This window comes from Lissotriton helveticus, chromosome 1_2, assembly GCF_964261635.1.
Source record: "Lissotriton helveticus chromosome 1_2, aLisHel1.1, whole genome shotgun sequence".
Classification (NCBI taxonomy): Eukaryota; Metazoa; Chordata; class Amphibia; order Caudata; family Salamandridae; genus Lissotriton; species Lissotriton helveticus.
The window spans coordinates 439,836,455-439,980,633 of NC_136058.1; the positions used below are offsets into that span (position 1 = coordinate 439,836,455).

Consider the following 144,179-nt stretch of genomic DNA (forward strand, 5'->3'; position numbering starts at 1 on the left):
TGGTCCCAGTAGACCCAGTGGGACCCCGAGGTGTCCCCGGCAGCTTGGGCGGTGGCTTGCTGTCGGGTCCCCTCGAGGGAGGGGCAGGCCTTCTGTTCCTGCCGGAATTGTTCTCGGGTGGGACCACCCTCTTGGCGCCATTGGGCTAGTTCGGGGATGTCGCTGAGTTCGTCGCTGCCTTCTTGGTCATGCTCCGATGGCTCGGGGTCGGATTCTTCATTGACTGCGGCCGGTGGGTGCGCGGGCCACTCTGGCTCTTCAGTCGGGGTGGCCTCGGGTGCCGCCAGGGCCCGGGCAGTCATGGATCGGGTCGTCGCGCAGACCCACTCTGGTAGTCCCATCATTCCTAGATGCTCTCTCCGTTCGACTTGGGCCCAGGGAGAGCTCTCGAGGTCGTTTCCAAGGAGGCAGTCCACGGGGGCGTCGTCCCGGATGGTCACTTTGAGGGTGCCCACCACCCCCCCCCCACTCGAAGGGGATTCGGGCCATCTGACACAGAGTTTCGGAGTTGTCGGCGGCCCTCACGGGGCATCGCACGTTTGGTATGATCTGTTCGGGGGTCACCAAGTGGCAGCGGACGGCCGTCACACTGGCTCCCGTGTCTCGGAGAGCTTCGGTCCGTTGTCTTTTGATGTGGACCCACTGACGGTACTTTTGAGTGTTACTCGGTAGCGGGGCCTGGGGGACCATGTCTCTTTCACCCAGGCAGGCTAGGGCCATGGCGGCCGGTTCATACTCTGTCTGATCTTCGTTGTATACCTCTTCGTCTTCTTCTCCCCCTTCCCCCAGGGCTGCAGCAGCGAACTGGCGGGTCGGAGGCCCGGTGGTGCCGGGGCGCTGGTTCATGGGGCAGAGGGGGGTCACTGGCATAGTGACCGGTCCGCTGGCATCTGTGGCAAGTAATGTTCGGGTGGGGCCCCGGTCGTGCTGGTGGGGGCCCTCTTCTGGTCAGGGATGGCGAAGTGTTCTTCTGGGGGGACCCCCGAGGCGGACTCCGGCCCGGGGCCGACGGGAAGTCTCGGCTCCTGTTCTGGCCTCCTCCGCCGCCACGCTGGCGGGGGTGCCCCTAGCCGTTCCGTCCCGTTTCTCCTATCGGGGTCCGGGGGACCCAGTTGCTCGCCCATCGATCAGCCTCGACGGCGAGTTTTCGGGGCTCGGTCAGCTTACTGTCGAGGAGATGCTGCCTGAGCTCGACAAAGCAGTTGTTGGAGAGGTGCTCCCAAACGATGAGGTCGAACAGCTGCTCGTAGGTGGACACTTTGCTGCCCTTTATCCATCCTTCCAGGGCCCGGCTATAAAAGTTTACGTACTCCACCCACGTGGTACCGGGAATCTTTTTGCAGTCTCTGAACCTCTGTCGGTACATCTCGGGGGTGAGGCCATACCGGGTGAGCAGGGCGTCCTTCATGTGGTCATAGGAGGACATCACGTCCTCGGCCAGCTCCAGCAGGGTGTCTCTTCCTTCGCTGACAAACCTCCCCCATAAGCCGGCACCCCAATCTTTTCGCGGGATGCGGTGCGCGGTCATGGCAACTTCATACGCCTTGAACCATTGCTGGATATCGTAATTTTTGTAGTATTCCTTGACGATATCCTTGGGAATGTGGACCTTCGGGTCGGCAGGAGGTGGAGGGTTCCGGATTACAGCGGCGCCAGCCTCTTCGATCTTGGCTTTGATCTCTAGTTCTTTGAGGCCACGCTCGTGTTCGTACGTGAGCTTTTTTTCGTCCAATTCTCTTTGCCTCCGCCTCTCTTCCAGATCTCCCTCTAATCGTAGTTGTTCAATGGCCATTTTCTTTGCTGCTAATTGAAGCTCTCCATCCAGCCAGAGTCGGGCGAGCTCTAGTTCATGGAGCCGACTCCTCTCTCGCTCCCGGGCGTCTTCGTGGGAGAGGCCCGGTTCTTTGTTGGCGGTTCTTTCTTCCACTGGGGCTACGACTGTACTCAGGGGTACTTCTAGGACAATGTCCTCGTTGGCTTGGGGTGGGGTCGCTCCGGTCTCCACCCGTGTTTGTAATGCGTCTTTAAAATCGTCTTTTGTGCTTAGTCCGGTGGTAGCGATACCTAGGGCTTTGCAGAATTGTTTGAGTTCTTTATGGGTGTACTCCTCTAATAGTTCTTTCTGGAATTCTGCGGTTGTTCCGGCTTCTTTAGTAGTCATCGTGGTTGTGGGTCTCTGTTAGTAGTGGCGAGTTACTCGTTGTACGATTTGCGCGGGCTCGGATCCCGTCGCTTGCCACCAATGTTGGAAAGGCGACCCCAGGGGAGACAGAAGGTGTCTGACTGTCCGCCCCGAGACCCACCTCTCTGTATGGAATAGGCCGAGCGCCGTAGGGAGGCCTCCTTGGCGAGGCTCCTCTCCTACAATCGTAACAGTTGAGCAATCACACTACTTACAGATGGACACCACACAGGAGGAATATTCACAAGAATCTTTATATAAGCAATTAAGGCAAGTTCTTCGCAGGTTAGCAGGCAAGGATCGAGGGATCCGTAAAGTCTTGGTTTCGGGGAGAGGGGGTAGCGGGACAGTCTTGGCACCAACTGGTGCGTGGATAGTTCAAGGGGTCAGGCCGTGACAGCGTCAGCAGGGCCTCGATGATAGTTCAGCTCGGTCAGGCCGCGACAGCGTCAGCAGAGCCTCGAAGATGGTTCAGTTCGGTCAGGCCGCGACAGCGTCAGCAGGGCCTCGAAGGTGGTTCAGCTTAGTCAGGCCGCGACAGCATCAGCAGGGCCTCGAAGGTGGTTCAGCTTGGTCAGGCCGCGACAGCGTCAGCAGGGCCTCGAAGGTGGTTCAGCTTGGTCAGGCCGCGACAGCGTCAGCAGGGCCTCGAAGGTGGTTCAGCTTGGTCAGGCCGCGACAGCGTCAGCAGGGCCTCGAAGGTGGTTCAGCTTGGTCAGGCCGCAACAGCGTCAGCAGGGCCTCGAAGGTGGTTCAGTTTGGTCAGGCCGCGACAGCGTCAGCAGGGCCTCGAAGGTTCCAGGTGCAAGAGTTCGGATCAGGATCAGCCGCGACAAGGTCAGCAGGGCTTCGACTCCAAGATACAACTGAAGTCCTAATCCAGGGCTGGCCCAGATATAGGACTGGAGTCCTTTGATGTCCGGACCCTCGCGCCTGGGGTCAGAGGGGCCGGGATGAAGGTGTCCAGACACCCAGCAGGGGGGTGGAGCCAGCGCCCAGGGAGGCTGAAGGGCGATCGATACCAGGCGTCCGGGGATGGCTGGAGGCCCCTCGAAACTCCCCTCTTCCGGGCTCCGCCAAGTGGCCACTCTACCACCTGGGAGGATCTTGGTGCCTCGATGTCGGGGCTTCGCTGAGGCCGGGGCCAGGGATGGCTGCGGCCACGTGCTCGGGACGTGATGGGCCCAAGGTGAGTCGGGCCGGAAATGGTGGCCTGGCATGGTCGCCAGACCGGTGGTGTTGGCGAGCAGGGTCCGCCGGGGTCCCAGGGGGGAGAGCCGTGGGTTGCCAGGGGGGCTTCTCTCGTCGATGGTTCGTGTTCAGGGGGGTCGACAGCGGGTTGACGGAGGGCCGATGTCGTCCCAGGCCCGCCATGCGGGAGGGGTAGGACCACGCCACGAGGCCGAGTCCAACAGGATTCCACGAGGACCCGCTGCCTCTCACACTCCCTTCCATCTCTTCCAGCCAAGACTGACAGCCAAAGCCCAGACTGACAACCACAGCCCAGACTGACAACCACAGCCCTGACAGAGGATTGATTTAAACACGGCCTCACCCTTTGTAAAATGGCACAAGAACTGTAACAGTGCCTCAGCTGTTTAAGGTGAGGAATGAGTGCGGTTTTGATTCCCCTGATATCCAGGCCACGATGCGCAGCTCGGTGATCTCCTTACCCACGAAGACAACGGTCGCCATTGCATAGAACGGAGCAATCCGCTGAAGAGCGCGAGTATAAACAGCAGCATCACACTGCCCAACAGCTAGCTACAAGCTGAGAAGTACAAGTAAAACAATTGCGAGCCAACCACGAGTTTATTATCACATCACGCAGACTGTCACATCTAAACCCCCAGGTCTTTACCGGCGCCAATGCTTGTTTCCCATATGAGACCCTGTCTCCATGGACTGCGAGCGTCTTAACAAAAATCACCCACGTCCGTGTCTTTACAGGCGCCAATGCTTGTTTCCCATTTGAGACCCTGTCATGGACTGTGAGCGTCTTAGAGAAACACCCATGTCTGTGTCTTTGCAGGCGCCAATGCTTGTTTCCCATACGAGATCCTGTCATGGACTCTGAGTGTCCACCCATGTCTGTGTCTTTACAGGCGCCAATGCTTATTTCCCATACGAGATCCTGTCATGGACTCTGAGTGTCCACCCACGTCTGTGTCTTTACAGGGGCCAATGCTTGTTTCCCATACGAGATCCTGTCATGGACTCTGAGAGTCCACCCATGTCTGTGTTTTTGCAGGCGCCACTGCTTGTTTCCCATACGAGATCCTGTCATGGACTCTGAGTGTCCACCCACGTCTCTGTCTTTACAGGCGCCAATGCTTGTTTCCCATACGAGATCCTGTCATGGACTCTGAGTGTCCACCCATGTCTGTGTCTTTGCAGGCGCCAATGCTTGCTTCCCATATGAGACCCTGACATGGACTGTGAGTGAAACAACCATGCCTGTGTCTTTGCAGGCGCCAATGCTTGTTTCTCTGCTGGAGCCTGGTTGCGGCGGTTCCATCAGCAGCCACCAGAGGGCGCTCCTCGCCTGCTGATGAAACCCACTGATCTGCACATAGGATGTAAGGAGAAGAGTTTCCTCTTCCAGGTCGGCAGCTGCAGAGACAGCACCAGCAGCGGGGAGGACATCACTTCCTGTCTCTCCTTGTGTGCAGCCTGTTGCAGAGGAGGAAGGAACCTCATCTGTCTGTGCAGTTACCTTCATCTACAGACCCCCCTCAGGCCCCAGATCTCCACCTGCCCTCCCTCAGACCCCAGGTCTGCCCCCCCCCACCACGGCCCCCCAGGAGGGGGAGGGAGCCTGGACACGTCTGCACAGGTCTCTACTCAGGTAGGAGATTGTCAGCAGCTTCTGCTGTGTTTGTAGAAATAGACTGAATAATCCTGGAGGGAATCTCTGCAGGAGCCGGGCTGAGCTGGGCTCTTCTATCCGGGGGTCCTGGGCCTAAGCTGGGCCCTTCTATCTGGGGGCCCCTGGGGCTGAGCTGGACTCTTCTATCTGGGGGACCCTGGGAATGAGCTGGGCTCTTCTATCCGGGGGCCTTGGGGCTGAGCTGGGCTCTTCTATCCGGGGCCCCTGGGCCTAAGCTGGGCCCTTCTATCCGGGGCCCCGGGGGCTGAGCTGGGCCCTTCTATCTGGGGGCCCCTGGGGCTGAGCTGGACTCTTCTATCTGGGGAACCCTGGGAATGAGCTGGGCTCTTCTATCTGGGGGCCCTGGGGCTGAGCTGGGCTCTTCAATCAGGGGACCCTGGGGCTGAGATGGGCTCTTTTATCCGGGGCCCGTGGGGTTGAGCTGGGCTCTTCTATCTGGGGGCCTCTGGGGCTGTGCTGGGCTCTTCTATCTGGGGGCCTCAGTGGCTGTGCTCTTTTATCCAGGGGCCCCTGGGGCTGCGCTTGGCTCTTCTATCCGGGGCCCCTGGGGCTGAGCTGGGCTCTTCTATCCGGGATGCCCCTGGGGCTGAGCCGGGCCCTTCTATCCTGGGCCCCTGGGGCTGTGCTGGGCTCTTCTATCCAGAGGCCCCTGGGGCTGTGCTTGGCTCTTCTATCCGGGACCCCTGGGGCTGAGCTGGGCTCTTCTATCTGGGGGCCCTGGGACTGAGCTTGGCTTTTCTATCCGGGGGCACTGGGACTGAGCTGGGCTCTTCTATCCGGGACCCCTGGGGCTGAGCTGGGCTCTTCTATCTGGGGGCCCTGGGACTGAGCTTGGCTTTTCTATCCGGGGGCACTGGGGCTGAGCTGGGCTCTTCTATCTGGGGGCCCCTAGGACTGAGCTGGGCTCTTCTATCCGGGGCCCCTGGGGCTGAGCTGGGCTCTTCTATCTGGGGTCCCTGGGGCTGAGCTGGGCTCTTCTATCTGGGGGCCCCTGGGGCTGAGCTGGGCTCTTCTATCCAGGACCCCTGGGGCTGAGCTGGGCTCTTCTATCTGGGGGCCCTGGGACTGAGCTTGGCTTTTCTATCCGGGGGCACTGGGGCTGAGCTGGGCTCTTCTATCTGGGGGCCCCTAGGACTGAGCTGGGCTCTTCTATCTGGGGTCCCTGGGGCTGAGCTGGGCTCTTCTATCCGGGGACCCTGGGGCTGAGCTGGGCTCTTCTCTCCGGGGCCCCTGGGGCTGTGCTGGGCTCTTCTATCCGGGATGCCCCTGGGGCTGAGCCGGGCCCTTCTATCCTGGGCCCCTGGGGCTGTGCTGGGCTCTTCTATCCAGAGGCCCCTGGGGCTGTGCTTGGCTCTTCTATCCGGGACCCCTGGGGCTGAGCTGGGCTCTTCTATCTGGGGGCCCTGGGACTGAGCTTGGCTTTTCTATCCGGGGGCACTGGGACTGAGCTGGGCTCTTCTATCCGGGACCCCTGGGGCTGAGCTGGGCTCTTCTATCTGGGGGCCCTGGGACTGAGCTTGGCTTTTCTATCCGGGGGCACTGGGGCTGAGCTGGGCTCTTCTATCTGGGGGCCCCTAGGACTGAGCTGGGCTCTTCTATCCGGGGCCCCTGGGGCTGAGCTGGGCTCTTCTATCTGGGGTCCCTGGGGCTGAGCTGGGCTCTTCTATCTGGGGGCCCCTGGGGCTGAGCTGGGCTCTTCTATCCAGGACCCCTGGGGCTGAGCTGGGCTCTTCTATCTGGGGGCCCTGGGACTGAGCTTGGCTTTTCTATCCGGGGGCACTGGGGCTGAGCTGGGCTCTTCTATCTGGGGGCCCCTAGGACTGAGCTGGGCTCTTCTCTCCGGGGCCCCTGGGGCTGAGCTGGGCTCTTCTATCCGAGGGCCCCTGGGGCTGAGCTGGGCTCTTTTATCCAGGGGCCCCTGGGGGCTGAGCTGGGCACTTCTATCCGGGATCTGTGCACTGCATCTTAGTGCACTATGAGGAATCTGTGCACTGGAGCTGCCCGTGCAGGTAAAGGTGGTGGGGCGGGGTGGGGTGGGTAAGGGAGTCAACAGCCGACGATGAAGGAAAATTCAAATTAAAAAAAAGAAAAACGCTTTCCTTGCGCTTGCTTATTTTTAATGCGTTTCCTTTTTGAACCTCTGGTACCTTTCAAATGCCATTGTGCTAAATCGACATTGTACCCTTGCACGGATGCATGAATCTGACACTATCAGTGTGAGAATGGATGGATCAGCCTTCTGTCATGTGAGCAGCAAGGCGTGAATATCTGCGAGCTGTGCAGTGCGGTCACCAAAGTTTTTAATGTGAGTCTATAGTGGTTTGAAGTTGGCGTTTTCACAATTTCCCTGCATGCAGCACATGTCACGGAGTATTTCTGTGTTATAATCAACCACAGGACGTGCAGAGCCATCTGTATAGAAGACTCTCTTATAGTCCTCCGTGGGTAGGATATTAGGACTTTGTGGTATATTTTGTGTATAGTGCATAAATTCTTAAATGCCGAGAGTCAGATCATACTCAAATGTTATATCAACTCCACTTAAAGATGCAGGCCATTGCGTCATCATCTGTTGTGGCCAGTAATTTCACTATACACTCCCCCCTGGCTGGTGTCATTCCGTGCCATCATCTGTTGTGGCCAGTATTATTACTATACACTCCACCCTGGTCAGGTTTCGTTCCGCGTCATCATCTGTTGTGGCCACTATTGTAACTATACTTTCCGCCCTGGTCAGGTGTTGTTCCGCGGCATCCTCTGTTGTGACCAGTATTGTCACTATACACTCCGCCCTGGTCGGGTGTCGTTCTGCGTCATCATCTGTTGTGGCCAGTATTGTCACTGTACACTCGGCCCTGGTAGGGTGTTGCTCCGCGTCACCATCTGTTGTGTAAATGTTGTCAATGTAAGATGGCGCCTCTGGATCTCTCTGTAAGAGTTCCATAATTGATGCTGCAAATAAACCAGGACTATTCTTAAAGCCACTGGCAATCATGTATAACAGAACTGAGAAAGAGCTTAGACACTCCCTCTCAGGCGCTATATTTTGTCTGAAAAGTCCATTGTACAGCTTATGAGAGTGTGTGTGACTTTAATCTAAAACTATTCTGCATGTTCAATCAGGTTTTAAAACTGGAAAAAGAGGATTATTCAATGTACAACTACAAGGCATTATAATGCCGTGATCTTCAGCTGACCGCGGATAGCTTTAATGTTGTGTTTGCTTCTGGCTTCGGAGGATATTGAGCCTGTTTTGGGGCTCAGCAATGACCTGTAGAATAGATTCTTTATCCCACCCTTCTTGGATTCCATACAGCGCTGGAGCCTACTTTAAAGCTTACTCACGCGCATTCTTTTCCCTCATGTCCCCGGGTTTGTAGGAGGAAAATGCTAACAATTTTACCTCCTCTCCTGAGGGCTCATCCCTTATGAAGGCTTGGGACTGTGACCCTCTGCAAGAAGGATGTTGTCGGCAGCTGATAAATGTGGACAGAATATAGCTTTAAATGTGTGTATGTATAGCTCTCAATTAGTATTTTTACAATCTGAACACTATCTGGAGGATTTACATGTCCATCAGATTTCCAGACTGTATGTATTCTTCAGTCTGACTCACCAACAGAAGTTCTCGAAGAATCTGGTGCACTATTTTCCCTTCAGCTGGCTGTCCACCAGCGGCGTCACCCAAATCCTGTTCCGCAGAAGAATCCGTCGTTTGCAGGGCATTTTCTTTAGTTAATCAAGTTCCTTTCTTTCTTTTTAAAGTGAGTAATAGAGTTCAACCTTTCTCTTCTGTCTTTACACTAACCTCAGCATCTTGTCCTGTTTCGCTTTTCTGATTAGTACACTCACTTTTCTGTGGTATTCGGTCCGTCCACTCCTCTTTGCCCAAAAAGAACGAGAAGTAATGCTATTAGAATACAGATGCCAGTCTGGCTGTTATATTTTTGTATGGCCCGTCAAATTGTATCCACCTTGCCTGGACTTCTGAGTTGATGGAAATCCAGTCCTTTTCTTTTTGTGTTACTGTCTTTTTCGTCTTTTTACATCCTTTCTAGTCTCTGGTGTATTTTTTTCCTCACCAGAACCCTCAGTCTAATTTTTTGTTGTGAGCTGCGGTTTGATGGCTCGTGACCCCAAGGTGTCACGCCCACAGAAGTATATGTTTCAAAATCATTTTAGGTGGCTCCTATTCACACTCTTGAACAGGGATTGCTGCAGCCTCTGGCGCATAGCCAAAGCCGCTGCTTCTCGGCTCAGCATTATTGAGGAAAACTGTTTTAAGATTTCCCATTCATTTAATTCCTAGATCTAGGGAGGGTGCAGCCTTCTACTCATTTGTTCTTGCCTTAGTACATCGGGTGTACCGCCCATGACGGCGTGCCATGGTTAGTACGGTTGATACTTCATCTCATTCCTAGATATAGGGCTGGTGCAGCCTTCTACTCATTTGTTCTTGCCTTAGTACATCGGGTAGTACCGCCCATGAAGGGGACGTCTCATCGCCCCAATGCTGCTCCTCTGGTTGGTGTTGCAAGCGATCCAGAAGGCAGTTTTGTTGCTTTTTACAGGCACTTTGCCCATAGGCGCGCTTATAGTCCGTGGACAGATTGCTTGTGTGGAACCCTGAGTCTGTGGTACAGGTCTGACTCAACCCGCTCTGCTTGCTTTGTTCTGCAATACATACTGTCTGAGCCACCTATACAGGATACTGTGTGTACCGAGCCAGGACGGTATCAGGTGACCCCACTTTAGGGAACCCTGTCTGACATTCTGAGGTATGTGGGGGCTAAGTGACCAACAAACCATTCTTGTGACTGAACGGGTGAAAGGGTCCACCGGGTCGTGATATGCTTGGGGCTGAGTAGGAACGGCTGCATCTTTGTAGGAGTGGAAAGCGTAGTATCGGCATCTATAGGATCAAAGTTCACCCATGAATAAAACATTTCAAAGGCATACACTGCATGTGCATGTACAACAAATGTTACTGCCCCCCTGTGCTCAATGTTGCCTCTGTCTTCACAATGTTGTGTAACTTCTGCCCTGTAATTGACTCCGATCAAACCAGGAGCTTCATGTTTAACCCCTTCGACGCTCATGACGAGCCCAGCTCGTCATGGAGTTTCCATTGACTTCAATGGAAATTACATGGGAAGCCATAAAACACCTTAGCATCCAAGTGGTTAAAGAACCATTTCAACTAACGAAAGATCCAATGTGCAAATACCACAGATTTGTTTGGATTAGTAGTTTTGTGCTGAAAAATTCCCCTAATTGTTCGCTCTGGAAAAAAAAATCTACCTGAAATGTTTGTTAACTGCTCACATTGACCCTTTAATTGCTGGCCCCTCTCTCTCCCCTCCCCCACGTGCTGAGCACTTTCTTTTAACGTATTTTGGGTAGTTTGTGCTTAGGATACATAACTTTTTTTCACAAAAGGTACCCATGGCAAATTTGGCACCCTCTTATGTCTAACATCCAGGGGATTGTAAAGGTACCCAGGGTTTCTGGATTCCCCTGGAGGGGACCCAGAAAATAGGCAAAATAGGGAAAAAGTGCTCCAGAGAAAACTGTTTTTTTCCCTATAAATATCATCATCGAACTGTTTCTGTGCTAAGGTCACCATCTTCCCAGCTTGTAGGGACAAAAACAATTTTTTTACAACAGTTTTAGCCCATTTTGCCTATTTTTTGTGCTCTCAACTTTCTTACAGTTTTTGGTGGAATCCACTGTGAAACCCAGGGGGGATCCAGGAAAGTTGCAGATTTCTAAAAGGAGACAAAACTCAGAATTCACAAAGGGGTCATATGTGTAGATCCCTCAAGATTTTCCCAAAGATGCTGACTGTTGAAATAACGAAATATTGAAAATGAGTAGGACAAAAATGCCGTTTGTGACAACATTTTCATCTGTGAATTTCTGTCACAATGGCCAATTTACAAAACTGTTATTTGTACATCTCTAAATTTGAGGGTGCCCATACGAGAATATGATTCAGAGGACTGAGGTGTTCTGGATGGTGGTCTGGAGTTTGTGTAGCAGGGTTTTGTTGATTCCGGCGTACAGGGCGTTGCCGTAGTCCAGTCTGCTCGTTATGAGTGCATGGGTGATTGTCTTTCTGCATTCAGTGAGGATCCACTTTAAGGTCTTGCAGAGGATGTGGAGGGAGTTGAAGCAGGTGGAGGCGAGGGCGTTGATCTGGCGGGTCAAGGTTTGCTGTCTATGACATTCCTGAGATTCTTGGCATGGGTGGTGAGGGTAGATGTTCGTCCTGTCTTTAGTAGCCACCAGGTGGAGTCCCACGCTGATGTGCTTTTCCCAAAGATCACGGTTTAAGTCTGTCAGTGTTTTAGACAGTTGATCTTCATCTAGTGGGCAATTCCAGTCACACAGGGATAAAACTTCATCTGGGTACTGGGCGTCTTGACCATGAGAGACAGTTGTGTGTCAGTGTAGGAGAGAACGTTGATGTTATGAGAGTGGATGATTCTAGCTAAAGGGATCATGTATGCATTAAAGAGGGTCGAGCTCAGGGAAGATCTGTGTGGAACTCAGCAGACAAGGTCACCGGCATGCAACGTGTACGGTGACAGGATGACTGACTTGGTTCTTCCAGTCAGGAAGAAGCAGATCCATCGGAGTGCGTCTCGTTGGATTCTGATCTCCTGGAGGCGTTGGATAAGGAAGGGATGGGAGACTGTCTCAAACTCTACAGAGAGGACCAGGAGAATGAGATCACCATGTCTCTTGTGTCCAGAGTCATGCGGATGTCATCCTGGGCTCCTCGCCCTCCGCCTGGGACGACTCCTGGTGGCCCCCCGCCCTGGGCACCGCACCCAAACCGACGGACCACGCACGCAACCTGGGCTTCATCCTGGACTCCTCCCTCTCCATGACCAGACAAGTCAACGCCGTCTCCTCGTCGTGCTTCAACATCCTGCGCATGCTACGGAAGATCTTCTGGTGGATCCCCACCGAGACCAGGAAGACTGTCAACCAGGCCCTCGTCACCAGCCGACTGGACTACGGCAACGCCCTCTACGCCGGAACCACTGCCAAACTCCAGAAGAGACTCCAGCGGATCCAGAACGCCTCAGCCAGACTCATCCTCGACATCCCACGAAACAGCCACATCTCCGGACACCTGAGAGACCTGCACTGGCTCCCCGTCAACAAAAGAATCACCTTCCGCCTCCTCACCCACGCACACAAAGCCCTACACGACCAAGGCCCGAGCTACCTCAACAACCGGATCAACTTCTACGCTCCCAAGCGCCACCTCAGATCAACCAGCCACGCCCTCGCCGCCGTCCCCCGCATCCGAAGAGCGACAACAGGAGGAAGGTCCTTCTCCTACCTGGCCGCCAAGACCTGGAACTCCCTTCCGACCGACCTGCGCCTGACCCAAGACCACCTCTCCTTCAGGAAGAAGCTCAAGACCTGGCTGTTCGAGCAGTAAAGGCACCCCCCCCTCCTAGCGCCTTGAGACCCTACGGGTGAGTAGTGCGCTCTATAAATTTATTGATTGATTGATTGATTGATGGCAGGGATGTGGACAGTTTCCAAGCTGTGATTGGGGCTCAACCAGACTGAGTGGTTTTGAGGAGATGGTGGTCCTTGAGGTATTCAACAAAGTGTCTGTTGACCATTTTCTCCAAGACGTAAACCAGGAATGGTCGCAGGGAGATCGGCCTGTGGTTGTCGAGCGTTTAAGGGTTTGAGGGGGTTTCCTGAGTAGTGGGAGGACAGTGGTGTGTTTCTCTTAAGTCAGAACTTCTTCCAGGTCTGTACGAAGATCAAGAAATCCACCTTCAGGCACCACCAACTCTGAATTCTGTGTTAGCGCAGAGTATTGGAGTGGCCAGGCAAGGGAAAGGGGTTTAGGGGATATGAACTGCGAGGAGCGAGATTTTAAAAAGAGAGCATACATAATATTCAGATGGAACCTAAGTTTTGAGTTCCGCATAAAACATCCCCCGCTTTTGAAGGATTAGGCTTTTTTACCCTGTTTGGTGAACTTAGAACTCTCTCTCTATATATTCTGTTTTTTGAGGGTTTCTCTTTGTATACGGGTTCTCTTAAAATTAGGCCGCAAGATGAAGGGGATCAGGTGAAGTCACTTGTTCAACGCTAACCTTTTAACACCTTAGCTACACCCGATTCTAGACACTGCTACAAGGATACATTCCGTAAAGAGTTTCATTAAACATTTCTCTCCCTCTCCTTCAATAGTTCAACGCCCCAGGTTAAGTCATCTGGGTGCGAAAGAAAGTTACATGAACTGAACAATAATATTCATGAATCATGTTCTTTATTCTTCAGCCAAACTGTTATGTCTCTATGGAGCTGCCTTCCCTGGAATTGTTTCAACTAATAATGGTCTTTAGTGGCAGCGCAAGAAATCAGGTTACATTTAGTCTATTCCTTCGAGTTAGAACTAAACTATGATGAGGCTTGCAACGCTAAAAAGTTCGGCCGACTCAGCCCTTACCAGGGGTTTCACTCTCTCCCAAGTGGAGGCCGGATCTCTGGCAGGGCGGGCGTACTCACCACCAAAGCACTCAGCTGAAGAAACGTTGGCCAACAAACTTCGTCAACAAAACTGAGTGATCCAGTTTATCGCGGGAGCTCAGGAAAGAAGGGGTTACTTCGATCATTTCCTGGAATAGTAATCAGATGGTTCTGAACAGGCACCATTTTAGACTCAAACCCCACCCAGCATGGTCACCCAGCATGGTCACTCAGTATGGCCTCCCAGCATGACCACCCAGCATGGCCACCCAGCATGGCCACCCAGCATGGCCACCCAGCATGGCCACCCAGCATGGCCACCCAGCATGGCCACCCAGCATGGTCACCCAGCATGGCCACCCAGCATGGCAACCCAGCATGGCCACCCAGCATAGCCACCCAGCATGGTCACCCAGCATGGCCACCCAGCACGGTCACCCAGCATGGTCACCCTGCAAGGCCACCCAGCATGGTCACCCAGTATCGTGACCCATCATGGCCACCCGGCATGGCCACCCAGCATGGCCACCCAGCATGGTCACCCAGCATCGCCACCCAGCATGGCTACCCAGCATGGCCACCCAGCATGGTCAGCAATCGCTGCTTTTGGGAATTGCAGTGCAGATGCACGATCGTTCTCTGGAACTTAATAATTGGCAATATTAGTCCCAGTGCAGGGGATCCACGTCAGTCAGGGAGTGGAGAGGATGGTCGCCCCTCCCTTTCCCAACTCGTCATAGGGGGTGGATTCATCCCTATGACGAGTGGCGAAAGGGTGGGTTAGAGGCTGCAGGCAAACAGAAAGCTGGGAGCTTGAGTCTGTGCACTTTGTGTTCCGGACTTTAAAGACACACTGCGCAGACTCGAGGCGTCGGCTTCCCGCGCGTCTTATGATGACTGGAGCACGTGGGAGCAGGGTGCCATCATTCATTCGCAGCTCCAGTGCCTGTGTTTCACTGGCTGCCAGGAGGTGAGGAGCAGACACTGTGGTCGCACTGCAGCTGCATGTCCGCATCCCCTACAAGCTGCCCTTCCTTGCCCTGGCCTGATCCGAAGGTTACACCTGCACAAAGGATGCGTCGTCTGCGCCGGCTCTCCGCGGCTCCTCAGGGTGATATCAGCTGCTTGTAGGTTTATTCTTGTCTTCATTTAGAGGTGCAGTCCATCCTGCAGGGTACTCCGTTCTCTCTCTGCCTTCTCTGCAAAGCTTGGGGAATATTTAAAGTAAGAGGGGGCCCTTTGTGCAAGGCCGTAGTGGTCTCTTCCATGCCTGTGTGTGTTCACATTCGTATAAAAATGTTTGTAGGAAACTTATCAATGTAGTGAGTAGCGACCTTTTACTCATGACTGCTGACCGGGGCAAATGTTCACCACTAATGTTAAATGAAAGCACGGCAGAGAGTCCTAAAGACAGAGCAGCAGCAGGAGTCTTAGCGTGTAGATTATTCCTGTGTCGACACCTGCTGGGAAAATTCATATTTAACTCACAATCACATGGTGCTTTAAATTAAATAAATACACTTCCAGAACATGTATGGGGCTACCAAGTTCTACATAGATATTATCATGCATTAAACCAAACTAGTTTTTTAGGTCTCGCGTACGCAACACGCATAGGAGGAGACCTTTAGTTATCAATTTCCTTTTTCTGCCAAAAATGTGCACGCTTTGCATTGCTTTCAATGGCAACGTGTGCACGTTTGGTGATTCCCTTGTGGGAGCGAGCTTTGAAACCATCTGTTTGTAATTAACAGATGGTTCGTGCTCGCTCCCGCAAGGGAAACAGGTGCAGGCCCCTTCCTCTCTCCCCTGCCCCTACTGCCTCCTCCTGTCCTCTTGATTTTTTTACTTTTACTGCGAGGCGTGCGCGCTTGTTTTTAAATGCAGTAAAAACAGAAAACAGTTAACTTTTAATGGTTGATGTTCTACCCTTCCCTAAGGACCCAAAGTAAGTGAGCAAGTGTATGAACCAAATTGTCTTGTGTTCCCTGTGGCTTCTACAGCACACAGTGTGTGTTGCCCAGGTTGTATGAATGTGAGGGCTGGCTAGTTGTGTGGGATGGAGTCTTGAGGATGGGTTGGGAGGGTCTGGGCTTGCCAGATGAGTTGTTTTTGAACCGTTTGTGGTGTCATGGAGTTCTTAAATCCTGACTGTGTTCTTGGAAGCTGTGGTGACGGGGTTTGCCTGGCCTTTAACAGAAAATTATGCAGGCCTTTGATCCCAGGCCTTGCCGCCAGGGTGCTGGACGAGTTTCTTTTAAAGTGGCTGCTGCAGTGAAATTTTTAAAGCAACCAGCTATTTCAGTTATTGCACATGGGATGGATGCATCCGGTGTTCTGCTGGCAGTTTTAGGCACCAGAATATGCCATTCAGACACACTTATTCAAACTCATCATTTCCTGTGATATAGCATGCTGTCGTCCTACAGCTGGTGAGCTGTGTAACCAGAATTGACTGAAGAAGACACAACGGTCGGTCCCGGCACCAGTGATCATTATAACTAATTGTTCCATGTATATCATGATAGAAATGTAAGTAAGGTGATGTGAAGGAACTGTCCCCATGTCGCGGTACTCAGACGGCTCTGCCCGCGTGTTTACCTAGCAGGCTGTGGGCAGGTGGGTTGTGAGTGTAAGGCGAACACCTAAAGATATAGCGCCTAAACTAAAACATGGTGGATATTGGCTAAAACACAGAAACAATCTACATTGTTCAAAGAATAGGCATGGTGGGGTTATTCGTCCCTAGATTGGGCAAATGGATGCCATGTGCGTCTGGTTCAGAGGGCCCTGAAGCATGTTTGTATGTCCACGCAGCTGTGGCTATAGAAACGGGTGAGGTGTTTAACCCGCTGTGATGTATCCATGTAGGTGCGTTGTGGCAGTAGTAACGGGTGAGGTGTTTAACCCGCTGTGATGTACCCATGCAGGTGCGTTGTGGCAATAGTAACGGGTGAGGTGTTTTACCCGCCGTGATGTATCCATACAGGTGCGTAGTGGCCATAGTAATGGGCGAGTTGTTTAACCCGCTGTGATGTATCCATACAGGTGCATAGTGGCAATAGTAACAGGTGAGGTATTTAGCCCGCTCTAATGTATCCATGCAGGTGCGTTGTGGCAATAGTAACAGGTGAGGTGTTTAGCCCCCGTGATGTATCCATGCAGCTGCGTTGTGGCAGTAGTAACGGGTGAGGTGTTTAACCTGCTGTGATGTATCCATGCAGGTGCGTTTTGGCAGTAGTAATGGATGAGGTGTTTAACCCGCTGTTTGATTTGATTTGATTTGAAAATAATTTGTAGAGCGCGGCTAACACCATTAGGTTTCTTGGCGCTGTGCTGGGGCGTAGAGGAAAAGGATGTGAAACAAAATCTAAGGGTATGAAATAGTAAAGAGGAAAGTTTTAAGAAGTGATCTGAGCTGTGATGTATCTATTCAGGTGCTTTGTGGCTGTAGTAACGGTGAGGTGTTTAACCTGCTGTGATGTGTCCATGCAGGTGCGTTGTGGCAGTAGTAACGGGTGAGGTGTTTAACCTGCTGTGATATATTCATGCAGCTGCGTTGTGGCAGTAGTAACGGGTGAGGTGTTTAACCTGCTGTGATGTATCCATGCAGGTGCGTTGTGGCAGTAGTAATGGGTGAGGTGTTTAACCTGCTGTGATGTATCCATGCAGGTGCGTTGTGGCAGTAGTAACGGGTGAGGTGTTTAACCTGCTGTGATGTATCCATGCAGGTGCGTTGTGGCAGTAGTAACGGGTGAGGTGTTTAACCTGCTGTGATGTATCCATGCAGGTGCGTTGTGGCAGTAGTAACGGGTGAGGTGTTTAACCTGCTGTGATGTATCTATGCAGGTGCCTTGTGGCAGTAGTAACGGGTGAGGTGTTTAGCCCGCTGTGATGTACCCAGGCAGCTGCGTTGTGGCAGTAGTAACAGGTGAGGTGTTTAACCCGCTGTGATGTACCCAGGCAGCTGCGTAGTGGCAGTAGTAACGGGTGAAGAGTTTAACCTGCTGTGATGTATCCATGCAGCTGCGTTGTGGCAGTAGTAACGGGTGAGGTGTTTAACCTGCTGTGATGTATCCATGCAGCTGCGTTGTGGCAGTAGTAACGGTTGAGGTGTTTAATCAGCTGTGATGTATCCATGCAGGTGCGTTGTGGCAATAGTAACTGGTGAGGTGTTTAGCCTGCTCTGATGTATCCAGGCAGGTGCGTTGTGGCAATAGTGTGAGGTGTTTAACCCGCTGTGATGTATCCATGCAGGTGCGTTGTGGCAATAGTAATGGGTGAGGTGTTTAACCTGCTGTGATGTATCCATGCAGGTGCGTTGTGGCAGTAGTAACGGGTGAGGCGTTTAACCTCGAGTGATGTATCCATGCAGGTGCGTTGTGGCAGTAGTAACGGGTGAGGCGTTTAACCTCGAGTGATGTATCCATGCAGGTGTATTGTGGCAATAGTAACGGGTGAGGTGTTTAACCCGCTGTGATGTATCCAGACAGGTGCGTTGTGGCAGTAGTAATGGGTGAGGTGGGCAGAGGAGTTGATGCCTGTCCAGGGGTGAAGAGGAGGAGAGGCCTGTCCAGGGATGCAGAGGAGGTGAAGCCTGTCCAGGGGGAGCAGAGGAGGTGAGGCGTGTCCAGGGGGTGCAGAGGAGGTGAAGCCTGCCCATAGGAAAAGAGAAGATGAGGGCTGTCCAAGGGTCTGAGGAGGTGATGCCTGTCCAGGGGTGCAGATGAGGATAGGCCTGCACAGAGGGTGCAGAGAAGGTGAGGCCTGTCCAGGGGTGCAGAGGAGGATAGGCCTATCCAGGGGTGCAGTGGAGGTGAGGCCTGTCCAGGGGTCAGAGGCGGTGAGGCCTGTCCAGGGGTGCAGAGGAGGAAAGTTCAGTCCAGGGGTACAGAGGAGGTGAGGCCTGTCCATGGGGGTGCAGAGGGGGAGAGTCCTGTCCAGAGTGCAGAGGGGGAGAGGCCTGTCCAGGGGTGAAGAGGAGGTGAGTCCTTTTGAAGGGGGTGCAGAGGAGGTGAGGCCTGTCCAGGGGAGCAGTGTCTCTCTTCGGGCCTGTGCATAGCGCCCCAAGGCTCAGGGCGGAGTCAAAGGCGCTATATGGGGTGGAATGAACTCTGGGCTCCTCTGTCCTTAATGAGAATCCTTCACCGAGAGGCCTGTACAGAGGAGGGGCAGAGGAGGAGAGGCCTGTCCAGGGTTGCAGAGGAGGAGAGGCCTGTCCAGGGGGCAGAGGAGGTGAGGCCTGTCCAGGGGTGCAGAGGAGGTGAGGCCTATCCAGGGGAGAAGAGGACGTGAGGCCTGTCCAGGGGTGCAGAGGAGTAGAGGCCTGTCCATGGGAGCAGAAGACGTGAGGCCTGTCCAGGTCTCAGAGGAGGAGAGGCCTGTCCAGGTATGAAAGAGGAGGTAACTCCTGTCCAAGGGGGTGCAGAGGAGGAGAGGCCTGTCCAGGGGTGCAGAGCAGGTGAGCCCAGTCCAGGGGTGCAGAGGAGATGAGGCATGTCCAGGGGTGCAGAGGAGGTGAGGCCTGTCCAAGGGGGTGCAGAGGAGGAGAAGCCTGTCCAGGGGTGCAGAGGAGAGGCCTGTCCAGGGGTGCTGAGGAGGTGAGGCCTCTCCAAGGGTTCAGAGGAGGTGTGTCCTGTCCTAGGGGGTGCAGAGGCAGAGAGGCATGTCCAGGGGTGCAGAGGAGGTGAGGCCTGTCCAGGGGTGCAGAGGAGAGGCCTGTCCATGGGTAGCAGAGGAGGTGAGGCCTGTCCATGGGTAGCAGAGGAGGTGAGGCCTGTCCATGGATAGCAGAGGAAGTGAGGCCTGCCCTGGGGTACAGAGGAGGTGAGGTCTGTCCAAGGGGTGCAGATGATGTGAGGTCTGTCCTGAGGGGTGCAGAGAAGATGCCTCTCCAGCGGGAACTGGGGAGGTGAGGCCTATACAGGGGGTGCAGAGGAGGTGAGTCCTGTCCAGGGGCAGGAGAGGAGGTGAGGCCTGTCCAGGAGGAGCAGAGCAGGTGAGTCCTGTCCATGGGTAGCAGAGGAGGTGAGGCCTGTCCTGGGGGCAGAGGAGGTGAGGCCTGTCTACGGGGTGCACAGGAGGTAAGGCCTGTCCTGTGATACAGAGGAGGAGAGGCCTGTCCAGGGGTGCAGAGGATGTGAGGTCTGTCCTGAGGGGTGCAGAGAAGATGCCTCTCCAGCGGGAGCTGGGGAGGTGAGGCCTATCCAGGGGGTACAGACGAGTTTACGCCTGTCTAGGGGGTCCAGATTTGGTAAGGCCTGTCCAGGTGTGCAGAGGAGGTGAGGCTTGTCCTGGGGAGAAGAGGAGAGGCCTGTCCAGGAGTGCAGAGGAGGAGAGGCCTCTCCAGGGGGTCTGACGAGGAGAGGCCTGTCCAGAGGAGCTGAGGCCCTCTCCAGGGGTACAGAGGAGGAAAGACTTTTCCAGGGGTGCATGAGAGCTGAGGCCTGTCCAGGAGTGCAGAGGAGGCGAGGCCTGTCCAGGGGTGCAGTGTCTTTCTTCAGGGAATGTGCATAGCGCCCCGAGACTCAGGGCGGAGTCAGAGGCGCTGGATGGGGTGGAATGAACTCTGGACTCCTCTGTCCTTAATGAGAATCCTTCACTGAGAGGCCTGTCCAGAGGTGGGGCAGAGGAGGAGGGGCCTGTGCAGGGGTGCAGAGGAGGTGAGGCCTGTCCAGGGGTCCAGAAGAGGTGAGGCATGTCCAGGGGTACAGAGGAGGTGAGGCCTGTCCAGAGCTGCAGAGAAGGTGAGGCCTGTCCAGGGGTCCAGAAGAGGTGAGGTCTGTCCAGGGGTGCAGAGGAGAAGAGCCCTGTCCAGGGTGCAGAGGAGGAGAGGCCTGTTCAGGGGTGCAGAGGAGATGAGGCTTATCCAGGGGGCAGAGCAGGCGATGCCTGTCCAGGGGTGCAGAGGAAGCGAGGCCTATCCAGGGGTGCAGAGCAGGTGAAGCCTGTCTAGGGGTGCAGAGGAGGAGAGGCCTGTCCAGGGGTGCAGAGGAGCTGAGGCCAGTCCAGTGGTGCAGAGGAGGTGAGGCTGTCCAGGGCTGCAGAGGAGGTGAGGCCTGTCTAGGGATACAGAGGAGATGAGGCCTGTCCATGGGTAGCAGAGGAGGTGAGGCATGTCCATGGATAGCAGAGGAAGTGAGGCCTGCCCTGGGGTACACAGGAGGGGAGGCCGGTCCAGGGGTGCAGAGGATGTGAGGTCAGTCCTGGGGGGTGCAGAGAAGATGCCTCTCCTGCGGGAGCTGGGGAGGTGAGGCCTATCCAGGGGGTGCAGACGAGGTTAGGTCTGTCCAGGGTGTCCAGATTTGGTGAGGCCTGTCCAGGTGTGCAGAGGAGGCGAGGCCTGTCCTGGGGAGAAGAGGAGCTGTGCATGAGGAAGTGAGCCTGTCCAAGGTGTTGCAGAGGAGGTGAGGCCTGTCCAGGGGGTGCAGAGGAGGTTAGGCCTGTTGTCAAGGGTTTAGTTTACTGACAGTGCAGACACTCCCACGAGCAGAACTATGAGATTTTTTAAATTCCAAAACTGGTTTTCCCACAGCCACCAACTGAAGAGTTAACTAGTGGCTTTGCAAACCCAGCCGGGGGGAAGGGTAATGGGACAGAGAAGAGACTGCCTGACCTTCGGGCGCTTCCACTCTTTTTCTTACTTTCTGCCGTACTCCGTTTTTTGTCTTTCTTACTCCCTCTCTATCTTTAAGCATGAGTAAAAATCGCTGTAATAGAAAAGCACACCATTACTAATTCCCTTCAATTCCTTCTCCACTTTCTTACTCTCTCTCTCTCTCTCTCTATTTCCTTAGCCAGAGTGCCTATGGCTTTTGCTCCTCTTCTATTCTTCAATATAAGTATTTTATTCTTTGGTAACCTGCATTATAAACAACATTTTAGCACCCTTTAACTCTGTGAGTTAATTTATTCCTTTTCAATCATTCGTTCATTCACTCTCTGCCTTACTTTCTTATCTTCTGAATTCTTGTTACTTCTCCCTTAGGCACCTTCTGGAGCCTCCGCCGTCAACCAAGCAACGAAGAAATCAGGAACTGAAGTATTCAATGGGTAAGTATTTATTCTTCTCTTTATATTTCTTTTTTCCTATTTATTTTAAATTGGTATTTCTCTTTAGTTCTAAATTACCTAACTAAGCGACGCACCGAAGAACTCTAACCTGTGCCTAAGCCTGGCACAAAATTGCACTTTTTCTATCTAACTAGACTACAGAAAGAACGTGACTAAGTAATCGCTGAAAATCTGTTGGTGAAGTGCCTCGGTTCTAAAATCAACCGGCGCACTTCACAGCTGGTCTAGACCTCATGTCTATGTCCAGGAACTCAGGACTAGACCGGCAACTTCCACCGCGGTCCTCCCTGTTGGTAGTACAGGGGAGAATGCCCGGTTACGTGCTATAATCACCCGCGACCTTTTGCGAGCGGGTGACCTTTGCAATGCCGGTTCAATGGCAGATACTACGAGACAAAGAAGAGCTTTGATTCCTTTTTCCTGCACCCTGACACCTGTCCAGGGGGTGCAGCAGAGGTGAGGCCTGTGCTGTGCTGAGGAGGTGAGACCTGTTCAGGGAGTGCAGAGGAGGCATTTGACTCCCTGGAGTAGCCTTTTATGATCGAGACATTTAGGCGGTTTGGTATGTCAGGGAGTTTGAGATCACGTATGTAGCTGCTGGGCACACAGCCTATGGCCTGCGTTTATGTAAATGGGCTCAACTCAGACGCCATTCAGATCACCTGGGGCACTGGGCTTAGTGTTATAATTTCTGATATCTTCGTCTCAAACTGGAGGGTCGCTAATTTGAATCCTGGTTGGTGCACTAGGGAATAGTGACTTGTATATTTTTACAGTGCTGTGACGTCTGCCCGTGAGAGACAGCACTTTGAATAGGAAAGCCAATAGTTTAAAGAAAGAATTAAACAAAATATAAAATAGGCTACACAAATTATAGGATGGGCTGTACAGAGTATAAGATCAGTCAAGCATAATTTGTAAAAAGAGAAAAAGAGAAAAAGTGTAAATTCTTACTGTGCTATCACATGTTACATTTTTAGTAACCACAATCATACTGTAGCTAGTGTTAACCTTTTGTTAAGGTTTCCATTAAAATACTGCATTAAAGAAGTACTGGTAACACCCTCACAGTAATCTTAAAAAAAATTACTCTTTGTCACCGTGAACCTCCAGGTTTGTCGCTCCCTCGGGTGGTCTGCTCCATTGCCCGCACTCATCTAGTGCAGCTCGGTGATGCCAGCACAACTGGAACAGCCTGGCAGGGTGCACACATCTCAGCTATAAAAGTCCTGCTAGTTGGGTGGCCGGAGCTGCCAGGCAGCAAGGATCTCGAAGTGAGTGTCCACATGCCAGTTTGTAGATCGTGTTAGCAACCCAACCATATAAGCATACTACGATTCTTTGCAGCCACCAAACAAGCAAACTGACCCAGGAGTTACAAGTTAGCCATGGCGGCTCCGGGTCATTGCTTACATTGTTGGCCCCACCCAGGTCTCTGGCCCTCTGGACAGCTATCTAAACAGAGGACATGCCCTTTTGAGAAGCTGGTAACCCCAGTGCTTCTTCGAACAGTTCTTTTATCATGGCGCTCCATTTTAAGCGACCAACTCTCACCCCAATGGCCTCCTCAACATGGTGCGATGTTTGGGTGACGTTCGTTCCGCAAAGTCCTGAAGCGTGCATAAAGCACAAGCCCGAAATCCATCAGCCTACATCTTCCAGGATCAACACCTAACGAGAAGAACAAACGTAGAATTCAAATGTTTTGATAGATCAATGTCATAGTCACAGTTTCATGCGTTGTAGTAATTCACCGTATTATCCGGCCTTTTGTAATTAGGCGCTCCTACCTGGAGACGGTGGTTATGTGGTCATATTAATAAGGGGTTATGAACTAACTTGATACTTCGGCTTTTCCTTAACCTTTGTGTTGTTCTAAAAGTACCAGTAACCTTCATAAGGCATGTTGGTAAGCTTTATAATGTTGTCTATCAGTTGTCGCTTTATCCCCTTCTTGTAAAATATGCAAGCCAAACTTGAAATAAGTACACTTTGTTGTGAGAATAGCTATTGTTGCCGCTGATTTCTTTTATTGCAGCACAGCAATGCCTTTATTATAAATCAAACATTAATTATTCGAATAGTGTTCATTTCATTCCAGAGTGACTTTTGCACCATTAAGGTGATAAATAATACGTTGACCTCAAATTTGAGTTGGATGAGTTTATCCTGTTAGACCCCTGAGTCATTCGTTGTCATTTTCTAGTGAGCGGCCTAGGCTCTAGAGGATCATAGGGCTCTCCCCCTCCCTTTGCTTCGACAGTGTTTGCCTTTAGAGATGCTGATATGCAGTGCGGAGACCTGCACTTAAGCAGCTCTGAATGAGTGAATGAAATCCATGCTGGTGGTTTGAGCTGGGAACGTGCCTTTCATGTTTATTTCTTCCATCCATCCTCCTGTCCACATTGTCAAATCAGGGGACAGAGGCACAGAAAGAGTAGGATTTGCCTAGTACTAAACAGTTTAAGTCTGACGAACACAGGACTACTTTTTCCAAAGGTTATTACTTGGCCACGTTAAATTCTGGTGAATAGTCCATGAGAGTGGGCGCTGTGTACCCCTCCCCCCCACCAGAGGCAATGTCTATGTGGTAATCAAACTCTCGTGTCATCGGTAGGCTAAGGGTAAGATTTATTCACCACTCACCCAACTGCACCAGGAACGTAACTGCTGGGAACACTCCTGGCAACGCATCAACAACAACATTCCAGGAGCCGCTGGAAGGAATCTTTAGTTACAGACGCATCACCACAGTCTGGGCCCATTTTTAAAAGCACGGTTTTACTTACAACTTTAGGATGGTAGTAAATACCCCGATCTTGGACATAAATGGGGGAGGCATAAATTTACTTAGTGATTCCTAAAGCTCAATATTTTACAAATTGGTAAGTCAGGGTTAAACACAGAGTCTCCTGGTTGCACAGTTTCCTAGTGCAGTAAACCACACGTGGGGTGGTGGAGATCGTGAGGGAGAGGCCGAGGGACTACAATCCCAAGATAAGGACCTGTATAGTGGCCCTGTCGAGAAGTAACATCTGGTGTTTATTTCCAGCATCTTTAGGTAAAGTGGTAAAGCCGGGATTAGATGTTATGTCTCCCCTCGGCCCCTCCTATGATGTTTGGTCTGTGTGTAAAGGCGCTTTCGTGTTCTGGATTCAAGTGAGGTGCAGAACCCATTTCAGGTGTCTCCCTGTATCTAAGTAGCCTCTAAAGTTGTGTGCTGTTCCATAACGTTAGTGATACTCTGCATTCTCTCCTCTCACTGCATGTCCCGTCGCTGCTTTTTAGAGTCACTCCTCATATTGAAATTCTTTGTAAAGCAGATGACCCTTGTAGGAAAATTTATAATATCTCTGACACCCCTTGGTACGTAATATCCCGTACCTGGCACAAAAAAAACTGACTCTGCATGATTTACTATATGGTAAATACTTCCTTAAAATATTGCTAATTTTGCCCATGCTTCAGTCCATATGAAACTAGTCTTTGCCCTCCCACCCTCTTGTCCACACAGTACACTAGATCACGCCAGGTATTACATGCTCACCTGCATCAGATTCTCCTAGCGCCTGGCAAGTGTTATTGCATTGTTTGCATTAGATTCAACTAGTGCCTGGCCTGTGTTATTGCATTGTTTGTATCAGATTCTCCTCGTGCCTGGCTTGTGTTATTGCATTGTTTGCAACAGATTCTTCTAGTGCCTGGCCTGTGTTATTGCATTGTTTGCATCAAATTCTCCTAGTGCCTGGCCTGTGTTATTACATTGTTTGCATCAGATTCTCATAGTGCTTGGCCTGTGTTTTTGCATTGTTTGCTTCAGAGTCTCCTCGTGCCTGGTCCATGTTGTTGCATTGTTTGCATCAGATTCTCATAGTGGTTAGCCCGTGTTATTGCATTGTTTGCATTAGATTCTCATAGTGGTTGGCCCGTGTTATTGCATTGTTTGCATCAGATTCTCTTGGTGCCTGGCCCGTGTTATTGCATTATTTGCTTCAACGCTGGTGCCTGGCCCATGTTATGGCATTGTTTTTGTCAGATTCTCCTAGTCCCTGACTCATATTATTCCATTGTTTGCATCCGATTCTCCGAGTGCCTGGCCTGTGTTATTGCATTGTTTGTGTCAGCTTCTCATAGTGCCTGGCCTGTGTTATTGCATTGATTGCATCAGATTCTCCCAATGCCTGGCCTGTGTTATTGCATTGTTTACATCAGATTCTTCTAGTGCCTGGCCTGTGTTATTGCATTGATTGCATCAGATTCTCCCAGCGCCTGGCCTGTGTTATTGCATTGCTTAAGTCAGATTCTTCCTGTGCCTGGCCTGTGTTATTGCATTGTTTGTGCCAGATTCTCCGAGTGCCTGGCATGTGTTATTGCATTGTTTGCATCAGATTCTCCTAGTGCCTCGCCTGTGTTAATGCATTATTTGCTTCAATCCAAGTGCCTGGTTCATGTTATTGCATTGTTTGCATCAGATTCTCATAGTGTTTGGCCCATGTTATTGCATTTTTTGCATCAGATTGTCTTGGTGCCTGGCCTGTGTTATTGCATTGTTTGTGTCAGATTTTCCTACTGCTTGGCCCGGGTTATTGCATTATTTGCTTCAATCCAAGTGCCTGGCCCGTGTTATTGCATTGTTTGCATCATATTCTTCTAGTGCGTGGCCCATGTTATTGCACTGTTTGCATCAGATTCTCCTCGTGCCTGGCCTGTGTTATTGCATTGTTTGTGTCAGATTTTCATAGTGGTTGGCCCGTGTTATTGCATTATTTGCTTCAATCCAAGTGCCTGGCCCGTGTTATTGCATTGTTTGTGTCAGATTCTCCTACTGCTTGGCCAGTGTTATTGCATTATTTACTTCAATCCAAGAGCCTGGTCCGTGTTATTGCATTGTTTGCATCAGATTCTCCTAGTACCTGATCTGTGTTATTGCACTGTTTGCATCAGATTCTCATAGTGCTTGACCTGTGTTATTGCATTGTTTGCATTAGATTCTCTTGGTGCCTGGCCCTTGTTATTCCATTGTTTGCATCAGATTCTCTTGGTGCCTGGCCCGTGTTATTCCATTGTTTTTGTCAGATTCTCCTACTGCTTGGCCCGTGTTAGTGCATTATTTGCTTCAACCCTAGTGCCTGGCCCGTGTTATTGTAATGTTAGCATTAGTTTCTCTTGGTGCCTGGCCCGTGTTATTGTATTGTTTGCATCAGATTCTCTTGGTGCCTGACCTGTGTTATTGCATTGTTTACACCAGATTCTTCTGGTGTCTGGTGTGTGTTATTGCATTGTTTGCATCAATTCTGGTGCCTGGCCTGTTTTATTGCATTATTTGCTTCAATCCAAGTGCCTGGCCTGTGTTATTGCATTGTTTGTGTCAGATGTTCCTAGTGCTTGGCCCGTGTTATTGCATTGTTTGCATCAGATTCCCTTAGTGCCTGCCCTGTGATATTGCATTGTGTCCACCAGATTCTTCTAGTCCCTTTCCCATGTTTTTGCAGTATTTGCTTCAACCTTTGTGCCTGGCCCATGTTATTGCATTGTTTGCGTCAGATTATCCTAGTACCTGGTCTGTGTTATTGCACTGTTTGCATCATATTCTCATAGTGCCTGTTCTGTGTTATTGCATTGTTTGCGTCAGATTCTCCCAGTGCCTGGCCTGTGTAAGCGCATTGTTTGCACCAGATTCTTCTAGTGCCTGGTCTGTGTTATTGCATTTTTTGCATCAGATTCTTCTAGTGCATGGCCTGTGTTATTGCATTTTTTGCATCAGATTCTTCTAGTGCCTGGCCTGTGTTATTGCATTGTTTGCATCAGATTCTCCCAGTGCCTGGCCAGTGTTATTGCATTGTTTGCATCAGATTATTCTAGTGCCTGGTCTGTGTTATTGCATTTTTTGCATCAGATTCTTCTAGTGCCTGGCCTGTGTTATTGCATTGTTTGAATCAGATTCTTCTAGTGCCTGGCCTGTGTTATTGTATTGTTTGCATCAGATTCTCCTAGTGCCTGGCCTGTGTTATTGCATTGTTTGCATCAGATTCTTCTAGTGTCTGGCCTGTGTTAGTGCATTGTTTGCATCAGAATCTTCTAGTGCCTGGTCTGGGTTATTGCATTGTTTGCATCAGATTCTCCCAGTGCCTGTCCTGTGTTATTGCATTGTTTGCATCAGATTGTTCTAGTGCCTGTTCTGTGTTATTACATTGTTTGCATCAAATTCTCCTGGTGCCTGGCCCGTGTTATTGCATTGTTTGCATCAGATTCTTCTAGTTCCTGGCCTGTGTTATTGCATTGTTTGCATCAGATTCTTCTAGTGCCTGGGCCGTGTTATTGCATTGTTTGCATCAGATTCTTCTAGTGCTCGTTCTGTGTTATTGCATTGTTTGCATCAGATTCTTCTAGTGCCTGGCCTGTGTTATTGCATTGTTTGCATCAGATTCTTCTAGTGCCTGGCCCGTGTTTTTGCTTTGTCTGTGTCTGACTCTCCTACTGCTTGGCCAGTGTTATTGCATTATTTACTTCAATCCAAGAGCCTGGTCCGTGTTATTGCATTGTTTGCATCAGATTCTCCTAGTACCTGATCTGTGTTATTGCACTGTTTGCATCAGATTCTCATAGTGCTTGACCTGTGTTAGTGCATTGTTTGCATTAGATTCTCTTGGTGCCTGGCCGTGCCTGGCCCGTGTTATTCCATTGTTTGCATCAGATTCTCTTGGTGCCTGGCCCGTGTTATTCCATTGTTTGCATCAGATTCCCTTGGTGCCTGGCCCATGTTATTGCATTGTTTTTGCCAGATTCTCCTACTGCTTGGCCCGTGTTAGTGCATTATTTGCTTCAACCCTAGTGCCTGGCCCCTGTTATTGTAATGTTTGCATCAGATTCTCTTGGTGCCTGGCCTGTGTTATTGCATTGTTTGCATCAGATTCTTCTAGTGCCTGGTCTGTGTTATTGCATTGTTTACACCAGATTATTCTGGTGCCTGGTGTGTGTTATTGCATTGTTTGCATCAATTCTGGTGCCTGGCCTGTTTTATTGCATTATTTACATCAGATTCTTCTAGTGCCTGACCTGTGTTATTGCATTGTTTGCATCAGATTCTTCTAGTGCCTGGTCTGTGTTATTGCATTGTTTGCATCAGATTCTCCCAGTGCCTGACCTGTGTTATTGCATTGTTTGCATCAGATTCTTCTAGTGCCTGTTCTGTGTTATTACATTGTTTGCATCAAATTCTCCTGGTGCCTGGCCCGTGTTATTACATTGTTTGAATCAGATTCTTCTAGTGCCTGGCCTGTGTTGTTGCATTGTTTGCATCAGATTCTTCTAGTGCCTGGGCCGTGTTATTGCATTGTGTGCATCAGATTCTTCTAGTGCCTGTTCTGTGTTATTGCATTGTTTGCATCAGATTCTTCTAGTGCCTGGCCTGTGTTATTGCATTGTTTGCATCAGATTCTTCTAGAGCTTGGCCCGTGTTATTGCATTGTTTGTGTCAGATTCTCCTACTGCTTGGCCAGTGTTATTGCATCATTTACTTCAATCCAAGAGCCTGGTCCGTGTTATTGCATTGTTTGCATCAGATTCTCCTAGTACCTGATCTGTGTTATTGCATTGTTTGCATTAGATTCTCTTGGTGCCTGGCCCGTGTTATTCCATTGTTTGCATCAGATTCTCTTGGTGGCTGTCCCATGTTATTCCATTGTTTGCATCAGATTCTCTTGGTGCCTGGCCTGTGTTATTGCATTGTTTTTGTCAGATTCTCCTACTGCTTGGCCTGTGTTATTGCATTATTTACTTCAATCCAAGAGCCTGGCCTGTGTTATTGCATTGATTGCATCAGATTCTCCCAGCGCCTGGCCTGTGTTATTGCATTGCTTAAGTCAGATTCTTCCTGTGCCTGGCCTGTGTTATTGCATTGTTTGTGCCAGATTCTCCGAGTGCCTGGCATGTGTTATTGCATTGTTTGCATCAGATTCTCCTAGTGCCTCGCCTGTGTTAATGCATTATTTGCTTCAATCCAAGTGCCTGGTTCATGTTATTGCATTGTTTGCATCAGATTCTCATAGTGTTTGGCCCATGTTATTGCATTTTTTGCATCAGATTGTCTTGGTGCCTGGCCTGTGTTATTGCATTGTTTGTGTCAGATTTTCCTACTGCTTGGCCCGGGTTATTGCATTATTTGCTTCAATCCAAGTGCCTGGCCCGTGTTATTGCATTGTTTGCATCATATTCTTCTAGTGCGTGGCCTGTGTTATTGCATTGTTTGTGTCAGATTTTCATAGTGGTTGGCCCGTGTTATTGCATTGTTTGCTTCAATCCAAGTGCCTGGACCGGGTTATTGCATTGTTTGTGTCAGATTCTCCTACTGCTTGGCCAGTGTTATTGCATTATTTACTTCAATCCAAGAGCCTGGTCCGTGTTATTGCATTGTTTGCATCAGATTCTCCTAGTACCTGATCTGTGTTATTGCACTGTTTGCATCAGATTCTCATAGTGCTTGACCTGTGTTATTGCATTGTTTGCATTAGATTCTCTTGGTGCCTGGCCCTTGTTATTCCATTGTTTGCATCAGATTCTCTTGGTGCCTGGCCCGTGTTATTCCATTGTTTTTGTCAGATTCTCCTACTGCTTGGCCCGTGTTAGTGCATTATTTGCTTCAACCCTAGTGCCTGGCCCGTGTTATTGTAATGTTTGCATTAGTTTCTCTTGGTGCCTGGCCCGTGTTATTGTATTGTTTGCATCAGATTCTCTTGGTGCCTGACCTGTGTTATTGCATTGTTTACACCAGATTCTTCTGGTGTCTGGTGTGTGTTATTGCATTGTTTGCATCAATTCTGGTGCCTGGCCTGTTTTATTGCATTATTTGCTTCAATCCAAGTGCCTGGCCTGTGTTATTGCATTGTTTGTGTCAGATGTTCCTAGTGCTTGACCCGTGTTATTGCATTGTTTGCATCAGATTCCCTTAGTGCCTGCCCTGTGATATTGCATTGTGTCCACCAGATTCTTCTAGTCCCTTTCCCATGTTTTTGCAGTATTTGCTTCAACCTTTGTGCCTGGCCCATGTTATTGCATTGTTTGCGTCAGATTATCCTAGTACCTGGTCTGTGTTATTGCACTGTTTGCATCAGATTCTCATAGTGCCTGTTCTGTGTTATTGCATTGTTTGCGTCAGATTCTCCCAGTGCCTGGCCTGTGTAAGCACATTGTTTGCACCAGATTCTTCTAGTGCCTGGTCTGTGTTATTGCATTTTTTGCATCAGATTCTTCTAGTGCATGGCCTGTGTTATTGCATTTTTTGCATCAGATTCTTCTAGTGCCTTGCCTGTGTTATTGCATTGTTTGCATCAGATTCTCCCAGTGCCTGGCCAGTGTTATTGCATTGTTTGCATCAGATTATTCTAGTGCCTGGTCTGTGTTATTGCATTTTTTGCATCAGATTCTTCTAGTGCCTGGCCTTTGTTATTGCATTGTTTGAATCAGATTCTTCTAGTGCCTGGCCTGTGTTATTGTATTGTTTGCATCAGATTCTCCTAGTGCCTGGCCTGTGTTATTGCATTGTTTACATCAGATTCTTCTAGTGTCTGGCCTGTGTTATTGCATTGTTTGCATCAGATTCTTCTAGTGCCTGGCCAGTATTATTGCATTGTTTGCATCAGATTCTTCTAGTGCCTGGCCTGTGTTATTGCATTGTTTGCATCAGATTCTTCTAGTGTCTGGCCTGTGTTAGTGCATTGTTTGCATCAGATTCTTCTAGTGCCTGGTCTGGGTAATTGCATTGTTTGCATCAGATTCTCCCAGTGCCTGTCCTGTGTTATTGCATTGTTTGCATCAGATTGTTCTAGTGCCTGTTCTGTGTTATTACATTGTTTGCATCAAATTCTCCTGGTGCCTGGCCCGTGTTATTACATTGTTTGCATCAGATTCTTCTAGTTCCTGGCCTGTGTTATTGCATTGTTTGCATCAGATTCTTCTAGTGCCTGGGCCGTGTTATTGCATTGTTTGCATCAGATTCTTCCAGTGCTCGTTCTGTGTTATTGCATTGTTTGCATCAGATTCTTCTAGTGCCTGGCCTGTGTTATTGCATTGTTTGCATCAGATTCTTCTAGTGCCTGGCCCGTGTTTTTGCATTGTTTGTGTCTGACTCTCCTACTGCTTGGCCAGTGTTATTGCATTATTTACTTCAATCCAAGAGCCTGGTCCGTGTTATTGCATTGTTTGCATCAGATTCTCCTAGTACCTGATCTGTGTTATTGCTCTGTTTGCATCAGATTCTCATAGTGCTTGACCTGTGTTATTGCATTGTTTTCATTAGATTCTCTTGGTGCCTGGCCGTGCCTGGCCCGTGTTATTCCATTGTTTGCATCAGATTCTCTTGCTGCCTGGCCCGTGTTATTCCATTGTTTGCATCAGATTCCCTTGGTGCCTGGCCCATGTTATTGCATTGTTTTTGCCAGATTCTCCTACTGCTTGGCCCGTGTTAGTGCATTATTTGCTTCAACCCTAGTGCCTGGCCCCTGTTATTGTAATGTTTGCATCAGATTCTCTTGGTGCCTGGCCTGTGTTATTGCATTGTTTGCATCAGATTCTTCTAGTGCCTGGTCTGTGTTATTGCATTGTTTGCATCAATTCTGGTGCCTGGCCTGTTTTATTGCATTATTTGCTTCAATCCAAGTGCCTGACCTGTGTTATTGCATTATTTACATCAGATTCTTCTAGTGCCTGACCTGTGTTATTGCATTGTTTGCATCAGATTCTTCTAGTGCCTGGTCTGTGTTATTGCATTGTTTGCATCAGATTCTCCCAGTGCCTGGCCTGTGTTATTGCATTGTTTGCATCAGATTCTTCTAGTGCCTGTTCTGTGTTATTACATTGTTTGCATCAAATTCTCCTGGTGCCTGGCCCGTGTTATTACACTGTTTGAATCAGATTCTTCTAGTGCTTGGCCTGTGTTGTTGCATTGTTTGCATCAGATTCTTCTAGTGCCTGGGCCGTGTTATTGCATTGTGTGCATCAGATTCTTCTAGTGCCTGTTCTGTGTTATTGCATTGTTTGCATCAGATTCTTCTAGTGCCTGGCCTGTGTTATTGCATTGTTTGCATCAGATTCTTCTAGAGCTTGGCCCGTGTTATTGCATTGTTTGTGTCAGATTCTCCTACTGCTTGGCCAGTGTTATTGCATCATTTACTTCAATCCAAGAGCCTGGTCCGTGTTATTGCATTGTTTGCATCAGATTCTCCTAGTACCTGATCTGTGTTATTGCACTGTTTGCATCAGATTCTCATAGTGCTTGACATGTGTTATTGCATTGTTTGCATCAGATTCTCTTGGTGCCTGTCCCATGTTATTCCATTGTTTGCATCAGATTCTCTTGGTGCCTGTCCCATGTTATTCCATTGTTTGCATCAGATTCTCTTGGTGCCTGTCCCATGTTATTGCATTGTTTGCATCAATTCTGGTGCCTGGCCTGTTTTATTGCATTATTTGCTTCAATCCAAGTGCCTGACCTGTGTTATTGCATTATTTACATCAGATTCTTCTAGTGCCTGACCTGTGTTATTGCATTGTTTGCATCAGATTCTTCTAGTGCCTGGTCTGTGTTATTGCATTGTTTGCATCAGATTCTCCCAGTGCCTGGCCTGTGTTATTGCATTGTTTGCATCAGATTCTTCTAGTGCCTGTTCTGTGTTATTACATTGTTTGCATCAAATTCTCCTGGTGCCTGGCCCATGTTATTACATTGTTTGAATCAGATTCTTCTAGTGCCTGGCCTGTGTTGTTGCATTGTTTGCATCAGATTCTTCTAGTGCCTGGGCCGTGTTATTGCATTGTGTGCATCAGATTCTCTTGGTGCCTGGCCTGTGTTATTGCATTGTTTTTGTCAGATTCTCCTACTGCTTGGCCTGTGTTATTGCATTATTTACTTCAATCCAAGAGCCTGGTCTGTGTTATTGCATTATTTGCATCAGATTCTTCTAGTACCTGATCTGTGTTATTGCACTGTTTGCATCAGATTCTCATAGTGCTTGACCTGTGTTATTGCATTGTTTGCATTAGATTCTCTTGGTGCCTGGCCCGTGTTATTCCATTGTTTGCATCAGATTCTCTTGGTGCCTGGCCCGTGTTATTCCATTGTTTGCATCAGATTCCCTTGGTGCCTGGCCCATGTTATTGCATTGTTTTTGTCAGATTCTCCTACTGCTTGGCCCGTGTTAGTGCATTATTTGCTTCAACCCTAGTGCCTGGCCCCTGTTATTGTAATGTTTGCATCAGATTCTCTTGGTTCCTGGCCTCTGTTATTGCATTGTTTACACCAGATTCTTCTGGTGCCTGGTGTGTGTTATTGCATTGTTTGCATCAATTCTGGTGCCTGGCCTGTTTTATTGCATTATTTGCTTCAATCCAAGTGCCTGACCTGTGTTATTGCATTGTTTACATCAGATTCTTCCAGTGCCTGGCCTGTGTTATTGCATTGTTTGCATCAGATTCTTCTAGTGCCTGGTCTGTGTTATTACATTGTTTGCATCAGATTCTCCCAGTGCCTGGCCTGTGTTATTGCATTGTTTGCATCAGATTCTTCTAGTGCCTGTTCTGTGTTATTACATTGTTTGCTTCAAATTCTCCTGGTGCCTGGTCCGTGTTATTACATTGTTTGCATCAGATTCTTCTAGTGCCTGGCCTGTATTGTTGCATTGTTTGCATCAGATTCTTCTAGTGCCTGGGCCGTGTTATTGCATTGTTTGCATCAGATTCCTCTAGTGCCTGGCCTGTGTTATTGCATTGTTTGCATCAGATTCTTCTAGTGCCTGGCCCGTGTTATTGCATTGTTTGTGTCAGATTCTCCTACTGCTTGGCCAGTGTTATTGCATTATTTACTTCAATCCAAGAGCCTGGTCCGTGTTATTGCATTGTTTGCATCAGATTCTCCTAGTACCTGATCTGTGTTATTGCACTGTTTGCATCAGATTCTCATAGTGCTTGACCTGTGTTATTGCATTGTTTGCATTAGATTCTCTTGGTGCCTGGCCCGTGTTATTCCATTGTTTGCATCAGATTCTCTTGGTGCCTCGCCCATGTTATTCCATTGTTTGCATTAGATTCTCTTGGTGCCTGGCCCGTGTTATTGCATTGTTTTTGTCAGATTCTCCTACTGCTTGGACTGTGTTATTGCATTGGTTTTTTTTTTTAAACTTTATTTTGAGATTGTGTGTAATACAAAAAGATAGAAAGCACAGAGCAAAGCGCCTACATCCATGACATCAAGAGCAATCATTATATGACAGTATTATAGTATCACATATAAGAAAACACATCAGCGTGTTATTGCATTGTTTGTGTCAGATTTTCCTAGTGCTTGGCCCGTGTTATTGCATTGTTTGCATCAGATTCTCCTAGTGCCTGGCCTGTGATATTTCATTGTGTCCACTAGATTCTTCTAGTCCCTTTCCCATGTTTTTGCAGTATTTGCTTCAACCTTAGTGCCTGGCCCATGTTATTGCATTGTTTGCATCAGATTCTCCTAGTACCTGGTCTGTGTAATTGCACTGTTTGCACCAGATTCTCATAGTTCCTGTTCTGTTTTATTGCATTGTTTGCGTCAGATTCTCCCAGTGCGTGGCCTGTGTAAGCGCATTGTTTGCATCAGATTCTTCTAGTGCCTGGTCTGTGTTATTGCATTGTTTGCATCGGATTCTCCCAGTGCCTGGCCTGTGTTATTGCATTGTTTGCATCAGATTCTTCTAGTGCCTGGTCTGTGTTATTGCATTGTTTGCATCAGATTCTTCTAGTGCCTGGCCTGTGTTATTGCATTGTTTGAATCAGATTCTTCTAGTGCATGGCATGTGTTATTGTATTGTTTGCATCAGATTCTCCTAGTGCCTGACCTGTGTTATTGCATTGTTTACATCAGATTCTTCCAGTGCCTGGCCTGTGTTAGTGCATTGTTTGCATCAGATTCTTCTAGTGCCTGGTCTGTGTTATTGCATTGTTTGCATCAGATTCTCATAGTGCTTGACCTGTGTTATTGCATTGTTTTCATTAGATTCTCTTGGTGCCTGGCCGTGCCTGGCCCGTGTTATTCCATTGTTTGCATCAGATTCTCTTGCTGCCTGGCCCGTGTTATTCCATTGTTTGCATCAGATTCCCTTGGTGCCTGGCCCATGTTATTGCATTGTTTTTGCCAGATTCTCCTACTGCTTGGCCCGTGTTAGTGCATTATTTGCTTCAACCCTAGTGCCTGGCCCCTGTTATTGTAATGTTTGCATCAGATTCTCTTGGTGCCTGGCCTGTGTTATTGCATTGTTTGCATCAGATTCTTCTAGTGCCTGGTCTGTGTTATTGCATTGTTTGCATCAATTCTGGTGCCTGGCCTGTTTTATTGCATTATTTGCTTCAATCCAAGTGCCTGACCTGTGTTATTGCATTATTTACATCAGATTCTTCTAGTGCCTGACCTGTGTTATTGCATTGTTTGCATCAGATTCTTCTAGTGCCTGGTCTGTGTTATTGCATTGTTTGCATCAGATTCTCCCAGTGCCTGGCCTGTGTTATTGCATTGTTTGCATCAGATTCTTCTAGTGCCTGTTCTGTGTTATTACATTGTTTGCATCAAATTCTCCTGGTGCCTGGCCCGTGTTATTACACTGTTTGAATCAGATTCTTCTAGTGCTTGGCCTGTGTTGTTGCATTGTTTGCATCAGATTCTTCTAGTGCCTGGGCCGTGTTATTGCATTGTGTGCATCAGATTCTTCTAGTGCCTGTTCTGTGTTATTGCATTGTTTGCATCAGATTCTTCTAGTGCCTGGCCTGTGTTATTGCATTGTTTGCATCAGATTCTTCTAGAGCTTGGCCCGTGTTATTGCATTGTTTGTGTCAGATTCTCCTACTGCTTGGCCAGTGTTATTGCATCATTTACTTCAATCCAAGAGCCTGGTCCGTGTTATTGCATTGTTTGCATCAGATTCTCCTAGTACCTGATCTGTGTTATTGCACTGTTTGCATCAGATTCTCATAGTGCTTGACATGTGTTATTGCATTGTTTGCATCAGATTCTCTTGGTGCCTGTCCCATGTTATTCCATTGTTTGCATCAGATTCTCTTGGTGCCTGTCCCATGTTATTCCATTGTTTGCATCAGATTCTCTTGGTGCCTGTCCCATGTTATTGCATTGTTTGCATCAATTCTGGTGCCTGGCCTGTTTTATTGCATTATTTGCTTCAATCCAAGTGCCTGACCTGTGTTATTGCATTATTTACATCAGATTCTTCTAGTGCCTGACCTGTGTTATTGCATTGTTTGCATCAGATTCTTCTAGTGCCTGGTCTGTGTTATTGCATTGTTTGCATCAGATTCTCCCAGTGCCTGGCCTGTGTTATTGCATTGTTTGCATCAGATTCTTCTAGTGCCTGTTCTGTGTTATTACATTGTTTGCATCAAATTCTCCTGGTGCCTGGCCCATGTTATTACATTGTTTGAATCAGATTCTTCTAGTGCCTGGCCTGTGTTGTTGCATTGTTTGCATCAGATTCTTCTAGTGCCTGGGCCGTGTTATTGCATTGTGTGCATCAGATTCTCTTGGTGCCTGGCCTGTGTTATTGCATTGTTTTTGTCAGATTCTCCTACTGCTTGGCCTGTGTTATTGCATTATTTACTTCAATCCAAGAGCCTGGTCTGTGTTATTGCATTATTTGCATCAGATTCTTCTAGTACCTGATCTGTGTTATTGCACTGTTTGCATCAGATTCTCATAGTGCTTGACCTGTGTTATTGCATTGTTTGCATTAGATTCTCTTGGTGCCTGGCCCGTGTTATTCCATTGTTTGCATCAGATTCTCTTGGTGCCTGGCCCGTGTTATTCCATTGTTTGCATCAGATTCCCTTGGTGCCTGGCCCATGTTATTGCATTGTTTTTGTCAGATTCTCCTACTGCTTGGCCCGTGTTAGTGCATTATTTGCTTCAACCCTAGTGCCTGGCCCCTGTTATTGTAATGTTTGCATCAGATTCTCTTGGTTCCTGGCCTCTGTTATTGCATTGTTTACACCAGATTCTTCTGGTGCCTGGTGTGTGTTATTGCATTGTTTGCATCAATTCTGGTGCCTGGCCTGTTTTATTGCATTATTTGCTTCAATCCAAGTGCCTGACCTGTGTTATTGCATTGTTTACATCAGATTCTTCCAGTGCCTGGCCTGTGTTATTGCATTGTTTGCATCAGATTCTTCTAGTGCCTGGTCTGTGTTATTACATTGTTTGCATCAGATTCTCCCAGTGCCTGGCCTGTGTTATTGCATTGTTTGCATCAGATTCTTCTAGTGCCTGTTCTGTGTTATTACATTGTTTGCTTCAAATTCTCCTGGTGCCTGGTCCGTGTTATTACATTGTTTGCATCAGATTCTTCTAGTGCCTGGCCTGTATTGTTGCATTGTTTGCATCAGATTCTTCTAGTGCCTGGGCCGTGTTATTGCATTGTTTGCATCAGATTCCTCTAGTGCCTGGCCTGTGTTATTGCATTGTTTGCATCAGATTCTTCTAGTGCCTGGCCCGTGTTATTGCATTGTTTGTGTCAGATTCTCCTACTGCTTGGCCAGTGTTATTGCATTATTTACTTCAATCCAAGAGCCTGGTCCGTGTTATTGCATTGTTTGCATCAGATTCTCCTAGTACCTGATCTGTGTTATTGCACTGTTTGCATCAGATTCTCATAGTGCTTGACCTGTGTTATTGCATTGTTTGCATTAGATTCTCTTGGTGCCTGGCCCGTGTTATTCCATTGTTTGCATCAGATTCTCTTGGTGCCTCGCCCATGTTATTCCATTGTTTGCATTAGATTCTCTTGGTGCCTGGCCCGTGTTATTGCATTGTTTTTGTCAGATTCTCCTACTGCTTGGACTGTGTTATTGCATTGGTTTTTTTTTTTAAACTTTATTTTGAGATTGTGTGTAATACAAAAAGATAGAAAGCACAGAGCAAAGCGCCTACATCCATGACATCAAGAGCAATCATTATATGACAGTATTATAGTATCACATATAAGAAAACACATCAGCGTGTTATTGCATTGTTTGTGTCAGATTTTCCTAGTGCTTGGCCCGTGTTATTGCATTGTTTGCATCAGATTCTCCTAGTGCCTGGCCTGTGATATTTCATTGTGTCCACTAGATTCTTCTAGTCCCTTTCCCATGTTTTTGCAGTATTTGCTTCAACCTTAGTGCCTGGCCCATGTTATTGCATTGTTTGCATCAGATTCTCCTAGTACCTGGTCTGTGTAATTGCACTGTTTGCACCAGATTCTCATAGTTCCTGTTCTGTTTTATTGCATTGTTTGCGTCAGATTCTCCCAGTGCGTGGCCTGTGTAAGCGCATTGTTTGCATCAGATTCTTCTAGTGCCTGGTCTGTGTTATTGCATTGTTTGCATCGGATTCTCCCAGTGCCTGGCCTGTGTTATTGCATTGTTTGCATCAGATTCTTCTAGTGCCTGGTCTGTGTTATTGCATTGTTTGCATCAGATTCTTCTAGTGCCTGGCCTGTGTTATTGCATTGTTTGAATCAGATTCTTCTAGTGCATGGCATGTGTTATTGTATTGTTTGCATCAGATTCTCCTAGTGCCTGACCTGTGTTATTGCATTGTTTACATCAGATTCTTCCAGTGCCTGGCCTGTGTTAGTGCATTGTTTGCATCAGATTCTTCTAGTGCCTGGTCTGTGTTATTGCATTGTTTGCATCAGATTCTCCCAGTGCCTGGCCTGTGTTATTGCATTGTTTGCATCAGATTGTTCTAGTGCCTGTTCTGTGTTATTACATTATTTGCATCAAATTCTCCTGGTGCCTGGCCCGTGTTATTACATTGTTTGCATCAGATTCTTCTAGTGCCTGGCCTGTGTTGTTGCATTGTTTGCATCAGATTCTTCTAGTGCCTGGGCGGTGTTATTGCATTGTTTGCATCTAATTCTTCTAGTGCCTGTTCTGTGTTATTACATTGTGTGCATCAGATTCTTCTAGTGCCTGGCCTGAGTTATTGCATTGTTTGCATCAGATTCTTCTAGTGCCTGGCCTGTGTCATTGCATTGTTCGCATCAGATTCTCATAGTGATTGGCCAGGGTTATTGCATTGTTATCATCATATTCTCTTGGTGCCTGGCCCGTGTTATTGTGTTGTTTGCATCTAGTGCACGGCCTGTGTTATTGCATTGTTTACGTCTAGTGCCCATCCTGTTGTATTGCATTGTTTGCATTAGATTCTTCTAGTGCCTGGTCTGTGTTATTGCATTGTTTGCGTCAGGTTGTCACAACGCCGGCCCTGTGTTATTGCATTGTTTGCGTCACATTTTTCTAGTACCTGGTCTGTTATTGCATTATATGTGCTGCTTTTGGTATGTTATTATTCTAATAGTTGCAGCTTTTCTAACAAACATGGTACCTTTTATCCCAATCAAGTGCATCTGACTGCAAGGACACTGCCCTCTTCCTGCAGTGATGTGTGGCCCTTTAGGCTCCGAGTGAATTTTCCCGATTCATGCCCTTATATAGGTACGATTCACACGGCCCTTACATAGGCATAGAAATCAAGTCCTTATTTAGACATATCCCATGCAGACCAAATACAGGCATTGCTACTTCCACCCGTACCAAATGTCACGACAATTTCTTGGAAAATCGGCTTAAGCTGTTAGGGAACTTCCCCTTGCTCGAAAATTGATTTGTTCAAGAACTCATGTACTTTGCAAAGAACAACTATTCCCTAGGGGTTCTTTCCTGATGTTATTATGCCCGACTTTAGGTCAAACTATGGCATTACTAGACACCTTCAAGGTATAAATATACCTCCACTTGCTCTAGCAAGACACGGTGTTTCGGAGCAGTTCGACTATCTACTTGCCCGACGGAGCTCGCTACAGCAAGTGCCGCAGGAAGACGACCCTCCAGCTGACGCATTGATCAGGAAGCTGTCTCTTCTCCTGCCGAGAATCCAGCTCCAGTGTTACCAAGCTCCCCTTGCAGGGTGTTGGGAAATCGAGTCCCAAGACAGAGATACCAGACCTCCTTCATTCTAACTAAGGTATGGAGCTGATTAGAACCTAGAGAATTCTTGGATAGATTCTTGGCAAAGAAATCTAAACCTATTCTACTCAATACTTACTTCTTCCCTCGTACTAGACTTAGGTTAGGTACATCTGGGTATTGGTATTCTAGAAGCACCAGTTGAGTATTTTAGCCTGTGTATTTATGTATATATTGTATATGGCTTAGAAACCATACAATGCTCTTACAGTATTATTTTATAATACTATTCTCGATGTACGCATTATACTTTGCAGTATGTTTAACGATTGTAGCAATTTACTTTTCTTGTATGAGAAAGAAAACTGTTCAATAAACCTTTTTATTGAAAACGCCTGTCTCTCTTTTTCTCAACAAACTCTGTTGAAACGAAGCATGCACGATTGACTGAGTGAAATACTTATCTATTGTTTCCGCGACTCTAGAGATATATTTCTTATTCTTGGGAAACAAAGTTGTCATGTTTATGCGGTTGTCAGAAACTAATCCCTTCTTGTGAATTCGAGAAAGTTTCTAGTGACCTCTGAGCTAGCTGGCACTCACTATGAAGTTTAATATATTCGATAGAGACTAAGTCGACCGTAGTCCTACATCTAATCTATAGGATATATGATTCCAATGCGCAGAGCCTATTGAGAATATAGGAACTACTCTACCTGGCACCCAATATTTGGTAAGGCACTAATTTAACGCTCGATACTAAAGTAACTCAGTTGTACTTTTTTCAGAGACCCCCTTTTTTCCGTAAAATACTCCAATAGACGTCTGGAGTGGGTAAAAGGATACAATATTCGCCATAACGGAGTAGTACGAAAAAATCATATGTATTAGTTTTTGGCTTGTTCAATGTTGAAGGATACAGTCTTCCAAAATATTGTGCACCGTATCTTTGTTTCCTTGAAACTTGCTCTGCAAACTTTCAGTCAACAAAAATGTCAGTTAACGGCGACAACACCGCTACCGGTGGAGCTGCAGTAAAGCCAGCAGCTTTTGACGTAACAGGCTTTTATGAAGCCGACGATGATGCTATAATCATCCCAGAAAGTTTAAGGAAAGCGATCACTATAAAACTTATAACAAATGGCCTATCATCAAGAGGTGGTAGGGTCATTTTTGTAATTGAGGCATACGAATATCGTCAGACAGAGGTATTCTATTCATGGATGATCTTCCCTGAAGCAATCCAGTATCACATGTGTTTCACTTCTACAAAGAAGAGGAACCTCCAACAGAATACGTTCCTTTCGATGATATTGAAATTCAAGTAACTTACCAAGAGCATGCGCTCTGGTTTAAAGGCGCCCTAAAACATATAAATCACATTACCAGGCTCGGTCCACTAGGTAGACCAGGAGCAACATGGCCGGTATTATCCAGCTATACACCACATCCTGCCATTGAGGAAATGTCAGGTGCACAACTATTAGTTCAACTAAAAGAACTAATCAAAATCCATAGACAATTGGTTGAATATGTCATGCTGACTCTAACAATCCAACCTCCTATAAGGATTCCTCAACACACCCCTCATCAGGGGAACACAAATAAAATTACACCACAGACTATACAACCAGTCATTGGTAAATTACCTGCAAAAAGGGAACAAATTCCATTCTAGATAGCTCAAAAGATTACTCAAATAGAGGTGGTATTTCCTGATAGTACACCTCATGAGAAACACAGAATTCTAACAATATGTTTACCAATGGGGATCGCACCACACATGGAGGACTGTGACACTTGGGGTACAGTCTTTGCTGCAATCTACACTAAACACATGGTGTTTCCGTCTATGGCGGTAATACCAGACGTCCTGAAACAGAATCAAAATGAATACGGGGCAGACCCTGCTTTAAATTTAGGTATGAAATTAACCAAAGATTTCAAACAGGTCTCAACAATAATATTAGCTAATATTAAAGCTGAAGCAGCATCCATGGCGATCCGCCAAAAGTTAAGGGAATTTGATGTAAAAGAGCAACCACAAGAACTGGCCAGAATAATTGAAAAATCCTATGAAGAACTAGGTAGAGACAGTTTGGGTGGTAAACCAGTGAAACCCCAACTGACTGAAAGTCCTGGAAAGCATGGGCGAATTTTGCGAATCTGGCGTTCGCGAATTTGTGTATTCGCGAATTTCGCAATCCGGAAAATCCGCGAACTCTCGCGAATTTGCGGATTTTTTTTTTTGTGTTCGCAAGGGTTTCTGCCAGTTCGCAAGGGTTTTGTACCAGTTCACAATTGCGAACTTACTTGTCAGCTCGCATCGGTCGCGACTATGTTGTTTCTATGTCTGGTTCATCATCACAGGTTCACAGCAGCACCCTCTGTTTCACCACTGCCACCCTCTGGTTCACCCATGATGCCACCCTCTGGTACATCACTGCCACCTGTAGATTATGGGGGGGGGAAAGCAAGCACACCTGCCCTGCTTCAACTGACATGAATTAATTTGGGGTTGATTTATTAATGTGTCACTGAATTTAAACTTCCAGTCTGGCACCTGCTTCCTTATCTGTAATTTGCTTTCTGTTGCAGTGCAATTTTTTTCCCCAGGACCTTTGTGGCCTACTTGTAGCTATTCTATGAGCCTGCTGTGAGGGTCAGAGCAGGGTCATAGAATGGTTGCAAGTAGGCAACTGAACTCTGGAGGGGCCCCTCAGGAAGCACTACAGGGAATGGTTACTAATGATGAGTTTGAACTTTTGCACCTGCTGAGTGCTTTCAGTTTTGCAAAACTCGTTTTTCTGCAATTTCGCGGGGCGCGAATTTGTGCGAGATCGAATTCGGAAGCCGCGAATTCGTGCGAATAAGCGATTTGTTTTTTGTGGTGTGTTAGTTCGCAAGGTTTTGTGCGTTTTGTAGCGCAACGGTGCAAAGTTACCCTCATGGTAGTTCACGGGCGCGGCCATCTTGTTTGCATGACTTATTTCCGTTTCCGAGCGCGATGTGTAATCTCGCAAAGTGTGCGGCTCGCTAGTACAATTTCGCATGTGATCGTGAGGAAATTCTCGCGCGAACTTACCCACGCGGTCGTGAACGGGCACGGCCATCTTGTTTCTCATTCATTGCTATGGTTCTGGGCATGCTTTCTGTATCCTCTCTGAATCTCTGCCATCCTTTGCTTGTTTGAAGTTTTTTTTAATCTATTTTACTTATTATCTATCCCTTTATTTTTCTAGCTCTATATTTTTGTGTTTTCTGCTACTTTTGGTTAATTTTAAACTACTTTTTAAAACTCTTTTCCTTTCTTCTTCCCTATTCTATTTCTTCTTTATTATTTAGCTTCATTTCTGCCCAGACCATGGTAAAGGGAGCCGGGAAGCATCCTTAGAAGGGGAAGGGTCTCGCACCCCGTGCCTACACCCCGTGCGGGCGTTTGAGGGGGGAGCAGGTCACAGCCCGGGAGATCTTCAGCACGGAGGAGGTGGCCGCACTAGTGTTTTATGTTCAGCGCCGCCTCCCCAGGACCATCATGGCAGGCGGCAAGATCGCTAGCGGGTACGGGATCCGGGAGCGCCGGAAGCGGTGGGAGAAGGTGTGCCGGGCCATGTACCAACACTCTCGGGTCCGGCGCACCTACAACCAGGCCACCCACCGTTGGACGGATCTCCTGGACCAGGAATGCAATCTGCTCGACCTGCTCGGCCTTGAGATCCCCGGGCTTGGTGAGTAGTAGTAGCTATTTCTTTACTACTCTGTTTTCTCCTGCTCTGTGTGTTATTATCTTGCAAATTTTTGTTTTTTACCAAGAGCAATAATGCTGCTGATTACATTGTAGGTAAATTATATTTCAAAATCTTCTGTGCATTTCAGGTGCACTGCTCTCCTTCTCAGTAGCGCTGCTACTATGCTTATTTGTTTTCGATTTTGTGTTCATTTCATTGGCCTGTGAAATTATGCATGAGTGTAGTTTAAAGAACTGCGTAATGCTAGACAGTAAGGGTCAGATTTTTAATTACCGGCGCATCCCTGCAAAGTAGCTCACTTTGCCACTGGATTCAAGCAAGCTGGGCTGAAGATGGCTGTAATGCCAGAAACCGGTCCTTGGAAGCTTGTTTCCGGTCCAGGGAAGGCATGGCTTGGCAGTTCGGGCTGGACTGTTCCCATGAGGCACAGGGTCAGACTGATTTGCATATAGCCATGTCTGAACTGGGGTGGCAGAGTGGGCTAAAGAACGGTGATGGATCAAACCCAGATCTTTTGACTGGGTGTGAGTGTTTGATTGGTTCAGATGCTCCGTCTATCACCACCCCCTTTTGTACCGCTTTTGGCCACCATAAGTGTGGCAGGGTATGCTCAGACGTGAGTCCCTTGCTCACTTTGCCACTGGATTCAAGCAAGCTGGGCTGAAGACGGCTGTAATGCCAGAAACCGGTCCTTGGAAGCTTGTTTCCGGTCCAGGGAAGGCATGGCTTGGCAGTTCGGGCTGGACTGTTCCCATGAGGCACAGGGTCAGACTGATTTGCATATAGCCATGTCTGAACTGGGGTGGCAGAGTGGGCTAAAGAACGGTGATGGATCAAACCCAGATCTTTTGACTGGGTGTGAGTGTTTGATTGGTTCAGATGCTCCGTCCATCACCACCCCCTTTTGTACCGCTTTTGGCCACCATAAGTGTGGCAGGGTATGCTCAGGCGTGAGTCCCTTGCTCACTTTGCCACTGGATTCAAGCAAGCTGGGCTGAAGACGGCTGTAATGCCAGAAACCGGTCCTTGGAAGCTTGTTTCCGGTCCAGGGAAGGCATGGCTTGGCAGTTCGGGCTGGACTGTTCCCATGAGGCACAGGGTCAGACTGATTTGCATATAGCCATGTCTGAACTGGGGTGGCAGAGTGGGCTAAAGAACGGTGATGGATCAAACCCAGATCTTTTGACTGGGTGTGAGTGTTTGGTTGGTTCAGATGCTCCGTCCATCACCACCCCCTTTTGTACCGCTTTTGGCCACTATAAGTGTGGCAGGGTATGCTCAGACGTGAGTCCCTTGCTCACTTTGCCACTGGATTCAAGCAAGCTGGGCTGAAGACGGCTGTAATGCCAGAAACCGGTCCTTGGAAGCTTGTTTCTGGTCCAGGGAAGGCATGGCTTGGCAGTTCGGGCTGGACTGTTCCCATGAGGCACAGGGTCAGACTGATTTGCATATAGCCATGTCTGAACTGGGGTGGCAGAGTGGGCTAAAGAACGGTTATGGATCAAACCCAGATCTTTTGACTGGGTGTGAGTGTTTGATTGGTTCAGATGCTCCGTCCATCACCACCCCCTTTTGTACCGCTTTTGGCCACCATAAGTATGGCAGGGTATGCTCAGACGTGAGTCCCTTGCTCACTTTGCCACTGGATTCAAGCAAGCTGGGCTGAAGACGGCTTTAATGCCAGAAACCGGTCCTTGGAAGCTTGTTTCCGTCCAGGGAAGGCATGGCTTGGCAGTTCGGGCTGGACTGTTCCCATGAGGCACAGGGTCAGACTGATTTGCATATAGCCATGTCTGAACTGGGGTGGCAGAGTGGGCTAAAGAACAGTGATGGATCAAACCCAGATCTTTTGACTGGGTGTGAGTGTTTGATTGGTTCAGATGCTCCGTCCATCACCATCCCCTTTTGTACCGCTTTTGGCCACCATAAGTGTGGCAGGGTATGCTCAGACGTGAGTCCCTTGCTCACTTTGCCACTGGATTCAAGCAAGCTGGGCTGAAGACGGCTGTAATGCCAGAAACCGGTCCTTGGAAGCTTGTTTCCGGTCCAGGGAAGGCATGGCTTGGCAGTTCGGGTTGGACTGTTCCCATGAGGCACAGGGTCAGACTGATTTGCATATAGCCGTGTCTGAACTGGGGTGGCAGAGTGGGCTAAAGAACGGTGATGGATCAAACCCAGATCTTTTGACTGGGTGTGAGTGTTTGATTGGTTCAGATGCTCCGTCCATCACCACCCCCTTTTGTACCGCTTTTGGCCACCATAAGTGTGGCAGGGTATGCTCAGACGTGAGTCCCTTGCTCACTTTGCCACTGGATTCAAGCAAGCTGGGCTGAAGACGGCTGTAATGCCAGAAACCGGTCCTTGGAAGCTTGTTTCCGGTCCAGGGAAGGCATGGCTTGGCAGTTCGGGCTGGACTGTTCCCATGAGGCACAGGGTCAGACTGATTTGCATATAGCCATGTCTGAACTGGGGTGGGAGAGTGGGCTAAAGAACGGTGATGGATCAAACCCAGATCTATTGACTGGGTGTGAGTGTTTGATTAGTTCAGATGCTCTGTCCATCACCACCCCCTTTTGTACCGCTTTTGGCCACCATAAGTGTGGCAGGGTATGCTCAGACGTGAGTCCCTTGCTCACTTTGCCACTGGATTCAAGCAAGCTGGGCTGAAGACGGCTGTAATGCCAGAAACCGGTCCTTTGAAGCTTGTTTCCGGTCCAGGGAACGCATGGCTTGGCAGTTCGGGCTGGACTGTTCCCATGAGGCACAGGGTCAGACTGATTTGCATATAGCCATGTCTGAACTGGGGTGGCAGAGTGGGCTAAAGAACGGTGATGGATCAAACCCAGATCTTTTGACTGGGTGTGAGTGTTTGATTGGTTCAGATGCTCCGTCCATCACCCCCCCCTTTTGTACCGCTTTTGGCCACCATAAGTGTGGCAGGGTATGCTCAGACGTGAGTCCCTTTCTCACTTTGCCACTGGATTCAAGCAAGCTGGGCTGAAGACGGCTGTAATGCCAGAAACCGGTCCTTGGAAGCTTGTTTCCGGTCCAGGGAAGGCATGGCTTGGCAGTTCGGGCTGGACTGTTCCCATGAGGCACAGGGTCAGACTGATTTGCATATAGCCATGTCTGAACTGGGGTGGCAGAGTGGGCTAAAGAACGGTGATGGATCAAACCCAGATCTTTTGACTGGGTGTGAGTGTTTGATTGGTTCAGATGCTCCGTCCATCACCACCCCCTTTTGTACCGTATTTACAATGCGGCGCACCATGGGCCCAAAACGTCACCGAAGCGTTACGCTTCTGTGCCGTAAAGGCGGCGCATTGCTGGAGTTGCGTCGCAACGATGGCGCAGCTCCAGCAATGCTCTGGGGTGCCCTATCTCCCCAATGCTGCGTCAAGCCGTACGTCTACTTCAAGCAGGCACAGGGTTTGAGTCACGCATCATTGTCCTCAAAGTGACTGATTGAAATCTTGTAGATTTCCCTCAGCCACTTTTAGGATGCGTTCCTGTGCAGGAACGCCCTCCCTTGCGCCGGAACGCCCCCTGATGGCGCAGGGCTTTACAACGTGATGCATCTCCCATATGCGTCACGTTGTTAATATACGCCGCACCATGGCGCCTCTTTTGTTCTGCCGCTGCGTCACAAAAGTCACGCAACAATGGAGCAAAAGAGCCGCAAGGGGCTTCTAAATCAGCCCCTACAGACTCAAGTCCAGTCCTTCCTTTGTACACCTGGCAATAAGAAGAAATAGTGGTGGTGGATTGATAGTTTGAGTATTTTAATGACTGGTTAATGTAGTAGGAAACTTTTTAGTGCTGTCGCTGATCTGCAATCACGATGGACTTTGTCTGTCACTTCGCGTGCTGCGGACTGCTGCCTGCCATTCCTAGGCGAACCTTTTTAGTAGTTTGTTTAGTGAGTTACATAACTTTCCAAGTCCACGGTCCGCAAATCAAGCAATACTAATATCGTAGTAGCCCACATGAGATAGGTCAATATATCCTGTGGAATACTTGTCCATTTGCTATTTCGCCAAAATATTTTGTTATTGTTCTTTTGAAATGTTTGATTTGGTTGACAAATATCATCCATGTTTTCTGGTCTTTCTTTCTTTCATGTTGTACATCATCTCCCCCCAGGGGCAAGAGGGCATTGGAGGAGGCTGCTGCTGCTGCTGAACAAGGCCAGGATCGGTCAGGCGAGGGCTCCTTTGCTGGCCCCGGTAAGTTTTAATTTTAATATAGAGTACCTATTTTTTCCTAGCGTTCCTCATTCATTTTTTTCTAAATCGTCTTTGATCTTCTTGTAGACTGTATCTAAATTCTTATCCTGCCTCGACTATGACTCCCTGTGGTATTACTACTAGATTATTCTTATTAGTCTGTCTGTGTAGCTAACTAAGATTGCACATTTGGCAAAAGGTGTAAAACGAAACTCCCATTCTAGTCAGCAATAGCTCTATGCACTGAGTGCAGTCCTCTGGGATTGTCCATAATGTCTTTCCAAGTCTTCTAAATGTTTATGCTTTGACAATTCCCAACAATAAACTGTCAATGACCACCAAGAAATAATAAGATACTACTTTACTTTTGGTTTGGATCGGAGGACAATCCATTCTACTACTGTTGCAGGGACAAATCTGCACAAACAGAACTATGGACACTAAATAGTGCATTGTTTATCAATTCTAATAGGCGCAGGTAGACTTTCTTTCCACATACCTCAGTGATATCAGACTTTGAAGAACCCCCAATCTCCTTACTGACTAGATAGTGTGGCAGAGTCATTTAGCTCCCAAATTCATCGATGATTGATCCCCAATGATGATTATCCAACGCAGGACAAGGGTACGGAGTCAGAGTCCAGAAGTGTCCGAGGCACGGACTCATGCTTGCAAATTGCAAAACCTTTTGCTCATTCACTCATGACCAAAAACCACAGAGTCTATTTAAGTTTTAAAGCTTTATTAAAAGTAAAAATATTTATTAAAATCAAGCTTGTCATAAAACATAAACGGTTGATTAAAAATGGAAAAGAGCTTAGTCATTTTTTATTTCACACATTTATTGTGGGCGAGCCGAGCCCTCACCTGGTTTGAACTTTCATTTTTCTTTTTGGTGCTGAATCATTGGTCCCTTCGTCCTAATGATTTGTTCTTAGAAGTGAAGCTTCTGTCTGTTATGAGGAAAATGGTGCGTGTTAAAAAGCAAGCATTCATCAGTTGTGCCAAAAAATGCAGCAAGACAACACCCTTCCCTGGAAAAAGGGACATTTTTACTTTAGAGTAGACAGTCACAAATTATTACATTGGTTACTGTATTCACATTTCTTCATTCCTAGACATAATACTAGTGAGTGGTGTATGTCTATGACATCTAACATTCTTAAATGTACTTTGTAGGTGGAACATCTGGTACTGGGCCCAGCGCGGAGGTGGAGGAGGAAAGCTCAGGGGAGGAGGCGGTGCAAGTGCCGGACCAAACTGCTGTGCGGGTTGCCACGGTAGTGGCGGGCAGTGGTAAGCTCTTATATTCCCTACTTATTGAGATTGCAGACTGCATAGTGTGCTGCTCCCCGTGAGAAAACGTAAGGTTTGTCCAGATGAGAGACATGAAGAAGAATGATTGACATTTAGGGGCCTATTATGATGGTGGACGGACCTGAGTCCGTCCGCCACCATAGAGTAGGAGGGACCATCCGCAGGGGCAGCGGTGGTCCCTCCGTGGTAATTAGGATGTGACCGCCACCCTGGCGGTCACATCCTGTATTTTTATCATTGCGACGGGTGCTGCTTGAAGCAGCACCCGCCGCAATGATAAAAATGTAAGTTGTGCATTTGCCTGCACAAAGCGGCAGGCACTGCGCAATGCCTGACGCTTTGTGCAGGCAAATGCAGGGGGGTACCATAGGTACCCCCCATGTGCACCCCCACCCCCCCTTCACCTCTGGGGGCCCGCAACGGGCCCCCAAACAAAAATCCGTATGCCTTTGCACGTCAGAAATGCCGCCGTGTAAAGGCATGTTCCTCCAGACATCCTAATATGGCTGGCGGTGTCTGATAGACACCGCCAGCCATGTTAGTGCTTTTCCGCCGCTGACGGGAGGCGACCGCGGCGGAAAAGCTGCGGACTGAAAAACGATCCCCCAGCCATCCTAATCTGGCGGAGGGTCTTTTTCAGTCCGCTGCGGATTTCTCGCATCCTCCGGGCCGGAGGTGGACTCTGCCGGCCCGGAGGATGCGGGAAATCCGCAATCCTAATCTGCCCCATAGTTTGAATGGATGGATGCCTGGATCATGGTACTATCTGACTCTTAGATAGCATATGTGTATCTAGAGAGAGTAGACGGTCACTGGATGAACTAAGTGTTACTTTGAAGAGCATGTAACACCGCACCCCCACGTCCGTCCCAGTGTAGGAAAGGCAAGGAAAAGAAGTTGTAATTTTGTCCGAATACTACCATGAATAGTAGCAGTAGTTTGTATTGCAAGCACAGCATATATCCGGCTATTACGATGGCCACTCACTACCTCTGTTAATAAGTTTAGTAGAACTCGGTCATTCATGTGTGGATGTATCACTGTTCACTCAATAAAAAACAAAGCACCTAAAGTCATCCCATATGTAAGCAAATACATACCATGTGCAGTGATAGATAATCAGATTATTTATCTTCTTCATTTTCCTTTTCTAGTATTCATTGGCACTGTAGGGTGAAAGTTAAATTAATTAAGCAGTATCCCTTGTAATAGAGTATTCTCAGTGCCACCCGTAATAGAAAAGTAAGAGCATCACCACCTGCATGTACTGGACTGGTACAGTAACGCAAGTCTGTCTCACTCATCATGGCGGGCGTCTGTTTTTCTCGGGTGGAAGTTGACTGCGCTGGCATTATGCCGGCTTGCAGAAGTTAACGTACCAATTTTGCTAAACAAGAGAGAAGAAGAAGAATAAGACTGGTGTACTGTCATAGTCGACTCTAATGGAGTGAGTCCATAGTGCTCGTAGAATTGATTCCTTAAACTCCCACTAATGTTAGAACAAGGATGAAGAAGTGGGAGGTTAGATAGATACTGGCCACAATAGTTATGTACTGCGCTTGCAAGTTGCTAGTTCTACTGTGACACAACTTTCTGCTGAATCATTTTGTCTTAATCTTAAAGAGCATTGGTTACAGACTATGTCTTTCTTTCTTCATATAGATGCTCCTTCCAAACCAACCCGGAAGGAGCTGGCTAGACGGGCCCGGCAACGGAGGCTGGAGGCCATTGTGGCTGAATATCGGCGGCTGGTGGCCCAGGAGGAGGGGTCACGCAGTCTACAACAACATCTACCGGCACAGCTGCATCCTCCTCCGCGCTCCCTGGGTCACCCAGTCAGCGCAGAAGGTCTCCAGTGGTACGGAGCCGGGGTACCGCTGCCACAGCCACCCGCCACTGCCGAGCAGCAAAAAAATCAGCTGCCCCCCACAGCAGTTGCAAAAAACGGATGCACCGCCTTTCCCTGAGGGTTTCCTACCTCGAGCAGGAGCTGCTCAACACAAAAACCCTGCTCGAGAAACTCCGCAAGGAGCATTCCGACCTGGCCCGGAAAGTCAACAGCAGCAGCCAGCAGTAGGAGGAGAGACTGTCCCTTGCCTCTTTTTTAAAGACTTCTGGGTGGTGGGAATTGAGAGTTGGGTTTTTTCACTTTTTTGGACTTTTCACGGACATTCGTTGGGGTTAGGGAGTGGGGGTGGGTTGGGTCTTTTGGGAGATTTTTTTGTCAGGGATATAAATATACTTTAAACTTTATCTTAGCATATGTGTTTTTTTTACTGCTTTTGAGGCTGGTGGGTGGGGGTTTAACAGTAATTTTGTTTTCCTGTAACTTAAGTGGCATCTTGATTCAAGTTGTGTAATTAATTGCCCAAATGTTTTCAAAACTAAGTGCCTCTCACAGAGTAAGTGAACTGAATTCAAACAATAGTCCTAGGACTTTACTAGTACTAGCGTCAGTCTCTCGTCTCTCCTAATACTCCATTATACTTCCTCCCCCCAAGCGCTTATCTTACCTGTAATTTGTGTTTGGAAATAGGGCTAGGCACAGGGCTGGCTGCACGGCAAATGGTGATTAAGGTTGGCAATCCTGGGCGGATGAAATGTCATCATTGCGGTGGTACTAGTGGTGTTACACAGTGGCAGTTGCAGCATCTGAAAAAAAAGAAAATGAAACCTTGTTTGTCCTTACCGTAGCATTACAACGGTACAATAGAGAATATAGCAGCTGACAGTACACTAGAACAGTGCCACAATGTAGCCTAACAAATGGTAAAGTATTGTAAGTATAACTAGTACTTGCGTTGAATTTCTTTGACATTGGCTACTACTACAAGAAATAGTACCGAAGGTGAAGGACACAGCAGCGTAATAATTTGCCACGTCTAGGAGGAGGATGTTCTTGATGACCAATCAAGTTGATGGCGCACATGAAAATCTGCTTTCATTTGCCAATAGTGACTGTGTGTCAAGCTGAGTAAGAATAGAATATATCCTCGGATTCCTTCACCAGCCTGTTGCTATGACCTTATCCTCCCCAGCAAGTGTGTGGAATTATTGCTGTCATTTAGTCACACATCAATCAAAACCACACAGCCCGGGGGAAGAGGGTTAGGGTTTGGAAAATTGATGGGAATGGGGGATTTTGGGAACGTTTTGTTGAGAGAAGACAAAAAAAGCACAGCATGAACAAACAATAATTGAAGATAAAGAAATCTTTGGGTACAAAGCTAACCATAAATCTTTTAAGTGACATAAAGGAAGTGCATGCACTACTGCATGCATGGTTACTGAAAAATAAGTAGTACTTTCGACAACCATGAATGACAGAATGCGACAGTACAGGGCTGCAGCGTTTTCACCTGCCTATCACTGCACTCAGAGAAACACTTCTTACATTAAATTAGGTTTAAAAAATAGCAGAAGTAAAACCTATAGAATGGCTGTAGGGATGAATTTAAAAGCAAAGATCCAAGAAATGCAGACTCACACTCATAGACGTTCACAGCAATAACACATTACTTTAAAGATAATTAGAAAAGAACGGATACTGTATCTGTATGTTGTTGTAGTTGTCCTGTTGAATTTGGTAAGTTGCATGCATCAAACCATTCCTCTTATTAGCGGGACTCCTCCATTCCATCTGACGCTCCGTCCATCAATGTTGGTGACCAGAAGACACCCTGTCCACTGCCTGCCTGGCGGATGCTGAATTGCGGCTCGCTAATGTGAAGCCTGACTTCATCCTTTTTTCCCATTGCACAGACTGAAACCCGACCTGTAATTATTTTTATTATTTTTTTTTTTTTTAAACCTTTATTTGCAAAGTTAGGGAAATACAAATTCTTGCCTACAACCCTCTGGGCCGGCCAGACAAACATCACAAGATATATCATAATACACAGCTCATCAGCCGACAACCAGGGGTCCGGCAGCCATGGTAAGAAAATCGTTAAGTTCCAAACGACAGGATATGAATGGTTTCATTTTATAACATCAAAACAATGAAAGAAACAAGGCTGCACTCCGATCACTATGGTCGTTTCGCATGTTGCAGGAAAAAGCGGTCAGGAAACAGTACGGGAAACAGGAGATGATTCAGGATAGAAACGAAAAAGGGAGGGAGGGACAAAGCGGGAACCCAGAGCCATCAAAAGCATCAGTAGAGCTGTACATGAGAGAGCTGGGGTGGACAGTCAAGGGGAACAAGGAGTATCGGGGGGATCATCGAAGGGGGGTTCACAAATGTCCCCGCGGAATGCGTTCCACTGGTTCCATATCCAACCCCACTTACGGGGCCTGCCACGGGAGATGTAGACAATTTTCCCGACCTGTAATTAGTGATGGAAAAACAGGAAGTGATATCAGAACACCACCGACAAATAAATATAAGGTATGTACGCTGTGTAGTGCAAAAAGTCACACTTTGAGTTTCCTAATAGACTGTACAATATTTTTGAAAGTGCGTACTCTGTCTGAGTCTCCTTTTGAAGGATAAATAAGTATGGGCAAATTAATTTAGCGGATCTTTCCCCTCAAGCTAGGTGTACTGTAAACTGTGTTTTAGAACAAAATTAGACCTTCCCAGCAGTGCTCCCACCCAGACCCTTACTAAAGCCAGTCGCAAAAATGTAGAAGACCCCCAATCAGATCTCAAAAAACGAGGCCTAGTAGAAAACTGGTGATAAAACGTACTTTGAAAGTAAAAGTAGGCCCAAATCCCCTTACCACAGTGGATTGTATTCAAACCACTTGCAAGCAAGCAAAAGTATCCATACCCAGCATCGCTCCAAGACTGGCAAACCCCCCCACAAACAGCCCCCCGCCCAAACACATGCAATACAAATACTGCTAACCCTAACGAGCCCTAAGTTACAAAAAGTGCCAAAAGGCTTTTCCGCATGGATTTTTTTCCAAACCAGTTTTATCCGGTATTAGACCTTCCCAGCAATGCCCCAAGACCCGCCAACCCACCCGCAAAAAAGCACAACACCCCCAAACAGCCAAAAAGCAAAAATGGGAAATCTCATGCTTACAATATTTTTCGGCCTTCTGTCCAAACTCCAAACGCGCTGTGCAGCTATGCCATAACTCCCGTTTTCCACCATGGATTTCCTGAAAAGCAAATGCAATCAAAATTAGACTGTGCCAGCAGTGCTCCCAGACCCCGAAACCCACCCACAAACACCAGGAACCCCCCCAAAGAGCACCTCTAAGACAAGCAAGTCAGCAAAAACGCAAAAAAAATTTGCCTCCCGATTTGGTCCAAGACAGTTTTATCCGGTATTAGAGCTTCCCAGCAATGGCCCCAGAGCCGTCAACCCAGGCGAAAACAAGTAGAAGACCCCCAAACAGCCAAAAAGCAAAAGTACAAAAATGGGCACTTAGTCATTTTCTGTGCAATTTCCAAAATCACTCCGCGCGCGCTCTGCAGCTAGGCCCTAACTCCCCTCTGCCACCATGGATTTTCTTCAAACCTCTTGCTATCAAAACTATCCCTACCCAGCAGTGCTCCCAGACCCCGAAACCCACCCACAAACACCAGGAAGCCCCCAAACAGGCCCCCGAAAACGCTAAAGTGACCGAAATGTCAGAAAAAGCAAAAACTTTTTCCTCATGGATTTGGTCCAAACCAGTTTTATCCGGTATTAGAGCTTCCCAGCAATGGCCCAAGGCCCGCCAACCCACCCGCAAAAAAGCACAACACCCCCAAACAGCCAAAAAGCAAAAATGGGAAATCTCATGCTTACAATATTTTTCGGCCTTCTGTCCAAACGCGCTGTGCACCTATGCCCCAACTCCCGTTTTCCACCATGGATTTCCTGAAAAGCAAATGCAATCAAAATTAGACTGTGCCAGCAGTGCTCCCAGACCCCCAAACCCACCCACAAACACCAGGAACCCCCCCAAAGAGCACCTCAAAGACAAGCAAGTCAGCAAAAACACAAAAAAGTTTTCGCCTCCGATTTGGTCCAAACCAGTTTTATCCGGTATTAGACCTTCCCAGCAATGGCCCCAGAGCTGTCAACTCACCCGCAAAGAAGTAGAACACCCCCACAAGTGCAGAGTCTTTCTTCATTGGGCGTAATCCAGCCCTCTGCTTTGAGGGAAATAGGAGTCTGGAGGGGGAGGATAGAGGAGCATGTTCTTGTGAACTTGTGAACCTGAGGAATGCAAACTGCGGCACCTTCAAATCAATAAGCAAATAAGTGAAGACAGTTCTGCTGATGGGCTTGTTTTTGTGATTAGGTGATTAAAGTTTTTATTTATATTGACTTTGCAAAACAAAGAAAGACATACACACAGGAATAAAAGTGAATAAGGACGAAAAAGAAAGTTATTGATTCATTGGCTCATTTTCAGGGCTCGGTGTCAGGGAAGCAGAGTTCGTCCTCATACTCTGGTGACCGTCCCTGCTCTCTGCAGACGAGGTCGCTCCCCCACGCTGCTCCCTGACCTGATTGGTATCGTAGCGCTTTGCTCCTTGTGAAACTGACGAGTGATATTGACGCCTGCTTTGCATTTATTTCACCTTATTGCGCCCTGCTTTGTGTAGTGCTTAGACACTCTTTCATTTTTGCTGCTTAAGGACATCTGCTTGCTCTGGGGAAGGCCGCCGGCCATTTTGCTGTTGTTGTTGTTGTGTCGCCCTGCCCTGGTATCTACCCCTCTCCCGCCTTCCCAGCTGACCCTCCCTCCCACGAACAGTACCTGCGCTGATCTGCCCATATCGCGCTGTGACCGTCCCTGCTCTCTGCAGACGAGGTCGCTCCCCCACGCTGCTCCCTGACCTGATTGGTATCGTAGCGCTTTGCTCCTTGTGAAACTGACAAGTGATATTGACGCCTGCTTTGCATTTATTTCACCTTATTGCGCCCTGCTTTGTGTAGTGCTTAGACACTCTTTCATTTTTGCTGCTTAAGGACATCTGCTTGCTCTGGGGAAGGCCGCCGGCCATTTTGCTGTTGCTGTTGTTGTGTCGCCCTGCCCTGGTATCTTTCCCTCTCCCGCCTTCCCAGCTGACCCTCCCTCCCACGAACAGTACCTGCGCTGATCTGCCCATATCGCGCTGTGACCGTCCCTGCTCTCTGCAGACGAGGTCGCTCCCCCACGCTGCTCCCTGACCTGATTGGTATCGTAGCGCTTTGCTCCTTGTGAAACTGACGAGTGATATTGACGCCTGCTTTGCATTTATTTCACCTTATTGCGCCCTGCTTTGTGTAGTGCTTAGACACTCTTTCATTTTTGCTGCTTAAGGACATCTGCTTGCTCTGGGGAAGGCCGCCGGCCATTTTGCTGTTGTTGTTGTTGTGTCGCCCTGCCCTGGTATCTACCCCTCTCCCGCCTTCCCAGCTGACCCTCCTTCCCACGAACAGTACCTGCGCTGATCTGCCCATATCGCGCTGTGACCGTCCCTGCTCTCTGCAGACGAGGTCGCTCCCCCACTCTGCTCCCTGACCTGATTGGTATCGTAGCGCTTTGCTCCTTGTGAAACTGACGAGTGATATTGACGCCTGCTTTGCATTTATTTCACCTTATTGCGCCCTGCTTTGTGTAGTGCTTAGACACTCTTTCATTTTTGCTGCTTAAGGACATCTGCTTGCTCTGGGGAAGGCCGCCGGCCATTTTGCTGTTGTTGTTGTTGTGTCGCCCTGCCCTGGTATCTACCCCTCTCCCGCCTTCCCAGCTGACCCTCCCTCCCACGAACAGTACCTGCGCTGATCTGCCCATATGGCGCTGTGACCGTCCCTGCTCTCTGCAGACGAGGTCGCTCCCCCACGCTGCTCCCTGACCTGATTGGTATCGTAGCACTTTGCTCCTTGTGAAACTGACGAGTGATATTGACGCCTGCTTTGCATTTATTTCACCTTATTGCGCCCTGCTTTGTGTAGTGCTTAGACACTCTTTCATTTTTGCTGCTTAAGGACATCTGCTTGCTCCGGGGAAGGCCGCCGGCCATTTTGCTGTTGTTGTTGTTGTGTCGCCCTGCCCTGGTATCCACCCTGCTCCCGCCTTCCCAGCTGACCCTCCCTCGCCCCTCCCCCTCCACTTATCATTTATGACAGCTGACTTTCCTCGCAGCGTTTATGCGCAGCGATCGCGCCCCAGTCGCGCCGAAGGTGCGCCAAAGGTAAGCCCGTCTACACCCGTCCGCGCCAAGACCGCGCCCAGTGCCAGACCCCCTGGCCCCCGCACCACCCACCCCACCCGCATTACATACGACGCCTCCACCCTCTTAGCCCTAAACCCCGGCCGACTCCCCAACTGCGCCCAAGCCGCACCTGGACACACCCATGGACCCTTCACATGCAACTCCTGCAAGTATGACGGCACCAAGACCAACTCCTCATCCACTAACACCAAACAGAGATCTGACACCAACCACCTAAAATGCATCCTGCTCAACACCCGCTCGGTCCACAGACACGCCATCGACCTTTGGAATCTACTAGACACCATCTCTCCGGACGTCGTCTTCCTAACAGAAACATGGATGAACGCCTCCTCAGCCCCAGACATCACCATTGCCATCCCGGAAGGCTACAAGATCATCCGAAAAGACCGCACCTACCAAACAGGAGGAGGCATCGCTATCATCCATAAGAATTCCATCCGCATCTCAACCAGCTCGGACGTCAACCTCGCTAGCGCCGAACACCTTCACTTCCAGATCCACACCGACCCCAAGACCACACTCAGAGGCACCCTCCTCTACAGGCCACCAGGACCCCGTGCACAATTCAGTGAAGACATCACTGACTTTATCACCCCACACGCCCTCCTCTCCGAGGACTACATTCTATTGGGAGACCTCAATTTTCACCTGGAAAAGAGCAACGACAGCAACACCACCACCCTTCTGGACAATCTCGCCAACCTCGGACTCAAACAACTTGTTAATACCCCCACACACTACGCAGGTCACACACTCGACCCTATCTTCACCTCCAGCAAACATATCTCCTTCAGTCGCACCACAGCTCTCCATTGGACGGACCACAGCTGCGTTCACTTTGTCTACAAAAAGACCACAACCCACAACCATCCTCAACCTACTCTGCGAAGAAACTGGAACAAAATCACCATCGACCAACTCTCCTCATCGCTTCTTCAAAACCCCCCTGCCCACTCATCGATCCCCAACCAAGCAGCCATTAACCTCACTCAATGGCTATCCAACAGCGCCGACAACCTAGCACCTTTGAAAAAACGTCAAATCAAACTAGGCAGCAAAAACGCCCCCTGGTTCAACGATGATCTTAAGAAATCCAAGAAACTCTGTCGCTCCCTTGAGAAGGCCTGGAAAAAAGACCCAAACACCAGCACCAGGGACGCCTTCAAAAACGCAACCCGCATACACCACCAACTGATCCGGACTGCCAAGAAAGCCGCATTCAAAGTCCGACTAGACAACAACGCCCACAACAGCAAGGAATTATTCAACATCGTCAAAGAGTTTACCAACCCCACTGCCAACTCCAACGACATCACTCCCTCTCAAACCCTTTGCGACTCCCTAGCTTCGTTCTTTCATGACAAAATCGCAGACATCCACAACAGCTTCGACAACCAACTCGGAGACCAACCCACCCAACCTTCTGCCGTACCTTCACCCCCCTTGAACATCCTTAATGACTGGAACGCAATCTCCACTGAGGACACCATCCGCCTGATGAACTCCATCCACTCAGGCTCCCCCACAGACCCATGCCCTCACCACATCTTCAACAAAGCAGACTCCATCATTGCACCTCACCTCCGAGACGTCATCAACTGCTCCCTCAACTCCGCCACCTTCCCGGAAAGCTGGAAACACGCCGAACTCAGCGCCCTTCTGAAAAAACCCACAGCTGACCCCACCGAACTCAAAAACTACCGCCCCATATCGCTCCTTCCATTCCCGGCCAAAGTCATAGAGAAAGCTGTCAACAACCAGCTTGCCGCCTTCCTCGAAACCAACAAATCCCTCGACTCCTCACAATCCGGCTTCCGAGCCAAACACAGCACTGAGACCGCACTCATCGCAGCAACAGACGACATTCGAACTCTACTGGACAATGGAGACACAGTCGCCCTCATCCTCCTCGACCTCTCCGCAGCCTTCGACACAGTCTGTCATAGCACCTTGTTACAACGCCTCAGAAACATCGGAATCCAAGGAAAAGCACTGGAATGGATCACCTCGTTCCTTTCCGGAAGAACTCAGAGAGTCCGCCTCCCACCATTCAAGTCGGAGGCCACTGAAGTCATTTGCGGCGTGCCACAAGGATCTTCACTCAGCCCCACCCTCTTCAACATATACATGAGCCCCCTCGCGGCCATCGCACGCCAACACAACCTCAACATCATCTCCTACGCTGATGACACTCAACTGATCCTTTCACTCACCAAAGACCCTAACACCGCCAAAACCAACCTACATGAAGGTATGAAAGAAGTAGCCGAGTGGATGAAGCACAGCCGCCTGAAACTGAATTCAGACAAAACAGAAGTCCTTATCTTAGGCACCTCCCCCTCCGCCTGGGATGACTCTTGGTGGCCAGAGGCCCTTGGAAAAGCACCCATCCCGACGGACCACGCACGGAACCTGGGCGTCATCCTGGACTCCTCACTCTCGATGACCAAACAAGCCAACGCCGTCTCTTCATCTTGCTTCAACATTCTTCGCATGCTCAAAAAAACATTTCGCTGGATCCCCACCGAAACTAGAAAAACGGTCACCCACGCACTGGTTACAAGCCGCCTGGACTAGGGAAACACCCTATACGCCGGTACCACCGCAAAACTTCAGAAAAAACTCCAACGCATCCAGAACGCATCAGCCAGACTCATACTAGACATCCCGCGTAAAGACCACATTTCTGGTCACCTGAAAAACCTCCACTGGCTCCCCGTCAATAAGAGGATAACATTCCGCCTCCTAACCCACGCTCACAAAGCACTTTACGAACTTGGACCCGAATGCCTCAACACACGACTTTCCTTCTACACCCCCTCCCGCCAGCTACGCTCTTCCAACCAAGCCCTTGCTGCTGTTCCCCGCATCAACAAAACCACCATGGGAGGAAGATCCTTCTCCTACCTGGCGGCTAAAACCTGGAACTCACTTCCCATTCACCTTCGCCTCACTCAGAACCACCTAGCATTCAGAAAGCAACTTAAAACCTGGATATTCGACAAGTAATTCCCCACCCTTCTTCAAGCGCCTTGAGACCCTCTGGGTATGTAGCGCGCTATATAAATTTATTGACTTGACTTGACTTGACTCTGCGAATTCAGGCGGGGGTAGGTCACCTAACAGAGAAGAAATTCCCTCATCTAAGTTGGTGTCCTCCTCGTCTTCTTCTGTCGTGTATTCTTGTACTTTGTAATCTGGTGGTATGAGGTGCTGATTCATCTTGATCATTGTTAACCTCTCCACATTTTTGGGCGAGAGGCGGGTCCTTTTGCAAGTTACAATGCCGCCAGCAGCACTGAAAACACGTTCAGAAGACATGCTTGCGGGTGGGCAAGACAAGTAATTTATAGCCAGGTCGGTGAGCTCTGGCCACAGTTCTCTTTTCCCATGCCAATACGCCAATGGGTCATCATCAACATAGACCTCTGTTGAGTCATTCAGATAGTCCTGCACCATCGACTCAAGGTTCTGCTGGGTTCCTCCACTTTGCTTTCTTTTTGCTGGGCCCTTTTCAGAAGCAAACCCAAGCTGAGTTAGCCAATCGTCTTCTTCACACAATGTTACTGTTGTGTCTGGTGCAGATGATCCGGTTGCTGGTGTCTTTAATGGCTGAGAGGTCTCTTCTGCCACAGCCACAGGTGCAGAAGTGGATTCTTTGGACTGCCGATGGCCTGCTGATGCTGATGTACTGCCTTTTCCTTCAATTTGCTGCCGTTCTCTTTCAAACCTCATGGCTGACAGAGCTAGCCAACGTTTGTACTTTGAAACTTCTTTGTCACCAAAAGCAAACAATGCTCTGCCTGCCAGTGCCTTTTTGTAGCGTGGATACAGAATAGTAGCACAAATGTAATGCTGTTCTGTGTGGATCTTTTGAATACGTTCATTGCAAAGTAGGCGCTGTAATAATTTCTCCGCCAAATCAAAAGCTTCTTGCTTTTCTTCATCTTTTCGAAACGTAGAAGACACAGCCTTCAGTTGGTGCTATAGCATGCTCAACAATGGGAAAGCTTTTCCCAAACTACAGTCCTCCCTGCTGACTGCACGCGTGAAGACCTCAAAATGACGAAGCATGTCTGTCAGGCTTTTAACTAGCTCCCATTGCTCCGCATTGAACCTCAGGTCCTTCACAGCTGTACCCAGTGTAAGGAAATACTGATCGAGTACTGTATACTGCTCATACAGACGCTCAAGCATGTAGAAGGTTGAGTTCCAACGTGTTGCCACCTCCTGGATGAGTGCTTTCACTGGCAGTCGACGTTCATGTAGCAGGCGCCTCAGATGCTTCCGGGCCTTAAAAGAATGGCTGAAATGTGTGCACATTCTTCGGCAGGTGGTCAGTAACTCGCACGCTGGACTTTCTTCAGTCGAGAATTTTTTAACAACCAGGTTTATACAGTGCGCCAAACACGGCACTCTGAAATAGTCACCCTTATCCATGGCCTTTACTACATTGGCGCCATTATCCGTGGAAACATAACCAATCTTGCATTTTTTGGGGGACAGCCATTGAAAGACCTTTGTGTTAAACTCCTGCAAAATGTTTTCCGCTGTATGACTTGACTCCATGCCAAACATGGCTAGTGTTGCATGTTTCCGAGCAGCTTTAAAAACGTTGTCCGTGTCAACACCTGCCCTTAGCTTTGCTGTAACTCCTGAAAAAGAGACCCAGTGTGCAGTGATGCACATGTAATCAGTGCCTGCGCCACTGGTCCACACGTCTGTTGTCAGATGTAAAGTGTGAACAGCACTCTTCTTCAAAGCTGCCCCAATCGCCTCCAGCACATCTGCATGTAGTGCTGGAACCGCAACTCTGGCAAAGTAGAACCGGTTAGGAACCTTCCATTTAGGGCAGAGCGTTGCCACTAATTCAAGAAAACCAACCCCTTCCACAAAAGAAAAAGGGAGAAGGTCCAGAGCTAGCATTTTAGCCAGCTTAGTGTTATACAGACGCGCCAGTGGGTGGTTGCGTTCAAATGGCGCTTCTGAAAACAACATGGTTCTAATGTTGGCCTGGACCATTTTACGGGATGATGATGACTTCTTCGACCCAGTTACGCTCGGTGATGATTAAATTTTTCGCATTGGTGTCTCACTCTCTCCCACCCTCTTAGTGCGGCTCACAGGGGTTGTGCTGCTGACAGGGGTACTGGGTGTAAGTGAAGTGTTTGACGCTTCTTCCTCCTCGTCATCATCAGATGAAACATCAATGTTTACAGTTTGTTGACTTCCAATTCGGGCTTCCTTGATCTCCTTTAGGTGCGCAAACCATTGGACAGTGTGCTGTCTCTCAAGATGACCTCTCTGGCCTCCGGTACCATAGTTGGTATCTAACTTACCACGACTAACTGCAAGCTTACAAATGCTACAAATGGCTATGTTTTCCTTTTTTGGACAAACACTAAAGAAGTCCCAAACTGCGGACTTGAAATATCTGTGGGGGCCGGAGGAGGCGATACTGGTGGTGGTCATGCTGCTAATGCCAGATGAAGGGGAGGATGTGTGTTGCCGAACTTTACTACGTTGTGCACTTGCACCACCACTAATTGAGGTCGAGGTGGATGGAGGTCCCTTCTGGCGAGAAAGAAATATGGAAGCGGTAGGTGGTGTACTAGTTAACTCCAATGATGGTGGTGTTTCCATTGCCTCCTCGTCGACAACATCATCACGCTCAGCAGCTTTTGGGGCTAGGGTCAAAATGTCTGTTTGCTGCATGCCCGCTGAGGCTGGAGTGACGTGTATGATGACTGCGTCGTCATCGTGAGAGTCTTCATCAGCAGGAGTATACGCCACTTCTTGTTGAGCGTCATCACACTCCATAACTTTGAGACTTTCGGGGACCTTCCTTTTACGCTTAGCTAACTTTGTCAGATCATGGTGTGCCTCACTCTTAGACGGCAGTGGTTCCCAAGTTTGATCCATATCATCAGAAGGAGGTGGGCTTGAAGAAGATGTAGACACCATCCTTGATCTTTTCCTTGCTAGGGATGTAGAAGACAATGAATGATCAGGAGTGACTTCCTCAAATGGTACCTCGGCTTGAATGTCAATTTCCTGATTTGCCCCTACTTCGGGAGGAACAACTATTGTGGTTGTGGGCACTTGTGCCCCTCCATGCACCTCTGCTTGCGCATCTCCTTGCGCTGCCTCTCCTTCCACATGTACTTGGGCTTGTACTTGCACATGTGGTTGTTGTTGCGGCTGTGGTTGTTCAACACTCGTCAGATGAGTTACAACAACCTGTGTTGATTGAGGGACATTGCTGCTACTTTCTTGCGATGAGCCAACATCACTGGTCGATGGTGATTGAAGAAGTAGACTGGCTGCCTCTGCAGCACTCAAGGGCTTGGACTTAAGTTGGCGTGGTGGTGGTGGTGGCACTGAGCCCAATGGAGCGGGGGTGCTACTCCCAGCTTGGTCCCCAGCAGATCCCGCTGCTGCAGGCGTACTTTTTTTTGTATTCCCAAAAAATGTGGCGGGCGGCACACCAGTCTCCTTGGTAACTTGCTTCTTCTGCTCCTTACTGGCAACTTTCTTGCTAGAGGAGCTACGGGGAACTTTTTTTGGGGCCTTCTTCTTCTGAGGTCAGAACAGCAGGCCTCAGTTGCACGAGTTGCAGAGTTGTCTGTGGCCAGACGTGACGTCGCGTGACGTTATGCTGCACACACACACCGCTGCAGGCACTTCTTCCTGGCACTGGTGGTTCTCTTGAGTCTTGTGCACCTAAAAGCAATGGAAGACAGAGGAACATCAGTTCAGTTATACAACCCAAAAAATCGAAAAACACACAGAAATCAGCACAATCCCATGCCATCCATGCCCTCCATGATGTTTAAATTCAAGACACCCCACAGAAAGACTAGGCCCATGCCCCACTCACTACCCCTGGGCAAAAGGCCCCAATAGCAGCCAAAAAAATCGAAAAACACACAAAAATCAGCACAATTCCATGCCCTCCATGATGTTTAAATTCAAGACACTCCATAGAAAGACTAGGCCCATGCACCACTCACTACCCGTGGGCATAATGGATGAAAGGTAGGCAAAATAGGGGCAGGCCTGAGAACACTGCCTGCATTCAAAATGGCCCCTTGCCTCCCAGCACATGGCCAGGGCCTGCCTGTACCAGCACTCAAAATGGCCCCCACCCACATGGCCAGTCTCCATGAACACCCCAAAAAATCGAAAAACACACAAAAATCAGCACAGTCCCATGCCATCCATGCCCTCCATGATGTTTAAATTCAAGACACCCCACAGAAAGACTAGGCCCATGCACCACTCACTACCCCTGGGCAAAAGGCCCCAATAGCAGCCAAAAAAATAAAAAAAACACACAGAAATCAGCACAATCCCATGCCCTCCATGATGTTTAAATTCAAGACACCCCGCAGAAAGACTAGGCCCATGCACCACTCACTACCCCTGGGCATAATGGATGAAAGGTAGGCAAAATGGGTGCAGGCCTGAGAACACTGCCTGCATTCAAAATGGCCCCTTGCCTCCCAGCACATGGCCAGGGCCTGCCTGTACCAGCACTCAAAATGGCCCCCACCCACATGGCCTGTCCCCATGAACACCCCAAAAAATTCGAAAAACACACAAAAATCAGCACAATCCCATGCCATCCATGCCCTCCATGATGTTTAAATTCAAGACACCCCACAGAAAGTCTAGGCCCATGCACCACTCACTACCCCTGGGCAAAAGGCCCCAATAACAGCCAAAAAAATCGAAAAACACACAGAAATCAGCACAATCCCATGCCCTCCATGATGTTTAAATTCAAGACACCCCACAGAAAGACTAGGCCCATGCACCACTCACTACCCCTGGGCAAAAGGCCCCAATAGCAGCCAAAAAAATAAAAAAAACACACAGAAATCAACACAATCCCATGCCCTCCATGATGTTTAAATTCAAGACACCCCGCAGAAAGACTAGGCCCATGCACCACTCACTACCCCTGGGCATAATGGATGAAAGGTAGGCAAAATGGGTGCAGGCCTGAGAACACTGCCTGCATTCAAAATGGCCCCTTGCCTCCCAGCACATGGCCAGGGCCTGCCTGTACCAGCACTCAAAATGGCCCCCACCCACATGGCCTGTCCCCATGAACACCCCAAAAAATTCGAAAAACACACAAAATTCTGCACAATCCCATGCCATCCATGCCCTCCATGATGTTTAAATTCAAGACACCCCACAGAAAGTCTAGGCCCATGCACCACTCACTACCCCTGGGCAAAAGGCCCCAATAACAGCCAAAAAAATCGAAAAACACACAGAAATCAGCACAATCCCATGCCCTCCATGATGTTTAAATTCAAGACACCCCACAGAAAGACTAGGCCCATGCACCACTCACTACCCCTGGGCAAAAGGCCCCAATAGCAGCCAAAAAAATCGAAAAACACACAGAAATCAGCACAAACCCATGCCCTCCATGATGTTTAAATTCAAGACACCCCACAGAAAGACTAGGCCCATGCACCACTCACTACCCCTGGGCAAAAGGCCCCAATAACAGCCAAAAAAATCGAAAAACACACAGAAATCAGCACAAACCCATGCCCTCCATGATGTTTAAATTCAAGACACCCCACAGAAAGACTAGGCCCATGCACCACTCACTACCCCTGGGCATAATGGATGAAAGCTAGGCAAAATGGGTGCAGGCCTGAGAACACTGCCTGCATTCAAAATGGCCCCTTGCCTCCCAGCACATGGCCAGGGCCTGCCTGTACCAGCACTCAAAATGGCCCCCACCCACATGGCCTGTCCCCATGAACACCCCAAAAATTCGAAAAACACACAAAAATCAGCACAATCCCATGCCATCCATGATGTTTACATTAAAGAGACCCCACAGAAAGACTCAGTCCATGCACCACTCACTACCCATGGGCAAAAGGCCCCAACAACAGCCCAAAAATCGAAAATTCCAAACTTGTAGTTGCAGCAACTGTAATGCCCCAAACAAACTTACTTGTGAAATTTCTAATCCAAAAGTGATCCAAAGAAAGTCAAAAAGGCCTCAAATCCAAATATCCAGCAGCATCCACAAAAAGGAATCCTTCCAGGTCAAGATCCGAATGAAAGTGACCAGCACATGAAGAAAGCACTGGGAGGAGTCTGCTGGACAGGAACAGGAAGTTGGAGACTGTGGGGCACTTCCTTCCTCCCACCCCCCCCCCCAAAATGGACTCCTTGCAAAAAAAAGTGCTGGCAAATGTCAACCTGAGGAGTTATTCTGATAAAAATCATCATTTTCAGAAGGTTTATGCTGCTTGCTGGTGGATTTCTTGTGCAGAATTGCTAATTTTGTAATTTCACGAGTGCGAGATTGTTGCTGCCCGCCGCATCTACGTGTTCGCAATTGCGAACTCCCGCGATACGTGATCACGGCGTACTAGGGATAATTTGAGAAACCCTGATAGATAGCAAGATACTGATACACTCTCCTATCGTACTTTTCAGACTTCATCACAGAAATTCGAAAGAAGAGTTTGGTCAGAACAAAAGGAAGAACACGTGAAGTCCAAAGACAATCAACCTTTTAAGAAAAATAAGAAAACTCAATTCACCAAAAAGAAGGTTGCAGGTCTAAAAATCAGACATGCAGAGAATCTTGAGGACACAACTCAAGAACGGGGAATGGGCTCAAACGATGTTGGACAGCGCAGCAGAAGTCACCATAGCTCGCAAGATCTTGAAGGATCATCTGGAGATAGTGGACTTGATTGAGTCTATCAAGTTGAAACTGCCGTTACCAGGGCTAGTGTCCCACACAAGTTATATGAAGTAACTGTCGTGCTCTCACCTTGTTGTCTCAGGAGTGTCACGGAGTCAGACGTTAGTTCCACAACTTCCCCCTATCACCAATCCACGCCAGACTAAAGACTGACACATATTCTGGTGATCTGGGGGAAAGAGGGAAAACAAAACAAGGGTAGATAGGGAAACAAGTATTCTTCTTTCTTCAAGGAGGTGAGGATGTCTGTACTTCAGGGAGTAGGTTCTCTGCACAAAGAAAATAATAGACAATTAACATCCAACCCTACCTATCTATGTTCTATATGATATTCTCTGGATTATATATATATATATATACCTTCTGTAATTAGTGTCTCTCCTCCTTCATAGATAACATGTGTTTACTCAATGAATACTTGATGTGAGGAAGTGAAACTTCTATAAAAGAGAATGTGAAAATTAAATCTAATCCTCTCTAGTAAAGGAGAATGGCTATACTGAAGTTAAATCACATGCTCACCATGTTAATAAAAATTAAAGAGTCCAAAGGTAATCAGGAATTCAATTAGCGTATCTTAATAATACTTGTCGTCAGTATACCAAGACTGCTCTTCTGAAAACTATACATCCATTATCTAAATCCCAAACTAAAGAGGGAAATAGTATCTCCAAGCTGTCTCGTTAAAAGTACTAAGTACAAAGTAACAGCCAAACCACTAGTAGTCCCAAAGAAAAATATCTCCTAACCTCGGAGCGAGCTTAGTGTAACAGACAGGAATGTTCCCAGACTAATCAGAATAGGAACTCAAAGTTTAGCGCGTTCCTTGCGCTCTTATTCCTAAATGCGGAACGAGTCTAAGTTTAACAAGCAAAAAATCCCCAGAACTACTGGGAGAAATCAGGGCAAGACTGCTTTTAGGCAAAGCGCGGTACTCATGATACCGTCGTAATAGAGCAAGCTTTAGCGCACTACACAACTCACTCGTCTCTCCTCGGACGCCACCACCATGACCCGGAAGTGGAAACAGGAACCTCTACGAACGCAAAGCGCTTCCGGAAAGTCGAGATTTTGCCAACCATTGCCGCTGTTGTCTGGCGCATGCGCATTTCCCTCGATTTCGGAGTTTTGCCAACCACGTTTACGTGTGCAGGCATGACAGCAACACTCCGGATGGAGGGGGACATAACTAAAAAAATAAGAGCACTCTTTTGGGAGAAGCTCTCTCAGGGTTATGGCATTCTTCTAGCTGAACAAGACTGGCCACCTAAATTTGTCAGGGAGTGTCCACATGGCGAAGAAATAATTATGCCAGCCTTCTCCAACCATATTCCAATTCATAAAAAATATATATATGCCAGAAAATGGAAAGTGGCCCAGGCTCCAGCATTATACAAAAATCACGTAGGATGGGATGAGGATTCTCCTCACCATAAAATTAAATTGAAAAATCAACCAACTGCACAAAGGCAGTATCCAGTTAAGCAAGAAGCTAAAAAAATGGTCAGGGAGATCTTAGATCAACTTGAATACCAAGGGGTGATTTAAACATGCACCTCGTCAATGAACAATCCTTTGTTTCCTGTCTCCAAACCAGATAATACATATCGTCTAGTTTTGGATTACAGACATTTAAACTCTTGCTGTAAAACTTTTGCAGTATAAAATGCACACAGTGAAGCGCTAATGAATAACATTGTGCGTAAAAAATATAAAACCACATTAGATATTTCAAACGGTTTCTTCTGTCAAAACATTGCACCAGAAAGTAGGTACTTGACCGCTTTCTCAATTATGGGGACACAGCGTCACTTCTGTCGTCTTCCACAGGGATTAAAAAATAGTCCAGGGTTATTTTCAGTCAGAGTAACAGTTTTACTACAAACATATGATGACGAAGCTCTATCATATGTCAATGACATCTATCTTACAGACGATGACTTGGACAGGCAATTGAACAGGGTGAACACCATAATATTGGGCTGCGCCTCTGAAGGGTACAAATAAATTTCAAGACATCGAGAATTGCCCCCTTAAACCTCCTTTTTCTAGGATATGAGTTATCAAGTGAAGGCAAAAGCCTGGCAGCAAACTTTCTAGAGAAATGTGTGCTGCTCCAACCTCCAAAAACGCTGAAAAACTTACAGTCGATTCTAGGTTTCCTAAATTTCGGAAGAACTTACATTCTAAATAACGCAGAAAGGGTTAAACCTCTCTACGAATTAATCAAACCTGATTTTAAAACAATTAAGTGGACTCAAAAACACACAGAAATGTTGCATTCAGTCCAAATGGACATGTTGGCAATAACACACGTACAAACACGCGTAAACGCACGCAACTTTGAAGGAGAAAAAGTACCAATAGCTTATAAATCACATCTGTACACACAGCAGAAATGAAATTCACTTCTACAGAAAATATTCTGACAGCGGTTCAAACTGCAGTAGCAAAAGAGAGAGCCCTCGCACAGGGTAAGCGCATAATGGTCGTTACTCCTGTTCCTGCCTTAGAGGCAGTAACAAAGGCGAGCATTCCAAATGCTAAAGCCTTATATCCAAGATGGATACAATGGGTTAATTCTCTTGCTGCAACAGACGTTGAATACGTTTTTGACCCCTATTTAAAAACACAAGAATTTCTACAATATGAACAAGAATGCCCTCTGCCTACTGATATTCTGCCTCTAGAACAGTATGAATGTATCATTTATACTGACGGATCAGCACAGCCCGCTATTGGGGGTAAACAAGCTTATAGTGCTGCATGCACGATCATTAAAGGTCGCTGGAGAGATGGCAAATTCCGACCTATGGACACTAAAACTCAATCTCTTGGAGATTGTACAGCTCAGCTAGCTGACCTACAAGCATTCAAGATGTTGCTTGAAAATACTGATCGCGAATTCCCCACACTCATAGTGTGCGATTTCTATTACTGCGTCCAATCTTACAATGAATACTTGCAGAACTGGGTTCAAAACGGTTTCAAAGATGCAAAAGGTGGCACAATTAAGCATGAGTTGGTTTGGGAACAGGTAGTTCAGTTACGACAAGAACTACAAAAGACTCACGTGATACATACACTGAGTCATCAACGTGATGTTGTTCACGTTGCAGGGAATTCATTAGCTGATGAAGCCGCGAAGGCAGCTGTGCATATGGCTTCCGTAGCTGCAATCACTTGTTCAAAAACTAAAATAGACTGCAAAATAATGCTAGCTGTCAATGCCAAAAGCAAAGGCAATGGTGCAGTGTTACTTCAAAACTATCCACTCCAATACTCATACATAATTGATGCAAACTCCGTTCCTTTTGCTTGAATTCCTGGAGTGGGGGTGTCCCAGGGGGGGTTGCTCGGCTGGGAACTGCCCTGAAGAGACTACAGGGCTAGGGGTGAACACAAAGATTGGATCCTTAATCAGGGATTTCAAAGAGGGTTTTATTGGGATGTAGGTCTTCCTCTGCATAACAAACAGGGCTTTCTCCGTGTCCTTAGGAGGGGGAAGGGGGGCTGCAGTCTTGGATCAAGGTGAATAGTCACGCCCTAGAAGGACCGCGGGGTCCGTATAGAGGATAACAGTACAGGTCAAGGGGTGGTCAGGGTACTTCCGTTGTCCTACTCCGATGTTCCCGCTGACTCTGAGGAGGACCTTTGGCTACTCTGGTCTCCGGTCGGGTTGACCCACCGTGGCTGTAGCTGTTGTCTTCCTCTTCGGGCGAAGGGACCACAATACCCAGAAAGCAAAAGGAGAAGGTAACGGTTACTGGGATGACCAGTATAATTATCGTAGGGGCCGGGGAGTGCAGGAAACCAAGTGCCGGTGAGGGTTTTCCCAATGTAACGCAGTGCTCTCAGTGCTCGTGAAGGGAGGGGCACAGGGGATAATATTTACACTTTAGACAGCGGCTTACTCGGTAGGGAGACTCCTCCGTCCCACCCACCCCGCAACCCTGCCCCGTACCTTGTTAAGCCACGCTCCTCCCTCGGGAACGTGGCGGGGCGATGCACAGAGACGTTGGCCTCCTGGCTTGATGATATCAGCTGGGCTCGTCTGCTCCTCGTCCTCTTCCTCCGGATACTCCCTCGCGTTGCTTCTTCTCCTCGCCACACCGTCTTCGTCCTCCAGGGAAACGCCGTCCGTCGTTGCAGAAACACTTCCGCCTTTTGACGTCCCTCCGCTGTAGAGGGGCGGGGCTGCACCTTCCTCGTCGTTCCACTTAAAGGAGCCCGGTCCCGAGTCTGATGCTGTCCCGCAGCCGTCCTGTTCCTCCCTCCACGAGTTCTCTGGCAGCTGTGGGGACAACGGGCAAGGTGAGAGGGGAGTGGCGGACCACCACTCCGGGGCATTGTTCTGCATGGGTTCTCCTAGTTCAAGTGCCCCGTCACATACCTCCCCCCCTGGCATCTCCCGATCGGGGAGAGGAAAGACTCGGGACAGGAAGTCCGCGTTCCCATTGTCTTTACTTTTGCGATGCTGCACAGAGAAGGAGTAGGGTTGTAACGGCAGGAACCACCGAAGCACTCTAGGGTTCTGGCTACTGTTCTGGTGGATCCATTTCAAAGGGGCATGGTCCGTATGGAGTATAAACTGAGTACCGTCTAGATAGTATTTTAGCTTATCGATGGCCCACTTGATGGCTAGGGCCTATTTCTCAATGGTGGAGTATCGGCACTCCCTGGGAAACAATTTCCTACTCACAAACAGTACCGGGTGTTCAGTCCCATCCTCCCCTATCTGGGATAACACCGCCCCTATCCCCGCATTAGAGGCGTCTGTAGCCAGTATAAAGGTTTTCTTGTAGTCAGGAGATAGCAGGACCGGGGCTGTGGTCAAAAAACCCTTTAAAGCTTGAAAGGCTTCTACCGTCTCAGGGGAAGGATGTGTGAAATGTTTGAGCTGGGTGTCCTTTCGTTGGAGATCTGTCAGGGGGGCAGCTGTCTCGGCAAACTTAGGAATGAACCTGTGGTAGTATCCTACCAGCCCTAGAAATGCCCTCAAGTCTCTTTTACTGGCAGGGAAGGGCACCTTCTCTATTGCTCTAACCTTTCCATTTTGGGGAGCTATGGCACCGTCGCCCAAAACATATCCCAGGTAGTTGACCTTCGTGAAGGCTGCTCTTGATTTTTTTGCATTAATATGTAGACCTGCTCTCCGCAAGGCTGTGAGGATGATCTGCAGATGTCTTAAATGTTCGTTCCATTCCTTGCTGTAGATGACGATATCATCCAGATAAGCTGAGCTGAAGGAGGTATACGGCCGCAGTACCTGGTTCTAGAGACGCTGAAAGGTGGCGGGGGCTCCATGAAGGCCAAACGGGAGGACGGTGAATTCGTACGAGCCGTCATCAGTAACAAAGGCGGTCTTCTTCTTGTCCTCCTCACGAAGAGGCACCTGCCAATACCCCTTCGTGAGGTCTATGGTGGTGATATAACGGGCGTCTCCTATCTTCTCCACCAACTCGTCTACCCGGGGAATAGGGTAGGTATCGAAGTGGGACACCGCGTTTAGCGCTCTGAAATCCATGCAGAATCTCTTCGATCCGTCTGGTTTGGGGATCATAACGATCGGGGAGGACCAGGGACTCTGGGACGGACGTATCACCCCCAATTGTAGCATCTCGGTGACTTCTTTTCTCACTGCTTCTCTTCGGGCCGCCGGTATTCTGTAGGGACGTTGTTTCACTATCTTCCCGGGTAAGGTTTCAATCCTGTGTTCTACCAAACCTGTTCTCCCGGGGGTATCCGAGAACACATCAGAGAAGGGGGCCAGTATGCCCTGCAACTCTTGTTTCTGTTCCTGGGTTAACTCTGCATTCACCACTAGTTGCTTTAACGAGGACTGGGAAGATGCTGCCGGGACGACTAGGTGGCCATCTTGTGGGGGTGGTCCCAACCACTCTTTTAGCAAGTTAATGTGGTAGGTTTGTGTTTTCTTTGCGGTTAGCCTTAATCGGTAGGTGGTTTGCCCTATGGCTTCGATAACTTGATAAGGGCCTTGCCATTCACTCTTGGAACTGTTACTGATGGCGGGTAGAAGGACGAGAGCCCACTTCCCTACAGCGATCCTGCGTAACCTCTTCCCTTTGTCGTAGGTCTGTTTGTACCTCACTTGTTGGTGGTCCAACGAGGAGTGGGCCAAATCCCGGAGTTTCCCTAGCTTGTTTCTCAGCTGGGTCGTATACTCCAGCATCCCTTTCTTGTCCTGTTCTTCCTCTGTCTCCCACATTTCTTTGGTCATTTCTAACAGTGACCTGGGAAGGCGGCCATACAATAGTTCGAATGACGAACAGCCTAGGCTGCTCTGCTTTTGTGAACGGATTACAAAACGGGCCAGGTGTAACAACCTGTCCCAGGAGGGTCCTTCGGCACTCAACATCTTCTTCAGGGTCATCTTAAGGGTTTGATTGTAGCGTTCGACCAGACCATCCGTCTGAGGGTGGTATACTGAAGTCTTCAGATGTTTGATGTTTAAGAGGCGGCATACCTCCTTCATTAACTTGGATGTGAAGGGGGTTCCTTGGTCGGTGACGACTTCTTTAGGAAAACCTACCCTAGAGAACAATTCAACAAACTTCTCAGCAATGGCTGCAGTCGTGGTGGTACGTAAGGGGAATGCTTCCACAAACCTAGTGGCGTAATCGACGACCACCAATGCGTACAGGTGTCCTCGGGGTGTATTAGGTAGGTGTCCTATGAGGTCCATGCCGACCCTTTCGAAGGGTGTTCCTATTATCGGCATCCGGTGTAGAGGGGCGGCACTAGGTCTTTGGGTGTTTCTCTTTTGGCATATGTCGCATTTGGCACAATAGTCCTGAACATCCTTGTATATCCCCGGCCAAAAGAAATGACGGAGAATGACATCCGTGGTTTTCTCTTTGCCCGCATGACCAGCTGTTAGATGTGCATGGGCAAAGAACAGGACCTGTTCTCTGAAGGACTTTGGAACCAACAATTGGAGATCCCCGTCACACTGCGCTTGACGATACAGCAATTCCTTTCTGATCAAGAACCTGGGATTTGTCGGGGCACTGGCTCCTTCACTAGACTGGGCACTTTCCCACGCGTTATATAAGGTTCTGTCTTCTCCCTGGGCGAAGCAGAAACTCTTATCTATCACCCATGGTTCGGGGGACAGGTAGGTGGATGGGGTGTCGACTTTCGCAGAGGTGGAGGGGGACAGGGTTTCCCTAAAAAGTTAAAGGAATTCAGGGTTATCAGTCCCCAGAATCATATCCTCGGGTAAGGAATCCACCACCCCCACCCTAACCTGGCAAGGTTCTCTATGGGGCAAATACAAGGTTAGATCTGCTACAGGATAAGGCTTCAAATCGCCGTGTACACAGCGGATGTACACTGTGGCAGGAAGGGAAACCTGTTCTGGTTTAACAAAGCGTTCCTGGATCACCGACTGTCGGCACCCTGAATCTAGGAGGGCCTTTACCATGAGTCCGTTAAGCTTCATACTCACATAGAATGTGCTACCCAGTTCCGCCGAATACAGCACTGTCCTTGGGAGGTAGCCGACCTCCATGGGCTCTTCGGGGTTTTTTTTCCGGGGACACATCCTGGCTATGTGGCCCCACTCCCCGCATTCGAAACATTGGGGGCCCCTGGACATGGGGGACGTCATCCCTGTTGGTCGGGACCGAATAACTTCAGTCCCACTCTTGGGTTTCTTCTCCAGCTTCCCAGTGATTGTCTGTTTATGTGATTTGTCGTTTTTTTCGGTATCCCATACTATCGTCCGGGGCTGGGCTCGGGCATAATGAGAGGCCATCGCAATGGCTTGGTTAACGTCGAGACTGGCATGCTGACGTAACCAACGCTGGGTGGCGTAAGGCAGGGCCTCCATAAACTGCTCCAAGTATACCTTGTTCAGTATTTCCTCCTTGCTGCACACATCCGGTCTTAACCATTTATCGGCAGCCATTCTTAGTCTGAAGAAGAGGGTCTTCGGGTTCTCTCCCGGTGCTCCCCGCTCCTTCCTAAATTTCACTCGATAGGCCTCCTGATCTAGGCCCAAATGATCAAGGATAACTTCCTTAATTGTCTTATAGGCGGTGTTCCCTAGGGGGTTCGCAGCTTGATAGGCCGATTGGGCCTCGCCAGTGAGGAGAGGAGCTAAGAAAAAAGGCAATTTTTCTTCGGGCCATCCCATAGCCCGGGCCGCCCTCTCAAAATTGAGGAGGAAGGCGTCGGGATCCTCTCCTGATATATACTTTTGTAGGGCCACACCTGCGTGATGAGGGGCGATTTGTCGTACCTCTCCTGTGATGACCGGTGTGGGAGGCGGCACATTCCTAAGGCCTTCGAGTTGGGCGGTAATGGTGGTTTTAAACAGGTCCCTGTCTGCTTGGGCGGTCTGTATCTGTTGCTGTACTGCCCACTCCAATTTCTCCTGGCCTTTAATGATGTGGTCAATGAGGGCTTCCATCTCGGGGCGGCAGATGGTTGATGTGTCTAATCCCACTTCTGACACCAGTTGTCCCAGGGGGGGTTGCTCGGCTGGGAACTGCCCTGAAGAGACTACAGGGCTAGGGGTGAACACAAAGATTGGATCCTTAATCAGGGATTTCAAAGAGGGTTTTATTGGGATGTAGGTCTTCCTCTGCATAACAAACAGGGCTTTCTCCGTGTCCTTAGGAGGGGGAAGGGGGGCTACAGTCTTGGATCAAGGTGAATAGTCACGCCCTAGAAGGACCGCGGGGTCCGTATAGAGGATAACAGTACAGGTCAAGGGGTGGTCAGGGTACTTCCGTTGTCCTACTCCGATGTTCCCGCTGACTCTGAGGAGGACCTTTGGCTACTCTGGTCTCCGGTCGGGTCGACCCACCGTGGCTGTAGCTGTTGTCTTCCTCTTCGGGCGAAGGGACCACAATACCCAGAAAGCAAAAGGAGAAGGTAACGGTTACTGGGATGACCAGTATAATTATCGTAGGGGCCGGGGAGTGCAGGAAACCAAGTGCCGGTGAGGGTTTTCCCAACGTAACGCAGTGCTCTCAGTGCTCGTGAAGGGAGGGGCACAGGGGATAATATTTACACTTTAGACAGCGGCTTACTCGGTAGGGAGACTCCTCCGTCCCACCCACCCCGCAACTCTGCCCCGTACCTTGTTAAGCCACGCTCCTCCCTCAGGAACGTGGCGGGGCGATGCACAGAGACGTTGGCCTCCAGGCTTGATGATATCAGCTGGGCTCGTCTGCTCCTCGTCCTCTTCCTCCGGATACTCCCTCGCATTGCTTCTTCTCCTCGCCACACCGTCTTCGTCCTCCAGGGAAACACCGTCCGTCGTTGCAGAAACACTTCCGCCTTTTGACGTCCCTCCGCTGTAGAGGGGCGGGGCTGCACCTTCCTCGTCGTTCCACTCAAAGGAGCCCGGTCCCGAGTCTGATGCTGTCCCGCAGCCGTCCTGTTCCTCCCTCCACGAGTTCTCTGGCAGCTGTGGGGACAACGGGCAAGGTGAGAGGGGAGTGGCGGACCACCACTCCGGGGCGTTGTTCTGCATGGGTTCTCCTAGTTCAAGTGCCCCGTCACAGGGGGATAGAGTAATTCCAAACAAGAAACGTAGAGTAGCTTTTATTTATTTATTTTATTTTTAAGGTTTTATATAGCGCGAACAAGACTCTTGCGAGTATCAGAGTGCTTTACATGACAAGTAGAAATATATACAGCATATATTACGATATAGTGAACCACGAAATAAGTAAGTAATACATACATCTAGATCAAGAGAAGGCAGTGCGAGGCTAGTGCAAAACAGCAAAGATAAACAGGACGAATATAAGCGAAGAGAAGCAAGTAATATAGTATAGTGAATAGAACATAGAGTTCACGTGGATTGAGCCATGAGGATAGCTTTCACTTCTCTTTTGAAGGAAGCAGAGGAAGGGTTCATTCTAGTTTCACTAGGCAGAGCGTTCCATATCCTTGAAGCCATACCGGAAAAGGACCGGTTATATGTTTTTTTCTTGGCTAATCGTTGAGGTTGTATGAGAAGAGTCTTGGCACTCCTGGAAGCTCTGCGGCCCGCTGAGAGCACCAGTTTCTGAGCTAGGTATTGTGGGGCATTGTGGTAGAGAGCCTTGTGTGTCATACAAGTGATTTTTAAATGAATTCTGGCTTCAAACGGTAGCCAGTTTAGGACTCTCAGGTCTGGGGATATGTGGGCGTTTCTCTCTGAACCTGTGATGAGTCTCGCAGCAGAGTTGATCGTGGCTCTTAGCGGGGCTGTCGGTGACCTTGGGAGTCCGTATAAGGTTACTGCTCCATATTCCAAGCGGGGGATAACTAATGCTTGAACTCCTGTTTTGAAATCGAAGGCGGGCAGATAGGGCTTTAGTTTTCACTGGGTCTTTAGGTGGAAGTTGGCTCCCTTTGTTGAGGCGCTTATGTGTTTCAGCATCTTGAGGTTATTGACCAGCGTTACCCCTAGAGATTTTGCTGAGTCGACTATGAGCTGTTAGGTGCTCCATCCAGTCTGTGATAGTTTGAGTTTTTTTGGGGGGAGCGATTATAAGGAATTCTGTTTTGAGGGAGTTAAGTTTCAAGTGGTTTTCGGACAGCCAGATTTGGGTTTTTTGTAGTGTGGAGTTGAGTGATTTGATGTCTTCCAGAGAGTGAATTTTGATGTAAATTTGGGTTCGTCAGCATTCATGTGGAAGTGTATCTTGGAGAGGCTTGAGAAGATCAGTGAGGGGTTCCATGAAAAGGTTGAATAGGGTGGGAGAGAGGGAGGAGCCTTGAGCAACTCCCAGAGTGATAGACAAGGGGAAGGACAGGGATTGGTTGACCTTGAATCTTTGGGATCTGTTTTGGAGGAAAAAGACGAACCAGTTAAATACACTTCCAGACAAACTCATCCTGTGTTTCAAGAGATTCAGCAGGTTGTCGTGTTACACAAAGCACATTTGGGAGAGGGTCTGATACATCAGGGGATCTTTGAATCTATACTAGAATTAAAAGAGAGGTACTGGTGGCCAGGGATGAATGGTCATATTCACACGTTTGTAATTAACTGCCAAAACTGCAACAGAGATCGCAGCAGAGATCGCCGCCAGATACCTGACTACAGTGTAGCCAGCCCAGTACAGACACCATTGTTAGACAGCATTAGACTATCTACATGCAGACTTCCCAATGGACGAATGCGGTCCCACAACTATTAGGACAGATTCATTTGGATGTGGTCTCAGCGCTCGGCTGACACTCAATCTGTTATGAAAGATTTGCGAGTCTTTATTGGCACATACGCAGTCGGCACGCTACATTCTGACCAGGGTTCTGCCTTTAGCTCAAAAGTTTACAAGGAGGCCATGGCCAATCTGGGCGTTGCATTGCTGTATTCTAGTCCATTCCACCCTGAGGGAATTTTGGTAGTGGAAAGAAAAAACCGGGACATAAAGCAATCTATAACAGCTAGGGTATTAGGCTCGGGTGACGGTGGGTCAAACATCTAATAGGTGTCCGACGTAGTCTTAACAATCTGTCAAGAAGTTCTCTAGGGGGAATCACTCCATATGAAATCCCTTTTGGAACTAGAATGATTGTTGAGGACCTCGATTGTCACACTTCAGTGGTAGAACAAAAACCCTTTAATATCAAAGATCGTTTAGCGGTTTTGCAGGACTTAAATGAAATAAGGAAAAGCCAAAGCAACGTGTTACTGAAGCCAACGGCCACTGAAGAGAAACCACCCATCCCAGTAAGGCTGGCTTGGATTCCAAAGATTGGGGATCTAGTCAGAGAAAAGATCACAGACAAGAAGGAATTTGGGCCTTCTTACAGACAACCAGTACCTGTCCTAGCAGTCCACGGATCAAGAACAGTTTTACTAACGCCCCTTGCTGTTAAAAAGGAGAACAGGTTTGTGTCCATCAACCTGGGCAAACCACATCATGTGGCCGATCATAAGTAGTAGGCCATGTGGACTCCAAAGATGTAGCAGATGCCCGAATCTGGCCACTATCCAAGAAGTTCAAACTGAGAGACTCATCACCTTTGAGAAATCTGCAGAGCGAAAAAAAGGACTATGCAATAAAGCAATGGAACTTTTACCTCTTGAGACCCAAAAAACAGTTTGTCAAGAAACACCTGTCTACAATGAAATAGCATCTGACTATACAAATATGACAAGTGAGCAAGGGGTTCCAGCGATTTCCACGAATACTGATGCAATTCCGACAATTGACAGAACTGCCTCAGGCTATTTCATTAACTTTGATACGTTTTCCGACGATCCCAGTGAACCTGAAACAACGCCAGTAAAGAGAACTTTTAAAGAACGAGCAACAGACCTTTTGCATCAATTGGAAAAGACTTATCTGGTTTCACCATGGATTGAACTTTGGATTGTGTTGGGTGTACTGTTTCTTCTACTTTGTTTGACTCTTGTATTTACCTTGGGAATAGTAATAACTGGAAGATATGTTAAAAAGGACACAGTAAGTAAGAACATCCACTTACTCCTCAAACCACACAAATCATCTCATCGTGAACAAAGAGACTTGTCATTAGTGAACATCACAGCCTTTCCTATACCAGGTGGTATAGCTTGGGACAGAACTGATTATGACATGCTTGGTCCTGCAGAGCTGTTGAAGATTCTACACCAATTCAAGGTTTCCTTAAGTGACTTTGTTTCATCTAGTACCTTTTCTGATGATTGGGACTTTGAGACTGTTAATAATATGATGTCAGACTTTGAAAGGTCTGCAAAATTTACGAATCATGAATACTTAGAAGGTTCATCGGATTACAAACAAATGTATTGTAACAATCACTCTGGTCATCATTTCTTACATAAATCTGCAAATCCTAGAAATGTATTAGCTTATAACCAATGGGAAAATTGTCCTACGCCACCAAAGAGTAGCTCAAAGACATTTTATAACAAGTGTCCGTACTTTTCAGGTTTTAAAGTTTCAAATCCAGAAACATTTTACTTTAAAAATGTTAATAAGACAGGAATGAAAAGTATGCTGACTAATACTCAGCAAATAATGTTTTGAATGACACTGTTCAACAGACATATTGTCTTGGGGTAGCCAAGATAAAAGATTTAAACAATCCGTCCATACCTACACCGACACCTGATAGTAAATAGTAAAAACACTACAGAAGGGGGGGTCGATGTACAAACTATTTTTCTTCAAAACAGAACAGATCCTTCTTGGAAAACAATGGTTAATCTGGCCCACAGACACAAACAACTATCAAGATAGATTCCTGAAAAAGACACAAGGGTTCACATTCACTAGGCCAGATCCAAGATATATCCAGAGACAACATCCAGGGATAGTAACATCATACAGTGTGGGGAAACTGCGCCTTGAGTGGCTACAGAAATCTACACTAAAGGAAGTAAAACAACACTTATCTTTACTTAAAGATGGCGTTGATATAAGGGACTTCTTACAAGGACCTACGAAACTGCATCATAAACATTTCATATACGCCGGTATCTATGCTGCTGTCCCGGGGTCGAGCTCCCTGACTCGGACGAGCTCCCTGACTCGGACGGACGGGGTGTACCTGCTAACGTTTCTTCCTTTCCACCCCGTCCACAGGACCCTTTGGACGTTTCCTGGGTTTCCCCGTCACTGCATCTGCCTTCCGTGACGCTGGGGGTGTGTTCACCGGCATTCCCCACAGTCGGCCAATCAGGTGAACAAACGTCATCTGCAGCGGACCAATCAGACGTGCAGGGGGCGTTTAAGGAAGCCCCGTCTCTGGTTGTCGGCGCGGAACCTCTCGGAAGCCAACCGACGCAGGAGGAGAACGCCAAGGACGAAGAAGGAGGAAGTACCGAAGAACCGCTACTGGGACCCGTGGAGCCGAGACTCAACAAGCCAGGAGGCCAACGATACTACGAGCCGCCCTGCCACACTTCCAGGGGAGAAGTGTGGCTCCACAAGGTACGAGGGTGCTTTCAGGGCTTGTTTAAATCACGGGGTGGGACGGGGTAGCCTGAGGGTGGTCACACGCTCCGTGCACTGTTTTCCGCCGATACTGAAAGCCTGATATAAATGGTGGTAGCACCCTGGTGATCCCTCACTCCCCTACCCCCCTCCCACTCGTTACATATCGTTCCCAGCCACTAACACGGCTGTCTCTTTTCCTTTCCTCGAGCCTACGTCTGGACCAGCGACCAGCCCTGGTAAAGCCAAGACGGGAATTGAAGCCACCGGAAAATCATCAGAGGAGGGAGCCCGGGACTCTCGTGTTGTGTGCCTTGTTGGACATCCCCTTGTATACACCCATGAGACCTACTAAGTACTGTCATACCAAATAAAACGGTTGTACACAGACTTCTATTCGTGACGTTTCTCATTCCCCCCCCAACCCCACTCCTCACAAGTGGTGCCGTGACTCGGATCCTTCAGGGAACCACGCCATCCGCTACAGAATGGAAACCATATTAACCCAAATGGAAGCAGACCGGACTGCATTTTCCCAGGCCATCCAGAGCCAGTCGGAAAACATACTAAAACTGGCAGAAGGACAAACGCAACTAATGACCGTGTTAGGTCAAGGAAGGGCTACCGCCCCACCCCCAGGCACTGTGGTTCCTCTACAGAAATTCAGTCCAGGAGAGGATCCCCTTGCTTTCTTCTTGAATTTTGAGAGAGCAGCGAGAGCCAGTTCCTGGCCTGGGGAGAGGTGGCCTTTTTATTTGGCGCCCTTATTGATTGGTGAGGCCCAGGCAGCGTACCAGACAGTAAACCGAGACGGAACCACCGCTTATGCAGTGGTGAAACAGTATATCCTTGATAGGTTGGGGGTAGATGAGGAAACCCATCGACTACGCTTCCGTCAGGAAAAAGGGTCTCCCGGGGATCTACCCAAGACTTTGTTTTTCAAGTTGAAGGAATCTGCTGACTTATGGCTAAAACCCCATGAAGGTAACATCGATGCCATTATGAACAAAGTGTATCTTGAACAGTTCATCGAAGCCCTCCTCTATAGCACTCAGAGATGGCTTAAACAACATGCAGGCTTAACACTGGAGCATGCCATAGAAATGGCGACTTGTTACGCCGGGCTCAGGGTAAGCCCTATATGAGAGAACCTGATAAACCTACCAAGACTTTACCACCCCTCAAACCCGAAAAAAAATTCAAAAACCAGTACCAGAACCACCACAGGTGCGGTTCCAACGCCCTGAACTGCCAAACTCTGCACCCCAATGTTATGACTGCTGAGAGTGGGGTCATATTGCTTGATTCTGTAGAAAAAAAAAGAAAAAGAAGACAAACCCATGGACGTGAGCTATGCCCCCAGGTCCATCCTGTATGCCCAAGAAACGGGAACCACTTTCTATGTACGAGTCTCTCTGAACGGTACTAGTATAAGGGCATTGTTGGATTCCGGCTGTAAACACTCAGTTATAAGAGAGGAGCTAGTAGATAAAAACTCGCTCATTCCGGGGAAACAGGTCAACATTCGTTGCGTCCATGGGGATGTTAAGGAGTATCCCGTAGCCAGAGTCACATTGTACACTCCCTCAGGGAAAGGCATGGAAGCCACCGTAGGGGTTATGTCTGGACTACCAGAACCCATAATCATAGGGACAGATAATCCTTCCTTTACAACTCTGTTGTTAGATACTCTCCAACACTTGTCCCTTCCCCGTGATACTTTGTTAGCAGCAGAACCCTGGGCCAGGGACACCCATTTCCGGACTGCCCAATTGAATGATGCAAGTCTCACCAATGCATGGCAGCTCGCACGAAATGGACAAGATCCATCCACTAAATGTTATCCTACATTCGTTGAGAAAAATGGCCTGCTCTATCGGCTCGCTAAAGCTGACGCCGAGCCCCAACTGTTGGTCCCGAATGACTTTCGTGACCAGATATTGTTTTTTGGACATGCTCATCTGTTAGCCGGTCACTCTGGGGTGGAAAAAACGGGACAGTCCATATTACGACATTTCTTTTGGCCAGGAATTTACGCCCAAGTCCAGAAATACTGTCAGGAATGTAGAATATGCCAGAAACGGAACCCCTACACTCCTCCTCCTGTACCTTTGGTCCCCATGCCTATCATAGGAGTCCCATTTGATCGTATAGGTATGGACTTAATCGGCCCTTTGCCGAAGTCATCACGAGGACACCAGTACGCTCTTGTGTTGGTTGATTACGCCACCCGATATCCTAAGGTGTTTCCTCTTAAGGCAGCTACCTCAGCAGCGATAGCCCAGAGGTTAGTGGAGGTGTTCTCTCGTATGGATTTTCCAAGGGAGATTGTCACTGATCAGGGCACCCCATTTGTTTCCCGTTTGATGCAACAGGTCTGTGTGCAATTGAACATCAAACACATCAAAACATCTGTGTATCACCCCCAGACAGACGGGTTGGTTGAGCGATACAACGGCTCCCTCAAGCTAACGTTAAAAAAACTCCTGTCTGGTGATGGAAAGAACTGGGATCAGTTACTATCTCTTGCCCTCTTTGTACTCCGTAGTCAGAAACAGTCTAGTCTAGGAACCTCTCCATTTGAGCTACTGTTCGGAAGACCCCCTAGAACACTTCTTGAAATAACTAAAGATAGTTGGGAAGCTGAGGGAGCACAGGAAGCTGAGGCCCTATTAGATTATACCCGACAGCTGCAGACCAGGTTACATAAACTTAGAACGCTTGCCCACGACCATTTAGCCATAGCCCAAACCAAACAGAAAACCCTGTATGATCGAGGTACAAAATGGAGGGTATTGGATGTCGACGATTGGGTTCTGATTTTATTACCCTCCTCTACACATAAAATGAAGAAGGAGTGGCAAGGACCCTTCAAAATTGTGAGGAAAATAGGACGCACTACTTACTTGGTACAGTTAAGAAGGGGCAAAACTCAAATGTACCATATCAACCTTCTAAAAAATGGTTAGGGAAACCCCCACAGACAGTCAATGTGGTGTCTTCTGTATCCGATACGAACCATACAGTCGGTGATGCCCCTATTAATCCTGATCTGCCTGCTACACAACAAAAAGAAATCATGTCCTTGCTTTTGTCTTGTTCAGAAGTGTTCTCGGACCAACCGGGCCGTACACACTTAGCGGAACACTGTATACCTACACTTCCAAACACTGTCGTAAAGCAAAAACCCTACCGGATCCCAGAGGCAAGACACCTGGCGTTCCAGGCCGAGGTACAAAGCATGTTAAAATCCGGGATCGTAGTCCCTTCCCACAGTAACTGGTGCTCCCCAGTGGTGTTGGTACCGAAGCCTGACGGTAGCATCCGCTTTTGTATAGACTTCAGGGCCGTTAACAGGGTGTCTAAACAAGATGCCTATCCCTTACCTAGGGTCGATGAACTCCTGGAACGTCTTGGTGAGGCCCGTTATATCACCACCATAGACCTCACCAAGGGATATTGGCAGATACCCCTTGCACCTAAAGATAGGGAAAAGACGGCCTTCTCCACCCCTTCTGGTCATTACCACTTTACGGTACTTCCCTTTGGGTTGCATGGGGCGCCAGCAACGTTTCAGAGAGTCATGGATACGCTACTGGCACCTCATTTACAATATGCGTCGGCTTATTTAGACGACATTGTAGTGTTTAGCAAGACATGGGACGACCACTTGATACACCTTGGGAACATACTGTCTAGTTTGAAGGATGCCAATCTGCACATCAATGCAAAAAAATCTCGATTTGCTTTTCCACAGGTCAAGTATCTAGGTTACTTTCTAGGGGACGGTCAGATTAAACCCCAGACCGAGAAACTCAAAGCCATCAAGGCGTTACCCTACCCTTCTACAAAAAAAGAGCTCAGGGCCTTCTTGGGGTTGGTGGGTTATTACCGCCGGTTCATTGCTCAGTTTTCTAGTCTGGCCGGTCCTCTCACTGATCTCCTCGGTAAAAATGTGAAGTCCTCTTCGCTTCCGGCCCCCTCTGTCATTCACACCTCTGCTTTCCAGGCTTTAAAGGATGCTCTGACTTCTTCCCCTGTTCTCATTTCCCCTGATTTCCTTAAACCGTTCATTCTGCAGACGGACGCTTCAGGGGTTGGCATCGGAGCTGTTCTTTCTCAGGTGGATGTCCAAGGGGCTGAGAGGCCTGTGCTCTTTATCAGCCGAAAGTTGTTTCCAAGGGAGCAGGCGTATTCTACGATCGAAAAGGAATGCCTGGCTGTCCGTTGGGGAATGGAAAAACTGAGGTACTATCTCGAGGGGAGGCCATTTGTGTTGTACACGGACCATGCTCCTTTGACCTGGCTCCACCGTAACAAAGGGAATAATGACCGAGTCCTGCGTTGGTTCTTGGCTCTGCAGCCCTTCCAGTTTGAGGTCCGTCACCGGAAGGGTTCTCTGCAGGGGAATGTTGACTTTCTCTCCCGTTACCCTCTTTCCCCCGATTGGGTCAATCGTGGGGGTGGGATGTGTCCCGGGGTCGAGCTCCCTGACCCGGACGAGCTCCCTGACTCGGACGGACGGGGTGTACCTGCTAACGTTTCTTCCTTTCCACCCCGTCCGCAGGACCCTTTGGACGTTTCCTGGGTTTCCCCGTCACTGCATCTGCCTACCGTGACGCTGGGGGTGTGTTCACCGGCATTCCCCACAGTCGGACAATCAGGTGAACAAACGTCATCTGCAGCGGACCAATCAGACGTGCAGGGGGCGTTTAAGGAAGCCCCGTCTCTGGTTGTCGGCGCGGAACCTCTCGGAAGCCAACCGACGCAGAAGGAGAACGCCAAGGACGAAGAAGGAGGAAGTACCGAAGAACCGCTACTGGGACCCGTGGAGCCGAGACTCAACAAGCCAGGAGGCCAACGATACTACGAGCCGCCCTGCCACACTTCCAGGGGAGAAGTGTGGCTCCACAAGGTACGAGGGCGCTTTCAGGGCTTGTTTAAATCACGGGGTGGGACGGGGTAGCCTGAGGGTGGTCACACGCTCCGTGCACTGTTTTCCGCCGATACTGAAAGCCTGATATAAATGGTGGTAGCACCCTGGTGATCCCTCACTCCCCTACCCCCCTCCCACTCGTTACATATCGTTCCCAGCCACTAACGCGGCTGTCTCTTTTCCTTTCCTCGAGCCTACGTCTGGACCAGCGACCAGCCCTGGTAAAGCCAAGACGGGAATTGAAGCCACCGGAAAATCATCAGAGGAGGGAGCCCGGGACTCTCGTGTTGTGTGCCTTGTTGGACATCCCCTTGTATACACCCATGAGACCTACTAAGTACTGTCATACCGAATAAAACGGTTGTACACAGACTTCTATTCGTGACGTTTCTCATTCCCCCCCCCCCAACCCCACTCCTCACAGCTGCCTATAATGTAGCATGGAAGATTACGCAAGCAGAGACAGCAGAACGTATATGAGAAATTGATCGTATTATCTCAGAGAAATCTCTCCCTGTAGTTGACAATGGGTTAATGACTCTGTCATCCCAGTTTATATTCTTTGGACTGCATACTATCCTTTGCCATAGACATAATGGAACAGGACTTGGTCATGTTACAACATGGTCAATCACAATTGTGTTCTATCATGCTTTTGGGCTGGACATTGCAAAACCTTCGTTCAGGCTATATGCCTTGGAGTTTAATCAACACCACGTCATTGTTTTCTGAATTTGACCTTACAGATAAATAAATCACACTGGCACAGAGGGGAGCAGAGTATACGGTGCTGAGCATTGAAAAACTGGAAAGATTGCCATTAACTGTTTCTGAGAAACCAGCGACAGAATGGATAAAACATGGTACAATCACTCTGCCTATGACGATTTTCCATTTTCAGTATTGCTTAAAACATATACCAGCAGGCCTATATGTAAGGTTGAGTAAAGAATACATCAAGACATCCTGGGATTTACCTTATACACACAGATGTTGGAGTGGGGGTAAAGTAGTGTTTCTTAGTGATACAAATTGGGAAAATGCACTAAGCGGTTCACTCATGTGTCGGGATATTAATTTACACAGGGCCTGCGATGGTTCCACAAATAACTTATCCTACCTCCTGCAAGGTTCACCAGCTGCGGTGATTGATCCAATTTTTAAGCAACTGTCTAATGGAAGTTATATTGTGTTGAATGATCACAGCTGCTGCGGCATGTTGCCAGGAATAGCCTATCTCGTAACTGTGTCAGCCAGGGTCACTTGCTGTATGCAAGTATTGTTTCCTAAAACAAAGACAGACGGGGAGTCGCCATTATGGCCTTCACTGAACATCTCTTCTAAACGAATTGATACTTTAAGCAGACTGAAAGCCATTCTTTTACAGAAAACGGTGCCACTGACCTCTGCCAAAAAGATGTATGATCTGCAAGTTGTAAGGACTTCTGCAGAGATACATGCCCTTTTAACAACGAACTGCCCTAAACATTTCTCGGAAATGTTAGGTCATATCTTAAACATGTCTGATATGAGTGGTATTGTACATGTATTTAAGACCGTTTTTTCGGGACTGTTAGCACCTTTTCAAGCAGTCCTAGGTATATTTCCAAACTTCGTGCACTCGGTGTTTGGCAGACTGCCTCTCGTTTTGGGGCTCGCAGCAGGGATACTATTTTTGCTCCTTCTGCTCCGATATGGCAAGCCAACTCACCAACGACGCCCAGATCACCTTGGAGAACACTCTTCTGGCGATGAGGTGTCATGAGCGCATAATCTAAATTTTGAGGTTAACTTGTTTAAGAGAATTGAATACCACATGGTTTCTAGCATTCTAGCATTCAGACCAATATGGCAAGATTGCATCTAACCTGTTCTATGATGCCTGCTATGTGGAGAGGAATGCGTGCTAGACATCTGTCTGACACTCCCATCAGTCATGCCAATGGAAGTTGATACTTTGCTTGGACCAGTAACGGCTCATGTACTGTGTTGTCTCCAGCGGCTACCAATCCTGATGACGGCATTCATTGAGATCTCACAGATGCAACATGCTAATGGTGAGGTACGAGGAACAACAGACGCACATCTACTTTGAAATGTGCGGTAATCCAACTTTCACCTACGATGGTAGACAAATTCTTTACAGACTTAGAAGACTTGATGTTTTCTCCAAGCCCTAACACTGACTTTTGATTTGGCACGCAGTGTTCTGAGAGACTCTGAATTCGACCTTCATTTTTCAAACAAAGTTCTAACTTTGGGACTCTATTTTTCCTATGATTAATTTTTGGTTTTCCAAATTCATATTTTTAAATTTTGGGCACCAAGTAATCTGCTTAAAGTAAAACTATTCATAGAGAACTAGATTTCTTTGATAGACTTCCAAGAGACAATAATTGACCTTGTCCTCATACAAACAGTTCATATAACCTGCTCGACTTTTTTTCTGTATTGAAGAGCCATTTCATAAATGTATATTCGTGATTAATTCGGATAGCATTTTCAAATGTCAAAAATGTATGCTTTTGAATGAAACATTGCTTTGAAATGCATACAGCACAAATGCTCTTTTTCATGTACAGCCAATGCATTTTTATGTATTTTGGGTGGGTTTTAACGCATCATGTTTAGATATGTTTTTATGTGATTATAACTTAGTAATGTCATACATAATAAAGTGGAGTGGGTGTTGTGTGGCGTTTTAGGCTCCAAGTGAATTTTCCTGATTCATGCACTTATATAGGTACAATTTGCATTGCCCTTATATAGGCATAGAAATCAAGTCCTTATTTAGACATACCCCATGCAGACCAAATACATTCATGGCTACTTCTACCCATACCAAACATCACAACGATTTCTTCGAAAATTGGCTGAAGCAGTTAGGGAACTTCCCCTTTTCGAATATTGATTTGTTCAAGAACTCATGTACTTTGCAAAGAACAACTATTCCCTAGGGGTTCTTTCCTGACGTTATTATGCCCGACTTATGTCAAACTATGGCATTCCTAGACACCTTCAAGGTGTAAATATACCTCCACTTGCTCTAGCGAGACACAGTGGTTCGGAGCAGTTCGACTATCTACTTGCCCGACGGAGCTCGCTACAGCAAGTGCCGACGGAGGCCGACCCTCCAGCTGACGCACTGATTAGGAAGCTATCTCTTCTCCTGCCGAGAATCCAGCTCCAGTGTTTCCAAGCTCCCCTTGCGGGGTGTAGGGAAATCGATTCCCGAGACAGAGATACCAGACCTCCTTCATTCTAACTAAGGTATGGAGCTGATTAGAACCTAGAGAAATCTTGGATAGATTCTTGGCAAAGAAAACGAAACCTATGCTACACAATACTTACTTCTTCCCTCGTACTAGACTTAGGTTAGGTACATCGAAGTAGGCGTATTTGAGAAGCACCAGTTGAGTATTTTAGCCTGTGTATTTATGTATGTATTTTTAAATGGCTTCGAAACCATACAATTCTCTTACAGTATTATTTTATAATACTATTCTCACTGTACGCATTATACTTTGCAGTCTGCTTAACATTAGTAGCAGTTCACTTCTCTTGTATGAGAAAGAAGACTGTTCAAAAAACCTTTTTATTGAAAATGCCAGTCTTTCTATTTCTCTACAAACTCTGTTGAAACGAAGCATGCACGATTGACTGAATGAAATATGTATCTATTGTTTCCGCCACTCTAGAGATATGTTTCTTATTCTTAGAAAACAAAGTTGTCATGTTTATGCGGTTGTCAGAAACGAATCCCTTCTTGTGAATTCGAGAAAGTTTCTAGTGACCTCTGAGCTAGCTGGCACTCAGTATTAAGTTTAGTATATTCGATAGAGACCTAGTTGACCTCAGTCCTACGTCTATTGTATAGGATATATTATTCCAATGCACAGTGCCTATAGGGAATATAGGAACTACGCTACAGCAGTAGCAATCTACTTCCCATTTATGAAGCAACAGACAGCACAGCATGTCTGCCAGAGATGTTGTAGGGTCAGAAACAGTACATAGGTAAGTAGGTATGATGGAAAACTAACTGATGAGTAAGATTTTAAATGAAGAAGCTGCTGTGATAGCCGGCAAAACATCCATGTCAAAACATCAGCAGTAGGACAATGGGTCATGGAATGATAATGGTAGATTTATATACACGTCTGTGCAGTGCGTGTCACTTAATGTTCTTTTCTCCCACTCTCATGAGATGGTTTTACAAGGCAACTCTGAGCTCACTGGGTGTGGAGCTTCCACGAATCCCAGAGACAGGCCGTTCCAAAGACGGTAACAGAGAAGGTTGAAAGATCTGAGTTTTGATCCTGGCAGATGGACTGGTGATCCCTGAGGGGGTGTAGTTGGTCTGTGTGTTGCCACGGCTGTCCAGTGGGTGTAAGAAAATGTCAGCAATTTGTGGAGGGCCCTCTTTTGGGTGAGAACCACCCAGCTTCATGCACTACGGACTAGAGGGTTTGGGTCTGCGCAGGAGGAGTTACATTCTGATAGCAAAATGGAGGACCTTGTCCATAGCGGATAGATGTTACCAAGGATTAACATCTTCAGTTACGACAGATAGAGAAAGTCCATTTACGTCGAGGTGCTTGAAAAGCTTTCTGCACTCTGCTGGTGCAGGCAGGATGTTTATTCTCTAGTTGGAATTTGCCAGGGGATGTTCAGATACAGTGGGTGAATCAAACCTTGGAGCAGCACTGGTAGCGTTGACTCTTGGAGTCTTGTAGTGTGTGCTGGATGCGGTAGAACTGTCTCAATGCTCTACGGAGCTCAGAAAATCCAGACTCTCCTTCATCTCAGAGATCGACCTCTGTGGCTTGACCAGTTGAACTGCAATAAAGAAGATGACCTGGACCAGTTCTACCTCTCCTGACCTTTGAACTGATCATTGAGGAACAAAGCCCTGCCTGGAAGGAAGATCTGCACAAGGCACAGCTGACAGAAGTCCACCCTGGAAGGAAGATCTGCACATTGCACAGCTGTCAGAAGCCCTGCCTGGAAGGAAGATCTGCACAGGGTGTAGCTGACAGAAGTCCCTGCCTGGAAGGAAGATCTGCACAAGGCACAGCTGACAGAAGCCCCCGTCTGGAAGGAAAATCTGTAAAAGGTGCAGCTGATAGAAGCCCCGCCTGGAATGAAGGTCTGCACAGGGCACAGCTGACAGAAGTCCTGCCTGGAAGAAAGATTTGCACACGTCCTGTCTAGAAGCAAGATCTGCACAGGGCACATCTGACAGAAGTCCTGTCTAGAAAGGAAGATCTGCACAAGGCACAGTTGACAGAAGCCCCCGCCTGGAAGGAAGATCTGCACAGGGCACAGCTGGCAGAGGTCCCGCCTTGAAGGAAGATCCGCCCAAGGTGCAGCTGACAGAGGTCCTGCCTGGAAGAAAGATCCGCTCAAGGCGCAGCTGACAGAAGAGATCTGCAAATCTGTAAAAGGTGCAGCTGATAGAAGTCCAGCCTGGAATGAAGATCTGCACAGGGCACAGTAGAGAGAACACCTGTCAAGAAAGGAAGATCCATACAAGGCGCAGCTGACGGATTTTCTGCCTGGAATGAAGATCTGCACAGGGCACAGTTGACGGAAGGTCTGCCTGGTGGTGACCTCAAAGTAGTGAGAGACCCACAAACCACAAGATCCTTGAAGCCCAGCTAGCCAGACTGGACGCAATGTACACCAGAGGCCTGATTTAGATTTCAGCTGATTGTTTATTCCATCACAAATGTGACAGGTATCCTGCCCGACCCATTAAAAATGCATTACATCCTGTGGCAATTATAATAAGGCAGACAGGATATCTGTCACGCTTTGATAATGCCTTGGTCTAGTTTGCAAAGTTTTACTCAGCGGAACTCCACAAAGTGCCAGGGAAACTCCACCGCATTCTGCAGACTTCTGCTAGTGGCAGAGTTTGTTAAGTTGCACTGCTCTCACTGATTTTTAATGCCAGGAGTTTAACCCCCACTGTAAAATCAGCAAGAACAGCACTACGCGTCGTTTCAGAGGGCGATGCTGCTTTCTGCCGCTCTAATTGATATTCTAATCGAAAGGCAGCTTCATCAACGAGAATGGCAGATTTTAACACTTGAGTGGTCGCGACCTGCCGTGACCTCCCGCAATGAGAAATCTCGCCAAGAGGAGGTCTATCGTGTTATATTTTCTCACAAGCGCTCACCACCTTACCGGTGGCGAACCGCTTGAGAAAATAATTCTGTTCTGCATGGAGTTTTTTGGACCAACTCCGCACTCTTGGGCAAAACTTTGCGAGGTCTGCCGGCAGAGCTGAATTCTTCACCCACCCCTAGTCGTGAGGCAATAATCTGTTGGACAAACTCCTAACTAGGCCCTTTGTCTGCAATAAGTGCTGTAGAAGAAGTGAAATCCATGGCCTTGTGAGTATGAGGCAGTTATCTGACTTCTGATGAACCCCACAGAGTGAGTGTGCAGCCAGAGAGCAGTAGGGGGGCCGAAGGACAGGAAATTAGGTAAACTTGAATATGAGAAATATGGAAAGGTATAAATGCAGCATCACCTGTGGATAACTGACACCTCCTCTCACTCTTCAAAATGCCCATCCGGTCACAAATGGCATCCTGGGTCCCAAAAGGACAACATCATGCCAGATGTAAATGTAAATGTACAGGAATTTATATAGCGCAAATCACCAAGCGGTTTTTAAGCGCTTGCTTAGGGAACCCGTCCTGGTATTCCCCTGTGAGATAACCCCGGCAGGGTATCCGCAAGGTGAAAGCCAGGCATCCCGCCGCGAGGGGTCCTTATGGAGATTAAGCAAGCTATTGCCCAGAGTCGCAGAGTGTGAACCCGTGAATCGAGTAGGCACCGGAGCGAGAATTGTCGAGTCCATGGACATTTTAGGACTCAAGACCCCGCCGAGCCGGGAATTGAACCCTGGTCCCAGGCTGACCTCTGCTTCCAGGTTTGCCTCCTCTAACCAGTGAGCCACACTTCTCCACCATGCCATGTAATGTTGGAAAAGGGGGTAATGTTGGAAATGTTGGAAAAGGGGGTAAAAAGAGTAATAGGCACACATCTGCTGTGGTGATATGTCAGGTAAATTATTGGTTGTGATGGATTCTCTACAAGTAGTAAATGACTGATATCGTTGAATATTAAATTATATGACTCAACGTTTGTTTGCCATATCTGCGCTTATAATGTAAAGGACGGGCCTTACAGTGAACCCCTCGCTCTGTTTTACACAAAAGAAGGAGCTGCATCTTACAGAACTTTATCTAACTTAGGAAGAACTAAAGACTTGCTTTTTAAAGTTGTCTTTCAGGGCCAGAAACGGGTGCTGTAAGCTACACTAGTTTCAGGGAGATGGACAGATGTTATGGCGATAGGAAACACCCCTCAACTCACAATAATGTTCCAATCTTCCAGGTTAGTAGAAACCAGAAATGCTTGAACCAAGGGAGCTGTTGAATGTGCCAAAGGTGACTTATGAACAGCGAGGTAAAGACAGGAGTTGGTATTTGAGATGATCTTAAGTAAATCGGAAAGAATGAGAAAAAGTGTGTAAATGGAGTTACTTTTGTTGTATACTTCGTAAAGAGTTACTGGAAATTTTACAGCCCAGCCTGATCCATCTCTTTTTCTATACTCTACTGTTGTTTAAATGAAATCTTGACCATATGCGTCTATCTTAAGCTATACCTCAAGCACTTGGGTGCTCCGTGAGTGCCCTTACTTTGCTCAGTTACTCTGTAAACATTGGTAAATCACCTCTTTTCCAGACATTAATAAAATGTCACCTGATCAACAGAACATTTAGTTAAATATCTGTGTATGATGAAATATTCCTTGCAAAGTTTCAAAAGCGATAAAGAAGAAGGGGGAGCTTTACTAAGATTTTGCACTGTGTTTGCGTCACAAAAGAGGCACAAAATGGCGCAAAATCTTATTTTCCTAATTTACTTTCCAGCGCTAAACTTGTTTAGCACTGGAAATAACGTTAAAGTAATGTAAGACTGCGCATAGCATTGTTTGCTATTACTTTGTGCCATGGGGGCCTGCCAAGGTTGGTGCATGGGTGTTCTCGTGCAACCACAAAACTAGGTGCAAGGAAGGAGAAATGCTTTTATTTCTTCTTCCTTTTCTGACTTTGCATGTGTGCTGCACTGTGCAACACGTATGCAAAATGGTATAAGCTTTCCCTCGTGTCGAGGCATAGTAATTTGTACAGGAAGGGTGTCCTTCCTGTACAAAACCCATGCTGGACTCACAGACTCACACACCCTAGTGCTCTGGTGCTAAGGTGTGTGCATGGCGCAGGCCCTCTGTAATCAGTGCTGGTGCAAGGGAAAGGAAAGGAGAGAGCCATATCTCTGAAAATATGGTGCTCTCCTGTTTCCTTCCTGTCGCGCCACGCAGCGTAGCCTCGCGGGGGGAGGGCAGCGCTGCATTGTGTGGAGTGTCTTTTACAACTAGTTAAACATTGTGAATTCTCATTCCATTATGTTTCCATTTAGTAATTTTAAATATCTTTACATCCAACAGAAAACAAGCCTTGAATGTGTGAAATGACCATCAAAAATGAAGCGAAGGCTGTAACTCTTCAATAATAGCAGAAATAATGAGGTCCAGTATTCAGGAAAACATCAGCGCAGTCGGGGACAGAGGAACCTGCACACAAACTGACAGATCCCGGATGAAGCATCAAGGGCAGTTCAGTGATTGTAAGAGTCTGAGCTTTGCACCTCCACGCCACAAGACGAAGAAATGACCTTACTAAAATTAAGGCAACAACAATAACAAACCGCCTCCTGTATAAACAAGTGTCCAACACCAGCTTTGATCATGGGAGCGGTATGATGTGATTACCGCAGTGCTCTGTTTTCTAAGATGATTATAAGCCATCATTCCGTGCTCTAGGTGAATTCTAAACTCTTTCTGGCCGAACCACAGTAACCAGAGAAGAGCACAACAGAACGGAGCCAGACAACTGACAAGTAAAGGAAAGAGGAGTTCTTATATCTACAATACAACAGACTGTCCCGATTTGCACCGGCCAGAAGGAAGATACATCTTTACACGCAAGCGTGCATTGCCATAATCCAATCTAAAGGCACAATCGCCTACAAAGATACCTTCTACATATTAGGAGTGTGGCAAATATTTGGTGGCTATTGCATTTTATTGTTAAAACAGAATTCAAACGTGGAAAATACTACACACATAAGTGTGTGAGAAAAAGCCAAGTGCTTTATCAGACATGTCGGCCCATCAGGAAATGCAGTCATGGGATATAGACAAATATATACCCGACCCACAGACACTAACCAAGAAAGAAGAATCATACACATACAAAAAGAGCTTTAGTTTGTCATCACTATGCAAGCTTCATCAGCAAACCTACACAGGAGAAAAAACATTCAAATGCAGTGAATGTGTAAAGAGCTTTGGTCAGTTATCAGTCCAACAGATACATCAGCATACACACACGAGGGAAAAGCCATATCATTGCAGTGAATGTGCAAAGTGCTTTAGTCACTTATCAAACCTCCAACAACATCAGCGAATACACACGGGGGAAAAACCATTCAAGTGCAGTGAATGTGCAAAGTGCTTTAATCACTTATCACACCTTCAAACACATCAGCGAATACACACAGGGGAAAAACCATTCAAGTGCAGTAAATGTACAAAGTGCTTTAGTCAGTTATCAAAACTTAAAAGACATCAGCTAATACACACAGAGGAAAAACCATTCAAGTGCAGTGAATGTGCAAAGTGCTTTAGTCTGTTATCACACCTTCAAACACATCAACGAACACACACGGGGGAAAAACCGTTCAAGTGCAGTGAATGTGCAAAGTGCTTTAGTCAGTTATCACACCTTCAAAACCATCAGCGAATACACACAGGGGAAAAACCATTCAAATGCAATGAATGTGGGAAGAGCTTTAGTCAGGTGTCAGACCGAAAACGTCATCAGCGAACACACACGGGGGAAAAACCTTATCATTGTAGTGAATGTGACAGTAGTTTTCGCAACTCTTCAGCATTAAGGGTTCATCAGCGAACACACACAGGGGAAAAACCATTCAAGTGCAGTGAATGTGCAAAGTGCTTTAGTCAATTATCAAACCTTCAAAAACATCAGCGAATACACACAGGGGTAAAACCATTCAAGTGCAATGAATGTGGGAAGACCTTTAGTCAAATATCAGAACGAAAAAGTCATAATCGAATACACACGGGGGAAAAACCATTCAAGTGCAGTGAATGTGGGAAGAGCTTTAGCCAGATATCAGCCCGAAAAAATCATCAGCGAACACACACGGGGGAAAAACCTTATCATTGTAGTGAATGTGACAGTAGTTTTCGCGAATCTTCAGCATTAAGGTGTCATCAGCGAACACACACAGGGGAAAAACCATTCAAGTGCAGTGAATGTGCAAAGTGCTTTAGTTACTTATCAAACCTTCAAGATCATCAGCGAATACACACAGGGGAAAAACCATTCAAGTGTAATGAATGCGGGAAGAGCTTTAGTCGGATATCAGACCGAAAACGTCATCAGCGAACACACACGGGGAAAAAACCTTATAATTGAAATGAATGTGACAGTAGTTTTCACGACTCTTCAGCATTAAGGTATCATCAGGGAACACACACAGGGAAAAAAACATTCAAGTGCAGTAAATGTGCAAAGTGCTTTAGTCAGTTATCACACCTTGGAAGACATCAGCGAACACACACGGGGGAAAACCGTTCAAGTGCAGTGAATGTGCAAAGTGCTTTAGTCTGTTATCACACCTTCAAACACATCAACGAACACACACGGGGGAAAAACCGTTCAAGTGCAGTGAATGTGCAAAGTGCTTTAGTCAGTTATCACACCTTCAAAAACATCAGCGAACACACACAGGGGAAAAAACATTCAAGTGCAGTAAATGTGCAAAGTGCTTTAGTCTGTTATCACACCTTCAATGCCATAATCGAACACACATGGGGGAAAAAACCATTCAAGTGCAGTGAATGTGCAAAGTGCTTTAGTCGGTTATCACAACATCAAAGACATAAGCGAACACACAGAGGGGAAAAACCTTTCAAGTGCAATTAATATGTAAAGAGCTTTAGTCAGTTATCAGACCTAAAAGGTCAGCAGCGAACACACACGGGGGAAAAACCCTATCATTGTAGTGAATATGACAGTAGTTTTTGCAGCTCTTCAGCATTAAGGTATCACCAGCGAACACACACAGTAGAAAAACCATTCAAGTGCAGTGAATGTGCAAAGTGCTTTAGACACTTATCAAACCTCCAAAATTATCAGCGAATACACATAGGGGAAAAACCATTCACGTGCAATGAATGTGGGAAGAGCTTTAGTCAGATATCAGACCGGAAACGTCCTCAGCGAACACACACGGGAGAAAAACCTTATCATTGTAGTGAATGTGACAGTAGTTTTCGCGACTCTTCAACATTAAGGTATCATCAGCGAACACACACATGGGAAAAACCATTCAAGTGCAGTGAATGTGCAAAGTGCTTTACTCCCTTATCAAAGCTTCAAAAACATCAGCGAATACACACAGGGGAAAAACCATTCAAGTGCAATGAATGTGGGAAAAGCTTCAGTCAGATATCAGACCGAAAACGTCATAATCGAACACACATGGGGGAAAAACCATTCAAGTGCAGTGAATGTGGGAAGAGCTTTAGTCAGATATCAGCCCGAAAAAATCATCAGCGAACACACACGGGGGAAAAACCTTATCATTGTAGTGAATGTGACAGTAGTTTTCGTGACTCTTCAGCATTAAGGTATCATCAGCGAACACACACAGGGGAAAAACCATTCAAGTGCAGTGAATATGCAAAGTGCTTTACTCACTTATCAAACCTTCAAACACATCAGCGAATACACACAGGGGAAAAGCCATTCAAGTGCAGTAAATGTGCAAAGTGCTTTAGTCAGTTATCACACCTTCAAAGACATCAGCGAACACACGGTTGAAAAACTTGTCTAAATTTGCGATTTTTCCTTTGGATTATGTCCTCTTCATATTCATCCAAGATTTTGTTCAGGATATCATAGTTTTTCATTGTAATATCACCCCAATTTGCTTCCTCAATTCGTTTGGATAAAGTATCAACCTCTGATTTGTTTTTTTCAAATTCTTCTTGCGCTATATCTTTTAGCTGTCTTAGCATGTTATTGGAGACTTCGTAGATTTTCTTCCCAAAGTAGTAATTTTTCAGGAGGAAAGATAAGAATTCGTAATCCACGAGGGATAAGATTGGGTTCCAGATATTTTTTGAGTGATGCTCCTTCCCACCATTTGGAGGTTTCTTTTTTGGCTACTTTCTCCAATGCTTGAAATGTACTTTTAGCTGATAATAAATTAGTTGAGCTCGATGTTTTGCTAATGGCAGCGCCCGAGGGGTCAAATGCTTCTTCTAATCTATTGTTTCGTCTTTCGCGTCGAATTGTATAGGTGGACATTTTGGATTAGGATCTTTTTATGCACCAATGCTTTGTTTTCTGGCAAATGTCGATTTATTGATGTAGGCTAATCATTTGATATCTTATGATATGGTCCTGGATAATCCGTAATTTAAATTTTCAACAAAAACAATAGGTCCAAGGATTCCAGGCCTATATCTGTTTTCACAATTTTTATAGAGGCAAGGAAATCATACTGAAAGCTCTGGATCCTATGAGCTTCAAAATTGCAAAGTTTTGAGGAAAGTATGAGTATGTCTTCCGGTTCTGTAGATGTATTAATTTGAGGCTAAATCCTTTTTCTTTGGGTGCACAGTGCCGTTCAGACGTAAAAAAATCATTCCATTTTTATTAAAGTTTTTCCAAACAAGTCCTTTATTGATTCAAGATTGAACACAAACAGCCGACACGTGTTTCTCCCTGTGTGGCGAGTGGTGCCAGGGCTTTCTCAAGGCTGTAAATAAAAATAAGGTGTATTTTATCAAAAGATTTCTCTGTAGTTTGAGTGACCCCAAGAGAGCAGAAGTAAAGAAACCAAAGAGTGCAGAGGAATAAGTGGCGCAAGGGGAGTCTTCAAATTGCAGATTTTTAAAGAACATTTTTTCATTTTTTGATTGGATTAAAATACCAAGGCAGAGCTTCTAAACTAAGTTCAGAGGTTCCTTAGAGAAGAATATAACTAAGTAACATATGTGTATATGTCAGAAAAGGTAGGGGGAAGGGGTGATAAGGAAGAAGAAAAAGAAGAAGAGTGAAAATTCCAATATAAAAAGTGGTATTTACATGTAGTAGTTAGTAATCAGATATTATAGATCATGGAGACAATTGCATCATTTTGAACTATTATACCACATTCCAGGTGATGCATGCAATCTGATATAAGGGACCCTATTTTGCCTTACAAGAATAGATAGAAGTGAGATTTTAGAAAAGGGAATATGAAAACACCCACGATGTCTGTGCAAGGGATAGCATTGAACTTTTACAGAAACAGTAACAATACCTATTTCAATTTCATTTGAAAATTCTGTGTGTTTCTTCAGTTTTCATCGTTGTGTATAATTAAAAAAAAGATGGTTTCCCAAACTTAATTATGTAGATAAAATAACTCATTGATTGCTGGGAATGTTTGAAGAGCTTTAGTCAGTTTTTAACTCATGAAAACATCAACAAACACACACAGGAGGAAAGCCTCTCAAGTGCAAAGTCATCACACCTACAAAATCATCAGTGAACACAGGGAAAAAACGATTCAACTGCAGTGATTGTGTGAAGAGCTTTAGTCGATTATCAAACCTCCAAACAACTCAGCGGACACACAGGGGAGAAAAACCCTATCATTGCGGTGAATGTGACAGCAGTTTTCGCTTCTCTTCAGTATTAAGGTATCATCAGCGAACTCACACTGGAGAAAAACCATTCAAGTGCAATGAATGTGGGAAGAGCTTTAGTCAATTATCAGACCTACAAACACATTAGCGAATACACACAGGGAAAAAACTATATGATTGCTGTGAATGTTTGAAGAGCTTTAGTCAGTTATCAATGCTACGAAAACATCAACAAACACACACAGGCGGAAAGCCACTCAAGTGCAATGAATGTGGGAAGAACGTTTGTCGACGATTAGAGCTACAAAGTCATCAGTGAACACACAGGGGGAAAACATAGAAGGGCACTGAAAGTGAGAAGGGCTTTTATCAATTTTCGATCCCACACAGCCCTCAGTGAATACACTCCTTCATTTAAATCACATGGAAATAATCCTAGAGATGCAGAGATTCCGGAAAGAACTTAAGAACATCAAAAATAATATTGACCCTTCTGAAGACATAGAAAAGAGCAAAACAGTGCAGTTATTGTGAGAGGAATGAATTATGGAAAAAGATAAAATTCAAATTATGTAGGACATTGAAATACCAGATGATAAAAGACCCGAATAGCAGTAAAGAAGAAAATCAGATAACAGTATTTGCAGAATTATAAAAGTGTTTGTTTCCAGTGATTGTTCACTTTCGTACACATAGCAAAGTGACATGATGTACCAGGATACACAGTGGGAGACAAGCACAATGTGGATTAAAAGAAAAGAAACATTGTTGATTTTTATTTGGAGAAGAAGAGATACAAAGGAAAATATTCAATCGCCCCTGACCACACTACCTGTAAAAGCAACACTGAACAATACTGGGACTAACAGTGGTATTTTCAGCTAACTTGTCGGATTAGTGATAAAACCTATAAACCCAACACACCCAGAGTGGACATGTTGTCAGGGCTCTGGAGATGGAAGCTTCATTGGTAAAATGCATGTACTACTATTAACAAATGCAACTGCAGTATATGTAATGAAATAAAGCGAAGCACAGATGTTCAAGAAAAAAACTATTTTTAGATATAAAAGAGCATATACCTTGTTTTTAAGTAACGTTTGCTGCATCTTTTACACACTGTTATCAGTTGATGGATCAGCTCGTGCCTTGCGCCTGCTTACTAAGTGGGACCCGTGGCTCCTCTCCGACTTGGCTCTCCCTATTCATTTTGAGACTTGCCAAACTCTACTTTGTACCAGAATTGAGCCATTGTAAGCAGTAGACTCTGAAGAATGTGGTGAAATAGCGAAATCCCACATCAAAAGCATATATGTGACAGGATAATCAGTTGCACTCCCAGCAACTCATCTTCCACAATTGATTGTCCCTTGTCCTCAAATGTTCTGAAGGATTTGTCGTATGAATACCAGAAGTGGCAGTGACATTCATGAAGCTAAAGCTAACAGGAGTGTGTGGGAGATAGAGAGGGGGAGAGATAAAGAGAGTGAGAGTGACAAAGAAAGGGGGAGAAAAAGAACGAATTGGAAGGAGGGGGAACAGTACGTTATTTGTTCTCATCTAAAAATAGAAGAAGCAGCTGAATACATGCCAATGTGTGACATCACCAGAGAAATGGGCTGAACACCTATGAGTTTAATAATTATTTTTAATACCTATAGACCATGTCATGCCAATGAACAGGGCACAAGTAAGGAAAATAGTGAAGGAGCCCATTATCATATGCAAATCACAGTGACGTCACATGTAGTGACAGCACAAGAAATGATGTCAGACCCTTATAATAATTTTCACGTGAAAGGTTGACGGCCTGTTTTAAAAACAATAAACAAGAAACATAAAATAATGTAAAAATAAGTTTTTGGTTTCAGTTTTTTACATCATGTGTTTTGCCCACTATTAGTTTGTAACTAAACTCGGAAATGACTGAAAGTGTAAATAAAATGTGCTTTTAATTTGTGCTTGTTTCATGACGTTATTCTTTATCCAGCCCCTAAACCCCAAAGTGTTTCACATTTACAATGTATTAAGCAATAGAAGGTCTAATTTTGTTAAGTTCTCTGTTCCTCTCTTGCGCCACTCACACAAACACTCAGAGGCCTGTGTCTGCAGTGCTGGGGCACAAAGTAACAATTACCAGTTGCAGGCTAAGGAGCTAAGTGGAACTGAGTCCCGTTTCTAGATGATAGTGGGGGGACCCCTTCAAACTGTGGCTACCCTCCGACTTTTGCCCTGCTGATAAAGCAATAGTGAATTTGAATAATTCATGATGAATTGAAATGAGAGAAAGAGAAGAACAGAGCAAGGTGCAGGATATATTAAAGAAAATGAAAAAAAGAGACACAAGACTTTAACCTGTTCTGTGTACTAGCACTTTACGTAAACAAGTTGTGCTGTGCGTTGTGAACAGGCTGTCACGCCTTTGTATGTAAATGAGCTTCTGTGACCAGACACCCCAGGCTCCCATCTCTTCTAGTGCGGATGATAATGTGAACACTGTAAGGTAATCACAAACTAGGACTAAATTGAGAAACAATTGGCTTCCAGGTCACACAACTGTTGTTATGTAGTTCTTTATTAATTCTTTTTCATTTACTTTAATTTGCAGCATTCCTCCAGGCTACTTTTTCTCAGTATTACACTTCAGGTCGCTCATTTGTCGGCATGGGTTTTGTCCTCACACTAGTCTAGGACAGGCCTTCTCAAGGTAGAAGGCGCTGTAATAGGACTAATAAATCAGACATATATGAAATTGTATGTAAACAAATGTGTGCCTTTCAGTTATCAGGCACCACCCGACTCACATTTACACTTGTAATTGAGCACCAGACTAAAGTGACTCCTCCCTGTATAAGTATGTGCCATCAGTAATCGGGCTGATGGTTCCGCTGATGGCACAGCAAATACAGTTTCTGGGATTGTGCGCATTGGCCTAAATTTTAATTGCTGAAGTTGCACGCAGTTTCGCTGATGCGCACATTTAATAAGGTTTGTGGATATTGCGCACTGTAAGCAGATCACTGAAGTTCACCCTTAAGTAGTAACTAGGTCAAAACATAGTACGTGGGGCGTGGCGGGTGCCAGCGAAGATGGCCGCCTGACTCGGGAGCTCCATGGAGCCGAGCCTTCATCCCGCATAAATCCGCTCAATATCCGGAGAATCCTACACTCCACATGCGGCGCTGAATCGGCGCTAGGAAGGGGCACCGACTGATCCGTCTCCGGCCGCGCTGCCTGCAGCGGAAGCCAAGTTACGTCCCTGTGGTCCGGGGCCGGCTGCCGGCGGGAAGCGCTGAAGCGAGTGGCCTGAGGTTTCAGGCAAGGGCCCGGCTCGGCGGCCTAGTTGGGCGGTTACGGAGCTCGACTCGGCCTGAGGGGAGCCATCTGGTCTGCATCGTGTGGCCCAAAAGTGTAGCGCCGCCAGTTTGGGACTACCACACGCTGTCCTACGTCGAGGCTGGCTGCAGGCACCAGTGGTTGGGAAGGTTTGGAGGCGGACCGGAGGACACCTCAGGAAAGCAACCGGGGCTGCGTGGGTCCCGGTTCAAAGACAGTAGAGGAGACAGACTGCAGGAGAATCGAGAAGGCGGGACGGAGAGGCCGCGGCGGTGAGTTGGCCCCCATGAGTGAACCCTCTCCCGGAAGGCAAGGGTGACCATCACATGTGTGGGGGCAGATAACGTGCAACACCACCCCGGGCTGCACAAGAGGCGGGCTGCGGAGAAGGGACGCCTGCAGCCTGCATACACGAGACGGAGCTGCGGCTAGCGGGACAGGGCTGTGTGCGGCAGCGAAACGTGCCCCTGCTGGGGTGCGGCGAAGAGCATAGCGGCGGGAGCGCTTCACAGCCTTGGGCCTGGACCGGTGGAGTGGAGGCCTGCCTGGTGATTTGAAGGCCTGAGCTGCGGTAACCCTAGGGGCATGCGGAATATCAACAGTGGCTGCAGATGCCATTCTTGGATGGACCGGGGCGTGTTGCGTGCCACAGACTGACCGCGTGGGATTATAGCCAACATGAGGCCCAAATACAATACAGCGACGCAATCAAACAAACTGGACAAATACAAGGTCCAGATGGGGACGCCACAAGCGAAGAACGCTGCAGGTGACCAATCAGGCGCGAAAGAACCATCGCTGGCCTCCATCATGGCAGCCATACAGTCACTTGGCGCCAACTTAGAGGCGAAAATTGACAAGGTCTCCATCGAAGTAAATCTCCGGGTCGACCTCGGGAAAACATCGGAGAAGACGAAAGCCAATGAGGCCGACATCAAGGTGCTACAGACGTCAACCAAGGCACTGGAACAACGTGTCAACGACCTAGTGCACCAACACTGCCAAGTGGCATTGCGGCTGGAAGACCAAGAAGGGAGGGCCCGCAGAAGCAATATACGCGTCGTAGGCGTACCGGAGGATTTGGAGGGGCCCAGTGTGGAACTTTTCCTGAAAGACCTGATCCTCAATCACTTGAAGCCTAAACGCCTCTCCAACATATTCACCGTGGAAAGGGCGCACTGTGCACCTATCCCTAAACCCAAACCAGGGGCGCCGCCCAGGACAATTATTGCAAAAATCCTGAACTATAGGGATAGAGATGCCATCTTGCAAGCAGCTAGACAGGCCGGGCACCTCCTCTACGACAACGCCACGATTCGTTTTTTTCCGGACTTTACCCTTCAGGTACAATGAGAGAGGCGCTCCTTTGTAGGCGTGAAGGCAGCGCTGAGGGAGAGAGGCATCAAATACATGATGTTTTTTCCTGCCAAGCTCAAGGTTCTTGCTGGAGGCAAATCTTTATTCTTTACCTCGGCTGCGGACGTGCAGGACTGGATTGACCGGAAGATGTCGACGGCTTGGGATCAGGCCAGAGGTGGGAGTTGGAGAGACGCACAGGCTGCGTTGCCATAGTCTGAGCCGGCAGGTCGGATGTTGATGGACAGAGTCAGCGCTCGTGGAGGTCGAGGTCTGCAAGTCCTCATTGGGGGACGCTTCGAGGGGCGACTGAACATTGAGGGCGACGGACACGCAACTGTGGACCTCTGCTTACTGTAATGTACCGAGGGTTTGTGGTTTGGGTGTGGGTCATGATTTTTTGAAGGACGTCTGGTTGGGGGGGAGGGAGAGACGATGTTGTATGATACGGGGAGGAGGGCCGTGCTATTGTTGGAGGCTTTGCTGAAGATCCCCCCTCTCTTTTCCAACTCCGTGACCCAAGTGACCCCGCGAGGGGCTGCCTTCTCGTCCAAAGGAGTGTAATGCAGACTGAAAATGAATGACTCTTTAGATACATGGAGTGTAGGTTTTTCATGGTACACTGTTACAGTTTACGGGGTGGGCATGGGTGGCGGCTGGAGCTGGAGCCGGCACACACCCAACTTGCACAAGGTTCATCTGTTGGGAAAAGGGGGTTGTTTTTCTGTTTTATTATTCTCCAGATTCCAGGTTGGGTAACGGGCGAAAGGCGCTCTGCTAATTGGGGATGTGGGTAGTTCGAGACCTACGGAGCAGGGAAGCAGGGTTGGGGGGGTTGCATTTGTTGGGGGGGAGGGACGAGAGTGAAGGGGGAGAGACAGGGACGGTTGCACATTGGAGGGGGAGGGGCGAGGTTGTTAGCAGCACACCACGGCAGGGCACATATTCTGAAACAGCAACATAGGACACACAGGAGAGCACTGGTTAGCTACATGGTCCATGGCTATGAAGTGGGATAGGAGTCTTAAACTAATTAGCTGGAACGTCAATGGTATGGGGGACAAACTCAAACGGTGTATCGTGCTGCAGTTTGTGAAGAAACACTTGCCAGACGTAGTCTTAATGCAGGAGATGCACCTGAGGGGGAACACATGCCAGGCACTAAACAGATGGGGATACACACTAGCGGCACATGCCGGTTTCACTTCGGGGTCTCGAGGGGTAGGTGTTTTGGTGTGATGCACCTTTCCCATGGTGGTGGAGGTAGATCCCATGAGGCGCTTTGTGGCTATTTCTGGGAAATTGGAGGGCCGTAGACTCACCCTAGTGTCGGTCTACATCCCTCCAGGCCTCCAGACACAATCCTATAGTGACCTGGGAGTGCTCGTACTGTCCCTCCCGGAAGGCCTCCTGCTGCTGGGTGGTGACTTCAACGCGGTGGTCTCGGGGCAGATAGACAGGCAACCGGCGAGAGATATCGGGTGGGGCAGCGGTGGCTCCCCAATCTCCGGGAGGCGTTCGGACTGGTCGATCTATGGCGCCTCCTGCACCCAACACAAAAACAGTACACTTTCTTGTCAGGTCCACACCACACTTTTTCGCGCCTAGATTACCTCCTGGCACCAATGCACCAGGACATGACGATACGTGAAGTCACGTACCTGGCAAGGGGCATCTCGGATCACTCCCCTCTCTGGGTGCATCTTACGCTAGGCGACCGGCAGGTTAGCTGTGTCGCTCCCATTGCCTCGTGGCAATTGAAGGGTGAAGCTATACAGAAGAACGATATCCAGGTGATCGATCGCTACTTTGATGAAAACTCGGGGTCTGTGGACTCAGGGGTGGTCCTATGGGAGGCCTTCAAGACGGTGGTAAGGGGAGAAGCACTCTCAGCAATAGCGGGACGCCACAAGGAACATGAGACACAACTGCAGACTCTGGAGTCTGAGTTGCATACCCTTGAGGACACTGCGCACTGCACTGGGAGCCTAGACACGATACACCAGCTCCAATTGAAGGCCACAGAGTACAGGGACCTTGCTACAGACGCAGCCAGGACATTGGCGAGGGACAGAGAAGGGAGGCTCTATGATCAAGGAGATAAGGCGGGCAAACTTATAGTGTGATTGGACAGGAAGCAACATGCTCAGAAGGTGGTCGCTGAGTTGCAGACGGCTACGGGAACGGTTCTAACGGACCCGCAAGATATAGTCAGGGAGTTTGCGTCATACTATCAACAAGTTTATGCTCGGAGATCCGCAATGACGGAAAGTGATTCGGCGGCCTTCTTGGAGGACATTTTCCTCCTCCTCCCTCTCCGAGGACGAAAAAGAGACTCTAGAAGCACCCCTGGTGTTGGAAGAAATAGTGAAGGCCAACAATGAACTTCGCCCTGGGAAGGCCCTAGGGCCCCATGGGCTACCTGTGGAGCTCTATAAGCTCAAACCAAACGGCCTGAGTGAGCACCTCAAGCAGATGTTCGAGGAAAGTAGGAAGCTAGGTAGTCTGCCCCATGACCACCGGATAGCCACAATCCTGGCAATCCCCAAGGTGGGGAAGCCTAAAGAGTTCTGTGCCTCCTATAGGCCGATATCATTGCTCAACATGGAACCAAAACTCCTGGCCAAGGTTTTGGGCAACAGGATCAGACTGGTCCTCCCTACACTGGTGCACCCAGACCAATCGGGCTTTATGCCTCACCGCAATACAGCGTTGAATCTATGATGCCTCCATGGGGTGCTGGGCTGCTGCCACTGGCTACGCAGAGAGGCAGTGGTGGTGTCATTAGATGCGGCCATGGCTTTCGATACCCTAGAGTGGCCGTACATGATGACAGTACTTCGAAAGTTGGGGTTTGGCCCTAGCTTCATTAGCTGGGTATAGCTCCTTTATGCAGGTCCGTTAGCTCAGGTCGTAGTCAACAACAAACTTTCAGAGGCCTTCAGTTTAGGGAGGGGGGCACGACAAGGATGCCCCCTCTCACCCCTGCTATTTGCTTTGGCCCTTGAACCATTGGCAGCGTGGGTGAGGCAGACCCCCTCACTGCAGGGGATATGATGGGCAGACGGCTAGGAGGATAGGATCTCGCTTTATGTGGACGACATCCTCCTGTACCTCACGAAGCCACAAGAGTCCCTAGCGGCAGCACTAGACATTTTCCGGAGGTTTGGGGAGTACTCCGGTTACACTATTAACTGGGGGAAATCTCTCATTTATGTTTTGTGCAGACCCCCCCCGCACCTGCCGATTGCCCGATCCAATAGCCAGCAACGTGTTCACATACCTAGGCATTTACATATCCAAAGACCGTGCTGCACGGTACGAGCGAAACCGTTTGCCTCCCCTGCGGCAGCTCCAAAGAGACGTAGCGGTCTGGAAGAACCTCCCACTATCGCTACTAGGCCGGGCCGCCCTATTTAAAATGATGGCGCTGCCAAGATTCCTTTATGTCCTCCAGAATCACCCGGACCTAGTCCCGAATAAATACTTTGCCGCTTTGAGGCAAACCAAAGGGACCTTCTCTGGGCGGGTACGCCCCGCATCTCCCTCCAGAAGCTAACTCTGGGCTGGTTTGATGGGGGATAGCATTAACTGACATCAGGAAATATTACTGGGCGGCGCATCTATCGGCCATCAATCAGAGGACATACTGTGCAGGTAATGACCCTGGGTACGAGATGGACAAATGGCTCCTTCCAGGGGGTAACTTCGAGGCGGCTCTTTACTCCAGACAGGGAAGGTACCGATTGACGGGGCCAACCAATCACTCTGTCCAGCTGTGGCACATAGTTCAGAAGAAACTGGGCTGGGTGGGCAAACTTACCCAGGTAACCCCACTGTGGGCCTCTGAGAGGCTAGGCACCCTTAGCCGCACGAAGGGCTTTAGGAACTGGGACTTAATAGGCATTTCTCGGGTCAAGGACTTATGGGGCCCCGCGGGAGTGCTCACATTTGACACCCTTCAACGCACGTATGATCTGGCTCAGACAGAACACTTCCAATACATGCAAGTCCGTCATGAACTACAGGCCAATATTCCTCCTGGGACACAGCTCCCAGAGTCCTCGCCACTAGAGGACAGACTGCTAGATGGCCACCTCCCGGAAAAGGCCATATCGCTCACATACAAAAAACTCATTAACCATACCCCTGACCCACTGTGGGCCCTTAAAGAGAAGTGGGAGGCAGACGGACTGAAAATTGATGACGAAGAATGGCGCGAGGCGCTAGCGTCCCCAAAAGAGATAGCAATACCAGCCAAGTTGCGACTCATTCAATTAAAAGTCCTACACATAGTGTATATTTCTGGTACCGGCTGGTCCTGATGGGCCGCAGCGATGACGGAATCTGCCGAAGACGGTGTGGGGAGGTGGGAACCTTTCTACACATATGGTGGGAATGCCGGGAGGTGCAAGTTTACTGGGCACAGGTGCTTGATTGTATGAGAGATGTGTGGGGTGGAATTGCAGCCTGAAGTGAAGAGGTGCCTCCTTAACATCTGGGAACCCTCTGACCTCCCTGCAAAGGGCAAAATATGGGCCACACTGGGTCTGGCAATAGCAAAAAGAAACATCGCAAGACTATGGGGTGCGGCCACACCACCAACACTGGGGGCCTGGCAGAAAGATATGGACTGGAATATGGTGCAGGAAAAGACGGTATACATGTCTAGAGGCTGTCCGAGGAAATGGGTTGCTGTATGGGCTAAATGAAATGAGTACATCTGTGAACCCCCCATGATCAGGACTGTTGACGAGCTAATTGATTAATGTATAGAAGAATGTATGAACTGGACCTACTTTCATGATGCTTATTGAAACGTCAAACTATTTAATCCATGTGTCTTCCTGGAAATGTACTATTGCTAATGATAATATGCTAATACGTGCTTGTGCTGTGGTGATTATGATCTTTCTTTATTTTGAAAATAAAAAGTATTAAAAAAAAACATAGTACGTACATCATACATAATGTCACTGCCCCTCCCTTCTTGTTGACATCTCCAGGAGTTCCTTCTCTCTCGTGGCTGAAGTGAAAGAAGGTTTTCACACATTATGCTCGTGTCTGTGGCATTTCCTTAAGCGCCGAGAGGAAAGCCTCATTGTTAATGCATTGTTTGGGCTCTGAGGGACAAGAATTCTTTGAACACCTTCCTGAACTCTCTGAGAGTGACTCTGCCACTCTCAATGAATACGAGATCTGCTTCAAAAAGTTGGACTTGCACCACCTCCCCAAAGTGAGTACTGTCCTTGAACCATATCTTTTTGGGAGAAGGATGCAAAGGCAGGATGAGTCAGTCAAACAGTACATGACTACCTTGCGCAAATTGGCTTCCACGTGCAATTTTGGTGCAGCTTAGAGGAGCGGTTAAGATATCAGTTCATGTTGGGATGCGTCCTCGACAAAACGAGAGACGCCCTGTGGCAAAAAGAAAAGCCCTCGCTTTAAGAAGTGCTGACCATAGCTAAAAGTCACTAGCATTCAAGAGCGTGTGTTGATATTATACGCAAAGACAGTTCAGGTGAAAAAAGGAGAACATTGATGTCAAGGTGCTGGTGGGTAGATTTGTTGAACCCAAATTGAGCACCACTTCAAAACCCTTTAACACCAAAAAATTTCAAGTGAAGTACTTCAGGTGTGGCAACCCTGGCCATATGGCCAACTTTAAAGACCGCCCAGGCTGGAAGGCCATGTGAAAAACTAGTGAGAGAAAAGGTCACGTCTCAAAAAGCTGCAGAACGGGCAACAAGCATAAAAAAGTCATGGAAGTTGAACTTTATGAAGAAGAATTGGAAGGAATCAATATTCTCCCAGTCACAGGGAATGCTAGTGATGGCCCTCAGGAGCGAGTTTTGATCAATGATGCTCCAATGAGCATGCTGTTCGACTCTGGGGCGAAGATAACTCTAGTCCCAAAAACATTTTATGAGCGTAATTTGCTGGCCAAAGTCACCCTGTTGAAGCCAGACATTAGACTGATAGGTTAAGGTGGGGTGACTATTGAGTTGCTGGGTTATTTCTGGGGCATGATTGACTTAAAAGGGAGAGCCATGCCTGTTAAAATCTATGTCTTGATGAAAGGGGATACGCTCATAAGTTGGTTCCATCAGCATGATCTACATATCTGCCTTGATCACAATGAGATCTGTCTGCGTAAAAGAATTACCACCAGTTGGGGTTGTTAGTAATGCTAATCGAAACTGGATCAAGGAATTCCCTGAGGTCTTTGCTGGTGAGCTGGGTGTGTCTCAAAAGCTATGTACATCGGATAAAGGTCAAATCTAATGCTGTTCCAAAAACTGCTAAGGTTAGGAATGCACCTCTGTTAGTAAGGGAGTGCATGAAAGTTGAATTAGACAATCTCTTAGCCAAGTGCATCATTCAAGAAGTTGAAGCAACGGAGTGGGTCCCTCCTGTTATTATGGCCCGCAAGCCAATGGGGAAGCCAGGCTCTGTGTCGGCTCGAGGGAGCTCAACAAAGCAGTTATTGTTGATCATTACCCTTTACCCAACATAACTAAAATGCTGGATTCTCTTGAGGGGGCAAGGCATTTTTCATCCTTGGATTTGACCTCCGCCTATCACCAGGCCGGGCTTCAATCAATCAATCAATCATAGCATTTGTAAAGTGCAGTACATACCCGTGAGGGTCTCAAGGCGCTAGGGGGGGATGTGCTGCTACTGTTGAGGAGTCTCCTGAAGTTTAGAAGGTCTTCGGTCTGCCGTAGGCGGATGGGGAGGGTGTTCCACATCTTGGTGGCGAGTTGGGAGAATGATCTGCCATCGGCGGTCATTCTTCAAATGCAGGGGACGGTGGTGAGGGCGTGGTCTGCGGAGCGGAGCTGGCGGGCGGGATTTTAAAGGCTGAGTCGTCTGTTGAGGTACGCTGGTCCGGTGCCGTGGAGGGCCTTGTGTGCGTGGGTGAGGAGCTTGAAGGTTATCCTCTTGTTGATGAGGAGCCAGTGCAGGTCTTTCAGATGGGGTGTGATGTGGCGACGGGAGATGTCGAGGATCAGGCATGCTGAGGCGTTCTGGATGCATTGAAGTCATTTCAGGAGTTTGGCTGGGGCTCCTGGGTAAAGTGCGTTGCCGTAGTCCAGTCTGCTGCTGATGAAGGCCTGGGTGACCATCCTTCTAGTTTCGGTGGGGATCCACTTGAAGATTCTGCGAAGCATGCGGAAAGTGTTGAAGCAGGAGGAGGAGACGGCGTTGACCTGCTTTGTCATGGAGAGTGTGGAGTCAAGGATGACCCCTAGGTTTTGTGCGTGGTTGGTGGGTGTAGGGGATGCTCCTAGTGCCGTCGGCCACAGGAGTTGTCCAAGCCGAGGGGGTGGAGCCGAGGATGAGGACCTACGTATTGTCCGAGTTCAGCTTCAGTCGGCTGTTCCTCATCCAGTCGGCGATGGCCTTCATTCCTTCGTGGAGGTTGGTTTGGGGGATGTGGGGGTCCTTGGTGAGCTGTGGTAAATAAATAAATAATACCTCTATTTTTGACTAGATATACAATAACGGATAGCTCAATAAATAAGAGTCAAGATTCGAGGTAGCTGGAGTTTGCAGGTTTAATACAGCATAAAGGACAGGAACAGGACAACCTGCACAGGAATAGGATGGCAGCGCTGCCTGGGGCAGGGACAAAGGAATGGTAACTTTTAATAACAGTGCACAAGTATATATACTTAAACAAAATACATGATGTTCAATACAATAGGCGTAGCAGTGGGCAGGGCCTGTAGCAGTCGCGAAAGATAAGGCAGAAAGTAGGTGTAACAAGAGGCGTGAACAGGGCGTATACATAGACATGTGATGTAAACGTAACGGAATATGTCATAAATGGGGCGGAAACATGGAGGGGGCTACCTAAGGAGCCGGGACCTCTAACCTAGTGGTGCGCGCAAGCTGGCAATGACGTGTTACTAGGAGAAGCTGGGGGCTATGACTTCTGAGCTAGAAGGAGAGACGAAAGTCTGGAGAGTCAGAGCGACATGTACATAAACACTATCTAGTATCTGATGTTTAGAGAACATGTTGATAGAATCCAAAAGTTATCAGGGCAAAGGCTAACAGACACTAAGACTGGTGCATGCATAATTCTACATGTAGTGTGTGTTGAGGAATATTAAATGACCATTAATACAGTATTTCTCTTACATGGAGACGTAAAGGCTAGACGATGACTGAAACTATTGATGCGATTCAGTAGCTTAGGAATGCAGAGAAGGAGAGCTGGACTGATAACTAGAATCATAACATACTCTTGGCAGACTGACAGGCAGAGCCAGGCCGAGCCGGGCACTGTGAGGCAGGAAGTAAGTGAAGGGTCAGGGATACAGGTGGGGGCTGTATCGCTCCTCGGAGAGGGTTCAGGAGACAGGAGCTGAATCTGAGTCCGGGCCCTTTTGAGGCCTAGAAACGGGGATTTTTACAATGAAATAACGTGCACACTGTGAAACGCGGCAACATAACTTTACATAGGCCTGATGCTCGTTGTATTCACGAAAACTAGGAACTGGCATACTAAAGATGGACACAGCTGTAATTGCGTCTTTAATCGATCATAGGGAATACATATGCATATTAATCATGCACATATAACATAAGATGGGGAACACGTAGGGACACAGAACATGGCAAAATTTAATTTTCCACATTCCCTCCTTGTCACTACGTTTCCATCAGGAAACATCAATATTCATGATACCATCTATCATTTCATACAGTATCATTTGCTCGTCTCGAATTGTCTTGGAACGGGACTTAGGACTAGGACTTGGAATACAGGATGTAGCACAAATGCCGCAAATCGCAGGGCCACATTGTAAACAGAGGCAGCAACTGAATATGATCGCTACTGCAATACCTAGAAATGACAATACTTTCCATCCCCAGGCAGAAATTATACTCCAAAACCAACCGGACCATGTCCAGGTGCCTGGATTCTGGTGTAACTGATGGGCGATTTTATGAAGTCTGGTTATAGCTGAATAAACAGACGGCGCGTTATTAGGAATGAAAATGCAGCAACTAGATCCGATGACTCTACATGCTCCTCCTCTATCGGCCAGTATGACGTCAAGAACGAGACGATTTTGGAGCACGACAAATCTCATAGCAGATTGCTCTTCGGTTAAGTTACCTAGGGCAGAGGCAGTCTCATTCACTACTGCTTCAAGGGTTCTTGTTAACCTACGGATTAACTTACTATTCTGGATAGGTCCTATAAAAAAGAAGAATCCTTTATTGAAATCTGTATACTGTTCTAGAGCAGTTTCAGTTTGATCGACAATCGGGGACTCAATCTCCCTTCTATGTCTAATGTGTACTAGATGTGTGTTTCTATGATAATCGGATGGGGCTAGGAAAACTGGTGGCAGTAGGAAGGCAATGTAACATGTTCCATCCCAATCGAGGGGCAGACGAACATATGCGGTCTGACCACAAACAAAATAAGAATGACGTGAAGCTTTGAAAATAGATTTCCCACTGTCACTATACTTGACAATAGTAGTACAATCACTATGTCCTACATGTGCGGAACCATTATTTCGGACACATAATTCGCCTTTGACTGGTAGTACTGAAATAGCAGGTAAGTCTGGAGTAGGATCAGACTGAACATTCAGAACCATGAAATTCGAAGAATAATTACCCAAATTATAAACTTCATTTTCTAGATCTAACCCTGTTCTGTGGGGAAGACCTTGCTTGTCTGGAAAACATGTACTGTTCAGAAGGGACATATCATTTGAAGATGACGTTAACATGGACCAGGCTCCACATGAACCATTATTTGAAAACGGATAAGGAAACAGTGGCAGAACTCCCTTCGGTGTCTGGAAAGGGGGGAGTCGACCACACACCCAACAATTAGTGGCATTGCTGGTCTGGTGTGAATAATGTAACATACGGATAAATGTATTGTTGCGCATAGCAAGACGATAAGATAGTTCATGAGGAGGCAGATCACTAAACGTGTGCTCTACTGTAGCATTAGAATACTTATTTACATGAGAAATTGGAAAACATAAATGAAATGCATAACTTGTACAGGTAATCATTAAACTCAAAAACAATATAAAACTTAGAAAAACGATACATCGGATAGAGTTTTGACTAACTCTCTCACTATGGGGGTCTATCTCATACATGTCAGATACCTGTCTAACCGTTTCACCCAGGGGGACTTAGACAATTAAACTGGCTGACTTATTTTACTAGACCGGAGCTTACTTTTATACTCCTGCTGTGGAGTTTTCTCTAACAGGGAATCCTTTGAATCAGAGTCAATAGCGGGACAGTCCTTGATAATAGTATCTTGGCAGTCTTTAAAATCTTGACAATCCTTGGAAATGTTCTTGGAAACAGTTTTTAGTCGGAGTCCGTGAAATTTCTTGACATGCGACAGGTGCACCCACCCCTTCCGGCCTTCCAACTTGACGGCAGTGCGGGTGGTCAAAAGGACTAACTTCGGTTCCTTCCAGCGAGGCTCCAGCGGACTTGAACGATCGAAATTCCGGACAAGCACTAGACTTCCTGGAACGATTTCATGCGGTTTCACCTCGGTATTGTCTGGAAATGCGGTGGCGACCTGTGAACGACAAGAGTGTAGGGCAGACATCAAGGAAGCTAGGTAATCTGTCAGCATATTACTGGAAACATCGGTAATACTTCGGGGTCTGGGTGTACCCCACATATTCGGGGGGCGGCCGAATACGACCTCATAAGGGGACAGACCTGATCTGGAATGTGCGACCATGCGCATATAAAATAGAGCGACTGGCAGGGCAACTAACCAGTCTACACCTTTTTCTTGACAGACTTTGGCAATACGGATTTTCAAGGTTTGATTATGTCTCTCTACGAGACCTGCTGCTTCAGGATGGCGTACACAATGAAACTTCCACTGGTACCCTAGTAAAAGGGAAACGTGCTTCATAAGTTCGGATGAGAATGGCTGGCCGTTATCTGAGTACACGACCCTAGGGAGTCCATAACGGGGGAAAAATTCACGAACCAACTGCTTGGCAGTGGTCGCGGCTGTATAATCTGGGACTGGATATGCTTCTGTCCACCTGGACAAAGCGCATACAACTACAAGGACATACTTGAAACCTCGACATCGCTCCATCTGAATATAATCCATCTGGAGGACTTCAAAAGGGTGGTCAGGAGGCTGGAATCCACCTTGTTCCACCGGAACACTTTTACCTGGATTGAACTGACAACATATCATACAGGTACGGACTTTCTGCTTGGCTGCAGCTCGTAAATGCTTGTTGGACCAAATGTTCTGGATACTGTCTATCATGGGTTTTTCTCCTAAATGTGCAGGACTATGTGCGGTATTGATAATGACTTGAACCATAGAGTCGGGGAGAAACCATGTGGCCTTTCCCTTCGTCAACCATCCCTGATCTGTCTGGACCCCTCCTTGTTCGGACCATTTCTTAATTTCTTCGGGAGTAGCATGTAACTGGATATCTATGACATCTTGAGTAGGGTCCTTGACTGTCATACAAGTAGTCTGTTCTAGAGTGGATGTCGGTGTCTTGTTAACTGGTATGTCTGGTGTCTGTGCTGTAAGCTTGGCTGTTCGATCTGCTAGATCATTACCTTGAGAAATAATGTCAGTGACTTTCGTATGTGCTTTGCACTTCATGATAGCGATAGATGTCGGTAAATGTATTGCGTCTAACAGAGCTTGAATAAGGAACCCATGCTGAATCTTGGTTCCATGAGAAGTCATGAAACCTCTCTCCTGCCAGAGCACTCCAAAGTCGTGTACGACTCCGAATGCGTAGCGTGAATCTGTGTAAATATTAACTTTCAGGTTCTTGGCATGTATGCAGGCTTGTGTCAGAGCGACTAGCTCTGCTGCTTGAGCAGACAGGGTGTCAATACGGTGTGTCTCTATAACTTCAGTCTCAGTAGTCACTGCATACGCGGCTACTAGTTCTCCTGTACTTGTTCTCATACATGAACCATCCACATAAAGTGTCAGGTCGGGATCTGGTAATGGAATATCTGTCAGGTCTTGTCTTGGCTTTGTCATGGTGTTAACTACTTCCACACAGTCATGTGTGGCAGGATTTGAAGTAACTGACGGTAACAGTGTAGCAGGATTTAGAACGTTGCAGCATCTGATTTCTATGTGTGGCTGGAACAGTGTCAGTTCATAACCTGTCAAACGTGCAATAGTCAAGTGCTGAGTCTGTGTTCGGTTTAAAAGAACTTCCACGGAGTGTGGAACTTGTACTGTCAGGGAATGTCCTAACACTATGGAATCACTTTGTCTGATAGCTAGTGTTGTGGCTGCAACTGACTTGAGGCACGCAGGCAGAGCCTGGGCTACTGGATCTAATGTGCTCGAAAAATAAGCACAGGGCTTGTATTGTCCTGCTTGATCTTGGGTGAGAACAGATAATGCAGTACCATCACGTTCTGTGACAAAAAGTGTAAAAGGCTTACTGTAGTTCGGTGTTGCTAAAACAGGTGCTTGGCATAAAGCTTTCTTCAACTCATTAAAACTAAGTGTATGTTCCTGGGTCCAAGGGAGGACAGTCGATACGGCTGCCTCCTGTGTCGTTAACTGTATCAGTGGTTTGGCTAGAAATGCATACTGAGGAATCCATTGTCGGCAATAAGAAGTAAGGCCGATAAAAGCACGTACCTCCTTCTGGGTCTTGGGCTGAGGAAGACTCGCTATTAACTGGATACGGTCGGGTGTCAACTGCCTACCCCACTTGGACAGTAAGTGGCCTAAGTAGATCACTTGCTGGACACAGAATTGAAGCTTTGAAGGGGACACCTTGTGCCCCATCTCGGCTAGGAAGTACAGAACTGTAAGTGATGCTCGCTCGCAAGCACGTTCAGAACGGGCTGTGATCAGTAGATCATCGACATATTGGAGCAGGGCAGTGTCAGTTGGCATGTGAATATTGTCTAGTTGTCTCTTAAGTGCTTGACTGTAAATACTAGGACTTTCTGTGAAACCTTGAGGAGCTCGTGTGAATTTATAGCTCCTTCCATTTAAACAAAAACCGAAAAGGTACTGGCTGTCTGGATGAATCGGAACACTGAAAAATGCATTCTTGAGGTCGATTACGGTAAAGAATATTGCCTCAGGGTCAATAGCTGTCAATAGGGATGAGATATCTGGAACAACTGGGTACTGGGGAATGATACATTTATTGAGTTCTCGAAGGTCAATCACTAATCGATATACTGGGGGTGCATTTGGATCAGTACGTTTCATGACTGGAATGATAGGAGAATTACATACATTGGAGTCAGTTTCTGCAACTACTCCTTGAGCAATGAGCTCGTCAATAATTTTGGATAAGGCTGCTACAGCCTCAGGTGGCAATCTGTACTGTCTGATTCGTGGTAACACTACACCTTGCTTGAGAGTCACACGATGGGGTGTGATTTGCATAAAACCAACATCAGTTGGACCTTGCGCCCATAGATGCTGCGGAACATTAGACAATCTTGGATCAAAATCTCGTAAAACATAGTGACCCTTGAAGTCACGTAAAAACAAACGTATTCCCTCTGGGGAACAACAAATAACTGCACCTAATTCTTTCAATGTCTTAATGCCTAACAAATTTTCTGGACATGACTTAGTAAGTAATAGATCAGTAGTTCGGGACAATGGACCTACTTCTAGAGTAACTGGTTTGGAAATCTCGTTAACTATTGGCTTTCCTGAAAATCCAAGGGAAACATTTCTAGAGCCTGAGAGCGGAGCCCCTGGAACCTCGTCATGACTAATAGTCGTCCTACTTGCCCCTGTATCAATCAAAAACTTTCTGTCTTTCCCTAATACTTGACTGTGAACATAGGGACCCTCTTGATCTACAGGAATCTCGATGAGAGGCAAGCCTACCTCCCTCTCTAGGCTGTTTCATGAATACGCTTGATACTCTGGATACTCGGACTGTGCATACTGGTACATCTGCTGTGTAACATGCTGTGTTGCAGCTATAGGCTGCGGTGCTGTAACTGTCTGTGGTGTATTCTGTGGTGACTGAGAAGTCTGTGAAACTTGTTCTTGTCTAGGCGGACGTGGTCTTTCTTTAGTCTTACCAGTGGCTATGTTGTGTTTCAGAACTGCACACTCGTTTATAAAATGACCTGGCTGTTTACAATAATTGCAGGTCCCTTTAACGGGAGCTGCAGGATGACTGGCTTGATTCGGACCCCTCTTCTGACTGTCTTGTGGAACAGATTGTGCAACTAGTACTTTCATTTTCGTGTCTTTCATACGTCTTCTCTCGTGTTCTTGCTCTTCTCTGATTCTATTCTGGTGATACTGGAGCATCTGTAACATCTGTGACGGGGTACTAGCTTGCCATGTACTTTCGACCTTCAAAACTCGATTCTTAACTTGTGGACTTGAATTCTCGACTAATTTAGTAACAAAAAGATGAGGGTATGACTCGCTACTCGTCTTTAAACCACTGTTTATTATAAAACATTTCTCAAATCTAGAATAAAAATCACTAGTGTCTTCGTCTTGTTTCTGTTTACAGGCTGAGATTGCATCCCAGTCTTCCTTTTTAGTGGCTAATAATCTAGGCAAAACTTGTATCAATAATTCTGGTAGTTCTTTACATTTGTCTCCAAGACCGGTACCTGGTACTCGTATCTTATCTTCAGCTTCTAGAGCTGTCCAATCGATCTTTTTCTCTCCCACCTCCCAATCCTTTTCCTTGAGTTTTTCGTATATGCCCGCAGGCAACAGGACTTTTAACATTTTAATAATATCAGGATACGTGTATTCTCCCATACGGAGCATGTCTTTTAATTCACGGTGGAACCCTGCTGGATCTTTGTCGTGACAGGGAATTAACTTTTTCATCTCTAAGAGTTCCATCTTTGTAATCGGGGTGTAAACAAATACTCGTTGCATTTCACCACCCGCTGTCCTAACTGGGTGTACTTCTCGTAACGGATGCTGTCTGTCTATGTAAAAGGGTTTACTTTCTGGGGGTGAGACGTCAACAAAATGCGGGTTCAGAAACGTTCTATATTTGTGGCGCTGTTCTAGAATGATACTAATTAAGTCGGTACCTAGACCTCTCCATTTATACTGGAGTAACTCGTTCAGGATATCATGTAACGGACCTGGATCAGAATGTTGACCCTCATACAGCGTAATGAGGTGCTGGATCATATACATACCCACCAGTCGCTGCTCGGCTGGGGGCAGTTTCAGAAACATTTGTGCCACTATTTCGTCTGGAAAAGTGGTAGAATCAGTAATCCATCGGACTGCTGATCGGGCTAGTTCTTGTTCATGCATGGTACTAAGTTCACTATAACCGATTCGTGATTTCAGAATGTGATCGGTAGCTTGAAATACTTGCTCTAGAGAACCTTGTTCTGGTGCTGGAAGAGGAACAGTTTTCTTGTGTTCTAGGCGTAAATGTCGGTCTGGAAATCTAGATTTACCTACATACGCTATTCTGGCGGTATTCTCGTCTTCCACCTCTTCAGTAGAAGAGTCATTTTCTTTCTCGCTTCCTAGAGCTTCTTTGCGTTGTTCGTGTAACCTTATTATTTCTTTACGTATTTTCTTGTACATACTCTCTATACTATTGAGTGTCTTGTGCTTACCCTCGGCTATATTATCACTCCACCTTGTCAGGACTTTCATTTCGGTCGGATCTTTAGTCGGGGAATCTTGTTCCCGTATTAAACAATTGATCAGAAACTTTAATAACATGAACTGGATCTCAGCTTTCCTGAGAGACATGACTTCACCAATACTTTCTGGATCATCCCCTGTACGGATGAAACGATATATTCTGTCTAGATCTTCTTTCATATTTAGTAGGGTGTCCAAATACTCGGTCACCCGTCTTACACGTAATGAATATATAACCATACTATCATCACCTGGGACCGGATCATAACGGCATTCGGTAAGAGCTCGTCTGATATCTGCAACAGACTGATGTTTGGGCGTGCGCTGTAACGCACGTTCATGTAACTCGACTGACGTTACACGTTTGTGTGGCGGCGGGGTACCCGGAGGACCTCCTCCCGCAGCCCCTAAACTGGAATCGTCGACTGATACTCTTCGTGCTGGCAGAGTGACCAGTGTAGCGGGTACTTGTAATGTAGGCTGGACCGGGGGTACCGTAACAGATGCTGTAACAGGTGACTGGAGGAGCAGGATTTACATTATTTACAGGAGCTGGCGGAACAGGATTTGCATATTCTGGGACTGTGTCGTCCAAATAGGACGAGAGAAAAATATCAGCTGCGGTCGGTTTGTGACGTAGCTTGGTCGGAACTAAGGGTGGCGGAAAATTACTGGATGCCTCCGGGGTTGCTTTTGGCAAGCCCTCGGCAAGAAGAGGGTACATACCCTTAATAAGGGCATTCCTCTGTCTGTCTGACTGTTCGGTTTTAACTCGTTCACCTATTTCGATTAATTCCCTTTCTTGGGCTCTTTCTGAGGATTCTCTACTTAATTCTGACTTTCTGATTTCTTTTTCGGTTCTTTTATGAGATTCTTTGCGCCATAACTCGATGGCATCTTTCTGTGACTGTCTGGCTTTCTTTTTCCATAATACTTCTTCTACTCGCATGATGCACTCGGCATCCCATGTGCCTGATACAGGCCATCTATATTTCTCTTCTAATTCCTTAGTGTACTCGACCCATAAGTCTAGATATAATATGGCACTTATGCCATGCTTTTGATACATAAAATGACCTGGACTGTCCCTAGGCGGGACAGGAACTGCTTCTTCTAACAGACCTTTTCTAGTTGTTAACTGACGTAACTTGGAAAACAATGGCATGACTGGGCTGGAGTCTAGACACAATACAATACACAATGAACACGATAATTACTGAAGAAACACCACTTTCATACCACGACATTGAAATACATGAATGACATTTAGGATAACAGTTCGGACAAAATACTACCTGGAATACTGAAAACAGAATACATGAATTTCTCGAGAACAAAACAGGCTAGAACAGAAACTAGATGCACTGCTAAAACAGTACGAAACTTACAGGTCTCATAAAGAGACACGTCAGGACCCGCATCCACCTAAGTGGACACTTCGTGTTGGATCTGTGTACCCAAACCCACGGACCAGAGACAATGCAATTGACCCTGTCTAGATACTACCCCAGCAACGGTACTAACCGGGCAGCAAGAACGGAAGGCCTCGGACTGGACTGGACTGCTACGACGACGGACGGACGAACTTCGGACTTCTGTTACGGGTGGGCCTCTGGATACCTCGGACCTTGGACTCTCGGCTTGGGCTCTGGTCGGGACTCGCCGCGTTCCTCCACCGCCTCGTCTGGATGCTGGACCGCAACCTCCGTCTCCTCCGTGGGCCTGAGGGATACTTGAAGCAGAAATATCTGCACGTGCACGGTATGGTTCCGTCACGGCTGCAGAGGATCAGTGGGCTTGCGTGGCTTCTCCGGCGCGTGGGGAAAGGGCAAGTCCCTATTCGGGCGCCATTATGTGGTAATAAATAAATAATACCTCTATTTTTGACTAGATATACAATAACGGATAGCTCAATAAATAAGAGTCAAGATTCGAGGTAGCTGGAGTTTGCAGGTTTAATACAGCATAAAGGACAGGAACAGGACAACCTGCACGGGAATAGGATGGCAGCGCTGCCTGGGGCAGGGACAAAGGAATGGTAACTTTTAATAACAGTGCACAAGTATATATACTTAAACAAAATACATGATGTTCAATACAATAGGCGTAGCAGTGGGCAGGGCCTGTAGCAGTCGCGAAAGATAAGGCAGAAAGTAGGTGTAACAAGAGGCGTGAACAGGGCGTATACATAGACATGTGATGTAAACGTAACGGAATATGTCATAAATGGGGCGGAAACATGGAGGGGGCTACCTAAGGAGCCGGGACCTCTAACCTAGTGGTGCGCGCAAGCTGGCAATGACGTGTTACTAGGAGAAGCTGGGGGCTATGACTTCTGAGCTAGAAGGAGAGACAAAAGTCTGGAGAGTCAGAGCGACATGTACCTAAACACTATCTAGTATCTGATGTTTAGAGAACATGTTGATAGAATCCAAAAGTTATCAGGGCAAAGGCTAACAGACACTAAGACTGGTGCATGCATAATTCTACATGTAGTGTGTGTTGAGGAATATTAAATGACCATTAATACAGTATTTCTCTTACATGGAGACGTAAAGGCTAGACGATGACTGAAACTATTGATGCGATTCAGTAGCTTAGGAATGCAGAGAAGGAGAGCTGGACTGATAACTAGAATCATAACATACTCTTGGCAGACTGACAGGCAGAGCCAGGCCGAGCCGGGCACTGTGAGGCAGGAAGTAAGTGAAGGGTCAGGGATACAGGTGGGGGCTGTATCGCTCCTCGGAGAGGGTTCAGGAGACAGGAGCTGAATCTGAGTCCGGGCCCTTTTGAGGCCTAGAAACGGGGATTTTTACAATGAAATAACGTGCACACTGTGAAACGTGGCAACATAACTTTACATAGGCCTGATGCTCGTTGTATTCACGAAAACTAGGAACTGGCATACTAGAGATGGACACAGCTGTAATTGCGTCTTTAATCGATCATAGGGAATACATATGCATATTAATCATGCACATATAACATAAGATGGGGAACACGTAGGGACACAGAACATGGCAAAATTTAATTTTCCACAGAGCGAGAGGATCAGCTGGGTGTCGTCGGCGTAGGAGATGATGTTTAGGCGACGTGGACGAGTGGTGCCATGTAGACGTTGATCAATGTTGGGCTGAGAGATGAGCCTTGGGGTTCGCCGCAGATGATCTCGGTGACTTCGGAGTGGAAGGGGGGAGGCTGACGCTCTGGGTTGTCCCGGAGAGGAAGGAGGCGGTCCAGTCCAGGGCCTTCTCTTGGATTCCAGTATTGCGGAGGTGTGCTCTTAGTGTGCGGTGGCAGACTGTGTCGAAGGCGGCTGACAGGTCCATGAGGATGAGGGCCGCGGTTTCTCCGTTGTCGAGCATGTTCCTGATGTCGTCAGTGGCGGCGATCAGGGCAGTTTCAGTGCTGTGGTTGCTGCAGAACCCTGACTGGGATGGGTCCAGGATGTTGTTCTCTCCAAGGAAGCTGGTCAGTTGTATGTTGACAGCCTTTTCTATGACCTTCTCTGGGAACGGGAGCAGGGAGATGGGCTGGAAGTTCATGAGGTCCTTGGGGTCCGCCTTCGGTTTCTTTAGTAAGGCGTTGATCTCTGCGTGCCTCCAGCTCTCCGGGAAGGTCGCTGTCTTGAAGGAGATATTGATGGTTTTCCGGAGGTGGGGTGCGATGGTGCTGCTGGCTTTGTTGTAGATGTGGTGTGGCCAGGGGTCTTCCGGGGATCCGGAGTGGACTGTGTTCATGATCTTGATGGTGTCGTTGTCGTTGATGTTGTCTAGGCGCGCAGGCGGTTGATACGGGTGGTGGTCATGGGAGCGGGGGTGTGGGCTGTTGCCGGGGTGCTGACAGCGTCAAAGGTGTCGTGGATGTCTTCATTCCTCTTCAGAACAGTCAGAACATTCACTCCTCTTCCCAGGACCGTACCTCTTGTGTAACACCCTTTGGTACCTTTAGATTTCTAAGAATGCCTTTCGGACTAATTTCTGCAGCTTCAGTTTTTCAGAGGGCGATGGAGGGCATTCTTGGAGGCCTTCAGGGTGTCAAAATGTACCAAGATGATGTGCTCATCTTTGGTGTGGATCTTGAGGAGCATGATGGGAGGCTGAGGTCAGTATTGAAGAAGTTACGTGATGCTGATCTCACCCTTAGGTCTGACCAGTGCAAATTTGATGTCAAAGAATTAAAGTACCTAGGGCATTTTGTGTCGGCTGCAGGCATCAAACCCAAAGACTCATTGGAAAACACCCTTTGTAATTTGCGCACCCCTTTAAACAAAGAAGAGTTTGTAAAGTTTCTGGGCATGGCTGAATTGTATCACAAATTTGTTCTGAACTTTGCAGGGAAAACCTCTTGTTTGAGGTCTCTCCTTCAGAAGGGAAGCTCCTTTGTTTGGTCCAAGGGCTGTGAGGAAGCGTTTGAGTGCATTAAGAAACATCTGATTGAAACACCTTGTCTAGGAAGTTTTGACCCCACAAAGGTATCTTATCTCATGATTGATGCCAGCTCAAAGGAGTTAGGAGCAGTTCTTTTACAGAAGGTTGATATGGAGGATAAAATGATTCTTTTCGTCTCAAGGCCCTTGAGGGAGGCTGAATACAACTGTTCTGTTGTGGAAATAGAAGTGCTGGGAGTTTTCTGGACGGTGCCACGCTGAGAAAGGTTTTGTGGGGGAAAAGATTCAGAATTCTTACTGACTACAAACCTCTTAGGGAGGTCTTCTCCAAGAAAGGCATTGACTTTGTCTCCCGTGGGATACGGAAGTGGTTTGTGGCGCTACAGTTCTGGCAGACTGTCTGTCAAGGCTCGGGGGTGTGGAGTGTGAAACGACAGATGATGTTGACTGGTTTAGAGGTGAAGAACTGGAGGAAGAAATTAATGTGTGTGTGATTATTGAAGGGTTGATTTCCGAGAGAGAGTGGAGGGAACATCACATGATCAATTTAGACTTGCGGAAAGTCCTAACCATGGTCACAGGAGGCTGGTGTGAGAAGAAGGACTGTGAAGAGGTCCTCGAAGGCTTTTGGCGAGTTAGGGAAGATCTGACGGTAGAGAATGGTCTCCTCATGCGTGGTAGTAAGTTAGTTGCACCCCTTGAAGTAAGGGATAAGATAGTAAAGAGTGCTCACACCTCGCACATGGGCATTGCCAAGACAAAGGATCAGGGAAGCATATTGGTGGGCTGCCATGGATGTACATGTAGAGAGGTTGGTGCGTTAATGTGCTGAATGTGCGTGTTGTGACACGATATTGAAGTCCAGGGTGCAACCCAGGGTGTTTAGGGAACAGGCTACTGGTCCTTTTAGTCTCAAAATCCCTATTTGCGTAATGCTTCCTGTCACATGATGTCATAAGTATGTTAGGTTAGCATTGCGTGGCTAAATAGATACAATTCGCATTTCATGTTGTACAACCCACTTAGCTATCTGAGTAATGAGTAGGCCCCTATGTATACTTGTGACTTCATTTGCATTTGCAGTTCCTATTAGGTTGCTTTAACTAGGCCTAAAGTAGGCCGCAAAATGTTCACGTTGCTTGCCTCAGCAGAATACTGCATTTCGTTATTATTTTCTGCCTGCCTTTCCAAGGCCGCTTTCTAATGTACTGATGAATAAGCCATTCTGTGTGTAATGTTTATCTGTAGGGAGGTTTCTGCTCCCACGTTAAGGAGATGCTGACACCCAGCACCATGGCCTTGAACCCCTGATAGTGTGCACATCTGGCAAGGTGTTAGCTCATCCTACGGTGCACGCATTGTTCCCTGTTCAGCCTGAGCTGTTAGTTTTCCATTGTGGGCGTGGTTGGGGGTTTCTTGGAGGGATAATTGTGCATTACTGACCGTTAGGGGTCAGTCCTTCGCCGAACACCACAGGGTGTGGGTCAGACTGGGCTTGCTCTGCAGAGATATGTTAATAAAGTACGTTTGAATTCTCCACTGTCTGACCGACTCTTCATTTGGGAAGGCATAGTAGGTGGTTGTGTATATAACCCGTGGGGCACTTAGTGGCCCTGTACTTCAGTTGGTGGCTGAACAGGGACCCCACAAATTTGTGGCCCCTCACCCATCAGCTGGTGGCAGGGGCCAGGGTGGTGTCTGGTCCGTTGGGCGGATTGTGGCCCAACATCTGAAGACCGAGCTTGGTTCTTGCAGCTGCCCCGCCCTTCAGATCGGGCGGATCCGTGGCTAGTGGTCACCAGCTGGGATCCTGAGAAGGCGAACCCTGGATTTGACTGTTTGGTCCGGAGATCAGTGGAGAATAATTTGCCACACTCTGAGTGCACCAGGTGAGTGGTTTGTTTCTTTGGTTCTTTGTCCTTTGGTTCTGTGGAAGTGGCACCACATTTAAATGACACTGGCCTGTGGACAGTGCCTGATAACGGTCTTCGGACCGTCTTGAATGACACCAGCCGACGGGCTGAGTGCCTTGAACGGCAGTCTGTGGATGACCCAAAGGTGTGATGATAGTGTGCGAAAGTGACCTGTTCTGGCATGGAGAGTTTATTTTTGAACGCTATTTGCTTGCGTGGAAGTGTTTGTAACAGATTGCTCATTAGTAACGGAATTTTGCAGTGTCTTGGTGGGTCTGCGTACCCTTGAGGGACACAGAGTGCTTGTGAGTGGTCTACTGGGCCAACTGGTATTTGGCTTCTTGAAAAGGTCCAGGACCATTTGCAGACAATCTGCCAGGCCAACTGGGAATTCGGTCCGCGCTTGAAAATGTCTGGGTTAGAACCTGTCCTCTTGAACTTGGAATAGTCTTTGGATTGTGGAGTATGGTTTTTGAACAGTGTGGGTCTCTTTAAAGTGGTGATGCCTTGTTTTAGTAAATGTATGTGTTTTGGATGCCAATGCTGTTTTTCTGATGCCCGATTGGAAGAGAGACAGCCTGCATCTCTGGAGGGTACCCCAAATTTTGACATATATGTCAAGCATGGTATTGGTCCTAATATGTTTAGCACGCTGTGGCATAAGTATACGAGGGACAATGCCAAGCTGCAATGGCGACTTACTGGCTCCTTTGATGAACAAAAATTGGGTTTCTTGCAAGATAAATTGTTCGCTATGAAAAGCAGGCAGTCAATGTTTGATTCAGTAAGAGTGGCAGAAGGAAGCAAAACAAAAACGTATGAGAGCAGAAAAGGAGGAAAGGAAGTGACAGTTGCAAACAATTACGCAGAAAGTAGTGGCATATGAGAGAGGGAAGATAAAGTAAGCAATAGAATGTGCCGACAGGAAGTTTCGATTGCAGACCGAAAAATGTTATGTTACTATGGAAGAAAAAGACGATTTTCTTGAAGAAGTATTGGATTCTTGTCCGCCACCCCTTATGCCCCTGAACGGATATATCCAATAGTCCAGACATCTTCGTCCGCAACCTCTGGGTCTGCCCCCTCCGGCTCCCCTGTACCTAGCTCTGTTGCATCAGCATTATCACGCGGGAAGGGCGGGAGCGGTCGGTTCTCTTGTTTTCCCTACTATCTTGTCTGATGATGCTGCCTCGGCCACTACTATCCCTTTCATCCCTGTAGTGCTATCCTCTCATGTCATGGTACCTGTCTTTGCATCTGCTCTTTCTTCTTTGAATGTGACACTCCATACATTGCCGAATGTGGATACGCCTGTGTGTGGAATGTTTGAGGGGGATTGGGCAGCAGCACGCCATCGTATAGAGAAGGTGCTGTTGCGTTCTGCTGTCGGTACTGAAGTAAAGACGATGGTGGCGAATCAAGTGGCCCTGTGGGGTCGGAATGCGATTTATACTGTGGAAGACATGTGGAGTGTGATGAAAGATTATGAGCCATTTTTGCAGCAACTTGCTCTTAAGCACATGTCGACCACATTGATAGCATTATGAGAACAATATTACAGGGGTGTCGCACCATAAGCTATTTATGACATACGGGACAGGGTGCATGCTACTGCTATGGCCCCAGGTGAAGTTTTTAGTAATGTGAGGATATTAGTAAGTTATCGAGAACGGCTGCCTCAAAAGGTTCCAACAGTAGGGATGCTGCACCCTATGAGGGAAGTTCATCCCATATCATCCCGATGTACCCGAGCTGAGTGATTCCACGAACACAGTAATTAGACAGTGGGTGGATGCTTGATTTCAATAACAATGGATATATATACTCCTTCGAAGAGGAATGAGGTCCTATCCTTAAAGAGCCGGTTGCATGATTCTAGCCTCTCCACAATAATGGTGTTAGCTGACACAGAGTTATTTTTTAGACTGTTGGTACTGGTAGATACCTGGCGACAGGTACATACGCAGGATCATGCGCTGGAACTGGGGGGACATGGGACGAAATAAAGGTGTGGGACAAGGAGTGCAAGCCCGGTGACAAGTCAAAAACAGAGTTGATGGCATTGCGGGCAGGATTATAACGTACATGCACTCCCTTATCCCGCTGAGGAAGGTGGACTGGGATAAGTTGACTGCATGTCGTCAGAAAAAGGATGAGAGCATATCAGATTACTTTACTAGGTTTGAGGGGGTGTTTATGGATTTGATAATATATATAATTTCTTGATAGTATGCTCCATAGAGACAATGAGGATAAGGAGAAAGTGGAGAAAAAGACAAAGGATTTGAAGACAAGGGTGTTGCTGCAGCAGCTTCCGAGGTAGGGGTTAGGGGCTAGTCCAGAGACCACCTCACTCAAACAGTCGCAGGGCTGGTAGAGGTGGTGGTTCCGGCTCACCCGTTGGGTACAACTAGTGTGCGTACTGTAAAAAAGAGGGGCATTGGCGGAATGAGTGCCTGGAATTGTGGCAGAACAACGCAGCACCGGGAGGCCGTGGGTTTAGAGGAAGAGGAGGAGGAGGAGGAGGAGTTCGGGAACAGATGCAGTCAGAGAATGCTTCAGGATATAGACAGAGTGGGAATTATTTTGATGACCCTCAGAGCAGACAGTACTATAATGAGGACTACGACATGGATGAGGTGACGGGGCTGTCTCACAGCTAGGACAGCCAAGGGGAGGGCAAGGGACCAGTTCCGGTGCCTGTCGATCAGTGCGGACCTTATATCACAGCTGATTTGCAGGGCGCCATGGAGAAATGTTTGATTGATACGGGGGCTATGAATAGTTCTGTTTCCCATACACTGGTCTCTGTCTGGGCAAAATAATGTTTCAGTTGGGTTTTCAGGTGTGCCAGTTGTCAGCCCCATTTCTAAACTGCTTGCTTTGACTGTCTGTCCTTTTACTCTTGACTCTCCATTTTTATTGACAATGAACGGTGGTGAAAATTTAATGGGACTGGATCTGTTAAAAAGGTTGCACGCAGCAATGTCTTGCTCTCCAGGCGGCATCTTTATGACAGTTGGGCCTAGATGGCCCCTACAAAACAATGTCTTTCACAAGGTGCGCCCCTCTTAATAGAATTTGACGGTGTCCCACATACGCTGTGGGCCACAGGAGACACAGATGTGGGGCTGCTCCAGATCCCACCAGTGTCTATCAATATGAAGGATAATGTAAAACTGCCCCGTATTCCCCAGTATAAGATTTCCCAATCAGGAGAAAAGGCCCTATTGCAAATTATACAGGATTTGATTAAGACTGGAGTAGTGGAAGAGACAGTGTCTAATGTATGCATTAGCCATATTCTTCCCATTCTTGAAAAGGCCCCTTCGGACTCTTCTGGTGTCCAATCAGATACGTCCCGCTTTGTGATTGACCTGAGCGAGGTTAATAACATTGTGATCCCTCAGTATCCTGTGGTTCCAACTGCAATATTGACAATGATTCCCCACTTGGCAAATTCATTTTCTGTTATCGAATTAAAGAATGCTTTTTTCAGCATCCAAATACATCCAGACAGCAGGTCGCTTTTCAGCTTTGCTATAGCTGGTCGAAGTTTTAGATTATGTTGTGCTCCACAGGGCTATACAGAAAGCCCTAGTATTTATAGTCATGCTTTAAAAGCCCAATTGTATACACTGGAATTTGCTTCTAGTAATGTTTTGTTCCAGTATGTTGATGACCTCCTCATAGCATCAGACACTGAGGAGGGCTGCAAAGAGACCACGGTTAAATTATTGCACTATTTGGCATGCCACGGACACAAGGTGTCCCTTTCAAAATTTCAGTATTGTCGACAGGAGGTCACCTACTTAGGTCACCTACTGTTGACAGTGGGTCACAGACTAACAACTGAACGTATTGCTGCTATTCACAGTATGGCTGTTCCTAGGACGCAACGTGAGGTACGCACGTTTATAGGGATAACATCATATTATCGCCATTGAATCCCAAATTATTCCTTACTAACGAACCCCTTCTTTACCTGACCACCAAGGATGTGCATGAACCCCTGCCTTGAACACCTGAATGTCAGCATGCTTTTGAACATAATAAAAGCTGCGCTTTGCTCTGCTCCATGTTTGGCACCCCTGATTATCAAAAGCCCTTTGTGCTCTATGTCCATGAGACGGATGGTTGCACTCTTTCTGTGTTAACACAGGGTTTCGGTGGTAAGCAGAGACACTGTACTTATTTCTCAGCCATGTTGGATAATGTTGCCAGAGCACTCCTGAGCTGCCTGAGAGCTACAGCGGCTGCTGCAGTTTCTATCAGACAATCGGTAGGGCTTGTTATTGATACTGATCTCACAGTAATGGTACCTCATGCTGTGGATACACTTTTGAATAAGACAAAGAGGCAGCACCTTACTAGTGCACGTCTTAGTGGATATGAATTGACTTTGTTTACACAGCATATTACTACTTTGAACCCAGCCACGTTACTACCTCTCCCGTTGGAAGAAAAGGACAATGACGTCCATGATTGTTTGTTTCAGACTGAGGAGGAAACAAAGGGATGGGTAGACCTGACTGACGTTCCCTTATCTGTACCCCAAGGGGAACTGTATGTTGATGGCTCGTGCTTCAAGCTGCCAGATGGTACCACTACTGCAGCCTATGTAATCGTGACACTGCATTCCGTAGTTGAGACATCCTGCATCCCACACCAATCGGCCCAAGCTGCAGAATTAGTTGCGCTTTTAAGGGCTTGTGAGCTGAGTGAGGAACTGGCTGTTAATGTTTATACAGACAGCCAGTACGCCTTTGGTGTGGCCCGTAACTTTGGGCGCCTCTGGGCGGAGAGAGGTTTCCTAACATCGCATGGACAGTGGATACAGAATACCCCATTGATACAAAGATTGCTGTCCGCTTTGGCGCTCCCTGATAAGTTAGCAATAATAAAGTGTAGTGCTTACAAACCCATTACAGATGATGTGGGGAGGGGCAATGCGTTTGTGGACCAAGTTGCCAAGGATGCAGCAAGATCAAAAATGACTCAGGTGATTGTAGCTGGTCCCGCTAGGTTGATTCCGGATAATGTCATGTTTGAGGATACACTGGACAATGTCAGAGAAATTCAAGGTGGGGCTACTGTAGACAAATTGGCAGTATGGGAGGAGGGGACAGGCCGATTGGACGAAAATGAGCGTTGCATTGATCTGTCAGGAAAGCAGCGATGGTTACTTCCTATGCGCTTCCTGTTGTTACAATGGCCCATGGTCCAGCACATATTAGCAGTAACGGAATATGTAAATTGTTAGACCCTATATGGCAAAATGATAATATTAGCAAGGTAGCTCAGCACCTAGTGAAGACTTGTATTATTTGTTTGAAGCACAATTCATGAAAAGGCATTCCTACGCCCACTGGTAACTTTGCCCCAGCTTCCTTCCCATTTGAGGACCTTCAAATGGATTATATTGAAATGGAACGAGTCACTAATTTGAAGTACGTATTAGTGGTGGTCTGCTCAATCAGTAAATGGATCGAGGCCTACCTTACTAAAGAGAATACAGCTGTGGCGAAGGCCCTTTAAAAGGAATACTTCCCGCGCTACGGATTGCCCCGCATGATCTGGAGTGATAACGGAAGTCACTTTAATGCTAAAGTGATTGAATTAGAGTGCAAGGGTTTACAGATTACACAGACGTTTCATGCAGCGAACCACCCCCAGACAGCAAGCCTGGTTGAAAAGTACAATGGTACTCAAACTGAAACTGGCAAAGATTCAAGAAAGTACAAGATTGCGATGGCCAGATGCGCTTCCCCTAGCCCTGTTATCTACTAGAGCAACTGCACATTCCCGAATAGGATTGTCGCCCTATGAAGTGGTTTACGAGCACCCTTCTAATATCTGAGGCATTCCAAGACTCAAGCATTTATTTTTCTGAGATAGAGTATCCCTTGCTTCTCGATTTTTTATATGAGTTGTCTAAAGATCTCCGTTCTCTTCACCAACAGGTGCATGCCACATTGCGACCAGTACCAGATGGGCCCGGGCACTGCATACAGCCCAGCGATTATGTAATGATCAAGAATTTTCAGAGGAAGAACAGTCTGGAACCGTGGTGGAAAGGCCATTGATCGTCTTGCTTGCCACCCGCTCCTCAGTAAATGTGTAAGCAAGGAAGCACTGGGTGCACGGAAGCCACGTAAAGAGAGTGCCACTCTCGCTTCCATATGACCGCTGAGTCAGCGACGGCATTCCTGATCAAGAATATGGGCAGGTGCCCCGATTTGTTCCTTTCTCTAATGCTCTATTAAGGGGGGCGAAGACAGATGAGGAGAGTGACACAGTCCTGCTTAAAGCAGTTCCTAAGGAGATAAGGGCTGCCTCAGATCACTCTGCCCCCAAAACGCCTGTTTCAGAGCCCAGATCTTTGCCTGACCCTGAGTTCCTACCCCTCTTTGCTGATGACACAGTGCCAAGTGTAACTTGGTATAACTTACGGCCCAGGAAGAAGAACGGGACAACAGCTGAACAGTTTAGGAGCTAGGGAAGGACTTGAATTTAGGGCACAGGTGCTGTGCCTAAGGTGCCTGTTAGAGTAGAACGAACGTCATTGGTGCACTGTGTGTGAACACTGGACAGGATTCATTGAGGGTATCCTCCAAGGAGGGAGGGGTGCCCTATCCTGCAAGAAGAGACTTTTGAGTTCAGAATACGAGCTCAGCGAGCAGCTCCAACGCCAGTACTCAACTGCACCTACGCCTGGTGAACAATAGGAGTCTACCAGTGCAGGGTCATTAAATGGACACTGGAAAGAAGATTTTGCTTTTGTTCCCTCTGATAATGTAGTTACAATAGTGGCTCTAGCCTGTGAACATTTTTTATCCTTATAGTACGTATAGGTTGTTTGAAGTTTTATTGAAGTTTTATTGAAAATGCTCCCTTGTGGCCATCTAATTATGAGAGAGGAACAGCCCCTGATGGTTCCACCACCTAGACAGAATGGTAATGGGTGGTCCGGGTGGTCAACAGGAAGTAAGGTAGGGGTGGTAGTGTTTATCCTCATGGTGATGAAAATGCTGCTCGGGTGGTTTGGTATTTAGAGGAACAGCATCCGTTGCATATTTTATGGTTCAAATGTCTTTATTGATTTTTAAACACATAAGCATATCCATATACAATTGGCTAGTGCCAGGCAATATCTATGCAATACAACCGGACAGTGTCAATTGAGGGCACGAGCCCAGCTTCAGACAGAATCAGTTTGTTGCATGTATATGGAAGGAAACAATAATAAGCAGAATAAGGAACAAAACAACCCTCTTTCCTTAGAAACCCGCCTCTCCCCTGGTCCAGTGTCCCTTATCTTTCGCCGACCCCCTCCCCTTCCTCCCTGCCACACTAACACCCTGATGACCCATTTAGCAATCCGTCTTCCGTGGTTCTGTAAGACGTAGCAATCTAAGATATCGTGGGCATGTTACTTTACTCCATCGCCAAGAGCGACAGAAATGGGTGCCGAAGCTCATCATAGGTAGATCCCTCTCCCGCCATCGTAAGGGTCAACTTCTCCATTCCATTCCACATGCCACAGTCGATGAAGCCAACCCGCGAAGGAGGGTATGTTGGGAGTGCACCAATGTGTAAGTATATTTTGTACCCCTGAGCCTAAAGCAATAGATATCTGTCTGCCTCTACGGGATTTTAGCGGGTAAGTTAGGGGGTTAGGAAGACCCAAGAGCACATTAACTGGAAAGCGCGGAATTTCTGTCTCAAAATGCTTATCCACTTCCGCCAGCACCTGAGTCCAGTAAGGTTGGATATGTACGCATTCCCACAACAAGTGCCCCAGAGTGCCTACTTGGCCACAGCCACGCCAGCAGTTCTTCTCTCGTTGACGATCCAGTGCATGTAGCCTCTCCGGAGTATAGTACCAATATGTCACTACTTTTGTGAAGGTCTCCGTCAATCCCATATGGTATGCAGAATGTCGAGCCCGATAGTATATCCCCTCCCACTCTTTGCAGCTGAGCGTCCTGCCAAGTTCTCTCTCCCACCTTTCTCTGCCAGGACTATACGTGTGTGTCCGGTGCATATTTTAGTGGGAACTACCCCACCCCATCTGAGCATATGTTTGTTTCATTAGCCCGGCATAAGGAGAGACACTGACAGACCTATGTTGATAATGCATTTATTAAAATGCTTCATCAGGTGCCCAGTACCACTAATACCACAAATTGTTTGGTGATTTGCTAGTCTCTTTGCCGCTATCATATTTAGGTAGTTGCGAGGCCTAGTTCCTAGTTGCTTTCCGTGGTGTATATGCATTATTATGGCAATGTTATGAAAATGGGAGCGGATGCTTTTGAAGCAGTGCTGTAGTATATAGTGATACACCAGGGTTATACGCCTGGGAAGGATGGTAAAAAGGATACTCTGCATCCCGACGCCTGTAGGAATTTGTTCACAGCTAACGAGAATGTGAAGATTTTGCAAGGTGAGATGTTAGACTTCAAGGGGTTCAATGTTACTGAGTATTTGAAATGTTTCCAAGAACGAAACATTACAGAAGACCAAGCCATGCCCGAACCAGTGATCAATGCCTTAGCCAGTTTTTGTGTCGAAGGTTCAGGGAATGTACCAGTGGGGCAGTGCATTTGTAGTAACACCTATAGGTTGAATATAAGTAGTAGCCCGCTTTTGCTTACACCTCCAAATGTATATTTCATCTGTGGAGACAGAGCTTATACTTGGCTTCCTAGGGGCTGGTCTGGTCATTGCTATGTCTCTTTCCTCTTGCCTCCCATTTACATTGCCACGCCCAGTTATCACAAACATGGCAAGTTACAGTGAAGAGATCTCCATGTCTACAGAGTTAAGAGAGTGATTGATTCAGATGAGATCGATCAGACAGATACTTCTCTCCAGCAAATTACGGACATAATGAAGGGCATTATACCGTTCTGGGGTCCCATATTCAATATCCGCAATATACGTCGCTTGACCAGAGTAGTTGAGGGAGAGATTAACACTACTGCGAGTACATTGACTAATATCACATTTGAGCTTCAGGCTATGAAGCTCGTTGCTCTTCAAAATAGGATGGTTATAGATGTCATACTAGCTGATGGGGTGGAGCTTGCTGCGTCATCGGCAGTAGTTGCTGTGTTTTAATTCCTGATTCTGCCCCTACAGTATACTCAGAAATACAGAATTGCTTCAGAAATACATGAGGATAATGGTTCATGGTCCATATCAGGGTGGTTCTGGGACCTGCTGACATCATGGGGTTGGAAGATACTCCTTGTCCTGATAGTTATCACAGGCGTCATCTTCACATGTTTCCTTTGTATTATCATCATTCCAGCATGCAGTACCTATTGTATGAGCAAAATAATACCTGCTCCGCAAACACCAGGACATGATGCAAAGGCTTCATCTATGATGATGCAAGAAGTTCAGGATCTGATGCTGATTGATGAAGGCATCTTCAAAAACTAGTATTATTGATGCGTTCAAGAGTGTTGTATTCCTCTGTTATATCCTGAGTGTTATATCCTGTGTGTGCCTATTGCTTCCCTCCCCTCGACCACTCCCCTTAGGATTGTGAAGATCCTACCTGATGCCAATTAAAACATTTCAAATGTAAGGGGAGAAATGGTTAACTGTCAGGTGTCAAATGCTTTGCGCCTTGTCCCAGACGTCGACAAACCCTGCGCGTTACCGAACATCATTGCGGAGGCTTATAAGACCATTGGCCACAATAGTTTGGGTGTTAAGCCTTTTGCTAAATCAGCAGCACAACCGCAAACTCAGACGGCGAAGTCTACTAAAGACGACCATCCAAATTTTCAAAAACAGAATTGGAAGAATAAAAAACAGGGGAAGCAGCAACAGAAACAAGGGTTTGCGTCCTGCGTCACCGATACCAGTGTCTACTGAGCGCACTTATGATTTGCGTGACTGGGCGAGAATTAGGTCTCCTGATAGATTTCAGGTTCCTGATCAACGTTCTCCTCGTTCTTCACAGGAAACCTAGGGCACACAAGCCGGTGGAGGAGAACGTGGCAGAGGTTGGGACGCCCCACAAGGACGTGCCCGACTGATGGTAAAGACAAGCAGGACGACTTTCCACGTCAACGCCCTCAGGTTCAGAAAAATAAAGTTGCTGCGTTAACCGCAAGGTATGCCACTGATAGTGAGAACACAGGTTCCGAACCTGACATGGGCATTAACACTGCTAGACAGCGCAGCAGAGATTACAATAGCGCGGCAAGCACTCCTTCCATATCTGAAGGTAACAGCAATTGACACTTTCATCACAGTGGAAGCTGCTGACACTAGAGTGGCTCCCCCTGACAGACTATATGACATAGTTCTTTTGATAGAAGGTGACATACAACGTGTAATAAAAGGGATTTTTTGGGAAAATCTGACCTCTGCATATGACATTCTGTTAGCTGAGGCAGACTGGCACCCGCCTTTAGTTTTGGCCGCTCCGAGAGGGGAGGAGGTGATCCTCCTTAGTTTTTCACACACAATGCCCAAGGAACGGGCGCAGAACTTTGCAGAAGAGTAGGCTCTGGTGCTTGCACGAGTGTTGTACCGTACTCAGGTCGGGTTGGATAAACTTTCTCCCAGCTACGAGATTCCATTGCGGTCGATGCCACAGCCACAACCCCAATATCCCATGCGGCGAGAGGCTAAAGCTCCAATTGCGGAAATCCTTGAACAATTAGAATATCAAGGTGGGATTGAGACATGTGTGTCACCCATGAATAATCCTCTTTTCACCGTTACTAAAACTGATGGGTCGTACCGCCTAGTTTTGGATTATCGACATTTAAATTCACATTGTCGTACATGTGCGGTACAGAACAACCACAGTTCAGCTCTCGTTGACAGTCTGGTGCGAAAAAGATTTAAGACCACACTAGACATTTCCAATGGCTTTTTTAGTCATAACTTGTCTTCTATTAGTAGTCAATGGACAGCGTTCACTTGTGGTGGCAAACAAAAACAATTTAAAAGATTGGCCATTGGCTATAAAAACAGCCCAGGCGTCTTTACCGAGCACGTCGTCTCTATGTTAGATGGCATTGACCCTGATACATACTCATATGTTGATGATATTTATATCATGTATGACGAATTATGGCCGCATCCCATTGCGTTGACCGTTGCGGACTTCGATTATAAATGTAACTTTGCTAAATCACATATTGCAGAGTACACAGTGTTGTTCCTGGGCTATGAGCTTAACAATGAAGGTAGGGGTCTTGCACCTCACTTCCTGGAGAAATGCGCACGTTTGCAATATCCTACATCTCTCAAAAATCAACAATCCTTGCTGGGATTTTTTAATTTCGGGCGTACTTACATTTCCGATTATGCCCAGCATATCAAGCCGCTATATGCTTTGATAGAACCAACTTTTACCATGTCATGCTGGCTGCCTGAACATTCAGCTAATCCGCAATATTTTTAGTCTGATCTTCTTGAATCTAAATACTTATTGACTCGTGATAACCACACTTACCTGGTCATAAGAATTGTGCCAGGTGCCGTGGGTTTCACGTACTTGATGTTTAACGAAGGAGACACAGTGCCTATCGCTTACAAGTCGCACTTGTACACTTTGGCTGAAATGCGTTTTTCTTCTGTAGAAAAAGTCTTGACGGCTGTACAAATGGCGATTCTACAAGAGAGAGCGCTGTCACAAGGAAAATGCATGTTGGTTGTCGTACCTCATCCTGCACTTGAAGCAGTGACGAAAGCCAGTGTACCAAATTCTAAAGCTTTACATCCTCGTTGGATACAATGGGCCACCTCGCTGACATCTCCGGATGTCACATTTATCTTTGACCCCTCCTTGCAGACTCAGGAGTTCTTGCAGTATGAGTTTTTTCATCCTGCTCCTCTGTCCATGCGCCCGTTGAGGATTACCATTGTATCATTTACACTGGCGCAACCAGCGATAGAAACTAAGCATTGTATTCAGCGGCCTGCGCAATAGTGGCTGGTACCATGGTGAATGGAGAATTCAAGTCCGATGTCATGCACACGCAGACATTAGGTGACTGTACCGCCCAGTTGGCAGAGCTACGTGCTGTAGTGCTTGCACTGGAGTTTGCAGATCCTCCTGTGACTACTTTAATTGTGAGTGACTCTTACTACTGTGTTCAGTCCTTCAAAATGACTATCGTAATTCCAAAGGTAGCACAATTAAGCACAAAATGCTATGGGTTAGAATCACAGAACTTAAAGACCGTCTACCTCTTGTTAATGTAATTCATACTCTTGGTCACCGGCACGTAGGAGTACACGCAGTTGGCAACAGTCTTGCTGATGAAGCAGCAAAGACCGCAGTGGCAACATATGTAGTAGCAGCAGTTACAAGGTTCAACAGTAAGATTGATGATGAAATCTTGGCAGCTATTGCTGCTACAGAGGAGGGTGATAATTACCCTAGGGGTTTCCCATCTAAATACTCTTATCATTTAAGTCCTGATAAAGTTCCCTATGTGAGAATTAACGACGTTAGTGACAGGCTGATTCACAATGCGGACCCCAGGCTAACCTTGATAACAGTTGCTCGCAAAGGCTTGGCCTCAGCTCATGCAGGCGTTTCAGCGACTATCTCTATCAAACAGCAGTGTTACTGGTGGCGTGGATTGTATAAACAAACTTGTGAATATTTCCTTTCATGTGATATATGTCAGCAGATAAACCTTCGATTGCTGCACGCCCGCCACAGACTCAGCTGTACATGTGTAATAGACCACTTGGTTGTGTTTATTTAGATCACCGTGGTCCTTTTTATTCTGATACTGCGTATAAGTATATCTTAGTTGTAAAGGATTCGTGCACACATTTTCTATGGGTTTGGCCACAAAGGAGTGCTGATGCTCAAACTGTCATCAGGGATTTGCGTGCCTTGTGGGAATTTTTGCAAGTGGCACCTTCCATTCTGACCACGGTCCAGCGTTCGCCTTTAGGGCAGACAAGGAAGCCATGGGGTCTATGGGGGTGCAGGTCACATTTTTGTCTCCAAACCGGCCTGAGGGCAATTGTGTTGTGGAGCGTATGAACCGTGACTTAAAGCAATCTTTGACAGCTAGGGTTTTAGGTACTGGCAGGAACTGGTTTGCCCATTTGTATAGCGTACAAAGTGCACTAATTAATCTCCCTAGAAGAGCTCTGGGTGGGCGGTCCCCATACGAAATGCTCTTTGGCATAAAAATGTTTGTCCCGGACCTTGATGGTCTAGATATAGCAGCGACAGCCGTAACCTTTGACATAGATAATTATTCTGCTGTATTACAGAACCTACAAGAGACCCGAGACAGTCTTGCAAAGGAACATTTGCCCTCCACATCTGGAGCTGAAGCTGCTCTACAGATTCCGGTAGTTGGCTGGCTATCCCCAGTCGGTGCCCTGGTCCAAGAGAAGGTGGAGAACAAGAAAGAGTTTGGCCCCTCCTATCGTGCACCAATTCCAGTGCTTGGCGTGCAGGGCACTAGAACAGTCATTTTACCACCACTTCCTGGGCACAAGGGAAACAGGTACATTTCCATTGACAATGTCAAACTACAACGAGTGGCTGAATCTTCTTAGTATGACTCCTGATGTCTCTTGTCCAGCAATGCTGAGAAATTCTGTTTTGGCCTCGGCTGACACCAACAGGACTGACTTTGCAATAGAGATGTCCACAGTCACTAATCCGTGATACTGAGTATACCTATCCCACAGATGTGTCGTTGCCTGGGGTGCAGACAAGTCCAGTTGACCAGTCACGTTTTTCATTTGACTCTGACTCCATAACATCGAGTCTACCATTGAGGTTTTCTATTTTTGTTACTTGGTTTATGTTAGATTTGGGGGTCTCTGGTTGGCACATGTAGGTACTTGTGACAAGCAGGGACCCTCTCCTCTAGTCAAGACAAGGGGATTACCCCCCCCCCCTTAAATAACCCCTGCTCACCCTCTAGGTAACGTGGAGCGAGCAGTCAAGGCTATTTCAGAGGCGTTGTAAGTTAAGCAGTTGTGACCACAAACAGTAACCCAGTGACAACACAACAAATGGACACCGCACAGGTTTTATATTAAAAATAAGTAGACTTTATATAGATTTACCACAAGACCAATAAACGACAAAAATACACACTATGATTACTTTAGGATGGTAGATTTAAGCTTAGTTCAGTTCAGTTCTTCGATGCGACACTCTGCGTCAATGTACCTTAAGGTGCGTTGCGCTTCCACGACAAGCAATGTCGCAGCGATGGGAAATGCGGCAAAGTTCAGGTGCAAAGAAATAGAGATGTGAAGATCTTCCAGATGCGGTACGCTTCTCAGGGGTTATGAGAAGCTCTCAGATCGATGCATTGACTGCAAAGGCGACACCCATACGATGCGACGGCAACAGCTCCAGCGGCGACGCTCTTCTCCACAATGCGTGAAGCTTCCGCACGATGCGACAACTACAGTTCTCGGGGATGCGAGGTGCTCTTGGTCGATGCGGTGCAGTGCGACAGTTCCAGCAGCGACACCCTCCTTTCTCCGAAGTTGCGACGGCAGGCACAGCGACGGCGACACGCTCCGACCTCGTTGCGAGATTATTCTTCTGATGCGGTGCAGTGCGACAACCACATCACGGACGCACTCCTTCTTCGGAGTTGCAACGGTAGCAGCAGCGATGGTGACACGCTTCCTCTTCGTTGCGGCACGCTTTTCTCCGATACGGTGCAGTGCGACAGTTCCAGCGGCGACACCCTCCTTTCTCTGGAGTTGCGACCGCAGGCACAGCGACCGCAGGCATAGCGACGGCGACATGCTTCTTCTCGTTGAGTTGCGCTTCCAGCTCCTTGCGACAAGCACTTCCTCAGAAGGCCAAAAACAGCAGCAGGCACGTCGACAATAATTCTGGGGAGCTGGGGGGTGAAGTCTGTTGTCCCTGAGACTTCAGCAGGAGGCAAGCTCTTTTCCAAGCCCTTCGAGATCCTGCACAAGTTGATAGCAAAGTTACTCAAAAGTTCCTTTCCCCTTCCTTTGGTAGTAAGGCAACCACTGCAGGCCAATCCCCCAAGCAGCACTGCAGCTTGGGAATAGTCTCTCCTCACTTTCTTCAGGTTCCTCTCCACAGTCAAGGTTTCTTCTTGTAGCTCAGAGTGATCTAATTTCATGGGAGCAGGGTCCCAATATTTATACCCAGAAATCCTTTGTTCTTGGAGGGGAGAGAGGTCTTTGCCTAGTCCAAACCAGTTCCTGAGCACTTTGTTTTCCAGACTTCTCCTCTCCTTTCACAGTGCAAGGCAGAAACATCAGACGCCCCACAGGAGGGTGGAGCCTGCATTGTGGAAGGCAAGTACAGTCCTGGAGTACTGTGTTGACAGTCTTCCTTCTCTTCTTTCAGTGTGGAATTCTCCAGCCCTGTCACTCACAGAAACCAGACATAGGAATACACAACCTAGTAGAGGCAGGTTTGAATGGTTAGACAAGCAAATATCTACTTTCTAAAAGTGGTATTTGCAAACACAGAATATTAAAATAAACTTTACTAAAAGATGTATTTTATTATTCTGAGTTCAGGCATACTAAACTCGAATTTCTACCATGTTCTCTGAGCCTGTTAGCGTTATAAAATGTAACAATTCTAACAGCCTATTCGGGCCTATGGAGAACAGGTAGCCTTGCAATAGTGAAATAACGAAAATGGCTGTAATTCACTATTAGGACATGCCACACACACTAGGGCTTGTCCTACATTATACTTACAATGCACCATGCCCTTGGGCCTACCATAGGGGTGACTAATATGAAGAAAAGGGAAGGTTTAGGGACTGGCAAGTGGGTGCACTTGCCCAGTCAGCATGACAGTACTAGACTGCACGCAGGCTCTGCAATGGCAGACCTTAGACACACTTTACAAGGCTGCTTCTGTGGGTGGCACAACCAGTGCTGCAGGCCCACCAGCAGCATTTGGATTTACATGCCCTGGCACACTCAGTGCACTAGACTAGGGTCTGACAAGTAAACCAAATAGCCAAACATGGAATCACCAATCAACAGATTCATTTACAGTAGGGAGCACTTGTACTGTGGCACTGGATAGCAGTGGCACCATGCCCAAAGAATCTAACACCAGCAAAAATACATGAGGCAACAGCAAAAATGGAAGGGAGACCCACGCCAATGGTGCCAGGTCTAACAGTTTAAAAGACATTTTTTGGTTCCACCTTGGACTTACATCTGGTTGGTTCTCATCTCCATTTTTTTGTTCATGTTGATTGGATTTATGATTTTATTTTTTCATCTAGTAAATGGACACTATATAACTGAATGATCAAAAATCAGTTTAATTGATGGAACTTTGGCCCCACACTCCTCATCACACATTATGAAAAGAGATCAGACTTTTGTAAACATCACAGCCTAGCCCGTGCTAGATGGGATTGTATGGGATGCTGTAACATTTCAAATTCATGATCCCACGGAGGTGTTTATTGTTCCAAATGTACATCGTGTTTCAATGGGGGATGTTGTGAAACAAAATATACGTTCTGATGATTGGGATGTGCAAGCCATTAAAGCTCTCTTTTCTGATTTAAAATATTATGCTTCAAATTCGAAAGTGAGACTTACTCACACAAAATTGTTGTATTCAAAATCCTTTATGGATCAGTTGGCAATAGGTGGCTATGCGGTATGGAAAGATGCCATAGATCTTAAATCTGTTTGGGGTTCTAGACCTTGGCAGGTGACGGGCACTGAAGCTTTACAACGAGCATAACTTATTCCGGGCTAGCAGTTCCAGATGATTGATATGGAACACTTTTTGTTGAATGGTCCATTTCCCTTGAGTTGTGTGATTGAGGAGATGTGCTCCCCATCCTGTGAGTGATGCGTCTGTTGTTAGTACTATCTGTGGAACAGGCTAGAGGAACGGCCGCCCTTTCGATAAGTTTTTTGTGTTCCACCACTACAGAGAGCGATGTGTGCGGCTGTCTACCAACACCAGACCTGAAAGTGGTCTTTGAGCTTGGCTCCAC

General features: G+C 47.3%; 1 protein-coding gene across 2 annotated transcripts; it reads left to right on the forward strand.

Moving 5' to 3' along the window:
• The first annotated feature begins 4,836 nt into the window (after positions 1–4,836).
• LOC144807672 (uncharacterized) lies at positions 4,837–102,482 on the forward strand. Of its 2 annotated transcripts, XM_078673307.1 has the most exons (4): positions 4,860–5,030; positions 21,571–21,635; positions 94,004–94,118; positions 95,235–97,909. In XM_078673307.1, the coding sequence occupies exon 4, from the start codon at positions 95,950–95,952 to the stop codon at positions 97,291–97,293; it is 1,344 nt and encodes a 447-aa protein (XP_078529433.1). In that variant the 5' UTR covers positions 4,860–5,030; positions 21,571–21,635; positions 94,004–94,118; positions 95,235–95,949; the 3' UTR covers positions 97,294–97,909. The 2 variants fall into 2 exon arrangements, with proteins under 2 accessions (XP_078529434.1, XP_078529433.1); XM_078673308.1 differs by lacking the exon at positions 94,004–94,118 and having other exon boundaries at positions 4,837–5,030; positions 95,235–102,482.
• The last annotated feature ends 41,697 nt before the right edge of the window (positions 102,483–144,179 follow it).

Bases quoted from the DNA above. Each gene is read 5' to 3' on its own strand.
- LOC144807672 (XM_078673308.1), top strand. From the start codon at position 95,950: ATGTCGGCCCATCAGGAAATGCAGTCATGGGATATAGACAAATATATA.